We start from the raw sequence: 126725 nt of genomic DNA on the forward strand, positions 1-126725 counted from the left end.
ATGATTGACACATCTTTTTCGGCCAATTCCAGGGTTTGTTTCGGCCCTCTAGCCTATCCGAGGCTCCGAATAACTTTAGCCAATAGTGATCGATTCAAATGATGATTGACACATTGGTTAGCCAATGAAACGCCGGTATATAAATCCCAGCATACACCGCGGACTACTCCACGTTCGGGGGAAAATCGAGTCGGCGGCTGTTGCGTAAGTTGCGAGACCTTGTGATTTAATGTTGAGCCATATATAAGTATAAGTGTATTATAAGGCGCATGGTCAGCTTTTGAAAAAAATTAAGACTTTTAGGTGCGCCTTATAGTGCGGAAAATACGGTAACCTTGAATAAATATCTTATTGTATGTGTAATGCTCTTCTGTTACTTATAGGGTTTCTGTAAGTAGAGCCATAAAGCCTTTTTCTGAGCCTGGTCGCCCACCTGACTGGTTCTCGCAGAAGGTAAGATCCTTGATGATGTCTACCAAGCACCTAGCATTGGATTTAAGTTATGTCCTCTATATCGAGGATAATTTCATAATTTTTTTTACATTTCAGCACTGTGCCTCTCAATACTCTGAGCTGCTGGAAGCCACCGAAGCCCCAAAGTCAGTACAAAAGACAAGAAATAGATAAATTAGGGATGCACGATAGCTACAAAAAAAATTATTTGACCTTATTCCATATTTGCGAATCTTTTCTTTATCTTTAGAATTACAACGAGAGCTTGACTTTTCATTTTATCAATTTATAAAGATGTCTAGGACAGAAAATGACACTTTGTGTTGTGATTATATTTGATTGCAGACTGTCAAATTGTAATCAACAAGCCCTTAAAGAGCTTCTTTTTTTAATTAAAATGATGTTTAAACAAACACAGAGGTGTGTGAAAAGAATTATATAAACATAATAAAACTCCCTTTCTCCCTAATGTTCAATAACCTACAATACTAGCAGTGCAATACACATCCTACGCAATGCTCACCGGCTGTGCTGATGGGACATGGTAAGCTCTGTGATGCTACGTGCAAATTGCAGAGCGTTAAGACACAAACAAGGTGGGCTACTACGTTCTACTTTAAAAAATCAAAGTATAACAAGCAAGCTTGAAATATTTCTAACTAGTAGGGTCAGCTCCAATTGACCATTTTTTTTCCCCCGTTTTTTATTTTTTGCTGTCAGGTCTATAACTGACGTTATATTTTGTTGTTTTTAGTCTGATAAATATCATCCTAATGATTATTGTGCATCCCTAGACAAAAAGGCAAAACGGTGATCAACAGATTTTGACATAATTTTTAATTCGAGTGATTTTCCATTTGTGTTCTAGACGTAAGCGCGGTGAGAAAGGTGAGGTGGTTGAAACCATTGAAGATGTAATTGTTCGACGGCTGACCACAGAGAGAATAGAGGAGCTGAAAAAACTACTACGAGACACACAAGAACACTACAGGTAGCTGTGACTTTTTAGGTGAGGTTCTAGGATTCATATTACGATCCTATCTGGCAATTGTGTCTGTGCAGGAAGTTGAAAAAGGAAATGGAACTAATACAGACAGGTCAAATGGATACGCAGCTGAAAGAATTGTGGACAGAGATAACGTTGTAAGATTTATCTTTATTTTTCCTTTTGTTATACATTCAAATCCAACTAGACTTTTTCCATTCTTGATGTTCAATGTTTTACAAAAGAAAAAAGAAGCAGGACGAGGAGGAAGCAGAGCAGAAGAGGAAAGCAACAGAAATGGCGTATCAAGGTGAAAAAATATACAAAATACCCAATGTACAGAAGTTTGGTTTCCCATACACTTGGTTGATCATGTGTTTCCACTGTTAATTACCATAATTATAAACGTTTTCTTTTAAACTTCAACATTTCTCCTTTGGTAGTGGATTTTTATAAAAAGTATGAGCGAATGCAAATGCAGACAAAGGTAAATTAATGAGGTGTTCGACATTTAGTACGGTAGGTGGATTATAGATTATATTAACTGGTTTGAAGTTGTAGGAGGTAGATGGGTACGTATTTGGTTTTATATGTGGCAGCAGGGGATGGTCTGGAGGAGGATGTGAACAAAAGAGTGGATGAAGGGTACAAGGCAATGGGTGTGCTGAACGGATTGTTCAAACATATAGATCTGCAAATGACTGCAAAACAATGATTTTATGAAGGTGTGGTGATACCAACTGTGATGTATGGCTCAGAAGCATGGGGTTTGAGAGTTAGGTAAAAAATCTTTGAAATAAGAGGCTTGCGTAGTATGTGTGGAGTGACATGACTGGGTAGGTTCAGGAATGAGGAAGTAAGGAGTATAACTGGTGTGAAAGAGCTTGCTGGAAAGGTTGATGAAAAGGATCTGAAATGGTTTGGACATATGGAAAAAATGGATTTAGGCCGTTTAACTAAAAGAGTTTGTAGTGCAGAAGTGGTTGAAAATACAATGAGAGGTAACCCCAAATATGGTTAAATGGATGGGGTGAAACATGCTCTGGATGTGAGGTCAGTTAATTTAATGGGTGCAATAACGTGTGCAAGGGATTGTTGTAAATGGCGAAGGATAATTAAGAATGACTGATATGGACGCATTTGATGCGGAGGGGGTAAACGAGTGTATGCTGTCGGGCCTCTCCTTTGATGGAGGGTTGCATGGCACAGCAACTCACCCCTTGTTGTGCTGTTGGCTTAATGTTTGGTGTCAAGTTGGGAAGAGCGAAGGGGAATGAATGTTTGGTGAATGTGAGTGCGTTCTTGACTGTAGCCACCCCCCACTAGGGAGATATGGCTTTGGTATATAAATATCTAAAAGTGTCTGATGTAGTGCACTTGAGTAATCCAAAACAATGCATATTTGTCCCAATATCTATCCACTCAAATACATTATCAAGTTACTTCAATGTATGTTCATGTTTTTGTCTGATTATTTTTTTTTTAAGCTCGTCAGGCAATTAAAAACACGCCCAAACGTCTGCCCAGCGTCACTGTGCGTTCTCCTTTGGGTGCAAGTCCTACTAACTTGGAAACCCAGTTGGAGGTTTTAGCACCTACACCACCTTCAGAACCTACAGGCATTCTCTTAGATGACACCAGCACCCACTCTGTGAGTACTTGGATATCTCCCAAATGTTTGCAAAGGCAGTCTTCTATGTAGTCAGTGAACACACAAACTACAGTTTGACAGATAAAGGCTATTTGGTCTTGTCAATTTTAAATATTTGCATATTTTGAATACAATCCAGAACAGCACAACACGTTTACAAGCTCTGCTAAACGTTTTTGAATACATATCGCAGGGATGTATTGTTGTTTAAAAAAAACATTGAAATGAACAACAATGGTAGACTAGAAGCTGTTGTAAATAATTGCACACTGCTCCTGCCTATGTCTCACAGGAAAGGCCATAATTGTTATCTACATCAAAATGATTTGAGAGGAAAGCCCCTCTACTGATATGCTTGTGGGTCTGAGCGTTCAAAAGTTACGCTGTTTCTGTCTTCGGAGATCTGGTTATTAACTTTTTTTTGCAAAAAGCCCTTTTCACAAAGCAAGTCTGTCTTTACTATTTTAACTCGTTATTGTCTAAAAAGCAAACATCCAGATATTCAAACATTGGCAACAATTAAATAGGTTGGCTTTCTTTTACTGAATTGGAAAATAAAACGAGATTAAGTGGAGTGGCTTTCTTATGAGCGTTTAGAGATGTGTTAATTTGATCATTTTCCAATTATGATTTTTACATTAAGAAATACATACTATAATTAAGTCGCCCAATTGAAAGAGCACTTGAAAAAAAATGCCATTAGTATGTTTTTATTTTTATTATAAAAGTGTACAATTACATTGATAATGATGATGATGATAATAATACATTGTATTTTGAAGAACCTTTCTGGACACCCAAGGTCGCTGTACATATGAGTAGGACACAACAATAAATAAAGAGTAAAACAAAAGTAAAACAAGCAAGTAATGAATAGCCAATTAAACACATTATAGTTAAAAGGGGAGGTGTGTGAGGCATATGGTCAAGAATAGGCAAGTCTGAAGAGAGAGTTTTGAGTCCGGAATTGAAGGTGGACAGGGTCGCAGAATTTTGGAGATCAGGCGGCACTGAGTTCCAGAGCTGGGGGGCAGAGCGGCTGAAAGCTCTGCTCCCCATGGAGCTGAGGCGGGGATATTGTAAATGTTGAAATTTAAAATGCATACAGCCCAGTCTTACCCATAAACCTCATATCTCAGAAGGAGCAAACACTTCAATTAGGTTTATTTGGTTAACGTTATGTTGTAAAAAAATTTGTTGACTGTTCATTTTATTTTCTGTTGCTGCTCCAGGTCCAAGGTATTGGTTTTTTTCTCCCAGTGACGGACGTTACAGGACAAGGACTTAAAGAAGGAGGCCTTCCCACTCTTGTGGAGGATGCTTCACAGAAGAGGCTACTGCCTCAGAAAGCCACGCCGCCTCCCTCTCCCCTCCTGTCGGAACTGCTTAAAAAAGGCAACCACATCTCGGCCAGCCCCCGCCTTGTGAGAGCCAACATAGCCTAGATTTAACCGTTCAATAAATTATTTATATATTTTTTTATGTAAAACATTGTAACACTACATTATGAAAGCACTTGATTGATAATGAAAGGTTAGAGGTACAGCAATTATAATATACTGTAATTCACCATGTAAATACGTATTGATGTTATATTTGATGTTTTAAGCATTTGATACCTATTCTAAAAATATTTATTTTGTTAAATAGTGATTTAGATAATAACAATTCCAGAGACAAATGCAGCATGCCTTTTCACGTATTGCTTTATTTGATTTTTCAAAACAAATTTGAAGTTTATATCCCAAAACAAAGTTTCCAATGAGTAATTATGTCAAAACAGTTGTCAAGTTTAGTGCCAGTAATAGTTCTAGTAGTGTCAATGTTTCTTTTTGATAACTATAACAGTTAGGAGATAATTTTGCTTTAATGAATGTTTAGTGCAATTTTCAAAAGAGATTGCATACTAAACTGAATGAGCCCAAGGTCGACCACCCGGTTTAGTGGACACAAATTTCCAATAATTTTGGTCAATATTCAGGGTTTCCTGGTTCATAAGAAGTAAGAACAACAAATGATTATGCACCAACAGGTCGCTGACATAGACTCCTCTGGAAGCCTAAGTAATGGAATACAGACTGCTGCTGTTGTCGCCACCCCGTTGCCAACTGGTCATGATCTCATGTCAGGTAATATTAATAAAAAGCAAAGGTTCACTGGCTGTTATTTTGAGCCCTTCATTTGCCCCAAAATATTTTCTTGTATTTCCCATATTGACACATTGAAGATGTACTTGTTAGTTTAAATTTGTTAGAAATGCATGTTTTGATTCCTTTAAATATTTGTTTCTAATTTCCGACTTCATTATCATAAATGTTATTCTTTCCCGACTTTTAGTAGGGGAAGTTGAAGCTGCAGTGAAGGCAGAACTTGGTGTGGAGGGGACGTTAGTAGAAGAGGACCTAGTTGCAGTCTCTTACATGGGAGATGAACTAGATTTGGAAACCGTTGGTGACATCATTGCCATCATTGAGGAAAAGGTACTCAATACATTTAGTCTTACTAAACGCTTTCCTTTTGAGTAATTGTTTTGTTATTTTATGCTATGCATTCAAAAACAATTAGTATAGAGAAGATTATTCTTTTTTTTTTGGATACTTTGTGGGGGGTGTCACGGCAGCTGAGAGGTTTGCGCGTTTTGAGGTTATGGGTTCAAATCCAGCTATCAGCCTTCCTGTGCGGAGTTTGCATGTTCTCCCACTGCTTCCGTGGGTTTCCTCCTGGCACTCCGGCTTCCTCCCACATTCCAAAAACACGTATGGCAGGTTAATTGGTGACTTCAAAATGTCCCTAAGTGTAAATGAGCGGGTAGGTTGTCTGTCTCTGTGTACCCTGCGACTGGCTGGCAACCAGTTCAGGGCGACCCCACTGAGGACAAGCGGTGCAAATGATTGATGGATCGATGGATGGATACTATGTATTAATAGTTGTCTCTCCACTTTCTATATATTTTTGTGCATACCTTAATCATTTTATGTATAAATCATATTATTTATTTTTTATGTTCTGGATTAAAAAAACAACAGCAACAATAATAATAATAATAATAGTTGATAATAGCTGGTGGTACAGTATTTTTAAAATGAAATCTTTTTTTTCTGTATTATGCTCAATTGAACAGCCGGTGGCAGTAGTGTGCAATACGAGAAAAAATATTTTTCCGGTCATAGATACAAAATTAGAAGTTGATCTTCTATTCATGTCCAATATGATGTATTTTCAACCCATGCAGGAGCAGGTGCTGGAAAACTTTCGGAGATCCCAAAACTACTTAAATTTCTATGCACGCAAAACTGAAAACCTTTATCCTGGGACTTATTTGGGAACTGTTGTTGCTGCTAATGTTATTGCACTACTTTTTATTTAACTATTAAAACAATGCATTTTTTTCATTTCACTATTCATAAAATATGACCAGTCTCCAAGCGTTACGTTGTAAATATTTCTACCTGTTTATTCTGACAGTCTATTTTTTCTTTATCACATCTTTACCCTGGAGTGCAATGTCTAATCTTGTTGCCTATAATGTTTTACCACTTTAATATCAATGACAATAAAACAATTCTTATTGCTATCACTACAAGGAACTAAGTGACAACATGAAAATAACCACTACAGAATATATGAATAAAATATGATATCCCACTTAAATTTTAGTTCACATTGACTGACTTTTCTCCCAATTGGCAGAAAACCTTTGACCTTAATTTTTGGACCGAACTGGTCTCATTTAGACCAGCTCAGTAGCCTAGATGGTAAGGCGCCCGCTTTGAGACTGGGAGGTCGGTGGTTCGCGCCCCGGCCGAGTCATTCCTAAGACTTAAAAAGTGGTCGGCGGCGCCCTCTGTTGGCTGCGGCTGCATCGGCTCGCTACAACGGGTCAGGTGCAATCGACATTTCGTTCTGTGTACATTGTTACACAGAATGACAATACAAGGAAATTATTATTATTATTATTATTATATTATTATTAGGGATCACCATGACAGGTTACTACAATATTTTCTGGTAGAGACTTCATAGAGTAACCACAAATCTTTAGAAATCATGGCCAATGTTAAGTGTGAGAGGGATATTGGGGCACCTTCTTGGAATCAAAACTGATCAAGAGGCTGCACTGTACCACCGCTCCATCAGGATATAAAGTGTAAGGAAGCAAATAAGATTAAGTTTGATGCGATGCTTGCTGTTCTTCAAAGGTGGATGACTCAGTGGAGGCTTTGGATGCTGCTGCAGTGGAAGCAGCACTCTCTTTGTGTGAAGAGGCTGCCTCGGAAGGACATACCCTACCAGGACCCTGGGAAACTCAGGAAATAAAGGAATCCGACCAAACTGCCAGTGTCGGAGACTCTGAGCACATACAGGAACCTTGTGATGCAGCTCAACTGTCGGGCCCAACCCCCATCAGCTCGGATGCTCAGAATCCAACAGAAACTACGAGTACAGACGAGCAGGTCAAAAGAAATTGTGAGCCAGCTGTGACTGAAAGTGACATTGCTTCATGTGTCACCACCAACAACGTCACTGATGGAGGTGACACTTTAGAGGAAGAGTCCCCAGGGACGACAGACACGAATCTAGTACTGAAGACTGAATCGGAGGAATGGAATCCGCCAGAGCCAAACCCACCATGTCTAGGTAAATTACCAAACACAGAAAATGAAATGTGACTTTATAAAACATAATAACAGTACTTTTTTTGGTTCACAGATTCCGAGGACAGTTCTGTATCTGGCAGAGAATCCAAGGTAATGGGTATAAACAGTGTTAGAAAATATGAACGCTTTTTTTTCACAGTATGTGCACAAATAAGTGACAAATAGTATCATTATTCTTGTTGAATATTTCCCAAGTCCATGTTGTATAAATTTGAATGCTTATTTCACATAAGGCGATCATGAGATTTGTATTTGTGTAATTACTAATCTCAGGGCAAGTGTAGTCAAAAGAGATCATGGTGTGCATAATTACTTTAATTATTAGCATATTCTCCTATTTGGTCAAATCTGAATGGCTCGTTCAACATCCTAAGAGGCAGAAATCACATTGAATATGATTAATGTGGGACTCATTGAGACACATTGAAAAATTACTTTCATATAGTTTGAGCGCCTAGCAGTCCCAAGTGCTCTAAATACCGTCTGTGAAGCGAGGCAAATCATCAACAAATCACACCCCAATTGACACCATGCTTTAAGTTTCCCATCAGTTCTCTGCCAGAGTGTTTCACTGCATGATACTGCAGTAAAACACCAGAACAGTTTTGTCGTCTCAGCACCAAATACAGTGGATTGCCTTGTCATGGCCGTAGACACGTGGCCACAGATTGGATTTTTTTCCCCACTGCTTTACTTAATTTTTTTTCCCTTGATGTGTATTGAACCATATTGCTAGCTATTCTGACAAAATTTGAATAAAATAATGTAAACTGAGATAGAAAACTTAAAACAGGAAAGAAAATTAAATGAGAACCAAAACTATACAAACAAACATAATACACAAGTGAAATTATTCAGAAAAAAACAATTGAGGGCTAAACGTTTTTACGATATTGCAGCACACTAGACGGTATTAATATAGTTGTGCAAGATCAAAAGATATATAACATTTTGTATAGCCTTCAGGCCATTCTCGTAATATAAATACACATTCTCTGATTGTCTAATATGCAAAAAGCTCTGTGTCTTTCCCACCTTAGGGCTCCTAATCTATGTGTTAAAATATACAATAAAAATTACTATAGGGATTATTGCCATCATCATAGTCTCTTTATGTACTTGAGATCAGGAGGTGAAAGAGGAGGAAGGAGGAAGTGACTGTGATCCTGAAGAATGTATGAAGCTGAAAGAAGAGTGCGGAGAGGGTGAGGGACCTTATTTGTCCGAAGTGGAGCGGGCAGCCAGCGAGAGTGAAGATGGTTATGGGCCGCCTTCGCAACGTTACACTGTGGATTCATTAGCCAGCAGTCCTGCCTCTTCTTCGCAGCTGTGAGTATACGCTTGCTTGCATCTGCTCATACTTTACTTTATTTTTGGGTCCCATTCATTTTATCCTCTCATCACACCAGATCTACTTGTGGTGAGGACCAAGAGGCCGTCCAAGCGCAGAAAATTTGGAAGAAAGCCATCATGCTGGTGTGGAGAGCTGCGGCGAACCACAGGTCTTGGCCAAATCAGAGAACAAATCATTATATTCCACCGTAATCATCCTAGATTTGAATTGCGTTACCTCTGGCTGTCAACTTTATTTGTTAAACTCTTTGCTCCCAGGTATGCCAGCGTCTTTTTGCAACCAGTCTCAGATGACATCGCCCCTGGTTACCACAGCATTGTACATAGGTGAGATCAGTGTTTGAGCCATTTAGTCTACAAAAGTACGGTACAACTTTAGACTTTTTCACGTCCGGACTTTTTCTTCTCATGACCACTTCCAGAACAAAACTGTTTTATTCTTCTATTTTCACTGTAATTTATTAATATTCTATTCTATGTTTTGTCCATTTTTGTGCAAACTGAAACACGAATGTCTATTTAATAGGTTGGAATTTTACAAAATGATCTTCTTATGGGTTAAAATACTTTCGGAAGTATAAGAGTGCAATTACTTTTGTATTTTGTATTTTTACTGTCGATGTCCATGATGATACAGATTTAAGGGTTTAAAGGAATTAGATTTTACCTCCTTGTCACACTTTTTTTTCAATCGGTGACAGAAAAGAATGTTAAAGAATGGATTAAAAAAAAGTTACCCTTCAAAGATATTAATAAATGCAAAACAAAAAACGGCTAGTGAAACAACCTTTTAGTGTATGTATCTGATGATGAATCAGACGTGGCGATGTTTTTAAAATTGATAAATCATTGCACAATTATGATGCTATACCGCAAAACCTCAAGAAGTAACGCACAAAACTGATTCATAAATTTCCCATTTATTTTACCAGTACTTTGGTGTATTTAAGGTACATCGTGTCATAAGGCGCACTTACAAGTTTCTGGCCAGTTTTTATTTGCACCCTATAGTCCGGAAAATACAGTAGTTTGGACTTTCCGTTAAAGAAAAACACTTGTTGAAGTATTTTGTTTTCCTATTTGAGTCAATGTTTTCCTTTGGCAATACCTACCCTGCTCCAGACCAATGGACCTATCAGCAATCAAGAAGAACATTGAATCTGGGGTGATCCGCACAACGGCAGAGTTCCAGCGGGACATCATGTTGATGTTTCAGAACGCTGTCATGTACAACTCGTCAGACCACGACGTCTATCATATGGCCTTAGAGATGCAACGTGACGTCCTAGAGCACGTCCAGCAGTTCCTGGCCACGCAGCTCATCATGCAGACGTCCGAGAGCGCCATCTCTGCCAAGAGCCTCCGCGGCAGGGAAGGAAATCGCAAGCCAGGCGAGCCGGCTGAGAAGGTGCGTTGGGTTGCCTAAATGGGGAGAAAAAGACATATTGGCCTCTCAAAGTTGTGTGGTTAGTTTGTTGTAGCTGGGGCAATATATTTAAAAATGAAAAATAGCTGATTGTACAAACAACTCAATGGAAGCTATATAAGGGAGCATGCTTTAATGGTAGTTTGAAGCCAACCTATTGAAGTTGATTTGCAATATATATGCTCATTACAACATTTAAATCTTAACTGCCTTAAAATCCAAATGTAAGAAGTTTTTCTGCCCCTTACTGAAGAGTGTTTTGTATCCTACATAGAAAATCTGCAACAGAGCAACAAATGTGTAGAACATTTTTTTACAGCCCTATTATATTCTTTAACAATTAATCCATTTTTTTTCTCTACTTTCAATGATGATTGAATTTAGGTTGATGATTATCAAATTCACATCCTGAAGAACACACTCATAACACACACGGGAAACTAACAACGTTGCTTTTATGTTACCTGAATGTATCCTCCCTTTTTGCTGTTTTGCAATATTTCCTGTCAAGTCCTGCATGATGCTTTACTTCTTGCTAACTTCTGTCAGAGTATTTGTCTGCCTGCCCCTTGACTCAGATTGTTTGTCACTTTCTCCTGGTTTATGACCACCCAATGACTTGTGTGAACTGTATGTGTTTGAACATAGTTTTTATTAGTACTGATAGATGTTGCACTTTGATTAGCTTCATTATTTCCCTTGAAATGGTTTTCCCCCTTTTGTAATTGTGACACACTTGTCTGATGAGCAGACACAGTGTGTGAATTGTGTGGGTTGTGCCCACGGGAAAAAAAAAAGTATTTTTTTCCTAACAAATTTTCAAATGTTGCAGTTATATTTGACTTAGTTTATCTGACTGCATTAGCAAGGCAAATACGTCCAAGCTGGTGTTCAAAAGGGTTGAGCTTAGTTCAAATACTGGAGGCGGTCTTGTGAGATCCGTCGCTGACTGAAGAGGGCATATTGCACGTGTTGTGAATCTTACCCTATCGCTCCGATGACCTTGCTTTTACTGATGACCAGCCTTTTTTTTACAATTTAATATGCTCCAATACAAAACCATCTCACTGCCTTCACCAAAGGATGTCTTTATCAGTTTTTCTATTGACACAGTGCCCGTTGCGTCTTCCCCACATTTTGACCTCCGGATCCATATCTGGACTTGTCGCACCACATGATTATGAAGGTCATTTGTGGCAGGCCTGTAAAAATCTGTATAAGTCTTTTCTGTATTTTCAAAAACCTTACCTATAGAACTTGACGGGTGTGCTGTCATTTTGTTGTGGTGTGGTCTCTCTGAATCCCTTGTTGTTTAATCTGTGTTTGGAGATTTTACTGAGGCTTATGCGAAGTAGGTATATCTGGAAACACCAGCTTAAAATTGCACAAAAGTCAAATGTGATGAGAGCACCTTTTGAGCACTCTTTAACAGTCATTAAATAGGTAGGCCTCTTTTTTAAAATACAAAGTGAAGGTTGAGAAGTTCGAAAACAAATCAATGGTAACAAAAAATAAAAGGAGCTCTACAAATGTGGCACAACATTGACAGATAGTTTGAAATAATAAATTGACACTGTTCTGTTTATTTAAAGATTTTGCAGGAAATAGTCCAATCTCATCCAATTAGTGAAAACAAAATAATTATTCCCAAAAGGCTGACCATTGCTAGGTTTCTCTGCTCTCTTCTAGAGAACAACAGAGTAACTGTAGTATTTTTTTTTCACATCATTAGATGGCAGCATATTGCTAAAAGCTTTTTATTGAATGCATTTTTTTTAAGGGAAATCAATTTTGCCAAATATAGTATTATCTTTATACATTTTTTTTCTTTTTTCCCTATTCTGATAGGATTAACCCTCCAATTTTGTTATACTATTGTGAAATGACATTAAAGGCCATTCAGTCACAAATAACCGGTATCAGTCCTGCAACAATTATGTGGGTATATCTCTACTGTCTACTGTAGGGGTGCTTATGACGTCGATAGCAATCTAATGGTGAATCCCTGAAGTAGTACTGGTAGATCACGGAAAACTGTATTGAGTGCTTTTGTATTTGTAGGTACATGCTTCCATCTAGCAGCCAAATGCCAAATGTTGGTTATTATTTCTTTTCAACATCATTGGCTTTGATAATAAGACTGAATCGAGACTTTTTACGATTGGATAGTTGTTTTATTTTAAGTGCTTACTTAAAAGTTGATTTGGTTAGGCTTGCATTGAGAAATATTGTCAGTATTCAGTTTATTTTTCAATCTATATTGCCTTTGAATCTTAATTAATTTGAGTTAGTTTTTAGTTTAAGTCATGTTTATTTGTATAGCCCTTAATCACAAAGACTCTCAAAGGGCTGCACAGACCACAGATTATTGCAAACCACAGACTATTATTGCATGAGGAAATGAAGAAACCTTGAGAAGGGGCTGCACATGAGGTAATCCCCCTTCCATTAAATAATGTAAATAGAATCCTCAAACCATTCAGAAATAATGTAGATGTTTTCGTTATCGGTAGATGATTTTAACTTGATCATTTTTAAAGAAGTTCCCATGCTGAAAAAGTGTGAATATCCCTGGTCTTCTCATTAAATATCTGTCATATAATATTGGCCTGATTTTGACAAATATTCAATACAAGGAATCACAAAGTGTTTTTTAGGAAAATGCTTAGTTTTAAATTCCATTTTTTTAATTCACATTTTCAAAAAAAATTAGTTGCGGCAGTAAAATGTTATACAGGACAGTCAATAACTGTCAAACTGGCGCATCACGTTTGTACCACTTTTCAAAGTATAACCACAAAAAAGGCACAATCCTCATAACTCCCAAAACATCACTTATGACGAGACAAAAAAAAGTGTCCATCTTGTTCTGTTATCAACATTGCATCATCAAAAAAACTACGGTAGATAAATCAATCATTTCCAAACATGTGTGAGTTGACCAACAGTATAGATTTGTGGAAAAATAAATACATTTAGACGTCTTTAGTCCTCAGCATTTAACGGACACTCGCTTTCTCACACGTGGGTACACGTGCACATGCTGAATTTATGTTTGCGTTCTCTGTCGTTCTCACTCCAATGTGTGTCCTTCTGCAGGACATGGTCCCAATGGCCTCACCCGCTTTCCTTCTTTCTCTCTTTGTAAGTATGCAGGTTACTGATTCAAACTCATCAGATACAGGCCCCGGTCCGCACTTGCCTTTTTGTCATCGCAACCACCTCATCAGTTCTTCTCTTTTTTAGTTCCACATTTGTGGCATCACAAACGTGTGTTAGGGAGACGTTTGTTCTTTTTCCAGTCCTTGCTGGTTTTGATGCAGAATAATGGAAATATGCTGCACAGATAAATGTCAAATTCTCCTAATCCTCACAATGTCAACCCTGATGAAGTAAAGATATTCTAGGAGTTCTGTATTTTTCCAACAACCATGATCAAATAAGACGCAATACATATTTTTGTTGACTTTCCTCATTTCATGCACCAAAAATCAGTAATTAAATCCCAAATGTTTTTGTATACTATATTCTGTAACAAAAATAATGTTTTGACAGAAAATTGATAACAACAAATCATACATTTAGAGGGACTGCAAGAACTTATTTCAATCTATAGTTTTGAACATGTCTTACATCTCTTTATTAATACTTGTATAATTGCTTGTGATATTTTCTTTAGGGACAGCACAAAAAAACATCCACCACTGTTTAACAAAAGGAAACAACAAATTATGTGCACACAAGCAGCTGTTTAATACAATCATATAACATACAAACATATTCCCAAGTTGCGTAGGGTAAAGCTTTGAAGTGCGATTGGAATTATAGGTAATTATTGTTTTTATTAGTAGTAATTTTGTTGTACAGTATATTTATATTTAGACTGATACCAATACTCAACTCTTGAATAGAGCCACAGATAAAGACTCCAAAAAATATTATTTACTTTTTAAATACTAAGTATTTAGTATAAACCTTTGCTCCAGAAGAAAATGTAACAAGTACATACTATTCCTACTCTTCAACATAAAAAAGCAATTTTAAAGGGACAGTGTGTACTACTTGACCACTAAATATCACTGTATTGTGTAGTCCAACCAAAGAACAAGTGCTAGATAGAACATACTGCGGAAATTTAAAGAGACCAAATTGCACAGTTTGTCTTCCCATTTTTTATATAATCATTTGGCAAAATTTTTGGTTTTTCAGGTACCCGTAGCAGCAAGATGGCTGACAAATTATGTAAGCACTCTGAGTGAGGCTCATGTAAAGTAAATGCAACATTTTCAAGCTGTATGTGTTTAGAAAATGCACATTTGTATTGATTTATAAAAATAATCATTAGATTTTTCTTTTCTTTTTTTTTTTTGCACGTAGATTTTCCAAGTGACAGCGAAGTCAGCCACCTTTTGACTTGCTACTCCACTGTCCGCACAGCTTATCACTGTTTGCTTTGTAGGGTCCACACATAGTTCAGTCACGTTAAATCAGATGGACTTTTATTACTCCGCTGCAAACGTGACTAATAGATATGCTTGCAAAACCTTTGTGGCTCTTTATGACCCAGACAATATTTCTCAGTTATCGGCAACATCATAGCAGAGGTAAGGTTTTAAGCCCGAGCCCGACCCGAAATTCGGCCTGGATTAATCATTACATTCAAGCTGGGCTTCTCTCTCGCTGACTTTTCAAAAAATTTAATATGACAAATAATGTTCACTGAAAGATGTGTGGATACTAAGCCAAAAAAACAACACTAAAATATTTTTTAAAATGTAGATTTCACAATAACTTATACCTCTCTTAAAGTGCTGCACTAAATTCTAGGACATACTGCTGCTGTGGTTATTGGTTTAATTTTCAACTTGTCAAAATGATGGACAACCTTAAAATGTATCCGTCAAGTCTTAATAAAATCTATCAATGTTTGAAATATAATATATGTAAATGCGTATACAATGTGTTTTTGTTACAAAAGGCAGGCTTTATTTTGTTATCATTAATCTCCTCCCCTGTCCTCACAAATGTATGAATTTCGAGTATGCTGCGGGCTCGTCCTGCAGATCAAATTAATTGGTTGGGCTTTAATCTCTGCAGGCTTGGGTCTCGCTGGATTCTTTAGGCCCAGTCTTATTGTTACATCACAGTTCCATGTTTTGAAGCCTCACTTAAACTGTGTCTAATTGCTCCCTTAAGTTGTCTTCAGTCAGTCCATGCTGCTTCCATGTGCATGATTTCATGATTTGCCTCCATTGAGTTGGATTTTTCTTTTTATTGTCATCGATTTGATCATTGTGGTTTTCTGTGCACCATTTGACGAAACCCCAGACCCACTCCAGTTGGCATCCAGCTGACCCCTCAATATGCGCCACCTAAAATGTGACTCCTTTTCTTGTTTTTGTTTTTTCTTCCTTTTCCTCCGGTTGCAACCCCCCCCCAACCCCACCCCCTTGACAGGATGGCGGTACAAGGGGCCGTCGCAGTGCCATGGAGGCTGACCTGAAAATGAAGAAATAGACTCTAGGAAGTCGCACAGTGAGCAGAAAAGTTGGACCTGAGTGGCTTTGGTGATCTAGTTGAGTAGAAAGACATGTTAAGTGTATGGGGCAAGTGCTTTTTAGCAACCACGCTAAAGCATTTGCTCTTCTAGGGGTATGTGCCAATGTGTTTACATAGAGCAGCAGCTATTTACTTCTGTCAGCACTTCAGACGACCAGATTCATTTCTTTTGGTGGTGCATTCAATGACAGTTGACACTGTAAGATGTAAGGGATTTTCCTGTTAAATCGGTTTACTTTGTTTTTGTATCACATGTTTGCTTGCCAGTGTGCTGTCTGTTTCACTTTTGTCTATTTTTTTATGTTAATTGTGATATTTATTTTTTAAATATTACTTGGAGAACTTTGATTTGGACTTGCTTATTCAAGTTGTCCATTGCATAAGCAACGTTTGTAGTGTTGTCAATTACATTTTGTACTTTTAGTTATTCACTCGCATGCATACTCAGTGTTATTGAATGCACCACCTAAAAGTTTCCACTTCATGTCGGAGAGATGTTCGCGTTTACGGCTTTTGATGATTTGTCACCTCAAACGTCACTTCAGGCAAAGCAATAGAGTAAAATATGTCATTGCCGATTATGTCGTTTTTTATACCCCATTTATTTTCTTAAGCAATAATTTGGATTGGAAAATAAGTACGTGTTTTAGTCTCAAAAAATAAAATTGTGCTAGAAGTCAAACAAACCTGTAAGTTGTTTACAAAAAAATACTTTGACTCATGATCATTTAACTTCTCAAAAGGGTACCAAATTACAGAGGACTGTTTTTGCCATGTATACTAAAAATGTATACTTAATGTATGCCTTATAAATAAACACAAATAATGTTATACCTAAATATGACATTGATGCAATTTAAAAACAATTATGCAGGTTGTTTTCATTTCAGTATTTTGTATTTTTTAATTCATAAGAGGTCAAACTCAGAGATTTACACCTACCGTATTTTCCGCACTATAAGGCGCACCGGGTTATAGGGCGCACCCCGAAAAAATAGTTTTTGGTCCTATTTTTGACATACATGAGACGCACCGGATTATAAGGCGCTACAATGGGAACGTCGACAAAACAGTCAGATAGTTCAGTCAAACTTATCACCCCCTTAACATTCCCAAAGCTTGCAAAGACGCAAATACGTGTCGAGAACACGTGCGGATGCGGTGTCCGTACGATGTCACTCAAATGCATCGTTCCATCATTCGGAAGGTTAAAGTCTTGGGACTCAAGAAATGCCGACCATTCCTTAGTTTCTATTTTCTTTTTCGCTCGCAACTTTACTGTGCATATGACAATAAACACTTGGAATTGAGTTTAATTTAAAAATAGACACTCCATTCCATCCATTATCTGCACCGCTTATCACAGAAACATCGAGTTCAGTCTGAAACAAAATACAGGGATAAAACCCGGAGTAGCTCACCGAAGTCGTTGTGTTCATAATAATGTGCAGCCAATGTCCTCTTATATCCGTGAGTGTAGTAAATCCAGGAGAGTAAAATATTTACAAATACAGTACAGGATAGTAAAATACTGTTTTCTCTATGCTGTCAACCCAACGTGCTATTCACATTCATCTTTTTCGGCCAATTGCAGGCTTTGTTTTGCCGTTTAAGCCAATGCCAGCTTGTAAATGATAAAAAGGATCCGCCCCTTGACCTCCGAATAACTTTAGCCAATAGTGATCGATTCAAATGATGATTGACACATTGGTTAGCCAATGAAACGCCGGTAAATAAATCCCAGCATACACCGCGTACTACTTGGCGTTCGGGGGGAAATCTAGTCGGCGGCTGCAAGTTAGTTGGAAGACTTTGCGACTTAATGTTGATCCATAAATAAGGCGCACTGTATTATAAGGCGCATGGTCAGCTTTTGAAAAAAATAAAGGCTTTTAGGTGCGCCTTATAGTGCGGAAAATACGGTATTTGTTGATCAGTGATGAACAATTCTGCTTCTACAACGATCAGCCAAAGGGTGAAATAGGGTCAGCCAGTTTGACCCGCCACCTCGTTGGTATATTGTGACAAAATAAATGACACAATTCACAAATTTGAAAAATGCATTCATGTCATTAAGGTGTTTTATCTGTGTTTAGTCATAAGGCATATATGTTTAGGTATTTACATTTTTCATATTGTAAGATTGGTCCTCCATCAACCATGTGTAATATGCTTGAGGGGAAAAATGTGGCTTTATCAACAACTTGTCATAGTTGAATACAGTGGGAACTCGCTACTTCGTGGTTCCACGTTCGCGGGTCTAAATTATAAAAAAATAAAATTTAAATCATTTTATTAAGCATTTTTCGAAGGAGTGTCGCTACTTTGCGGATTTTCACTTTTCGCGGGTGGTTTTGGTCCCCATTAACCGCGATAACAGAGGGATTACTGTATTTTATAGTAGATTGCACTTTTTAACATTTAACTACCACTAGCTTAAAGCATATTAGGAGTAAATAAAATTGCTTTGTTTTAAATAAGACCTCTTCTTAAGCCAAGTCAACCCTTAGTTTTTAAAAATGTGCTGAGTCATGCTTAACTAGTGTTGTAACCAGTTATCGCTGAGGATGTTACAAAGACAGCTTGTGTAATGTGATTTACTATAGATGAAGAAACATAAAAGGTTTATTTTGTGCCTATGTGATGGACCATTGAGTTTGTTTGGGTAGTACATTATTGTATCATGTTTTGTTGTAAATTTGTTAAATAAAGATTTGTTTTTCAACATTGATCCCGTTCATGCAATAATGGCTCCTTCAGTCTAAAATAACAAACCAACAGATGTGAAAGAGATGGTTTATTTACCAAAAACACAAAACGGCCCCTTCCAGAGGGGTTGCATCCAGTGACAAATCAGTGCAAATTAGTGGTCTGGCTTGCAGATTTTCTAAATCTGACAGTTTGACCCCTTGCTTGTACAAATACGACTTGTAAACATCAAATACAAAAAAATGTCAGTGTCTGTAAACCTGATCCATAAAACCTGAGCTTTAAACAATGTTACATTTAGTACACAGTTACGCAATTTTTGTGGCGTGGCCTTATTCTAACTAAACTCGTGGATGACGGGGCTAGCAGAAGAGTAGAGCTTCCTTTTCACCAGCTTGTACTCTGGCCTCAACTTCAACGCTTTGCTACTGTCAAATATACGCTTGAACGGCGGCCAGCCGTCGTTAATGTCCAACTTGAACACAACGGAAAGTTCAAAAGTCGGGGTGACGCTCGAGTCGGGGAAAAGGCACCCCAACGACTTGATCGTATTCTTCATCTCCACATAGACTCTGATGGAGGCGCCCTTGAGCCCGCAGGGTTCCTCGGCGGAGAAACGCAGCACGTCTTGGCCCACCCTTGTGGTCATGTGGCGGGGAAGAAGAAGCGTGTTGCATTCGAGAACGGAGGTTTTAGCCTCAGTCAGGCAGTGCTCGATCCGTCGTGCCAACTCCTGTTTAAGGGCACGCTCCAAATTAACATCCATGCTGGAACCTGTGAAGGATAGCATTTGTTTTAGTTTCTCAATTCCAAAATAGAATTTGGTGCAGTTATTGTATTCTCCCCCCCCCCCCCCCCCCCCCCCCCTTTAAAAAGAAATAATGACAAAACTAAAAAAAAAAATTCAGGAAAAAAAAAGGAAATGGAAAATGGGTTGTTTTGTATGGGGTGGTTCCCGTTTCTGCAAGATGTTGGGCCCCGTGATATGTGAAATAAATAAAAAAATCCACCCACAAGAATTACAAAACCAGGTTCATATTTAAGTTTGTGCATATTTGCTTGTTTCCCAAAAGCATTTTCTTCTGAATGTTTTCTTTTCGGGAAGCGCTAAATAATACACACTGTCCCTTTAAAGTAGACACACTCTTATGATAGCCAACAATAAGGAACCTGAATTTAAAGTAATGGTAAATCTAACGCAATATGCCAAGTCATTTTTATATGTATAGCCCTTAATATCAAATGTATTATAATATTGGGCTTTATATAGGCATTTCTTATTTTTTTATTAATTTATATGCCGAGGGATGTGAATTGTACGTACTAATGGAATTGGTACGTTGACAACTCCATTTAAGAATCGGTCTGCATACTTTCGAAAACATCCATTCTACATTTGTCAAAACTTTATTCATTTTGTCCTTTAAATCAAAATTGCACTCATTCATTAATGCTTAATTTTAAAATGAGAGAAACTGAAAATGTCAGCATATTAGCAGATATTAACACCGCATCGCATACGTCAGAAAGAGTTAGCAGGCTCCTTGCGCTGCGTAAACTAGTTCTATAACAAACCAAATGATAAGAATGGAACACAGTCATTTTATGATAAGACCAGTTAATTTACTCACAGTGTAAAGTGCTTTCAGTGTCTTCGCAGCTGTCTACGCTTCCCCGTCGGGGAGAAGTGCCTTCTTGTTCTCTTCTGACTGAAGCCATTCGGAAAAAGTATTTTCCTATCAAGTCCGAGAAGATTTCCTCCTCTCCCGAGGTGGAGGACTTTTTTCCGAAGAGAAATGCTGCGGTATACACCATCTTGATTCCTGTTTTGACGACTCAGGTAGCCTTTTTAAACGATTAGTTCGTTTTTTCTCCATGAACTGAATTAGTCACGTCAAGTAAGGAGAACAAGTGCCGGACAGAATGCACTAGTCTTTATAGTGCGTGGGGTTCGTTGCATCAGCTGAGACCGCACGTGTGGGCGGGGCTTAACTACTAGAAAGATCCCGAAACGTCTCACGCAACCTGCTCGAACGTTGCATGACCAGGTAAAAAAATGGGAAAAAAACTCAAACATTAACAATATTTTCGAAAGTACCATTTGTCTTTACTTAAACTTTACTAGAAAAAAAAAACACATTTTGGAAACACTTTGTTGACATCCTGTATATTTAATGTTTTTATGGGGGTTTTTTAAGGGTTATTGATCTATCTTCGTTATTCATTATCCATTATCCGTTATCGGTCAGTTCATAATACGCTACAAAGCCTAGGAGCCGGGACACTTACTCTCAGCCAAAAGGCCAAGCTAAGGTCCTAGCCCTAAAGCCTTGCTGCGATCATTGCGAATGCACCGTTCCCGGAGGTACTGCAATACCGGGCCGATGCGTGGAGTGGACAGAGCAAGCTCATATTCCATCTCCAAAATGCAAAAATCAAAGAGGCCAAGCTAAGGACCTAGCATCAAAAGGCCAAGAAGGCCAAGCTAAGGACCTAGCATCAAGGCCAAGCTAAGGACTTGGCATCAAAGCCTTGCTACCGTACTTCAGTGACGTAGAATGAGGTTCGTGTCGGTACAAATACCGAAAATTAATTTACATCATGGTTGTCAAACTCATTTTAGCCAAGGTGCTAATCACATAGTAAAATAACATTATTTCGGGGGCTGGACTAGTATACAAGAGAGAAAAGTTGTCGGGAAAGAGAGAGAAAGACAGTGAGAGGAGGAAGGAAGAGAAAAAGAAAGATCATATCAGTTTCGTATACTTTTACGTCACTGCCATACTCCGGAAATGGCCACAAAACAATGCACTGGCTGATATTAATGATTTTTAATTGCCACAGTAGAAATCTCTTGTCAGACTGATAAAAACCCTGACACATTTTGAATGTTTTACAGGTGTTTCCACTAAACACATAAACAAGCTTCTGGTTACAAACGACTGTAAGTAAAGTCAAACTGAGGCAGTCTTTACATGCCTAAAATTCTCACCTCTGTTAATTGTTAAGACCATAGACATATAGGAATAGACACGGCTACATGTTCTCAGCTGTAGCAGAACGATAGAAAGACCGCGGGTTACATGATTGTGATTCCATTCAGCGTAATAGGCGCATTGGGACACTGGCACACTTCTTCTGGGTGTTTTTGTCGCTAAAACAATGATTACGTGTAATTTTCAGGAATTTGCAGATATTGTTTCATCAACGTTGCTGAATCGCTGGTCTTTGCCTCATATTAAACTGCACTAATCATTTTAAATGGCTTCAACGGACATTTATTGATGTTAGATGGCTTTTTTAATGTTGTCAATCTTTGAGAATTGTTAACAGATATTCAACGCTCAAACTTGTTTTGTGCTTCATCCTTCTCTATCCATATGAACTTTACTGCAAATTTTTGGCTGACAACGTTCATGATAGGGGTTGGCTATACTGGGAATTTTGGTAACGATCCAATCTAAGTAAATACATGGTTGTATTAATTAATATGGATCCAATACCAACAATTTTTGCTCTGAAACGTCATGAATATTGAATAATTGATCCTTTATGTGGTGGTACAGCAACTGAGTGGGTAGCGCGTCATGGGTTCAAATCAAGCTACCAGCCTTCCTCTGTGGAGTTTGCATGTTCTCCCCATGCTTGTGTGGGTTTTCACCGGGAACTCTAGTTTTTTCCCACATTTCAAAAACATAATCGTCAGGTTAATTGGCCAGTCCAAATAATCCCTTGGTGTGAATGTGAAAGTTAGTTGTCTGTTTATGTGTGCCCTGCAACTGGCTGGCAACCAGTTCAGGGTGTCCCTGCCCACAGTCCGAAGATGCCTAAATGGGCACTTCAAATATGCAATTTTTTTTATCAAATAAATGCAATTTAAACTTTAACAGTATAAAAAAATGATAGTAATATTCATATCACAACTGTTTCAGAACAAGAACCAAGAAAGTAAAAAAAACAGTAAAGTAATGAAAATCATATATAATAATTTCAAAATGTCAACAATAACTTCCATTGCACCATATTTTGAAAATAAAGTCGGAATAGTGTAAACCATACAATCTAAAAACATTTAACAGTTTCAAGAATAAATACTTCTACTACAACAACTGTTGCGGAGCAAAAATCTACAGAGTCAAACCAAAAATCAGCAATGTAACAAATTAGCCCCAAATACCTTTTCCAGACAATGGTATTGAACCAGTCCAAGTACCTGCATAGTATCCATAATAATGATATTTGGATTGATCAGAACACCCCTTCTTTATGAACAGTTTCGAAACGTATTGCAGGAACGAATGTATGCAGTTGAAATCATATGATGACACGGGGTTAGGGGTGTTGGGGTTGAGCCTTGCAACAAACAACAGATAAATGATCTAGTAGTAGTAGTAGGGTTTTTTTACAACCACAAAATTCTTAAAATAAATTAACAAAATCCCAGCTAGCCAGCAATCACATATTACTCAAAGATCTAGACAGACAATGTAATCTTCTTATCACAAAAAGCTTTCATACAAAATTCTCACAGCTAGCAAACATAAATTACCCAGGAACAGACATCGAATTGTGATCATCTAATTTTAAGTGATTGATATTGTTTAAACAATATAGTTGTTCTTTACAATAAACAAGGAGGCATATTTCCCCAAACAAGGGAGCATTTTTTCGTAATTACCCTAGTACATCTATGCAATGTTCCCTCTAAGCTGCGAGCGCGCACTGTCCGCACATTCTCAGCGCACAAGAAAATCTATCCAGCACAATGTTCCCTCTAAGCTGCGTGTGTGCGCAATTGTGCACTACCCAGAGCTTTTCCGCACTCAGGGTTCGAAATTGCTAATTAAGAAGCGAATTAAGTCAAAGTTACAGTGCATGAAGGTAAAAATACAAGAGTTCCCCTGACGTTGTGTTCTAAATGCGGTATTTGGAAGTCAAGGTCGAAGTAGAACGAAGTTGAGTAAAGTCAGTAGAGTTTTTCGAGAACTGGCTTCTTCGGCTCGGCTCACTAAAAGGAACCGGCTCTTTCGGGTCCTAAACTGCTCTTCAGGTAGTTTTTGCTTCTTTCATGCCTATATGACCAAATATTATGTAAAATTATGAACAAAATGACTTAAAGGAAGGGGGAATAGAACAAAAAAGAAAAAAATACCAAAATGAAAAAGTAGTGAAAAGCTGAGAAAAAAAGAAACAAAAGGAAGAGAAAAAAGAAGGAAAATTTCAGAAAAAAAGCCAGAAAAAAGAAATGAAAGAAACAAAGGAAAAAAGGAAATAGAGAACAAAAAGAAAAAAGTAACAGCTAGGAAAATATAAACACAGTGAGATTTTTTTAAAGGAATTAAAAATAAATAGAAAAAAAACAGGGAAAAAAGTAAACGTTTGTGTTGCATTCTAATAATTTCCAATTATACCAAGTCAATCTTGTTGCCAACATTGTACTTCCACTAAAAATGTGATTAATACAGTTGTGTATCGTGCATCCATCCAATCTCAGTTTTCCTTCCACATAAAAATGATCAGACATACCACTCATTTCACCTCTGTAAACATGCACATCCAACAATCTACTTAACATCCCTTTCTTAACCACACATAATCCATCAGTGCTCTGTCTACCATCTTGCCACTATCCACTCTGACAAAGGTATACTTATTCACGTCCCTCTTTTTAAACAATGTATTTCCAATCACCAACTCATTTTCCACACATAACTCAATCAATTTCTTCCCACTCTCATTTCTTCCTGGTACTCCATATCTACCAATCACATTTTCAACTGTTTCATCACCGACTCTAGTATTCAGGTCACCTAGTATTACCACTTTCCACCCTTCTTTCGCACTTGCCACACATTTGGGCAAGTCCTTCCAGAACTCCTCTTTCCTCAGCGGTTCTTTCTGAACCAGGTCCATATGCACTTATAAACATCCATACTTCTACACCCCACTTCAACCTCACCCACATCAACCTGGAAGATATCTCTTTCCACTCCACCAGTTTTTCCTTTGTTTTCTCACTCACAAGCACAGCCACTCATTCTCTAGCATGTCCACCCGGAACTCCAGACCTTCTACCATACATACCTCCAAGCTGTAATTCACCCTTTCCTTTCATCTTTGTTTCACTCAAGGCTAACACATCAACCTTCCTTTTAGTCATCATCCTTCCGATCTCCTCTTTCTTCCACTCAGTCGCTTTACTTCCATATCCTCTCACATTTAGTGACCCTATAACTAGGGTTTGCGAGACCTTTCGGTCTCCCGCCCCCTTTCTTTGCCTTGCTGTCTCTTAGGGAGTAGAGATAGAGAGGAGAGGATCCCCAGTCCCCTCGCTCCCTCCACTTTAGTCGCCTCTTACGACACACAGTGGACCATGGTGGGAGAATTCTCTTACCTCTCACAAGGAGAGGGCCCCTCACCACAGGACTAAATGTTAGAAAAAATGTTAGTATTATGCGACAAAAGATACCAGGGGAAAAAAGAAATGGAAATCATGTGAAATAATTGTTGTGAAAACAAATTACGTTTGTAGGCCGTACAACCTTTGCAATAATACATTAGTCAATTCATTAAAAAATGAAAACAAATCTTGCATTGCCGGAAACTCAGCAAATTGTAACGTGATGTCAAGTTTTGGACATGTTTGATAATGATTTAGTTGCCACATTTGAGGTTGTTGTTGCTCACTGTTGTTTCAAGCGTTCCTCACCGACTTTGTGTGAACGCTCAGACCTGTGGAAAATTAGAGGGAACATCGCTTCTATGCAAACCGTGTACATCCAGGAAAGCACTTAAATATAAAGTGGTCCAGAGTGTAATTATATTTTGTATCTAAATAAACAATATAATGATTCTTTACAATAAACAACAGCATAGGAACTGGGGGGGAGGGGCACAGGGGGAGTTTTTGCCCTTTATCGAATCCTCGGGCATACACCTGCTAGAGTTGAGACAGCAATTTTGGAAAAGTCCAAAAATCTGTAAACCTGAATAAGCAAAACACCAACGGCCTTTCCTTATTGGCTGTCTATCAGCAATATTAATATAATTCCTTATTATTATTATTATTATTAATAATTGACTTGGATATGAGACTTGTCTTAGCTTAACTTGAACCTGAACATGTACTTAACATTAAATTGACTTGGCTTCACCTGGCTTGGCTCAAACCTGACTTGGCTTACTGAAGTTTTGGGGCTTGGTGGCCTGAGGTGTGGGCAAGACGTCAGTCTGGCATTGGTGGGAGCTTGATGTCCCTTCTGGTCAGGTCTTTGATGCTGTGTTGTCTCTCTCTGTCTCACTCACTCCCAATTCTTCCCATGTTTTTATATTTTTTGTCAATTTAATTAAATCAGTGTTTGAGTACTCCCTTCCTCCCTATTCCTTTGTCCATGCATTTTGGTCTCACAAGCTTTACTGGATATGGCAATCTGGGAGAAACACTAAAGAATAAATCTTTAAACCATTGCCTTGGGGAATTGGGTGCTCTTGTTCGAGTAACTTAGAAGACCTCCAGTCCTTTTTCCTCCAGACACAACTTTCCATGGGAGAAAAAAAAATCTTTGCTGACTTTGAGGTGAGGGTTTCTCTTTGTTTGAGTCAGCAAGACAAGTAAGCAGTTCATTATGGCAAGGATGAGAATCGTCCAAAGATATCACAGACTGGATGATGTGGGGCCGTTCTCATACCTGTCGACCTCCACAGCTCCATGCCCTTACAAAATGTTCTATTTTCCCTTACAAAATACAAAATAATCTTACACCATACTTTTTTTCAAACATGTTATTTATGTAGTTTAACATGTTATATTGTACATGTGTTTTGTTATATCATACATATTGTTAATAAACATTTTGTTGTGAGATACTGAGTTGCTCGACATTAATTAGGTTTATTATAAAAAAAAAGTTAAAAAATTAAGTAGCTTGGACTTTCACTGTAGAAGGAAAAAATATATGCAAATATAATTAAGTAGAATTTTCTAATTCAAATTATGAATTCATTTTCTGCATTGAATTATTGTTGGTAATATACTGATTAAAGAGATAACCACAAACCTGTCTTTTTTCATTTTCTCCTTTTATACTTCCTTTTTTTCTTAACTTCTTTATACAACTTAATCATTCGTCATATAATGCAAAGCAAGTGAGCCGTTTGAGAGCCGTCTCTCTTTAACGAGTTGAGCCGAAAAAGCCGCTTCTCTAAAATGAGACGGACTTCCTTTCACTACACAGCTACCACAGAATGATGCATGATGGGAAATCCCCAGGCGGCAGACGCATGCGCACAGTAGCATCAAACCGCTTGCTTTGTTTGCAACGGAAAAAAACGATACCGAGATAGAAGCTACTGCGGCAAACTCGTTTGACTTGATTGATTTGCCGTTTCGCGGTAGTCGGTGTATACCGGATGGTACCCATAATTGACAAATGTGCTTTTTTCCGTACAGATTTTCTTGTACGTCGTACACGTCTTAAAATGCATAATAAACGTGCTTTGTACGGCAAAAACGTAGAGGTTGACAGGTATGCGTTCTGATTGAAGGAACTGCGGCATCATCACATGGAAATTTTGGACATGTACATTTCTGAATCGTCCAAAATTAAAGGTTGCGGTTTATTTGTTGAACATGTTTTTCTGAAGAGGTTTGATTAGGGAGTCTAATCTCAGATTTAGAGGACATTGTTCGTATCGTAGAACAGTAGAAGAGCTTTACATTCAAAGCCAAATTCCTTATAGCTGTGTAAAAAACATGTCCAAGCAGTCCACATGGTATTTTGTGGACTACAAGAAGGCATTTAAATGTGTGCCTGAAGGTATATTTCGAGGGGGGTATTGTCTTTCAACATACTGAACCCCTGAAAAGGGGTTGTTTTGGTCCCTTTATACTTGGTCTTTGAATTTGGGCTGAGTTACTAGTAAGACTATTTTATATCCATTGAGAGTTAGACTCCACTAACACTAATGTCATGCTCCCCGCAGGTCCAGACTTGTGACGTGAGCCCTGCCTTCCTCGCTGTTGAGTAACACCTGTATAATTCACAAATCGTTGTTGTGAGTTTTTAATTCAGCCTTTATCCTTTTACTGCGATTGTGAAAATGTTCTCGTAATACCTACTGGACTTAAAGGTCCCAAGATGGCACCTTTGAGGGAGGGATGTTACTTCAATTACATGTGAGAGAATTTAAACTTTATTCACATTTCTAGTCGACCAATCACGACACCCATGGAAATTTTGTGGAGGAATGTGGAAAGCGACAGAATGCTGAGTCAGAGTCTATGGAAACGTTTCCTCTAATGACATAACCATTACTGGTACAACTGATCTCAGCATTATTAAACTTTTATCAAACTGAATTTGTATTGTTAGCTTCATTTTTATACGATTTTTATACAAACGGGCCACAAAGTGCTTTCCATTGTAAACAGCTGTGTTAAATAGCCACGCGCCCACTCGCACGAACAACAATTTATGCTGAAATGTCTGGAATGAAAACAAAAACAACAACCAAGAACCAGCTGGAGCTGAAAGAAAACAAACCATGCCATGAAGACAATCAAGGCATGAATAAAAGTTCACAAGTTTCTTTTAAAATGCTATAAGCGTCCCTTATGTCACCTTCCAACAGGCATAGGTAATAATCAATGTTGAGCGTGTTACTGAAGAAGGTCCTTAGTGACAGATACTAGTCACTTCATTTAAAAGTTATTTCTCTTACCCCTCCAGGTTACTGACACCAAAGAGTAACGCGTTACTTTGAATGTAACTAGTTACAAATAACATATGTATTCTCATAGAAACATGTGGAAGCAGGAAACCCTTCATATTTCTTGGGTTCTACAATATTGAGAGCTTGCAAACGAACACTTAGCCGAGACACTCCATATCAATTTTGTCATTGAGCTTCAGATCACTCGAAGATCTCTTTCTCCATTTCTGGGTACTGTCCAAGATGTTTTCTTTTTTTTCTCCAGGTATGGTGTATTGCAAATATAATTTTACAAATAACCAGACCAAACATGAGCATACTTTTATTGTAAATGCTCTGCTCACTTTTGCCCCGTTGATCTTTAGTTTGTTGTTCCTGTTTAAGCCACGCCCCCTCCCTATGCGCTGCCTACCAGTTGCTACTAGTGAAACACAACCAAATATGCGCATATAAGCTTACTACCTGATTTTTGTGTTTTTTTTATAATTATAAATTCAACTTAGATGTGAGTATGTACAGTAGGGTGAATGTTTACATAAGAAGAAATTCAGCCTCCTTGTACTTTGTGCTTGAGACGGTGTCACCATAACTGTATTCATTTGTATTTTGTCAGTAAATGTAAACACTCTTCAGGGTTATCTTCACTGGATCGAGGGATGTATGTGACAAAGTAAGCGAACCAGGAGTACTCATCAATCAGATGACACTATAATTAACAATCTGCAAATATAAAGTAGTGGAGTAACATCGTACCACACCAAGTAGTAACAGGATTAGGGTTATAAAATGTTGTCTATGACGTTTTTCAGTATTTATTACCCGAGAAAAGTAAATACATTCTAGGGATGTGTTGTTTTGTAATGTGTTAGTCTCAACACAGGTCATAATAAACTCTTTATTTTTCCCCATCTAATAAATGAATTACTACATCATAATGTATTCTAAAAATATTTTGTTCAAACGACTGAGGGAATATTTGTATTCATCCAGATAATTTTAATCACAGACAATTAAATATACATTCTTTCCACCATTAACAATGGGCCCTCCGATAACTCCACTTGCCAACTCTGATTGCTATTATTTTTGATTGATCGTAGATTTGCGTGAAATTGATTTTCTTGACCTTTTCAAAAAATACTTTAAGTGAACAAGGCTCTGTACATTCTGTATAATTATTTACAACTCCCAGCCCCTAACCAGTACGAAGCCCTTAAAGCTCCAATAGCACCATATCACAAAGAGAATTACTTTAACGGACTTGTTTATTTGAGGCCAGAATACTGCCACTCATTGTTGGAATAGCGTCAGCATGTCAGCTGATGTCAGCTGCTTACAATGTCGTGATTGGTAGAGAACAAGTCTGACCTGTCTCAATAGTCATCTCTTGTTGCAGGAAAAAAACAACTTTACACAACAAAGCTCATACACTCTTACACAACAATACATTTGCAGAAAAAAAAATGCAGATCCTAAATTGAAGTCTTTATGCTTCAAAAAGTCAAAACTTATGTGCTGATAAGTAACCTACACAAATATGTAATTTTGTCCTCTCTGCCACAAAATAACCTTAAGATGGTTTTTGAAGCTTTAAGATTCCGACTAGATAACTTTGTTTTATTGGGATGTCTATGTACTGTATATGTAGAGACTACATTTAAGAATATCATTTTTATCAATTGTTTGTCTGGTTAAACGCTGTGCTACTGACAAGTAACAAGAGCTGAATTGATTAGTCAACATTGTCAACAAAAATCAATACAAAGAAATAATTCTATTGCCAACTATTTTCGCTTTTCGTTTTTCAAACAATGAGGTATCTCCACATTAATATAGCCTCTGCTGAGTCGCTCACGTTCAATAGTGTTTCTGTCTTGAGCTGCAACATATAGAAATGATGGCATCAACATCATGTACGCGTACCAAAACTTCTAAAGTTTGGGAACATATTAGCCTGGATACGGCGAATAAAAAGACTCCAAGCTAAGTTTTCAAAGCAGACCTTGCGTATTATGGCAGTACATCAGTGATGCAGAATTATCCAAAGAGAGACAGTTGAACGAAACAGAGTCTGACTCGCCTTAGTAAGATTCAAGTAACATTTAAGCCAATACAGCTTTGATGACATGCATTGTAAATTTTATATGCATATATTTCACTATAGAAAAGAGCTTGAGCATTATGCCAGAATGTTTCTCAAAATTGATTAGAAATTAAATACATGCAGTCTAAACAACAAACGTCAGTTGTTAAATTATTGAAAATGACAAACGTCAGTTGTTAAAACTGTCTTATTTTAAACTGGCGAGAATCGTTTAGTACTTTACTTACAGACTTTGCGGTTGACCACTGAATGTACTTCAAAAATGCACATATTTGTTTTATTTACTGTTCTACTGCTACTAAGGAGCATGTTCTTCATTTAAAGCAATGGTTCCCAAACATTTGCAGGTAGGTGCCCCCATGGCTCCCCCAGTGTATGCAACTTCTTCATCTTTGACATGCTGTGCATTGTAATATGTGATCATTTTTAAGGTGCTGGTACAATTGACTTGTTTTTCCTCTGGACCTAGCGACTACGCTAAAGCAAATTCTGCAACAGGCGTTTTCTTCTGTTTCACGTCTGCTTTGTCAAAACCAAAATAGGTCCCAGCAAGTGATGTACCGCCCTTTTTCGCTGCAAGCTTCGTTTCCTTTTTGTTTGTGGACTCTGTTGAATCCGCCATGACACTCAATGAGCTCACACGGTGGGTGTGGCATAGTGTGGCGCTTGCAAACTTTGAATCACGTTTATTGGCTTGTGCTATTATTAAAACTTGCCTCTGATTGGTCGGCGCTTTAAAACTCGAACAATAACAATTGTGGTTGGCCAAAACTCCAATCACTCACAACAAAACCTTGAAAAAAACGCAGTGCTTTGCGGTTTTACAACCGCACTACACTTAAACTTCTGACTTTGACTTTGGACTGCCGCCCCCTTACCGCCCCCCTACCACCCCATTCTTCTTAACAGCCCCCCCTCTGTGGATCCACTCAACACATTAACATAATGCTAAATTTAAGAAAAACTTAATTTTTTTTCCAATTATTTAAATAACCATTTCAGTAGCAAATGACTAGTCGACTATCAGAATAGTCGTTATTGTAGCCCTACATACAACCACATCAGTGTTTGCTACATTTCCTAACCAAAGTTCGCTTTCCATCAGCTCACAATTTAAATTGGCCTAGCAAAGCCCTTTGATGAGCTAAGTGATTTGACAGCTTTCACTTGTTATTGAGGTCAAGTTTGCAATGGTTTAAAGTAGAAGTCACCAGAATATTTTCATAGCATAACATGTGTTATGGACTTCGGCTTGTCTAAACACTGCATTTTGATTAAAATTGTGCTAACAGAATATGCCTTGAGTAGCAAAATTCACACATTTTATCCCTTCCCTTCGAGTGGCCATTTTGAGAGCTTGTTGTTTAGGGTTGAAATAACAACGGATAACAATTATCTTGCCTTCTGAAATATAGCTTTGATTGGTTATTATCTGACACCTGAGCAACTGTGATGTCATCCTTACTTGACATTAATTTGAAAAAAAGGCCGCCCCCAAAGATGGACCTAAACAGGTGGATATTGTTTTTGAACTCATATTAACAGATCATGGATCCCTTAACCACCTAAGTCGTCAGGCCGCCACTTCCTGTGGTGTGTCTTGGGCTAGTACAGCCTGGCGGCACCCACCCCTCTGAAAAAAGTTTTTTGGTTAGGGGTTTACTCCCCTACTTGAAGCAAATAGTACTGGTTTCCATGCTTACCAGTAGCAGGAGAAGCCTCCTGATTTGACTAAGATACATGACCTTAATAAGTACGGTAATATATAGTATTGTACCGTTCCATACCATTCTATATTATATTACACATTCAATAATCCTATACTATACTAGACTAGACTAGACTATAGTATACTATACCAGCTCTGCTATGCTATACCAGCGTTTTTAACATTCTTTTAGCCAAGGACTACTTTTTTTTTTAATGGAAAAAATCTCAAGTCACAACCACTGTGTAAAATGTTAAAAATATATTTTCCCAGCTACAATTTATTTATTTTCAAGACTGCCTGAATTTACACAAATTAAAAAGGGCTTTTGTAATCTAGTAGTGATTCATACAATGCAACAATTTTAGGGGAAATTATTTGGGTTGACTTCCAATAAAAAGGAGATTGTGTAATATTTAGTGTTTATCATTGGTTAAAAAAAAACCTTCATTTCATTAAACAATATTAATTTGAATAAAAGGCTAAAATACATGAACAATCGGAAAATTTATTTTGGGTTTATCGGAGGAAGTTCGCCTTACTGAAACATTTCTAAAACTTGATGAATAAATCTCAAACAATCTTCTCTGAGTCTTAAAGCTTCTTCACAATCTGCAACCCGATCCAGAAGGATGGCGGGGCTCCACGCACCAACCCACGATACACAACAGTGTCCTTGTGTTTGAGTGTGTGTGTGTGTGTGTGTGTGTGTGTGTGTGTGTGTGTGTGTGTGTGTGTGTGTGTGTGTGTGTGTGTGTGTATGGGTAAAAGTGTGAGGTTAATTGTAAAGTGCTTTGGATCTCCTCAGTGACTGGTAAAGTACTATATGAATGTAGTCAATTTACTAAGTTTTATTCTGGGTTTAGAGACTTCAGATGGAAGCCTTCTACAAAGCTTTGTGAAATGGCTTTTTTCTGGTAATTATCCCTAAAAAGTAACTACCTTTCATATAATGTATCCTAACTGCTGTCATAAGCTGGCAGACATATGTGAATCAAAAGCAACCCTTTCTGTATTTTAAGTGATAAACTAAGCAAATGAACATATTTCCAAACGATGTCTTATCTCCATAGCGCATAGATTTGTGCCTCAATTATATCAGCATTTTCTGATGCAACTTCACCATGCTGTTGCACTTGAATAAACAGGTGTGGCCTCAACTGCCCTTATCTGAAGACTTTTTGTCTTCTGTACTTTTTAAATTACATTGTTGTGCTTGACGTTCCTGGAACAGGATCCAAGTAGCCTTGAGGTGTTTTTTTGGCTCATCCTGCAACCTTGATATACCAAAATTCGTCTGCATTTATTCCATCCATCCATCCATTATCTGCACTGCTTATCCTCAGTAGGGTCGCTGGGGTGCTGGAGCCCATCCCAGCTGTCTTCAGGCAGTGGGCAGGAGACACACTTGACTGGTTGCCAGCCAGTTGCAGGGCACACAGACAATTCACTCGCTCATTCACATCTAGGGACAATTTGGACCGGCCAATTAACCTGACAAGCATGTTTTTGGAATGTGGGAGGAAACCAGAGTGCCCAAAAGAAACCCATGCAAACATGGGGAGAACATGCAAACTCCACATAGGAAGGTTCGATCTCATCACCTCAGAACTGTGCCGCACACACAAACTAATTCAAATGTCAAAGACAGCTATTGTGTCACTGTTACCCATTCCCCTCACTTGGTCCCGCCCCTTTGGCGCCAGCTGCGGCTTGTTGCCTGATTGGCTTCCCTCCTTTTCAGGCTCAATGCTCTAACTCACCCCTTGTCAGTCCGTCAACGAACTTCTGCATCCGCAAGACGTGTGTTTTGACTCTGTCCGGTATCCTGCTTGTGAATTCTGTCTGGTGTTGATCCCGTCTGTCTCGTCCTGTCTGATATCTGACTCCAGTCTCCAGTATCAGGTATCGATCCCGTCTATCTCGTCCTGTTTGATATCTGACTCCGGTATCCGGTATCAAATTCCACCTGTCTCATCCTCTCCGATATCCTGCACCATTCTCCAGTATCTGGTATCGATCCCGTCTGTCCCGTCCTGTCCGGTATCTGCATGTGTATCCGGTATTGATCCTGGCTGTCCCGTCCTGTCCGGTATCGACCCCGTCCGTCCGGTATATTCTTGTGTATCTGGTATCGATTCTGTCCGTCCCATCCTGTCCGGTATCGACCCGTCTGTCCGGTATCTGCTCGTATATCTGGTATCGATCTCGTCGGTCTCTGGCTTCCTGTTTTTCCACGCCGGACTTCTGTCTTACATTTTCCACCCAGCGATCGCCGAATCACTGGCAGTCATGCGTAAGACTGCCCCATTCCTGTAAAATAAAGCTTGTGTGAAAACGTTACGCATCTGGGTCCTCCTCCTGTTCTGGTTCTGACATATTGATGTCAGTGATTCACTATTTGGAGGTATTCAGCTAGTATTTCAGCAGCCCATGGATCGTTATAGTGTCTGGGAAGTGACTGAGGTAGCAGCGGAAGATAAGGTCCGGTCTACCCCACTGCTGGGCTAACAATTCTCTTAAGCCACCCCAGCTGAGCCTGAATCTCACCAGTGCCAGATCGATCATCTATAAAATGGATAAACTGGAGCTACAACTTGTGTGAAACTGTTACATTCGGAACAGTTGTATTTTAATCATTACCAGATGTTAGCATGCAGCTATCCAGCTACTCTCTGAATCACTTTATTACAGTGAAAGAAGCCCTCCAATTTCGTTGTACTTTGGCATAATGACAATAAAGACCATTCATTCAACTGCAATTCTGTGTTCTGTGTTTTTGATTTTAGTTCTATAGTTGTTAATTTGTTACAGCTGTATACTCTTATTTGGTAAGAACGTCATCTTGTGGTAAGTTTATGAAGGTGTGACGGTACTTGGCGAAATTTGCTCTTTTCGCGGGGGGTTCTTATCCCCATTAGCTGCGATAGGAATTACTATTTTATTTGTGATGCCCGTTTGAAGTACTCATTGACACTGTACAGTGCATCAATGGCACAATAAAACACACCAAGTAAAACAAATAAGTAAAGATCTTATACAGGAATTTTTAAATTTGCCCTTCAAAAGTGGGAAAATAATCTAAATAGCAAAGTACTAAATAGGAAAGAAGAGCGGGAAGATTTGTTGTTGTCTCCTGCCGTGCTTCTATGTGTTGTGGTGGATGGAGGAGGAGGACCTGACTGTGTGGTTTGCAGTGTGGAAAAGGTCAGACAGATAACGAGGGGAAGTTGGTGGTCAGCCTTCAAAGTATATGGGGATAATTAAAAATACATACTTTGAGTTTGTGTGATATGTCAAATGAATTGCTGTGGGTAGTAACAGTCGGTGATATGGCATAGCAGAGGCCCAAAGTACAACTCTACATTTTAGTGAAAATCGTACAGGCGTTTCGAAACCTCTAAGTGACATACAAACACTCAAATCTTGATTTATAAATTTGTTTCAACCCCTGAATCATAATTCAATTGTGATCCTCCAAAAAGTCCCCCGGCCCTCCAGCTAAGGCACACTTTTTTTTACTTTACTAAGAATGATTTTTACCATGTGACCAGCCAAGCTAAAGTGAGTTTGTCACTTCTGTTCTTAGTGGTGTTCTGATTCACTGTTTGGAAGGGGGCCTTGATTCTTATGAAACAACCTGTAGCATTTAGTTTAGGACGAAGGACTGGTTTGAAGCTGGTGCTTTGGGAATTTTCCACTTACTTATGTGTTCAACCCATTTGGCCTAAAAATCATTGTTAGCCATTTTAAAAGTGAACTTGGACACACCACAGGAGCGGATGCTCCTACGACCTTAGAGGTTATGGGATTCAACCAAATTTTGAAACTTTTCCAACTATGTTCTGTACTTACTCTCCAAGTACATTCATGTATGCAAAATTTGGTATCCTCGTAACATTAACATTTTCTGGTCTGTATTGTGACATTTAATGCAAAAATTCACGTTAAGCCACGGGCCAAGTACTCCATAATACAAACCCATTTAATCAGGGGTCTCAAACTCCATTGAGTTGTGGGCCACTGAAGTTAGGATCCAGGTGAGGTTGGGCCAAATGTGGTTTACCACACAAAAACAGTGCTGTTAAAAACTCTTCACTGTTCTTAAAGGGGCATTGGTCCACTAGATGTCCCTTTAATGTGTAGTGCAACCCAAAATGGGTGAAAGGAATACAACACAATACAGAGATTGAAAGTGAGCAAAAAAAACCTTTTTTCTTCCCATTTTTTACCCTTCCTTTCTCTTCGAAAGACAAAAAAGGAAAATTATTTTTTTAAAGGAATAAAAATTAGGGTTGAAGAAATAATAAGAAATAGGGCAACAAAGAAAAAATGGGAATAGAATGAAAAGTTGAGCAAAGGTAAGGAACAAAGGAAAATGGAGAAAAAGGAAGAAAAAGTAAAAAAGAAAAAAGTATTTAAGAAAAAAAAGTGAAAAGGACAACAAACCCAAAAATGCAATTTTCTCTTTTCTTTTATTTTTTTTACTTTTGTCTTTTTATTTTTCCTCATTTTTTCTTTTCCTTTTTTGTTTTCCTTTTTGTCTTATTTTTCTTTCATTTTTCTGTTCTTTTTATTGTACTTTTTTCTTTTTTTTAATTTCTTTTCTTCTTATCTTTTTTACTTTTCTTATTTCTCTTTTCAAACGTAATAAGGTGCATTTTGCTCACTTTTATTTTGTCTCCTTCCGGTGTGCTTTTAGCATCTGTTTATGGCAGCACGACAAAATACGGTGATATCTCTTGGGAAAATAATACACACTGTCTCTTTAACTTTCACATTAAGTCGAGGGCCACAAACTATAACATTGGGGGCCGCAATTGGCCCCCGGGCTTTGAGTTTGACATCTTTGCCCTTTGTAGACTGACCCTCTGAAATGTGTGCTGCTGTTGTGTGGCGCTGCTTGTCGTGTCCTTGACGTGGAGAGAACATCCTTGAACTGTAATCTTTCCTCCATGGCCACTGCTTTGTTTACTTTATTTAGTATATATTCAGTTGGACTGACCAAAAGGCAACTGCACCTGATCGTGCGAACCACACTGACTCTGACACTGATTTAAACACCCGTTTAGCGTTCAGTGTGATGCTAGCAATGTCAATAAAACCCATCAATTTCTGCTTATTATTAACATATACGGTATTTCTTTCTGTGCCGGTCGGTACCAAATGACTCATGGACCGGTGGTCTAGGATCACTGTTCTTTAGAATGTTTTCAGAAATACATCCTGAAACTTTAAAAATTCAAGTACTGTAAAAATTTAATGTAACTAACTACTGAAATAGGACCTCCTTTTATAGGTAGCTGGCGCTGTTGCTGTGCTAAATTTAAATTTTGCCCGATAGTCAAATGATCATGTTTGAACAGGTTGTGGTACCTTTACTTAAGGTAATTACATGAAATTAAAAAAACATGTAGTTACCCTCACCATTAACATACGTGTACTGTTCAAAATTCGAGTTTCCTATACCAGTTAGTTTAAACCAGGGGCAATTTTAGGTTCAGAGCTTTGGAGGTGCTGAGCACCCAGAGTGTCTGGCTATTTTTATTTATTTCTTTATTACACATAAAGGTACAGTGTGTAATATTTAGTCCCTCCTATTGGTAAAAACCCTTCCTTTAGTGGCATCTTGCACTGTGCTCATTTGACACTGGTTTTAGTTCGCATTAGACAATACACCATCTAGTGGTCAAGTGTTACTCATTTAAAGTGATTTAGGATCAACACTGTTCAAGAGCGTCCCTTCTCATTTGTGAACATCAAATTACACTTTTTGGTTAGCAGAAACACTATTAGTACGCCATGCTCAGTTTTTACTTCTTTATTTTTAATAGAATACACACACACACACACAGACAATGACGCATTCTGGTGCTAGGAATCCATTGTACTGAACCATTTCAAGGTAGTATAGTATTTCCGATGCTGCGTTGTTCACATTTTTGTTTTTACGTCTTTCTTTTTTTAAATCTAGTGTTTTTCATCATATTTAAGACTATCCTCTACTTTATTAAGGGAAATAGAGTTTTAAGATGCTTTAATTCTTGGGGGTGTTCGGGTTGATTTTGAGGTGTTTGAGCATGCCCCAAAACAGGCTGGTTCTGTCCATGGTTTAAACATATATAAATTATTTTTTTTCTAAAATACCTAGTTCAGAATTCCCTAACTAGAGTGGTATCATTCTAAACATGTGAATATAATTATGATTGCTTTTTGTAGTAGTGTAGAACTAAACCTTAATATATGGGGCTGTTTGTCATTTTGTTTGTCTGATTTGGCTCGACTGATTCTTTTTAGGTTCATAAATCAGATCACTTTCAATTAATTTTCCATTGGTCATTATTATGACTCTTATGGTTTGCGTAAGCGGTCATCGTCTCATTGGCCATGGGAAAATAGACAATTTAGAGTGTTTCATGGTGCAGAAATAGCCTGGAAACATGCAAAAACCTGGAAATGGAGAATTCAAAATCCAGCATATAACCCATGACATGTTGAACATTCATGTGAAATCTTATCATGTGAAATATATACTGTCCTTTTGAAACATCTCACAAGGCTTGTCTCGTCTTCACTCTAACCACAAGAATGTAGATAACTAAAGTTTGATGTATTGGTAAGTGTTTGCTGATAGTGTTTAAGTTCGTCTTTTCTTTGGTTATTAGAAGAACCAATTAGTAGTGCAGTTGGCATAGATTCACAAGGAACTGAATTACAGAACAAAAAAGGATCAGGGTTGGTTCCAATCCCAGTTGGTCTTTTACAGTGGGGGACTGTTCAATTGACATCTAGGCCTTCAGCTTCAGTCTGAATTAGTCGCTTGCGAACTAACTGGCTTTATGAGCCAACTCTTGGACGTGAAATTTCCCATATTAATTGTGAAGAGAGTTGATTAGGGCCGACCCTGCCCCCCACCATGCTCACAGTTCTCTGAGTCCAACAGTGCGGGACGCCGCCACTGGGCACGTAAAGCCTTTCTTTTGTAATGAAATCTAAGTAAAACAAGATTGTATAAATACAGACAAAAAACAACAATGACGGGTGGATAATAAGAAAAAAACTCAAGTTGGGTTGGGTTTAGGGTCAGGCTTAAAATCTTACCTCTAGGATGAAAGTGGCATACAAAACCTTTTCCTTTTTGCATATGCCTTGCTCACTTAGAGTTGTCTGATCTTTCGCTGTTTAATGTACACAACAATATATTTCCTTGTGCAGCTCTGTCTCTTGAAGTTTAAGGGACGTTGGTGCAATCGCTTTGGTGAATTATATTTATATCATAATTATATTTGGTGAAACTGGTGACATTTCCCAATGCCAACAAACAGGCCCTCTGACTCCAACTCAGAATCTGATTTGCTAAACCGACAGCTATCTGTAAGACTGATATTAAGGTAAACGGCCTTCGGAATTATTTGAAGGCCGCCGGGTAGATTCCTGAACCTAGCAACTACTGATGGCTGAAATGGGATTGGTCAAATGCTTAAATAAGAAAACACACATCTGGAAGCACCGCAGCCAGGGAGAAGCAATAAAAGGAAACTGCCAGACCATTAGGAATTAGTTAATTAAAAAAAAACTTGATGGACAACATATAATTAACATCACATGATTCAGATATTTTTCAGGCCAGCAGAGAAGGCCCTGCAGGTCCTGACAGCCCATCACTGGTGTTATACCTTAGTTCTTCCACATCTTGGTAAGATGATGGTCTCCTCACCGAGGACTCCACAGCGTATGTCAAAAATGACATTGCCCTCAAAATCTAGCTCGTGAGATTTCATTCAATGGCCCTTGACAGCACTTAAATGTGATCGAACAAGGCACCAAGAGGGTGGTAACAAGATTATAAACGATGTGGAAGCAGAGGCAGCCTCAGTGAAAAGACGAAAGCATGCTTGGGGCCGTCTTCCTCCCATCACAGATGTCTAAACTCCCCAAACCTCGTGGCCCCTGCACACCATCCTTGTCACAACACATCACCTCAGTGTGGACACCACCCGACACCCTTTGGATGGTGTTGGGCAAAAGAAAATGGCATGCCTGCAAGTCATTCGTTATTTTGTGGGACCAAAAACAAGCAATAGATTCGGATGCACAACTTAGGTGACGGAATAATTGTTGTCAGTGCTTGCAAAGCTTCTGCTGGCCTAAAAATACAAGAATCATGTGACTGTATTATATTATTAATTGGATTAATTAATTCACCAATTATGGTTAATCACTGTATTTTCCCTCGGCCGGGTCCGTGTTTGTTGCCGTAACCGTTTTTTGTCATTGGCTTGCAGTTATCCTGGCTGCTTACTGCATGTTTTCGGTCAGCCAGCCTCTTGTTTACAGGACTGTCTCAGAAAATTAGAATATTGTGATAAAGTTCTTTATTTTCTGTAATGCAATTAAAAAAACAAAAATGTCATACATTCTGGATTCATTACACATCAACTGAACTATTTCAAGCCTTTTATTATTTGAATATTGCTGAATTTGGCTTACAGCTTAAGAAAACTCAAAAATCCTATCCCAAAATATTAGAATATCATGAAAAAGTATACAAGTAGGCTATTCAACTAATCACCTGAATCATCTAACTCGAAACACCTTGCGAGGGTTTCCTGAGCCTTAAAAACACTCAGCTTGGTTCAGTAAACTAAATCACAAGTATGGGGAAGACTGCTGATCTGACTGCTGTCCAGAGGACCATCATTGATACCCTCCATCAGGAGGGTAAGACACAAAAAGAAATTTCTCAAAGAGCAGGCTGTTCACAGAGTGCAGTTTCAAAGCATATCCACAAAAAGTCTGTTGGAAGGGGAAAATGTGTCCGGAAACGCTGCACAACCAAGAGAGATGACCGCAGCCTTAACAAAATTGTGAAGAAGAGCCGCTTCCAGAATTTGGGGGAGCTTCAAAGACAGTGGGCTGAAGCTGGAGTCCAGGTATCAAAAGCCACAGTTCACAGACGTGTCCGGGAAATGGGCTACAATAGCCGTATTCCCATGGTCAAGCCACTTCTGAACTCAAGACAACGGAAGAAGCGTCTGACTTGGGCTATGGAGAAGAAGCACTGGACAGTTGCAGAGTGGTCCAGAGTCCTCTTTTCAGACGAAAGCAAGTTTTGCATTTCATTTGGAAGTCAAGGCGCCAGAGTCTGGAGAAAGGCTGGAGAGGAGCAAAATCCAAGTTGCTTGAAATCCAGTGTGAAGTTCCCACAGTCAGCAATGGTTTGGGGAGCCATGTCAGCTGCTGGTGTTGGTCCACTGTGTTTCATCAAGTCCAGAGTAAATGCAACTGTGTACCAAGAGATTTTAGAGCACTACATGCTTCCATCTGCTGAAAAGCTCTATGGAGATGAGGATTTCATTTTCCAGCATGATCTGGCACCTGCCCACAGTGCCAAAACCACCAGTAACTGGTGCACTGACCATGGCATCACTGTCCTTGATTGGCCTGCTAATTCCCCTGACCTGAACCCCATCGAGAATTTGTGGGGTATAGTTAAGAAGATGAAAGACACCAGACCTACAAATGCAAATGAGCTGAAGGCCGCTATCGAAGCATCCTGGGCATCAATAACACCTCAGCAATGCCACAGGCTGATTGCCTCCATGCCACGCCGGATTGATGCAGTAATCCGTGGAAAAGGATTCCCAACCAAGTACTGAGTGCATCAATGGACATTTTCAAATGTTTGATTTAGTTTTGCTGTTATAAAATTATTTTTTTACTTGGTCTGAGGAAGTATTCTAATATTTTGAGATAGGATTTTTGAGTTTTTTTCAGCTGTAAGCCAAAATCAGCAATATTCAAATAATAAAAGGCTTGAAATAGTTCAGTTGATGTGTAATGAATCCAGAATGTATGACATTTTTGTTTTTTTAATTGCATTACAGAAAATAAAGAACTTTATCACAATATTCTAATTTTCTGAGACAGTCCTGTATGTGCCAATCGGTCCTGGATAGCCTACCATGTCCCGGCTGGTTTATTCCCTTTTAACTTTCTGTGTAATATTTTTGCCAGGTCGCTCCATTTGTTGTACCATTGCTACACCTATTTGCGACGCGCCTAGGCGCTTTTCACAAAAACTACCAAAACTTGGCTTGAAACACTCAAAATGTTAATGACTATTTAACATGTAAACCAATACGGTGACTGACTTGCTAAGGTATGTTTCACATGACGTCAGAACTCAGGAAGTCAAAGACGAGACAAACTGTCCTCAAAATAAATTATCTCAGAAAATAATTTGAATATTATAATGACAAATATATATATATATATATATATATATATAATATATATATATATATTGCAAAAAGCATGTAATATTTTTTTTCAATTTTTTCAAATTTTGTATGTTTTAGAATTTGGGTATCCCTTTCAGCCCAATCCGGACACAATCTGAATGTAGGGCCAATTGGGCCTAAAATATCAATCACTACGTTCGGGTTGGGATGAGCTACTCTCTTTTGCTGACTTTTTTCCCCATCTTTTATTATCCACCCATCATTGTTTTTCTTTGTCTGTTTATACAGACTTGTTTAACTTAAAGACATGACTTAAAGACTGCGCTCAGCGCCACCAGACTCTGAGAAGCAGGCACGCGGCTGTGGCCTGGGTCGGCCCAAATCACCTCAACTCCACCCGGGTCCCAACAAACAAAATAGGAAATTTCACCTCCAAAAGCCAGCCAGATTAAGATTTCATCTTACTGCCTCCCTCCTCTTGTTTTTGTTCTCGTTTTTTTTTTCAATTTGTTTCAATTCCCTTTGGCAAGGGACTATTTATGGTTCTAGAAGTGGTTCAAATAGCATCCGTTGTGTTCACTCCAGTCTCTTCTCAGGTTTATAAACGTCGAGTTGAATGTTGTCAGTGAGGCTCAATTCGAAGACGACATCTGTTGTACAAACAAAGCCTCATCTCAGCATCAAACCTTAATTGATTCAATTTTGTTTGTTCTCTATTCCCAGAGACGTGGATGAGCGATATTTTTGGGTCAGTGCCAGGCAGGGAAGAAGGTTTTTCTCAGTTCAGCGGATAAACATGGAAACTAAAGTATAAAAAAACCCAGTGAACGTATTTTCCTGACTATGAGGCTCACCTTAAAGAAATTGCTCAAAATTTGAGAGTGCTTTTTATAATCTGATGTGCTTTATTGCCTGGAAATAGGGTAAATTAAATCAGGAATGCACAATTACTCCTCTACATTTGGTAAACATGAATTTGTTTAAGTTGTGAGACCAGATTTTGTAACATATGTTTTCTTTATCCATCCATTCATCCATCCATCCATTATCCACACCGCTTATCTTCAGTAGGGTCGCAGGGGTGCTGGAGTCCTTCCCAGCCATCTTCAGGCAGTTGGCAGGGGACACAGTGATCTGGTTGCCAGCCATTTGCTGGGCACACAGAGACAGACAACTCAGTCGCTCATTCACACCTTGGGACAATTTATACCATCAATTTACACCCCCAAAAAAAATCACCATTTTACCAGATGATGGCAGTAACCCTTTGGGCACTTCGGCTTTTTGTGGGAATTTAAGCCCACCCCATTTCAAACATGGCAACTGTAGAGTAAAAATAAAATAAAAAGGTGACTGTAAGGGTTCCAGGACAAGTGGGAATTCATGTACTTTTTCATTGAAATCCTGCGTCTGCCTCATTTGCCATGAGACTGTGTCTTTTTTCAAGAGGCACTGCCAGACGAAACATGCTGACTGGAAACTATCACTGTGAAAAGGTGAAGCAACTGGAGGCTGTTTTGATGGCACAGCAGCACTTAATCAAGATACCCTGAAAATGCTACAAGGGCCCACTTTCTGATAAGTTTAGATGCTCCTGCATTACAGACTTTATTTTTACAATATTGTGCAATGGAAATTATTTTAGCTGGCTTATTCAGGTTGTACAGTATTTGTATGTTCGTTACATTGCTGCTATTTTTTATTTGACTCTGTTGAATTTTAAGCTTAAACATTTTTAATGTAAATATTGATGTTTGTTTTTATACTGTTCAATGGAGCAGTACAGACTTTAGAACTTTGTGACTGCTGTCATCCCTTAGCTTGTGTCATCATGTCAGCTTTGTAAGCTCGTTCAGGTGCATTTCCTAAACTCGAATAAACCCTCCTTTTTCATCTTTCTTGGGGTTTGGGTTGATGTTTTGAGTATACCTAAACCGGACGGATCTATTGACACTAACAAAGATGTTACATAACGAAATTGTGAATATGCTTGATTGCTGTTAAGATTGTCAAGAAGGGTTGTTAAAACCTCACATTGTTTGTTTGCTGTTATTAGTGTCAATAAATTTGTTCAAACCATACTTAAAGAAGCCCTTTTCTAACTTAAAAAATAAACCGCACTCCTCAACCTCTTTTCTACCACCCAAGTGTTCTGCTCAAAAAGCTCCGCTAAAATAAGATAGAAGCAGATAGCGCAGAGGGAAATAAAGCATAAGGACTCTGAACTCAGCAGGGCATTGTCAATACATACCAAAGGGAGAAAATATTTAACTTTCAAATTTTTAGGGACACCTCAAATGACACACCACACCTTTAAGCCTGCACTATAGTCAATTAATAATATATATTTTTAAAATCTTTATGCTGTTATATGGTAATTATAAGCTAACTCATTTGATGAGGGGTTTAATTATTTAATGATCATGAAAATTCCTAAAAGTATCTGTATTGGATTGATACCTCTCAACACTACCTTGTATTTACTTGGATCAGACCAATACCAAAATTACCAGTATTCTCCACCCCAATTGACATAAATGACTATGGCAGTATATCAAGGGCAGTAGTTTCTTGTATAGATACATTTAAGGAATGTTGACCTCTCTGAGGAAATAAAGGCTCAGCATAAATACCAAAGGTTCATGCATATTTTATTCAAGAGTAAAAAAGTGGATCGTCCCATGGGGCATGCTTACAGTATTAGTGACTGGGGAGTTAAAACCTAAAGAATCAGAGAGAGAGAGAAATATGGACAGAGTGAAAGAGAAAGAAAATAGAAAAGAATGAGAAAAAGAAAAAGGAACAGTGGCGCAGTTGCTATGGCTCAGGGTTGCCAGGGGGTGAATGTGTGTGTATGTGTGCAAGGGTTGATTAACCTCTCCCAAACAACCACAGCAAGATCAACCAAGGAGCAACATAAAGCAACCAGCAGAGAGACAAAGCAAGAGCTTGAATGTGAAGAATAATGTTCATCTTAAATATAATAATCATTGAACAATAAATATCAAATAACAAGAGGAATCAAAATGTATGAGATTACACTTTTTGCCTTTGAATCGTCACAGCAACAAAACCGGATTATTCTGTTAAAATGTCAATTGTCGCTTTGGACTGCACACATTTTCTTTTTGTATTTTTTTTTCCTTTTTTTTCTTGACCATGCAATCATGCTGCCCGAATGCCTGTGCCTCTGTAAAAAGTGTGTTTTTCGATTCCCATTTGTATTCCGTTAAAAACGATTCCAGCACATTACCGAAGAACAGAGTACTTGATAAGGACTCCACATCTTTGATTCATTCTGTTACAGCGCTCAAAGAAACGAGAAGAAAAGCCAGGGTTATATAGCACAATGTGAATACAAAATGGACTCAAATTACCGTTATGTGCAAAATAAACAATTTGTTATTCCTTATTATCAGACAGAAAACAAGAAAAATATCCTACCGTAGTGAAACAGAGCACAAATATAATTCACATTATTATCAAATAACTTAACTGTGCATGCACCAATTCGGTAATATAAATGCTTTACAAAGTTTTTTTCCCCCCTCCGACTTCTCGTCTTCACAACGGAAGAGTGCATTCCTTCTGTAAAATATCCTTTTCTACTTTTTTTAGGCCAATACATTGTTGGCCATTACTGCAATCAGATAGTAAGAGGGTTGTGGAAAGGTAATTACTTTAGAAATAATTCACATTTCAATCAGCGCCCTCGCACATACTACACAAACTACGTTTTCCACTAAACTGCATCTTGCATCAAGTGTGCAAAGTAAACTGGCCTGTTTGCTAATAACAGTGATGGACTTGTGGAACTTCATGAAGAACCTTTGAGATTCTCACACCTTGAAGGTGTGCTTCTGGTTTACAGATGTAAAGAAAATTTGAATGATTTATATTTCTCTAGCATACTGGTACATTTATAAACTAAGACCATCATCTGGAGAAGAAAAGGGAGTTGCAAGTTCTTCATGAAACTCCAAAAAGCACTTTTGAGATATTTCATGCCTTTAGATGACACTTTGGGCTTACACAAGTAATGAAACTGTAATCAACACTTTTGTTAGTGTCAATATTCAAATCAAGTGTCCTAGAGCTTCATGAAGCTTCACTATTGGTTTCTGTCACGACAACACTTCCCGAAGCATTTGTGAGATTCTTTAGAACTTTTAATGGCATTTTTTGGCTTACAGATGTAATGGAAATTAATAATATTTTTGTTGATCTGGTAAATGTATTTTAATGAAAACCACTATCTAGAGTAGAAAAACATATTGCAAATGCTTCACGAAGCTTTTTTTAGTTCCAGGAAAAAGAACCTTCATGAAGTACTTTTGAGAAAATGTACACATCCAGCTTAGATATATATAATATTCAAACCAGGTTTCCAAGTAAATGCTAAAAGAAAAATATATCAAGAACTATCCAAAGCCTCATGAATTTCTATATTCCTCTCACTACAACAAAGCTTAATGGAGCATTTTCAAGCTATTTTCATCTTCAGATGGCATTTTTGGCCCAATGTAGTGGAAATGGAATTGGCTTCTATTGTGCTAGCATAAATATTTAGTGTTTAGTGGAATCCAAATAATATAACTCAAGCGCTTCATGAAGCTGCATTGTCCTATCACTATTATATACATCCTTTTGCTCAAAGAAACACTTCCATTCAATCACAGACGTAGTTCCAGACCTTATTTTTTTCCCAGAGAGCTAGTAAGCCTGAGACCAAAAGGGGCGAGTGGGCCTCCACTCAAAATTGGGCTGAGGCGTTGTGCTACAAAAGCAAACGAGAATCTCCTCTGCACAAAAACAGACGAGGGCTCAGATCAGTTTACGGCCGCTGTGAGCTGAGTCGTTTTGCTCCCGTCTCGGTATAGAACATCACATTTGTTGAATATAACTGCATGGGCACTGTTAAAGCATATCAGCAATCCCGTAAAAACACACTATCATAAGTTTTGTTCCACTTTTGGATGCAAATAGGAACAAAAAGGTTCAATGTTCCTGATGGCCGTACCTCCCATCGACGCTGTGCACACAATGGCGATCGTCGACATGCACAGTGAATAGTAGCTACTCTCGTTCTGCTCTTTAAAAAGTTTTCTTTCCTCTCCGTTGTGCAGATTGTTCTCCGAATCGCCAAGACGAAGTAAAGTCTGGCCACACTTAAGCCTTTACATACAGCAAAGAGAAGGGGTACATAATCACGGGAATATGTGTGTGTGTGTGCGTGTGTATACTGTTTATGTTTGCGTATGTATACAGCAAGTGTTTGAAATACTGCATTTGTGTTTTAGGTATGTCTATGTACAGATTTCAGTCAGGATGGTGTTTTAAGGGTGTTATATAACTGCACTGGCTGTGTGACAGGACGCATCCATCACTGTATATTGCTGTTGCTATCCGTCCCATTGGGCTCTCCCATATTCATGCGACCCATTGACAGGCCCACGCTGTTGATAGCGTCACGTCGCGGCGGCATTCTCTCGTTGATCCGGTCCAGACCTTTGGCCTCCTCGAAACTGCTGATCCGATGTTGTGGCGAGAAACCTCGGATGGCTGCGGAGGCAAGAAGCAGCACACAAAACACAGTTATTATCCAGACGTCGCACACTGACTTTTGAAAGAAATCCTCTTGACTGGCTGTCTGGCAAGCTCAAATCTCAGTCTAATCTCATTCAACTTTTGAATGCTTTCAGTGAATACCAGTCAGGAAAAGCAGAACATTCGGTTGTGTCTTTCTCACTGCTGCTTTTGCGGCTAGATAAAAAGGATTTGATCACACTGTGCATGTTCTTCTAACAGTATCTACAAACATCAGGCAGAGTTTATCTGTTTTCTCACAGCTGAGCCTGGATTAGCTGGAGGACCTAACTACTGATCCTGGATCAGCAATGCTCTTAGGGCGCCGTGTGGATTAAATAAACTACTGCCGTACATAAATCTTTTCCATTATTTAATGACTTTTAATCAATTGAATAACGTAACGTACACTCTTCAACATCAATTGAGGAGATCCACTACCGTTTAATCACCCCTCACACTTCTGCAGATGTTTAATAATATATTTTATGGGACAAAGCTGGAGGGAGAAGAAATTCAGTACTGTATGTTTACATGCAATTTATAGTCAGATCGACGTCAAAATATTGCAGTTAATGTTTTTTTTTAAGTCATGTAAACCTGTATATCTGAATATTAGAATTAGAGTTGTCTTTACTGTCATTGTGAACAACGGAGTGAAGATTGCTAACAAAGAGATTAAAATTTGCACTCCAGAATAAACATGTTATTAAGACTCAATCGAAAAAAATATAACAGATGGATGTCATATTAGATATACATGTTTATCCTGGAGTGCCATGACTAATCTTGTCGTCAACAATGTTCACTAAATTGGTGTCAATTACAATAAAGACGATTCTAATTCTATTATTAAAAGGGTTGGGTTATTCTGTTCTTTAACAGATTACTCGAATATGAAAACCCATTCGGTTATTCGATACCTTATGTTTTAATTATTTTGCTTGACTGCAAGCAAGACACCTACCTTCGCTTTAAACTTCTGAGCTTAGATGCAGTCAAAGTCAGCGTTTATATTGACATCATTAGACCCCAGGACCAGTTAATTAGTTTCACTATTGAATGTCCTTAGTCTGTTTATTTTCCCCAAAATAATCTGATGAACGACTCATTCAGTTTCTGGGTTTTGGCATTCTCAGAAGTATTTACCATGAGTGTTTATGTTGAACTTGTAGTGTCAATGTTTAGGGCATTTCACCCACCTGTTCCTCACTGAGACCTTGTAACACTAACAATTTGCAGGGCACTTGAGGTTTAATATGACTACTCAGATTAGGGGTGTACTCACCTTCGTTGCAACGACCTTAGCTATTAATAGCTACATTTTGAGGTATTTGGAGGAATCAATACATTCTAACTTTTAAGTTTTCTTCTGAGTTCTCTGACATAAGCTCCGAGTCAAATAATAAAGTAACTGCAGAAATATGAGGGGTGTACTGATTTGGTGACATAGTACCTTCTACAGTAACAATTTAAGAAACAATTTAGACCAGGCAGCAATTTCCCTTGACAGTATTTCTAAAGAAAAATCAACATTGACACTGAAACAAATACTTCCATTAAAATTCATTACATGAATGAACACGTCTTACATGCACATATAAATACTACTTATACACATAGTGTAAATCCAACATTTGGCTCAAAGGTTGATTTACATCACATGAAAAACGCACAATGCACGAAATACCCATAATTTAATTTCTTGAAAAATTATGGATGGCAATTCAGATAAGCCACGGACATAACTAAAGATACAAACACAAGTTTCAAAGAGGCTGTGTGAGCAATGCTTGCAAAAAAACATTATGGACCCAGATTAGGTTAAGATATTTCAATCTTTTAGTCTGTTGGATGATTTGTTTTAAAATCCTGGTTTGCTAATGACCAGCAAACTTCAAAGCTTGCAAACATGTGTCCAAAGTCCAGAACTCAAGATATGACATACAGGCCTACAGGCCTTCATGTAAAAATTGATATGGGAACCATGCTCTTCACACACGCGGGATTTTGAAACAGGGATTTGTAAAAAAAACAAAACAATGCAATTAACCCAATTGTGTAATTATTCACCAACACTTTTAACACAAAGTACTCACACAGTAAATACATGTACCATGGCATCAATCTGATTGGTAGTCACCAGTATTATTCTGAAAGGTCCCTTTAAAAGCCAAATGTGGCCAAAGGATCTAGATGATGTTCAGACTGCTATTCTTTTTTACAAATCAATGTGTAATTCTACTACGTGATAGCGACCATTTTTACATAAATATTCTTACAACAAAAAAACTACTTATAGTTTGTGGCTATCTTGTTTGTAAATTGTCACAATTAACAAGTTTGATAATTTGATAATCAGCACCAGCATCGGATAATTCAAATTCTATTTATAAATTCCTCCCATGAATTCCATGATTCAGCAAATTTGAAAGATCTACATCGCTTCTCAATTCATGTTCTACAAACAAAATTATAATCAAAGTACAATGTTTAGACTAGTGGTGGCCCATAAAACATGTTTCTTTGACCTGACTTCATTATTTCTGTTTTGTTTACTCTCCCAAAGAAACTAAGCGCTACTGAGCTTAAAAAAAGGGTAAAGTCAATGGTAGAAGTCTAATAGTAGTAGTAGTCTGTCCTCTGGTGTGTATCAAAAACTGTGATTTTCGTTTTACATGGAAGTTAAGCAGATATCAATAAAAATGTGTCTGCAATAAAACTGTCCTTTTGCTTGTTTTCATGCTGTAAGGACATAATGTACTAAGATAAAACAACACATTTTATGTCAAGTTACTTCTTTGCCTAAGTATGAGTGCTATTGGTGGAGTAAAGAGACATTTGAGGGAAAAAAAATCTGCATAAGTACACTCAAAAGTTTGTGATTGGACAGTGACCATGTGAAGTAATGTTTCCAAATAGTGTCTTACTGGACCAAAATTTATTATAAACAGTGGCATGCACAAGTGACCCTCTGCCTCGGTCCCAAAATGTTTTTTGTGTTTTTGAACTGAAGTCAATCACAGTCTTTTAGGGCAGGGTTTCTCAAACTTTTTTGGTTGAAAGTTATACAAGGTTGCTACAATTTACCATTTTTTTTCAATTTTCCCTACATTTCTCTTCTGTTTTTCTAGAAAAAAAATGATGCTAAAGTTTTTTTCGTCCATATCTAATGTAAGTCTATAAAAAAATAATTACAAACATTTTGGGTTGGATCCCTTAGGCACTTGGATTGTAGGGGCACCATTCTCCATGGTGTATGTTGGGAAAGTACAGCCTGGTCGCGCCCATTCTTTTCCAGGCCAATGTGACCTTTTGCATGCTAAGCCAATGTGCTAACCCCTGCACTACAGACACATTAATAAATATTTCTTTAATGTTTCTTTTGCAGTGCAATCCTAAGCAGCTTCACCAAGCAAAAAAAAATGATTAAATATATTTCCATTTAGTATTTCACGAGCAGATAATTAGTGTATAAAGGAAAAAAAGTAATCTGCTGCCACCTACTGGTACGGAGCAAAAGATTTTAGTTACTCGGCTGATTACTGGAAGAAAGCCAATATTGCATTGCATTTTTGCAAAGATAAAGTTCTCACGACACACTAGTGTGTGCACATTGTTTGAAAAACACTGTTTTAGAGAACATTAAACATGTATGCAAACTTAAAACTGTTTATCCACTTTTGATATGTGTATTATCTTTTTAATGACAGAAATTAGACACCCAGGTGCAAAGGAGATGTTATTTAATTCAACTATAATTGCTTACTTTTGTTCGTTTTTGTAAGCTATGGGATTTATTGAAAGGGGCTCGGGGGAGGACCGTCAGTAAAGGTTGGATTTTTCGCATCTAGAGGCTCTACGGTGCTCTGCTGTTCTCCTTTCGAGTTCAACATTCATTGATGTCTTCTCCCCTTAGTCTGAGTGCCTTGGTTGGTTGGTTAACCATTAAGTCGTTGGGGCACCATTTCCTGTGGTGTGTCTTGGGCAAGTACAGCCTGGTGGCACGCACCCCTCTCCATGCCAATATATATTTCCACCCGGTCTTGAGCCGAACGTGCTTACCACTGCACTACATTTGAGTGTCTACTAATCTATTAACTTATCACCTCTTTTAATGTACAGTAGACTTCTATAAGCCCATTTTTCTTGTGAGATCTTGCCTGCCAAAATGCCTGTGCATGTCGCTGATGATAAGCCTTTTATTCATCTCAGCTGGCAGGAAACATTAAATTCTGTTTCACCTATTGCAGCATTTATACATGTATCAATAAAGGAAGAAAACTGAGACAAGATGTTAAATAAGATTTATCTCATCCCTATACACTTACTGCCTCGTTTCAAAAACGTGTATGTGTTGTTCAGGATATTCACGTAAGAATATGAACGATCGCCGGCTAGTGCAGTGAGTGGGTGATCTAGTAGCGTGGATTAAGCGTATGTAAGTTTGAACATGGGCGTGTTTTAATGTGGTGACTTGAGCGAGCTGCGATTTTTGGCTTTATCGCCCAGGCGGATGCAGTTAGAGAAGCTCGGTTAGGAAAATCTACCATCTCTTGAGCATGGGCGTCCCAGAGCATAGCTTACAAAGGTTCGAAGCTGCCATACGTAGAAATAAATGTTTGAATAAACAAATACCTACAAAATATGCCATATCAATAAATGAACACATAAATAAATTACGTAATACCTTCAAATATGATCTACATGTAATTTATTCATTTATTAAAGGATGTCGTCATCCATTTGTGTCATTTGTTTATTTTGGTTATTTATTGCGTCATGTCGTTTATTTTGTCATCTATTTTGTCACAACAAAATGTTATTCAAATGAGGAGTTGCCTGCGCTTTTCATCTATTGGTTGATCAGTGATGAACAAATCGGCTACAGGTGAAAAGCTCAGGCAGTGTCACCCACCCTGCTATTCACCTGTTTAGTTCCATGTGACAACCAATCAGAGAGCAGTGTCACCCACCCTCTCGTTTGAATAACATTTTGTTGTGAGAAAATAGACGACAAAATGAATGAGAAAACAAAATACAAGAGAAAACACACTACAGAATGTCATATTTGTTCACGCTGCCACAATTTTCGATTAAATATTGTTATGAAATTTTATGTTTCTTTTTCTCTGCTCAAAGTGGATGGATGCAACAGCTATAGAACCCGGGTTGCGGCAGTGAGAGCGCCAAATTCTAACCACTGGAACTGCTGTGGTATAAATATCATATGAAAAGGCATTTTATTTTATCTGATCATCACACTATTTTTATTTTGCGTACCAGAGATGAATCTTATTTTTGTTGTGCATTTCAATTTTACAATAATAATAACTTCTACTCTATACTTCTATTCTAAACATTGTAAGTGACAAATGTATATGTGCTGCCATAATTAAAAACATTTATTGACAACATAAACTTCGAACACAATATCAACATAACTTTTACAATGTATCTATGATATTCCCTTTAAAGTCCCATTTATACACCAATATATATCAGATCCAGTTGTACCACAGAGTTGTTTCCCTCGTCGTGTTTTTGTTTCGTTCATCGATATCTTTAAAAACAACTTTCAGTTGTTTTTTTCATTCTCTAACATTCTTCTCTGGTACTGTGACTGAAAAAATGTGATCATGAGATAAAACCTAATCCTTTACAGCGTTATTGTTACAGTGTTAATGTTACTGTGTACCTGACTTGTTAACCTGACTGCCCATTTTGCACATCTGGTTAGCTACTCTTCTTGCACTATCGGCACTATGGTAAAATACTACACGTAGCCAAAATACAATACAACATTATTTATATCTGTACATTCAAGGAAACTGTGGGGGTCAGATGCATCGACATTTCGTTCTGTATACACGTGTACTAGAATGACAATAAAGTAGATCTGATCTGATCTGATCTGATCTGATCATTGTTACAGTGTTAATGTTACTGTGTACCTGACTTGTTAACCTGACTGCCCATTTTGCACATCTGCTTAGCTACTCTTCTTGCACTATCGGCACTATGGTAAAATACTATACGTAGCCAAAATACAATACAACATTATTTATATCTGTACATTCAAGGAAACTGTGGGGGTCAGATGCATCGACATTTCGTTCTGTATACACGTGTACTAGAATGACAATAAAGTAGATCTGAATCTGAATCTGAATCTGAATTTTTCATATGTCATCTGTGTCACTTTTGGTCCAGTAGTTAGGATTAGGAAAATGCGCCGCATAGACAAATAAATATGCGACAAAACATAACAAAATACAAGACAAATGGCATGTATATTTGAATTGCATTTATGTCATATATTTAGGTATTACGTGATTTATTTAGGTGTTCATTATTTTTTATTGGCATCCGTTTGTAGGTATTTATTTATACATTTATTTCTACATATGGCAGGATCGGTCCTCCATAGTAGCCATGCCATTCACCCGTACAAACACTCAGCCACGCACACGCACGATGTCATGAGTGGTTTTACCTTCGGCATCCTTAACCGTCTCGATGGCTTCAATGGCCTCAATGGTAGCTGAATGATGGTCGGACAGATAAGAAGAGCAAGAGGGGACAGGAAGAAAGATGACAGATAGCACCAGAAGGAGTCGGAGAAGAAGAAAAAAAAAAACGAGTGAAGGCTGAAACATGCTTTTACGCCGATACAAGTCTCTTGATATGACATGGAGGCATATCGAATATACAGGCCCCGGCTGCTGCAAGTGAAACTCGAATGTTGTTAACTCCAAAGCAAGCGTCATTGAGGCCGAAGGCGGGTTAGAGAGCACCTGGGGTTAGCGGTAGCTTCGGCTCGCACACTTTGCCTTTACTCTCCTTGCCGCTGCCACCCTTGCCCGTCTGTCTCACACCCACAACCCACGCATGTACAACCAGCAGGCTGTTAGTATTCCCAGCACCGGTGGAATGGGCGGAGCGTGGTGGAGAGATGACAGGAGATAAACAGCAGTTGAAGGAGGAAAAGGGGCAACCTCAAATTTGTGTATGTGTGTGTGTGTTTGTGCAGTAGTATTTTATATAATGGATTCTCCGCACACACCCCAAAAATCAGTTTTTGGGGATATTTTCTTATATATAAGGGAATCGGATTATAAGGCACATAGAATGAAAGCTACAGAAAGGGCCAGGGTTGCACCAAAAACAAGTAAGGACCATATGTATGTATTGATCAGTCGAAATACATTGCTGATCACAAAAGCAAAATTTGAATGCAATGGGAACCAGAACTAGGTGGCAGCGGGGAGACTCACTAGGCCACTAGGAAGATGAAAAGTCAATAGGATTTTATGTCGTCATCCCAGTATTTTGATTTACGGTACCACATTGTTGATGTTACTATCGGGCCAGGTTGCGAGAATCCTTTCAACCATCCATTATCTGCACTGCTTATCCTCACCAGGGTGGCAGGGGCGCTGGAGCCCATCCCAGCTATCTTCAGGCAGTGGACAGGGGACACACTGAACTGGTTGCCAGCCAGTCGAGGTTGAGGGAATATTTTCAAAAATTTAACCGGTCCGCGGTAAAGAAAAAGTTGTGGGGGTCACTGAACTACATTATTGTATAACAGACTTGCAAAGTCTTTACGAAGTGCACAAGATTCTCACCGGAATGAAGAGAAAGTCATTGTGGGAAGTAATTCGGTCAGCCTTAAAGATATACGTATTGCCGCATGATTTCAGTGTTTGTCACGTGCAATGCTTAGTTATAGCTGAGAAAAAGTGAAATAAAAAATGTATACCGATTTTTAATCACTTATTGTCTTTTCATTTCTCTAACATTTGTGTCTGGTCTGGTATTGTCACTAAAAATAGTGTCATAATGACATTAGACTTATTGCCTTTTCATACATCATCTGTGCTTCTAGTGGACTGGTGGTAAGGCATTGACACTCTTACCGTTGCTCTCTGGATTCTGCTGCCACCATTGTGATGCATTTGTGATCAGTGATAAATACCCTTTGATCAATAATTGCTTCAATGTGATAATACTCCCGTATGCATTTCCGATTATGTCTAAACATAGGGCGCACCAGTTTATAGGGCGCACGTTTGAATTTCTCGCCAATTTGTTGATGTAGCGTACGCCTTATAGTGCAGAAAATACAGTTTCTTGTATTAGCTGATGTTTGTCTGTAGGAGGGTTGAGAGGCTGGGTTTGACAGTCAATAGTGTATGTGTATTGTGTCAAAAACTCACCGCTCTGCAGAGTTTGTTTGCCCCCTGACAGCACGCCGCTTGGCAGCATACCAGTTGGAGTCAGCCCCTTCAGGGTCAACACGTTCTCACTCTCCTCCCTAAGCGAAAGAGGGGGGAAAGGCTAAGTTCTTTTTGGCCATCACCACTCTATTTGTGGGTTAAATGGGCTGTTCTAGAATCACCTTTATTATCCTTGTATTGCTACAATAAAATTGAGGTTTGCAGTGAAATTGGCAAAGTATACAGTTGTAAAGATGTTCTCTTCATATTACAGAAACCCACTGTGACTGAAACTTTGCCCCAACACACACACACACACACACACACACACAAAGACATTCCATCTATTGACTCAAGTGCCACAAACGACTCATTTGGCTCCTATCAGTTGATTGAATTACAGGAGCAGACTAACACGTTTTTCCATAGTAATAAAAATCTTTGGCTGTACTTGCATGTCATGATAGGCAGATGGAGATGGATCGGGATCATGAAATGTTTAGTTTGAGAAATTTACTGACAGGCTTGCCTAGCAGAAAGCTAACTATTGCCAACCAAATTGTGAGTTTTTTTCTTTCTTAATAAAATCAAATTTCTACTCAAAAGGCCTGCAAAGGGAGGGGGACATGGGCAAGGTCCGCCTCCCTCTTCCCTCTCCACCCACTTGGGTGGGTTTAAGCCATGGTATAAAAGGTGGATGCACCTATCCCTTCCCCTCCAGTTATAGTTAAGAAAAACAGATGAACTCTTATTGGTCATGGCATCAGACATGTTGAACTTACTATTGCTTATTACATTGGTTTTCTCATATTCCCATATGATTTATAAACGGCAGTCATTGTATAAAATACAATTTTCCATGAAGGCAATGGTAAATGATGACCATTTTTTATACAAAAATGACACATAATCATATATGAGTCCATCAAACTCAAATACAATTTTAAAGGGTTCACATAATTATATCTTAGAACAATGTATTATAGTTTGTATCATATATTACATTTATATATGGGACGGCAGTAGCTCAGGAGGTAGAGCGCTTGTCTTGGGATCAAGAAATCGCAGTTCGAATCCCGCCTTCTCCGTGATACATGTCGAAGTGTCCTTGGGTAAGACGCTGAAACCCTATTGGTGTGTGTGTGTGAATGGGTAAATGTTAAGCACATTCATATTATTAATGAAATGACTAAATAGAATGGAGGAAGGAGTTGGGAATAAACCAGCTACCTTATGCTAAATAACTTAACTTAATAAAGATGCATGAAGGGGAAATGAATAACCAAATGACATTTTTTTAAGAAATACATTGGACAAATAGAACGTAAAAATGTGGTCATCTTTTTAGTGGAACTTTTTACATGTCGTTAGAATAAATAAAATTAATTAATAACTTGTATCCAACTTTTTGATTTGGTACTGAGAAATATATAATCATCAAAATGGCAATGCCTGTATAACAAACTATTATCAGGAAACGACTTCGGTTGACTTGTCCTATAACAAAACACAGGAGTAAGGTTTTCTCATATCCCTCCCAGCGATACCTGGTTGTAAAAAAAACCTCAATAAATGTGAATACAGTGGTACCTCGCTACTTCGCGGTTCCACGTTCGCAGGTTCAGAGCTTCGCGGGTCTAAAAAATAATAAAAATAAAATAAAATAATTGTTTTTTTTTATTTTTATTTATTTTTTTAAGCATTTTTGAAGGGGCGTCGCTACATCGCGGATTTTCACTTTTCGCGAGTGGTTTTGGTCCCCATTAACCGCGATAACTGAGGGATTACTGTAATCCATCTACAACATCTCATGATTTAATTGAAAAGAGAGAGTTTCAAACACATATGTTTAGGGAAAAAAAGACCTTTTTACACTACTTTTTGGGACTAAAATTGGTCCAAGTTGAATGGTTTAAACACAAACCAAATTTTTTTTCGGAGTGTAAGACATGTATTTTTGGACTTAATAAATGTAGTTAAAAATCCAACGTCCAAAAGGTTTCTGGAATAGATGTGATGATTGAGTAATGGAGCCCCATGTTGCGATTCACAATCTTATTCAGTCAAGTAAATTATGTTTATTTGTGCAGCCCTTTTTGGTCACCAAGACAATTAAGTGCATTCATGACGAGGTATCTTGGAAATGAAAAATAGGAGAAGAACCGGCTGCACATAAAAGAAATGACTTGTTGTTGCATTCTCTGTTTTTTTACCTAATGTTATTGCCGTATTTATCAAACAAATATGGCCAACAGTCTGCACCTACCTTGGATTGTGTAGTCTCAATGAGTAAAGTAGGTGTTTAGTGATTCTCCTAGTCCGATTATTGGAACCAAACGTATTTTCTACGATTAGGGAATGGGATTTTTTAGGGCAACTAGGGCCATACAAAATGGGACCTCACAATAGGAGCCAAAAAAAGAATGCCCAACACGTCACACTTACTGTACGCAGTACATTACTACAGCATCATCTCGGCTCGACTCACCGCAGAACTGAAAACATTTTCGCCATTTTTCCAATAGCGCGGATTTTGTTCTTGATCACCTCCTTCCTGGCTGCAGCTGCACTTGCTATAAAGGAGACAAAAGAGCATGTAATTATTTGTTACAAGAGTGTGAGCCGCACGTGAGGTATCCAGCAATGTTGAGCTGAATAGTCTTAGCGGCAGTGTGGAGTGTTCTCACCATCGTAGATCTCGTCGCCGTCGTTCATGAGTTCATCGTCAGAGCATATACTCAAGACATTGACCAGCATCTCTGTCACTATAAATACAAATGTTAAGATTTTGGATGACATGATATTCTGGCACATGAACCATCAAAAGCAATGGGCCAAGATTGTTTTATATGGCACACTAGTATTTCAGTAATTAATAGTTTTGTTTAAAAGTTGATGACATAAAAGTACTAAATGTTTTCGCTGGATACAAAAAGAAAACATCTGCGTTATAGTTTGTAGCTTGAGCCTTTCAGTGGCCCTGCAGTCAGGAGAGCCAGGTGAAAATATGATCATAAAAACATATTAAATGCTTACAGTGGCTTGTGAAAGTGTTTGGGCCCCTTGAACTTTGTGACCTTTTTCCACATTTCAGACTTCAAACATCAAGATATAAAACTGTAATTTCTTGTGAAGCATCAACAATAGGTGGGACACAATCATAAAGAGGAACACACTTTATATTATAAACGAAAAAGTGGGTGTGCAAAATTATTCAGCCCCTTTACTTTCAGTGCAGCAAAATCTGTCCAGATGTTCAGTGAGGATCTCTGAATGATTCAATGTTGATCTAAATGACTAACGATGATAAACGGAATCCGCCTGTGTGTAATCAAGTCTCTGTATATATGCACCTGCAATGTGATGGTCTCAGAGGTATGTTTAAAGTGCAGATAGCATCATAAAGAACGAGGTACACACCAGGCAGGTCCAAGATACTGTTGTGGAGAAGTTTAAAGCTGGATTTGGATACAAAAAGACTTCCCAAGCTTTAACATCCCAAGGAGCACTGTGCAAGCAATAATATTGAAATGGAAGGAGTATAAGACCACTGCAAATCTACCAAGATCAGGCCGTCCCCCTAAACCATCAGCTTTTACAAAGAGAAAACTGATCAGAAATGCAGCCAAGAGGCCCATGATCACTCTGGATGAACTGCAGAGTTCTGCAACTGAGGTGGGAGAATCTGTCCATAGCACAACAATCAGTCATATAAATCTGTGGCGGCAGTAGCTCAGGAGGTAGAGCGCAAGTCTTGGGATCAAGGGATCCCAGTTCGAATCCCGGCTCGTCCGTGTTACATGTCAAAGTGTCCTTGAGTAAGACACTGAACCCCTAATATCCCCAATAAGCAGGTTAGCGCCTTACGTGGCTGCAAGGCCGCTGTTGGGAAATGTGGAGCACATTGTAAAGCGCTTTGGGAAGTAATTGACTTGAAAAGCGCTATATAAATGCAGATCATTTCATTTCATATTGAAGAGTGGCAAAGAAGAAAGCCATTTCTCAAAGATATCCAGAAAAAATGTTGTTTAAAGTTTGCCACAAGCCACCTGGGAGACACAACAAACATGTGGGAGACGGTGCTCCGGTCAGATCAGACAAAAATCGAACTTTTTGGCAACAATGCAAGACGTAATGTTTGGCGTAAAAGCAGCACAGTTCATCACCCTCAACACACCATCCCCACAGTCAAACATGGTGGTGGCAGCATCATGGTTTGGGCCTGCTTTTCCTCAGCAGGGACAGGAAAGATGGTGAAAATTGATGGGAAGATGAATGGAGCCAAATACCAATACCAAATACCAAAAAATACCAAATACCAAATACAAAAACCGTTCTGGAAGAAAACCTGATTGAGTCCGCAAAAGACCTGAGACTGGGACGGAGATTTTTCTTCCAACAAGACAATGACATACCTGTCAACCTGTACGGTTTTGCCGTACAAAGTACGGTTTTTATGCATTTTAAGACGAGTACGACATACAAGGAAATCTGTACGGAAAAACGCAAATTTGTCAATCGCATGCGTCTGCCGCCTGGGGATTTCCCATCATGCATCACTCCGAAAAAAATATATATGTGGTGTAAGATTATTTTGTATTTTGTACGGGAAAATACGAGTTTGTACGGGCATGGAGCCGTGAAGGTTGACATGTATGCAATGATCCAAAACGTAAAGCAAAAGCTACAATGGAATGGTTCACCAAAAAACATAACAAGGTGTCCGAATGTGCAAGTCAAAGTCCAGACCTCAATCCAATTGAGAATCTGTGGAAAGAACTAAAAACTGCGGTTCAAAAACACTTTCCAACTTCACTGAGCTCCAGCTGTTTTTCAAGGAGGAATTGGCAAAAATATCAGTTTCTCGATGAGCAAAACTAAAAAGACATACCCCAAGCGACTTGCAGCTGTAATCGCAGCAAGAGGTGGCGTTACAAAGTAGGGGGCTGAATAATTTTGCACACCCACTTTTTCGTTTTTTTATCTGTTAAAAAAGCTCAAAATATCCAATAAAGTGTGTTCCACTTCATGATTGTGTCCGGCTTATTGTTGATGCTTCACAAGTAATTACAAGTAATTAGTTTTATATCTTGATGTTTGAAATCTGAAATGTGGCAAAAGGTCACCAAGTTCAAGGGGACTAAATAGTTTCGCAAGCCACTGTATGTATTCATGTATTGCACAATATGTCGGTTATATTCATCGTACCTCCACCAAGGACACAAACTTGAGGCTGATTGCTGAACTTGTGTTTGCCTATTATCTGGTGGCCTACTTACTTTTTGACAATGTTCTTTGCCTTTATGATTCTTGCTGAGGGACAATTCTTAGATGCGACAGCCAATCAGAACACCAGGCGGACGACATCCCGTGGCTGCCGATTTAGGTCAGCCATTTTTGTATCACAGACAAAGCACATGTGATTTACACGCTCGTACAGTGTTTCGTATCAAAATGGTTGGACGATGTGTCTAGGGCACTTGTAGTTTAGATGTATCCAGAATGATTGGTGAGGTTTGTCCCTTTTTTCAGCCAAAAACTAGTTTGGAGAAATGTTTGAGATGGATGCGGGCAGCTTCACGATCAACTCAATGTTCATAGGATCGATGGGAACTGAAACAAAGTTATTTGTTCAACAGTGTTTTATTTTTATTACGCTACTGTTGGGTCGGTTAGTTGTCAGTGAGAGAACATGGTAGCGCGAGCTTCTGACCATCGACTTTGTCTATTGTGACGTCGGTCACTTCGTAGTCGGAGATCGGCGTATGCAGTACATCCCAGTATTTAACATATAAAAGAAATAATGTTGAATTTATTTAAAGTTAACAGATATCTTTATTCTATGTGTTTTATAGTAATGTGATCAATATCCACTGTAACCAATGCGGTCTACATATACAGTATCAGCGCGAGATTATGGCGGGGGCTTTACTCGTAATTTCTTTGACTATATAATGCAATGATTCATTGCGGCCTCGTTTAAGAAAAACAAGTACAAGTGAAGGTATTTAAAGTAAATCCTGTAAATTATGGGCTAAAAAGGATATGCAATTTGTGATCCAGTATATCAAATTTATTAAACGAGTGGTGCAATTTCTATTTGTTCAGGGTCTCCGGCGAAGAACATATGGAAATTACATCACGAGAGACTCGGAACAAATGGAAATTACACCACTCTTTTCACAAATTTGATAGACTGGTTCACTTAATGTATATCCTCTATATACCATTATCCCTCACAAATCAGAATCTATTTCTATTAGTAGTTGGTACAAGGAGTCTGACTTCCTCATAGATCTCCAACATTTTGCATCCACCCTTACATGGTTAGCGTCTTTGGACACCTTGATGCCATGAATATAACTCTGCATCTAATAATTGAGGCCCTTTTTTACTGACTTTTGAGCTTAATTTGTGTTATCCGGGAGAAACTATAAGGCTATGGTATCAGGAATACCGACTAAAGAGTGGCTCACTGTTATTGTTTCGGACACTGTGTTTGCTTCTCTTCTGAATCGTGGATACCGTAACATTGGTGGGCGTAGCTTAGCGCTCACTGTCAGATCTAGGAATTGCTTTAGCGCCAATGTGAAATAAACACTGCAAAGCTGCACCTCCATTTACTGGCATGTCTCCTGTCATTGAACTTTTATACTCTTCCTTGTCCCATGTGCCAACTCTGCTCCGTTCCAGTTGCATAATACTGCTCACTGTATCTGTTTAACTATTTAGTGCTCCAGTATATCAAAATGACAGCGGTGTCTTTTGATGTGTGCTGCCGCGGTTGATTTTGTACAATTGACGTCATCGCAAAAGGCTCAGCATTAATATGCAACAATGTACTGGATGAGTGCATGCACGTTGTACCTTTTTCCCCCACAAAAGGCAGAGACCAAGTGAAGACGTCCATAAAGTTGGGCAGCCAGTACGGGTGAGGAGAGCAGTTGAACTGTCGGATGTTCATTACGTTGTTCTCATATTTCAGCACCGCCGCTGAAAACAGAGACACTCCTTATTTCCTGCCATTGATTGAATATATTTGATTCAATCCATGATATGTGATCGCTGAGCTTCACCTTTATTATTATAGACGTCCAGGTAGTTTGGAGCAGAAAAGATAGTGATGAGGGAAGGAAAACCAGTTGTCTGACTTTTTCTGTACATGCGATACCTGGAGGGACATTTTCTGAGTTCAGGATCATGGTGTGATATGATAGGAACATAATCAACACAGCCTGTAAAATCATTGTCTGCTCTCTTTCCAGTCCGGAGAACATTGCCGGCTTGCAATACCGCAACATTATAAACAACACACCCAATTTTCTCACCCTGGCCACCCCCTCTTTGGCCTATTGCCCTCTGGTAAATGCAACAGGTTAAAACAAGGACTATCAGGCTCAGAGACAGTTTTTCCTCCAGGGCCGTCACCGCCCTAAACATGTGCAAAAGACCTCGAAAAACTTACATCTTACCTATAAATAGAAAAATGGATATTCATATTTTATTCGTCGACTTATTTGGCATTTTTGTTGCTGCTACATGTTATTGCATTTCTTTTCATTGCATAATTGTTAGAACGCACTACTTTTTTTACACAATACAAATTTGGCCATCCACTAAGTATTACCTTGAAAATACTTTTGCCTATTTATCCTGACATTATTTTTTATCTTATTTTTCTCTTTTAAGTCTCTATTACATGTGTATCCTGGAGTGCCATGCCTAATCTCAGTGTCTGAAATAATGTCTGCCCGGACGCCCGGGGTGTGCATCTTTTACGTCGGGCATACAACTTACAAAACGTCTTCGTTCCAGGGGCCGACAACTTTTTCAAGAAAAAGAAGAAACGAAATATATTTTTTTTCATATCAAACGTTTGCTTTATTCCGATTTCGAAATGTTCGTTCGGTTTGGAAATTCGTTTGGCAATTTGCATACTATGCAGCCAATCAGAAGCCTGCATCAAATAACTTCGTGCTTCCGTACTCTCTCGAGCGTTATAAGGTCGTGCATTTGCACATCGTTTTCCAAAGTAGACGAGCAGAGAACACAATGAAAATGGATAAGTGGTTAGGAATCAGACCAAAACCTCAGCCCCAGAAGAAAGATTCAAAAGAAGCTAACAAAATTGATGATGCTACAAAACGTAAACGTACATTAAAAGCATCGTGGAAAGAGGAGTTCACGTGGCTTGTAGCAGACGGTGCAATGCAAACATTGCATGAATGAAGATGAGTAAATGCAGGCACATACGATGGCAGATGGAAAACAGCGTTGTCATATACATTATAATAAACTTAATTTTAAAGTGTTGTTTGTTATATGTTCTGATTATCAATCATTAATACTTTGCAACAATGTTTTTTTTGCGGTTAGTCGTCTTACTGTGTTTCAAGTTGTGAAAAATGGGGCAGGCAACTTTATGGCTGAGCAGGCGACTTTTCAGAGTTGTCTGCCCTGGTGTCCGGTAACTTTTTGTCATGAGTTTCAGACACTTGTTAATCTCATTGCAAACAATGTTTACTATGTTGTTACCAATGACAATACAGACAATTCTCAAATAGGTATTGTTTTTTTAGTTAACCTCGGAGAAAATTTTCAAAAAACTTAAGACTTGCTGATAGGTGCAGTTGAAAGCAGATGTTACTAATGGGTGAACCAAACTAAAGAGATGCGTGCACTAACAAAAGTAAACAGAAAAGTAGACGACATTTATGACATTGCGGTAACATTTGGATCCTCATTAAGTAAGCCAATTTATGATTCGAAAAAAAAAAAAGATTTAAGAAGAAGTTTGTTATTTATTTGAGATTTTGCATGCTGATTTATTAAGTATAAAGAGTGTTTAGATGAGTGGGAGCTGTGCCGACAGGTTCTAAACCGCCCAAAATAAATATAAATCAATAAGAGAGGGAACACTGTGTTTCAGAATTGTAATAGGCTACTAATTATGAAAGTTTAACTGTTTGGGTACACAAACACACCTGTGTGAGTTCAATATATTTACTTTTTTCCCGCTTTTCTTTTGTTACTCTTCGTATTACTTGATGTATTTTCTTCCTCGATCATCATCTACTCCAAGCCAGTTTATGGCATTTAAAATTGACTGTCTTGGCCTCGGACTGAATTATGTTTGTTTGGAAATGGGTGTGTTTGTATCAAAGATGGGATTTTCAGGTCAATAAAGTCAACACTCTGCCACAGAACAAGTTCTTTTTAAATGGGGGGTGTACATTTAAGTAACCGAAGGGAGTTTTACATGACTTGAGGTTCTCCAGTACATACTTACCGGTAACTTGTTTATTTTAATTTTATTTTTTTCCCCATGATTATGTATTGTGTCTTGTGTATTTACAAACAAATCAGACAATGCTAGATTCAATTTCAGCAATTACAAGCTTAATTTCTCAACTAATGGTGGGCATAAATCTTACATATTTGTTATTCTAATAATTAAAGTGGCCATATGTTAAGTCAGCTATTGCAACATATGGTAATTCAAACCATGCATAATGGACGAATAATACATGGACACATTGTACATTAATACCATTAGCTCAAATATATATATATAATGAATAAAAATAAAATAACTATTCAAATAATGTTTCTATTGACATATATTTTTAAATTGCTGTATTTTTCTCACTATGACAAATTTCTTTTTTTTGCTGTAATATTAGACTCTTATTTTGACCGTTTTAAATATTTCTTAAAGTTCAAGGATGTTCAAACACTGTAATGAATCTCTGTTGCGGATCCAACCCCAAACATTCAAAATCTACTTCGATGAATGAATCACGGTACTACAATATTTTAGCTAAGTATCAGCACGTAAAATGCATGTAATTAATTTTAAATTTTTTGATCCGTCACATTGTGTCTCAACCGTGTTTCAGTGTGAAAGTATTAATACATATATATATATATATATATATATATATATGCTGTTGAGTTATTTTCTTACATATTTGTTGGTTCCTCCTGCTTTATCTAAGCTGTTGTTTCAATTTACTTTTGAATTTTTTGCCTTTTACAAGGCTATTTTTTTGGGGGTGGACATTACGATGCGACAATGTGTTTTTATTATGTAAAATAAAAGCTGATTAATCAACCGAGTATTAAAATAAAGCATGTTTATAAATTAGCTCATGTCCATACATCCATCCATTATCTGCACCGCTTATCCTCAGTAGGGTCGCGGGGGTGCTGGAGCCCATCCCAGCTGTCTTCAGGCAGTGGGCAGGGGACACCCTGTACTGGTTGCCAGCCAGTCGCATGGCACACAGGGACAGACAATTCACTCGCTCATTCACACCTAGGGACAATTTAGATCGGACAATTCACCTGACAAGCATGTTTTTGGAATGTGGGAGGAAACCGGAGTGCTCGGAAGAAACCCACGCAAGCACAGGGAGGACATGCAATCAATTTTTTTTAAAGAATATCTTCTTTTTCACCACCAGGAAGCATTATATAATACACAATGTGCCTTGAAGCATTTTCACTCATTCACAACTTTACGGCTTCTATGTAGCCATTGGAATAGCACTCCCATCTTCCATTAACAACCACACCCAATTTCAGCATTAGAATATTACACTGGGATGCATTTTCCCAAAGTAACCATTGGTTCTTTTTTCAACAACAAAAAAACCCCAATGTACAGTCTGTTGCTTACCCAGCATCCTGTGCTTCGTGCGCTCTGATGATGGAAAGCAAGTTGTTGGTCTGCAAAAACTCACACACTGCCGGGTAACTGCAAAAAGAAAAGTCGACGAATCGGGGGTTACTGTCTCCTCAACTAATTGAAATCCAATTTTTGACGATCACTTATATCAGGGATGTCAAAATCAAACTGATGAAAGCAAATTGAAGCGTCAAGCCAAGGTGCAAACATATCGAATGTTGAAAAATTGTAAAATGGCGCATATAGTCTAGTTAACCCAATTGAACCTACTAAAAATACAAATAAAGAATATTTTTTTATGGCTCTTCCTGTAATCTTTCATTTCCAACTGCCAAGAAAGACCAGTTTTCTTGGTATAAAAAACCCCATTACATGAACATTAAATGATAAAAACGTTATTATTCAGGCCTATATTTTTGTCACGGTTGCCCATGGCGCCCAACTGGCACCGCCCGTGTGGTGCCAGCTGCGGCTCGTTGACGGATTGGCTTCCCTTCTACTTAAGCTCAGCGCTCTCACTCACCCTTTGTCAGTCCGTCAACGAACCTCTGCACCCGCAAGAGTGGGTTTTGACTCTGCCTGGTTTCCTGCCTCTGTTTCCTGTCCGGTATGGCTCCCGTCTATTTCTGTCCTGTTTAATATCGATCTCCAGTTTCGTTCCCGGCTATTTTGTTCTGTTTTTTATCAATCTCCAGTGTCTGTTAGCGTTCCCGTCTAGTTTGTCCTGTTTAATTTCGATCTTCAGTGTCTGGTATCGTTTCCGTCTATTTCGTCCTGCTTGTTATCGGACCCCAGTCTCCAGTGCCTGATATCAATCCTGTCTGTGCCGTCCAATCCGGTATCGACCTCATCTGTCCGATATCTGCTCATGCAATTGGTATCGATCTCGTCGGCCTCTGGCTTTCTGTCATTCCACGCCAGACGGCTGCCTTACGTCTTCCGCCCAACGATCGCCGAATCACTGGCGTTTTGGGTTAAAGTGCATGACTGCCCCATTTCCCGTAAAAAAAAGCTTGTGTGAGAAACGTCACGCATCTCCTCCTGCTCTGGTTCTTGACAATTTTGTGTTTTAGCAAAAGTGGGCAAGATAATTTAGAAGAAAAGAACAAAGCAATTTTCTCTCATTCACCAAGCTACAATACAATAAAGTGCAAGAAGTAACATACAGTAAAGACTCTCTCTGTCACGGTTGCCATGGCGAGCAATTGGCCCCGCCCGTGTGGCGCTAGCTGCGGCTCGTTGATAGATTGGATTTCCGTCTATTTAAGCTCAGTGCTCTCACTCTTCCTTTGTCAGTCCGTCAACGAACCTCTGTCCCGCAAGACGTGGGTTTTGACTCGGTCCTTTTTCATGTTGGTAGTTCCTGGCCGGTATTGTTCCAGTTTATTTTGTCCAGTTTAATATCGGTTTCCAGTTTTGATCCCGTCTAGTTTGTCCTGTTTAATAGCAATATCCAGTTTTGATATCAATCCTGTCTGTCCCGTTGTTTAAAATCGGTTTCCAGTTTCGTTCCCGTCTAGTTTGGCCTGTTTATTTTTGATATCCCGTTTTGATATCAATACTGTCTGTCCTGTCCGGTATCGATCGCATCTGTCCGATATCTGCTCGGGCAATTGATATCAATCTTGTCTTATCATTCCACGCCAAACTGCTGCCGTGACGTGCATGACTCCCCATTTCCCGTAAAATAAAAGGCTTGTGTGAGAAACGTCACGCATTTGGGTCCTGATCCCGTTCCGGTTCTTGGCTCTCTCCCTCTCTCTCTTTTGCTCTCTTTCTCTCGCTCTCTCTTTCTCTTTATATATTGGCAGCTCGGACACCAACTTTCCAACGCTCATTCCCATTCCTCTTTTGTTTCGGTTTTGGATAATACTTGTCCGTAAGTATGAAATGTACTGTGATTAATTGAATGAACATTTTTGTTTATGGTTATGTTTTGAACAAAATTACATATTCTTGTTTCAATTGTTGTTAAATGATACTGCATACAGTAACTGTTCTGCCTTTGAGTAGCATATGGAGTGGTCTCCAAGTGCCTTCTTCTCGTTAACATGTCGATTGTTTGCTGCTAGAATGGGTTGTGGTGGTGAAAAAAAGATGCCATAATGTTAATTTATGTTTTGTGGAATAAATTATTCAAATTTTGAGGTTTTATGGAACCATAGCTAGTAATGTAGTATTAATTCCATGCACCTTAATATCCAGTGTGCCTTTAAGTGTGGAAAATTCGGTATGTTAATTTTAGGTTAGAATGGCCTTATAAACTCAGTAAACCACAAAAGTATGTCCCTTGGAAAATGGCACATATAAGTATAGACTGCTCTTTGTCTTGGACAATTTCTTGCTTTGTTAAGAATAGAATTACATTCCGTGCAATGAACTCGCGCAGCAGGAACACGAGGCAACCGGATTGACGTTTCATCCCTCTTTGAATTCCAGCGTCTCTCGTCCCTCATCTCCCATTTTGACAGCTTTGGGCTCATTTGTTATCCTCAGCGGCATTGCGGCCGTGCACTTCTCCTATGCTGCTTTCACTGTATCTTAATATCACTACGGATCTGGCATGGGTAGCCGGTCGTCATAGCAACAGAACCGTGCAGCCTCCCTAGGGATTGTGGGATATCGTTTCATGCCGAAACAGGACCGCGTGCATGTGTTTGCAAGCACACCGTATTCATGTGTTTAATCTCATCACCGTGTGAGTGTGATGTGGCCAAGATTTCTGTCTCTGGCGCTAATCTTAATACTGCTTATTGGATCTTTGATTTTTATGGGGATATGCTCTTCTTGTCGCAGCAAAAGCTTTGAGTTCACCTAATTAAGATTTTCTAAATTACTTCAATCCCTGCCAACCCTGTTAAATTGCATATTTGACGTGAAATGGAGTCAATGGAAGTCAATGCCAGCTTGTTGCGGTGTAATCATTTTGCATGAGCACAAAACTTTTTGTGTTTGTGCTAGGGTCTCCCTCCAGTTCCCACACGGTGGTCCATCACCCCCAGAACTGTACGCTTTGGACATTATAGGATGAGAGGGTCATTACCTATAGAAATAGGAGCAGCCTCTGACTGTGTTGTGTCCAAAGTACTCCTGGGTCTTCTCATTGCCAAAATCTTCAAGTGGGTCTGCCCACAACAAGTCGCACATGGGCCCGAACGCCGGAGGCTCCTTGAATCGGTCCAACTAGGGCACACAAACGACACACAAAAACACTTCACAAACATGAAAACTACTGCTAAGAATTCGTTGATTATACACCTTCAGAAAAACAGACGTACCACATGTCATGTAAATCACTGGGGAGAAAAGCAAACACATCACTCACGCACACGTACACTATAGATCATCTCCATGGCAACCACCACCACAGGAGGTAGAGGATGTCACACCGGCAGATTCACCATGGAAACACTGCCTTTAGACGAGGAAGTGTGTGTCCTCTCAATATCCTCATTCTCCTGTGTGGAGTTTTGCATGATGCGTTTAGTTCACAGTGTTATCTTGTCGGCTCTCAGCTTGCTTTTCGTTAACAAAGGAATATACTACTTTTCCTGGACACATGTTTTTTTTTTAGCCGAAAATTCCTCGAAGTTTGGGTGCTTGCTACACACAAGGTTAAACCAAAGATTTATTAGTCAAAAAAATATCGCTGACAGCCATCATGAGACATTGGATGCAATGGGAATCGACCCTGAGTCACAGCAGTGAGAGCACCTAATACCCACTAGGCCAGGGGTTTCCAACCTTTTTCAAACTGGGAGCTACTTTTGTTACTAATTATCACAAAGGGCACCCAGTTTTATATGCCTTTCTTAAATAACAACTTTTCAAGTTATAACTATGTTGTTACTATATCATCTACGGTTTACGGATCCCTTAACCACAATGATCGCAGGGGCACCACTTTCTGTGATGTGTCTTGGGCAATATTACTAGGTTGATTATTGGACGTAGGGTTAAATAGACTCAGTCAACCATGAAAAAGTATAATTTTCTTAGAAAATCACAATGACCCAGTACTATTTTCAGAACTGGTCCCCGGGCACCTCAGCTGTCTTTAGGGGGCACCCTAGTGCCACGCAGCCACTGCGTTGGAGACCCTTCTATTAGACCATCAGTGATATAGATGACCTGTGAAAAGGCATTAGGTTTTATCTCATGATTATACTGTTTTTAGTCACAGTATGAATGTTAGAGAACAGAACGTTGCCCTGAAAGATATGAATAAACGCAAAAAAGGTGTATCTGATGATGAATCGGTCTCTGAAGTACATTAAATAAATAATGTTGGTATTGTGTTTATAATTTATGTTGTCAATAAATGATTCTAATCATGGCCATACATATTCAATGTTTGTCACACACAATGCATAGAATAGAAGAATAGAATTGAATTTCTTCTCATTGTAACATGTGAAATGTGCAACAAAATTAGCATTCCTCTCCGGTACTGCGAATAAAAATAGTGTGATAATGCGATAAAAGCGAATGCATTTTTTTGTAAGTCATCTATACCACCGGTGGTCCAGTGGTTAGGATTTGCCGCTCCCACTGCCACAATCCGGGTTTGATTCCCATTGCTCCCAATAGCAAAGCCGGGATTACCTAAAACAAAGTTTTATACTCATTTTTGATTAAAAGTTAGAGATGCGCGTTATACAGGAATGTGCGTTATGAATGAATAAACATAGTGCATATTTCTCCTCATAGAGAAATGTCCTTGTTAATTTCCAAAACATTTTTGGGCTATTTTGGAGATACAAACCCAACAGCATACCGACTGCAATTGCATAATTTACACTGGCATCGTCGATCAACATAGAATACTCCCTAAAAATATCCTCTGGTAGAACCAGGTCAGTTGTCTTGTGGTAGAGAATCTACCCCAAGATGATGACAATAAGGGGTTCAATTACCCTACTTTCCGCACTATAAGGCGCACCTAAAAGCCTTTATTTTTTTCAAAAGCTGACCATGCGCCTTATAATACAGTGCGCCTTATTTATGGAACAAAATTAATTCGCAAAGTCTTGCAACTAACTTGCCGCCACCGACTAGATTTTCCCCCGAACGCCAAGTAGTCCGCGGTGTATGCTGGGATTTATTTACTGGCGTTTCATTGGCTAACCAATGTGTCAATCATCATTTGAATGGATCACTATTGGCTAAAGTTATTCGGAGGTCAAGGGGAGGATCCTTTTTATCATTTACAGGCTGGCATTGGCTTGAACGGCAAAACAAAGCCTGCAATTGGCCAAAAAAGACGTGTCAATCATCAGTTGAATCGATCACTATTGGCTAAAGTTATTCGGAGGTCAAGGGGCGGATCCTTTTTATCATTTACAGGCTGGCATTGGCTTAAACGGCAAAATAAAGCCTGCAGTTGGCCGAAAAAGATGAATGTGTATAGCACGTGGCTGACGGCATACAGAAAGCATTTTTTTCTATTCTGTATTTGTAAATATTTTATTCTCCCGGATTTACTACCCTCACGGATATAAGAGGACATTGGCTGCACATTATTATGAACACAACGACTTCGGTGAGTTATTCCGGGTTTTATATTGTCCCTGTATCTTGTTTCAGACTGAACTCGATGTTTCTGTGATAAGCGGTGCAGATAATGGATGGAATGGAGTGTCTATTTTTAAATTAAACTCAATTCCAAGTGTTTATTGTCATATGCACAGTAAAGTTGCGAGCGAAAAGGAAAATAGAAACTAAGGAATGTTTGGTATTTCTTGAATCCCAAGACTTTAACCTTCCAAATGATGGAATGATGCATTTGAGTGACATCGTACGGACACCGCATCCGCACGTGTTCTCGACACGTATTTGCGTCTTTGCAAGCTTTCGCAATGTTAAGGGGGTAATAAGTTTGACTGAACTATCTGACTGTTTTGTCCACATTCCCATTGTAGCGCCTTATAATCCAGTGCGTCTTATGTATGTCAAAAATAGGACCAAAAACTATTTTTTCGGGGTGCTCCCTATAACCCAGTGCGCCTTATAGTGCGGAAAATACGGTACTGGTCAAGTCATACCAAAGACTTTCCAAAACCGTTTCCGTTATCTCCCTGTTTCAACCCAATGCTGTAATCGGGGGTTTGTTTACTTTATGACTCGTACAAACAAATAAAAGTACAATATTATGTTATGTGGGCTACTACTACTCTAATAATGGAATTTTGTGCCTGCAGAATATTAAAAAGCAAAAACTACCCTTTTTTATCCATCTGTAATCGCAGCCATTTTGAAGATAGCATTACAGTTGCTTAGACTTCTGTCAATGACCAATCATGATTCTTATAGAAAAATTAGGTGAACTATGATTGGTCGTTGCCTGAGTATTTGTGATGTCATTTACAGCCGACAGCATGTCAACATGGCCGCCCCTTGTGATAGAAAAAATACAGCCAGCTGGATTTTGCCTTACTATGGAATAACAAAGATAATATATAAAGTATATACTGCAAATATGATATGACTGAAAATGCCATGTTTGATCTAGTGAAAGTAAAAATGTTTTCAGGAAATCTCTTAGGTTGTCATCCATATCTGACGTAGTTTTGGTCATCGATATCACGTCATGATAATACTGCAGTGCAAAATTCATGTTCCCTCCGAAAGAAATATACTGATATTCTTAAAGAAATACATTTAAACCCCAACATAATATTTTTTCCTAACTATTGCATTTATTTAATGGAAATATACCCTTCCTTTGATTTTAGGTTCCTGATTGGTAAGTGGTCACTAGAAAGTGGACACTTCTGGTATGGTCTATCATTGCAAGTTCTGATACATGAAAGAGACAGGTATCGACACAGCTACAATGGTATCGGTACTTGCTCATCCTTACGGGTACGTTACACTTTTAATACGACATAAACCCCTGTAGCAGTCCAGAAATATCTAGATTACAAATTAAAGAATAGAAAATACTGTAATGAAACCTGCTTTTTGGAGCTGGTGCCAAGCAAGTGAAGATCAGAAAGAGAAAAATTGTTTTACTGTTCAAACACAGACAGTGACATCATAGAAATTCACTCTAATAACTACATTAGTTTGTAATTATATGAACGCCTCCCCAAGTATAGACATAAAAACAAAACCAGTTGGCCTTGTTATGGTCCTTTTTTTGCCAAACGATTCGGTGCGTCAATATTTGGCCATTAGCATTATGTAGTACAAATGAATTAAGGACATGCCGCGTAATTTTGTCACAATTTTGTACTAAGGTTACCGTTCTTATGAAAGTTTCTCTGCTGTCTAACAATCTCGCTCTCCTTTCTCTCTATCCTTATCTTTTCTCTCTTGACCTTACTTCATTTAGTCACTAGCTTCCAGTTCCAATTTTCCTCCTCACATTTGTGGTCACTTGTCTTTATTTTCCTTTTATCACGATTCTCCCTTGTCACTTGTTAAACATTCTGTTTCTTTGGTTCTGTGCTAGTTTGATGTCTTACTCGTCACATTAGTCTCAGTCTTTTGTTATTCCAGTGTACCAAAGCCTTGCCTGCCCTTCCGGTTCACAGGTACCGACTGTCGAACTTGTGGATTGTCCTCTCTGTTCTTGTGTTTACTGGAACACTGACCCCCAGCCCAGGTCTTGAATTTCGAATGTTGCCTCAATAGCTGACCTCCCATGTGCCTGACCCTGTCTGAATTTAAGACCACTGTTTACTATTCTAATATGTGTATCTGCACCTTGCTTCATCACCACCCAGAGCAGGTTCAGAACTTTCTTTTGGCCAAATTAAAAAAAAAGGACAATATTGGATGCAAACAATGCTGAGTGAGTGTGGACTACAGCTTCATTGACATGGTGGGTGCTTTTACCTTTTTGATGTCATCCAATGTATGGATCTCTGGCGACAGGCCCCCGTGTACGCAAAGAAACTGCTGGTTCATCAGGGCTGCGAGGGGCAGGCAATCAAACGCCTCCATGCAGGAGTCGTACACCTGCTCCGAATACTTAATCTTACCTGCAGGACATTTATGGACACAAGTGGAGAAATCCATCAATATAATGCACGATTATTATTATCTTTCTTACATGTAAATTGAATGTAATAGCCATGATTTTTATCCAACTTTAAGTGAAACGGCTCAAAAAACCTGGATTTTATTGTCATTGTCACTGTTAGTGTCATGATATGACTCAGCTGTGCCCGCTCATTTGGCGCCAACTGCCGTAGGTTCTGATTGGCTCCCAGTCAGTATTTGAACCCAGTCCTGTCTGTCCCCTTTTGTCAGTCCATCTGCGAACATTAGTGTATACTAGGCAAGCCTTTTTCGAGCCTGACTCCCACCTGTCCCGTTTTCGCTCCCGTCTGCCTCCGGCTACGACCCGTTTCGATCCTGACCACGTCTGCTCTCCCGTCCTGGCTTACGACCCGTTTCTGACCTCGACCACGTTTTTGCTCTCCTGTCGCGGCTATTGACCTGTTTTTCCGTCCTTGACATCGCCATTGCTTGCTACGGAAGATCCATTTCTGTGTTTGGATCACAGTCCGAGTCCGAGAGCGACTTGCGTCCCGCGTCCAGCGAACACTAGATTGTGGGCGAAGCCCTTCCTCTTTCTTTCAATAAAACTTGTGGTAAACGCTACGCAATTGGGTTCTGTTTCCGTTCTGGTCCTGACACATTGATCTGTTAGTCCATTAGAACATCTAGTGGCATGTTAGTTAAATTTGATTTTAGTTAGCAATGTGTTGGCTAAGCGCTATATAAATGCAGACCATTTACCATTTACGTATTTTTGACTCCAATGAATCCCTTAAGGCTAGCAAATACTTGTCAACATCGTTCTTTATTTTGACTATTTTTGCCAACTCTTGCTCATTTTTTGGCCCACTGTTTCAATTGTCAATATTAGCACATCATGTTGTTGTTCTTTGAGATCCACACCCTTTAGGGGTGATCTGCATTTTGTAACCTAGGAGATCTGATAAAAAGAAAGAGTACAGGTTTAAAAACCTCCTCTATCATGGCTATTCTATTGACTTTTTTTTTTTAAAGTTATTTTCCAATTCTAAGAGAAATTAGAGCTTTATTAATGGTAGAATAAAGGATCAAATGGATGTGAAAGTGGTCCTTCGAAACTAATCAATTATCAACAAAAGACAGCACATTTTGTTGAGAGTGGGCAATAATTCTCTATACTTTGATTCGTTTGCTACAGTAATAAATAGGCAATTTGAATTACTACAAAATGGTAACCTGTAGGGAAGAAATGTATCCCAAAAAAATCATAGATGATTCTCATTATTAAAAGCTGAGGTAACTAAATTATGTTGAATCCGAATGTCATTTCCAGATATAAATAGTACATTTTGAGCACAAGCAATATATTTTAAGAGTACTGCATATTTCAATTCAAAATGAAACAATAAATTACAGTCTTAAATGGAAGCACTTAATGTCTCTATTAAACAAATTGAACTTTGTTTATATTGTAATGGACTTATTCTTATATTTCAAAATTCTTTCATCCAGAATACAAAAATCAAGTTTTTATTTTGGAGACATAACATGCCAAAAATATGCGTTTGTATCTTTAAGACAAATAAAATCATTATCTTATCATAATTAAACCGAAATATTTGACCGTTTTTCTATAATATTCCACAAAATGAAAATGCTTTCTGAAAAGGTTTTAATTCAAATGATAATGTGGCTTAAGCTAGCTCAGGTAACACCTCAGATTTGAGGGACTCAAGCTGCTCACGTGGTTTTAAAAAATGACGCCAATTCCAGGTTGGAAACTTCTGGAAACGTAATAATCTTCTGTTTTTCTGAAATCACCATCATGTTACTGGTGGGGTGCGTTGTTTGAGATGTCCTTAAAAAGCAGAAAGTTGAACATTTTCTCTATTTAGTATGCGTTAAAAATCTCCAATCGGATTCTTGATCTCACGGTTTTAAGCTTGAAAATGATAAAAGTAATAATAGGACTGTTTAAATTCAGTCCAAAGGCCAACCCAAACCCTAAAAAAGATGATAAAAGGATAGCTTATTTGAGCACATTCAAGAAATGCACGTACTTGCACGTGCCATGGTAACAGTTTGGTAACAGAAGAATGCAACTTTAAAGGAACAGCGTGTAAGATTTGCTGCCTCCCAGTGGAATAAACAACTTTCATTCAGTAAAATCTTTGATTTAAATATTAGGCAAAAATACATGAACTATCATACCAGTTAATTCATATAAAAAAAGTCATAGATTGAGAAATTTGTATTTCTTTACATAGTCAAGTCTATACCCAAGGTCCCTCCATGCTTGTCTGCTGTCTTGCTGCTTGCTATAGCACTGGTTTTAATTCACATTAGACAACGGTGCCATTTAGTAGTCGAATATTACACACAGGGGCTTTAAAGTCCTTCACAATATAGTATCATCATATAGCTCGAACACACTTTTCACTATATTGTCACAGGCCCATGGATGTGGAATTACAACATGGAGGACTGATCCTGCCATATGTAGAAATAAATATATACATAAATATATACCGGCAGCACGGCGGCGCAGTGGTTAGCGCGTGTGCGGCACAGTTCTGAGGTCATGAGATCGAACCTTCCTGTGTGGAGTTTGCATGTTCCCCCCGTGATTTCCTCCGGACACTCCAGTTTCCTCCCTCATTCCAAAGACTTTATGTCAGATTAATTGCTCTAAATTGTCCCTAGGTATGAATGAGCGAGTGAGTTATCTGTCTCTGTGTGCCCTGCGACTGACTGGCAACCAGCTCAGGGTATCCCCTGCCCACTGCTCGAAGACAGCTGGGATGGGCTCCAGCACCCCCGCGATCCTACTGAGGATAAGCGGTGCAGATAATGGATGGATGGATAAATATACCCTAACAAATACAGTATATGACATTGTCATTATTACATGTAATTTGAATAGAATATAATAGAATATACCTTTATTGTCATTGTTACAAAATGGGTTGACATATTGTAACAACTAAATTAAGATAAGGTTATAAAACAAGGAGGATAAGGTTATAGATATAATTTACACAATATTTACACAAAGAAATTACGGCATGTAGGATGTTACATACAGTTGGTATCGTAAGGGTTTTTGCAATATGCATTTGGTGCAAAAATAGTCAACATAGTGCAAAAAAAATAGTCAACATTGTGCAAGGTGAGCAGTAAACATAGTGCAGTCAACATTGTGCAAGAAACATAGACATGAGTACCATTTTACGTTCAGATTCAGATTCAGATTCAGATCTACTTTATTGTCATTCTAGTACACGTGTATACAGAACGAAATGTCGATGCATCTGACCCCCAACAGTTTCCTTGAATGTACAGATATAAATAATGTGGTATTGTATTTTGGCTACGTGTAGTATTTTACCATAGTGCCGATAGTGCAAGAAGAGTAGCTAACCAGATGTGCAATATGGGCAGTCAGGTTAACAAGTCAGGTACACAGTAACATTAACACTGTAACAATAACGCTGTAATTACAATAGTGCAGAGAGCAATGTGCAAGGAGTGGCAAGCTATAAAAAAAACTGCCAGTAGTGCAAAAGTCAGATTAGCAGCCGTTTAGATTTAAGTTAACTATATGTTAGATTGACCATTTAACAGTCTAATGGCCAGGGGGACTAGACTATTGCGGAGCCTGGTGGTCCTGCACCGCACACTGCAGTACCTCTTCCCAGAGGCTAGCAGAGTGAACAGTCCATGATGGGGGTGAGAGGGGTCCCCGGTAATGTTTTTTGCATGGGATAGGCAGTGCTTCTGGCCAATGTCCTGAATGGAGGGAAGTGTAGTCCCGATTATTTTCTCTGCTGTCCTCGTTACCCTCCTCACACTACCCCAGTCGGTAGCGCTGCAGCCTCCACACCACACAGAGATACAGCTGGTCAGGATACTCTCTATGGTGCCCCTGTAGAATGTAATGAGGGAGGGTGGGGGCAGGTGGGCTCTCCTCATCCTCCGCAGGAAGTACAGGCGCTGCTGTGCCCTCTTAACCAGTGATGCAGTGTTTACGGACCAGGTGAGTTTGTTTGTAATGTGCACCCCTAGGAACTTGATACTGCTGACAACCTCCACAGCCTTGTTGTTGATGCAAAGTGGGGCATGGTTGGGCTGGTTTTTCCTAAAGTCGACAATGATCTCTTTAGTTTTGTCGACATTCAGGACCAGGCTGTTGTCCCTGCACCAGCCCACCAACTGCTCCACCTCCTCTCTGTAGGCCAGGTCGTTGTCATCCCTGATGAGGCCCACCACTGTTGTGTCGTCAGCATACTTCACGATGTGGTTTGTGGCGGACCTAGGGACGCAGTCGTGGGTCATCAAGGTGAACAGCAAGGGGCTTAGGACGCAGCCTTGGGGGGAGCCCGTGCTGAGGTAGATGACATCTGAACTGTTCTGACCTATCCGCACTGATTGGGGTCTGTCACAGAGGAAGTCCAGCAGCCAGTTCCGCAGGGGGGTGTTGAAACCCAGGAGTCTCATCTTGTCTACCAGATGTTGTGGGATGATGGTGTTGAATGCTGAACTGAAGTCCAGGAACAGCATCCGCACATGGGTGTTCTTCTCCTCTAGATGTGTCAGGCTCAGGTGAAGCGCAGAGGAGATGGCATCCCTGGTGGAGCGGTTTGTCCTGTAGGCAAACTGAAAGGGGTCGAATGAGGAGGGGAGACTGGAGGTGATGTGCTCTTTAACCAGTCTCTCAAAGCACTTCATTATGATAGGAGTCAGTGCAACGGGCCGGTAATCGTTGAGTGATAAGATCTGGGGTTTCTTTGGCACTGGGATGATGTTGGCAAATTTGAAGCATGATGGTACTTTGGCTTGGTCTAGCGAGGTGTTGAAAATGTCGTATGAGGTAGTGTGTTTGCAAGAGTTTTCAGTTTTTTGTGCGGTTTGTGTTTAGGGTGGTAATGGCTCTGGGGCGGAAACTGTCTCTGAGTCTGTTTGTTTTCGTTTTGTGTGACCTGTAGCGCTTGCCGGAAGGCAGCAGGTCAAAGAGGTGATGTTTCAAAACAATGAAATTGTTGTTTTCTGCTCTGCTGAGGTAGCGAGAGCAGGCAATGTCCTCCAGACTGGGCAGAGAGCAACCGACGATTTTCTGGGCTGTTTTGATGACCCTCTGGTGTCATGGTTCAGTGCTTGCAGCCTCCCCTTCTCCAAGAGACAACAGCCACATTACCCAACTTCCTGGTCTCCCTCTCACTCTCCTGTCCGGGTGCTCCTAATCAGCCAATTAGTCAACTTTTACTATAAATACTCCAGCGACCAATGCTAATTTTCTGATTATTGTTGATCCGGCTCAATACTATCACTCACCAAGACGACAAGCCTCTCGTCCCATAATTATTTTCTTCAGTTCCCTACTCGTCCCAAGACCTTCCTCACAAGCCATCTTCTAAAAGATACACATCTTTTTAAGACCTTCTCCACCCCAAGGAGACCTTGCCAGGTTTCTCTCCCAAATCTGCGCACCTCGGCAGTCCCTTCCTCGTCCCAAGACCTTCCTCACCAGCCATCTACTTACAGGTACTGCCAAATCTCATTTTCAAGACATCCCTCGATTCCCTCTCAAGTTTTTCCTTTTCAGCAGTCCCGGTTCCACTCTCCCTTATCATCTGTGCACATCTAGGACTCTTTGGTGGCACGTTACAGCAGTTTACTGTATTTTTTTCGTGTACAATGCACATTATTACAATGCACAATAGTTAACAATATCTGTAAATGAATAAATTGTGTTTGTCATTTATTTATTTATTTAGGTATTACATGATATATTTACTGGGCATGTATTTTTATGTTTTTATTTGTACATGGATTCATACATATGGCAGGATTGGTCATCCATACAAAATATGCTTTGAAGACTTGAAAATTATAAGGAGTTAAACCCTGACCCAAATATGAGCGTAAAGTAGCGGCGAGATACTTCCAGGCAGATTGTTTTGTTCTAAAAACAAATCTTTTGATTTGGCAGTACTATCACTTATGACAACCAACAGGACGTATCTTGAAAGTTTCACACACCGTTCTCACGATGTATTCTAACACAAAGGCAATATAAGTGGATTAAAATAGCAGACAGCGAGATACAAAAAAAAAAAAAAAGATAAAAGGAACTGAGGGGCTGATTTTGGCTTCTCGAAATAACAGGATAATAATTTAATGAAGCGAGAAGGAGGACATTTGGAAATGATACAAGAGAGAATAAAGGACAGGAGGAACATCAATGGACCAGAGGAGGAGGTAAAGGGGGCAGTTGAGGACAGGACATGTCTGGCAAGTACCAGGAGTGTCATTGTCACTATTTCTTTGTGTTTCGAGTATAACAAGGGATGATTATTGCTAGGTGTCTTTTCCTCTTTTTCTTACACTCTCCCTCATACACACAGTATTTCTGAAGGTACTGGAAAAATGAGCGCACCCGAACGCAGCAGATGGTAATTGAGGGCGACCACCGTTCGCCAAAAGCACCAGGGGAAATCAGCGTTCTCGTCCCTTGGCCAATCAGGCACAGAGGAGGACGTCCCCGAGCCAATCAGTGAGGGCCAAATTAATTTGCTGCTAATCACCCGCTCTCGTACAGGCAGGACAGAGACAAAGAATAAGCTTGGTGACAATTTGGGAAAGCGATAAATGAGGAAAGATATGTGTTGACGTCATTTTTGATACTTGATAAGTTTATTCTGTTTTTAATATCGGGCACCTTGAAAGGAGATTGCACAGGATGCCAGTTCGTTACTTTAACTATTGTACCTCACTGTTGTTTATTATTTTGTCTCTCATGCACTGTTTACATTATTGTTACTATCTGGCAAATGATGTTGTAGTTCTTTGATTTCCCAACCTCTGGGATCGGCTTTGAGATTTGTCAAAAAAAAAAGAGAGGGCTTTCAGAACTCGCAAAAATTCCTCATCTGAGGCTCAGGTCCTCACCAGAGGTGAGATTTGGGCCAAAACCAACTCCACCTGAATTTTGACCTTTTATTTTGGGACAGGCTTTTATACCCGCAGGCCTGGGTCGGGTTGGGCTGGATTTTTATTTTAGACCCAATCTTGTATCTAGACCTCTCCTGTTCTCCTTGCAGATTCAAAAGCCATTGATGTATTCTGTACTTATTTTGAGTGTCTAACTGTAAACGTATCAATACTCATTTTAAAAGTGAGGTAAATCCTTTAGTTTCTTTTTTTTTTTTTTAATGTGTCTCATTCAGTATTTACTACACACTCCAACAAATTTTGACAATATAACATTACAAATCCTAGTATACGTTGCACAAGTTCAAAAACCTCATTTATCTTAGCGATTTTATTGAGCTTTTTAAGAAAATAGCTATTTTCATACCCAATAGGACATCAGTGCTGTATTAGTAGGGAATAAAGGATCAATGGATGGAAGTGACTAAGTGAGAATACAAAAAACATAATGCTAATGGAACAATAGGGGGCAAATAGAAGGACTGCTGGCCATCAAATCAAACGACAAGTACAAAAAGGTGTAGACATTAGAGAATCAGTGGGAGAAAGCTGTTCTGCGCATGAAGAAAAATACACAAGCAATGGGTGTCCAAGCAAATTCAACGCAGGAGGCATGGAACTGAAACAACAGCATTTTTTTGAAATGTCACCCGTTCAATTCCAGCTCTTCGAAAAGCACATACAGTATAGCTCTTTCCCCCTTTCAGTCAATTAAAAGACCCGTTTCATATCAGTTGGACCCCCAACATAGCTTTGTTCTTTAAAGGATGGTTTGTTTACACATTCAGATTGTCCAAACAAAACCTTTCCCCAACTTGGTTTTACAAAGCTAAAGAAGGCCATGGCAAATTAATGGCATAAAAGTGTGCCTTACCCGTAGGGATGGGGAACGTTAGGAGGCTCAAAAATTATAATTATGATTCAGAGGCGTAAAATTTGATAAAATGATTTTTGAGGTTTTTTATTTCCAATACTTTTTTCACTTAACTATTTAATCCCTTGAAGAGTTTATCAACGGGAAACTTGTAAAAAAAAAAAAAAAAAGATCAATGACTTCATTTCCACTACAGTTTATTCAACTCGGAGAAACTCATGCAAACTAGAACGTGACAATAACGGCACACACACGATTTTAAATTAAAATAATCTAATGATTGAGTTACTGATTCAAAATGTGCAATGGAAAGGATGTAAAGCTTCTATAAATTTTGTGCAAACCTAGATGCTAATTTTTAATTTTGTGTATTTAGATAGGTAGGTAGGTAGGTAGGTAGTTAGGTAGGTAGGTAGGTAGGTAGGTAGGTAGGTGAATAGATAGAGAAAATAAGAAACTAAACCAAAACTTGTATTTACAACCGAACTGGAAAATAAAATAAATGAAATAATAGAAAAAATGAGGCACAAGTATGCTAATAGTCACATGAATGGGAAAATAAATTCAAATAATAATAAAAAGCAATGTCCAAAAATTGAAATAACATAAATGAGAGACACGTGAAGACAGCGAGAGTCAGAGATGGAGATGGAGAGAGGTAGTGATACAGAGAACAAGAGAGAATTACATTTCAATCCATTAATAAAACACTCTGTACTCACATTTTATTTATTTCATGGCGTAAAGGCTGTCCGCATGAATGCTTCATGAAATGTTTTTCGAATTACAACTTTTCATTTATTCATTTCTTTCTTTCTGTGTGTTTGCATGTATTTCTATTATGCTGTTTTATTATCTTTTCAAAATTGTATTTTGATATCAATTTTTACCATTTTTTTTTTCATCCTTTGGTTTGTGTATTTATCCAAACACAAGACTAAAATTCACGTATTTTTTTTATTTTATGTTTTTAACTCGCACATTACAAGCTTCCCTTACAGAATCGAACTGTTCAATTAGAAATCAGTTGATAATTGCCGTGAATAATTTTAGAGAAAACAGTTGAATAAAATGCTACTCAATTCATATGATTGTATAATCAGCGCTAAAATAGGTTAGCCCACCGCCAAATAATCAGTGAAGCCCTTGAAACGTGTTAACCCAAGGGTAAGCAAGGTATGGACCAGGAGCTACATATGGGCTGCCAGAAGTTTTAATCCTGTCCGCTATTCAATAATAATAACAAGTACAATACAACTAAATGAAATGTGTTGTTTTGATGCTTTTCTTATCTTTAGTGTCCCTTTTTGTAGCCACGAGAAACCTATATTTTTCATAGCGCACAAGGCTAACATTCAAATAGCTGGCTTTATATTTAAAAAAAGAAAGAAATGTACTTTTATTTTTTATTTTACCAATATATGAGTTTTCTAATGTAAATGATCAAAATCACTGCTAAAAAAAAAGACAGATACTAAATCTCTTTTTTTCAATTACTTTCAGTTAAGTTTTATTTTTATGTAAATATATCGTTTATAAATGTCAAGTGTTTCAAAACAATGAAATTGTTGCTTTATCAACTAATATACAAAGAAATATAATATATATATATATAATATAATTGATTCCGTTTTTCATATGGGACACCTCCAAAGGAGATTTCATAGGATGCGAGTTCATTATTTTGACTATTATGGCTCACTGTTTTTCATTGTTTTGACTATCATTGTCACTTTTGGCCAATCATGTTGCAGTTCTTTGATACGCACACCCTTTAGGGCAGATCTACTTTTGTAACCTATGTAATGAAAAGGAAGCGCTCAAGGGGGAGGGTCTTTTGAATAGGTTGAACTTTCTTATTGAAGGCTTCTCTCCCTTTTCTAAATTCATTGATGTCTTCTCTCCCTATGCTGACTGTCTGCTAAAGTTTAAACTTATCACTTACGTTATTATTTCCCCTTGTTTTGCAGTATCATATTTTACTCTCTATTGTCCCATACACTAATTAAACACATCAATCAGGATTTTTTTTGCTCCTGGCCCAGCAGCAGTGACACATATTTTAACCCAATTTGGCCCGCAACTCAAAAAGCTTGTGTTAACCACTAAACCAAAATTCAGTTACACAAAACTATCAAAAAACCGCAACAATGTCGAGATGTTTGTGTGGTTTTGTGAATTTCCTAAGAAATCACACTGCATAAGTGGCAATGACACAAAGGAAAGAACAAGGCAGTGACATTTCGAGAGAACAAACGAGTTACTCACATTCTTGTTTGAAGGTGAAATATTCCGTCAGATGTCTACATTCATGATTTCCCCGTAGAAGAAAGAGAGTCTTTGGGTAGAGGATTTTCAGCGACCACAAGTACAGGACACACTAAATGTTGGTTGGAAAAGACAACAACAAACACACAATCTAGTAAATGTATCGCTAAAATTAGGAGGCTATAGCGATTTAAAATTACCATGTTACTATAGTGATGACCATTTTGGAGTATCAATGTCAATTTATTGTATTTATTAGTTTTTATAGTTTAACATTAACCATACTTTAGGCAATGATTCAATTAGACCAATACTATTACTTGACTTGCAAAACATTGGGTGGGGTTTGGGGTTTTGGGGTTTTTAAGGGTTATTGTTCTATCTTCGTTATTCATTATCCATTATCCGTTATCGGTCAGTTCATAATACGCTACAAAGCCTAGGAGCCGGGACACTTACTCTCAGCCAAAAGGCCAAGCTAAGGTCCTAGCCCTAAAGCCTTGCTGCAATCATTGCGAATGCACCGTTCCCGGAGGTACTGCAATACCGGGCCGAAAGGATTTAAACTCAGATCAAATTATAACCACTAGCCTATTAAGAAATGGATTTAGAATATATCTCATCATCACAATATTTTTACTCACGATGCCATGTTGTCCACATTGTAATGGAGCATTGTGGGAAAGAGTTTAGCCAAAACGACGCTGTACAACGTGTTATCGTAAAAGTAGTGTGAAGATGTGATAAAATCTAATGTATTTTCCTGTACCTATAACCCTAGAAGTCCAATAGGATCTGGCGCTTGCACTGCAACAATCTTGGTTCAAACCCCGTTGTGCAAATTTGGTCAGCAATATTGTTCGACTGGTCAATCTTTGCTCAAATCAGTTAATTTACTAATTGGGTTTAGCCTTGCAATCATTTTTAATGCAACATTTGTGACCTACAATGCTGAATTTGAGCTGAGAAAAAGTGAAACAAAATTTGATAGCGGTTTTTCATTGAAAATCAGGGGTGCACATTATACCAGGGTGCGTGTTGTACGCAAATAAATACGGTAATTGGCAACTAAAATAAACTAGAGGTGAAGTTTTTGGAGATAATGGACCCAGGCTGGGGAAGCATGAACTACAAACAGGGGTGCTCAAAAGAGGGATTGCATTTTTCCAGTTCCAGTTCCAGTCTTGGTTTCTGGTTCAGACTTTACAGGTTTTTTTTTGTGTTGACATTTCTGTTGTTTCTTGAACCCATGATTGTTTGTCACTTTTTCCATCTTTTTATGATTGAAGGCAATCACTCTTTTGAGCACCCCTGCCTCCAGTTCCAGCTTCCCCCACATGGCTCCATCATCCCCCCAAAACTTAAGATAATCTCACATCCCTATCCTGGCGGCAGCTTCTGGTTCCTGTCTCGACGGTTAGGAGAAAACCCCTCTGTAACATGGTTTCCGGTCCCGGCAGTGAGAGGAAGGCCCCTTAGCTGCTACTGGTTTTCTATCTGGGTTGCATGGAGAAAGCCATCGACCGCGCCTGGTTTCCTTTCCTGGTGGGGAGGAGAAAGACCCTCGGCCGCGTTTGGTTTCCTGTTTCAGCGGCGAGGGGCAAGGACCTTCAACCATCCCATTCCCACTGCTGTGGCCTCTATGAATTTTTTTCTTTTTTTGTTGTTGTGGCCATCCGGTATCCGACCCTTCCGGGGGAGTTTATGTTAGAGTCTTGTGTGCCTCATTCCACTAGAGGGCACCAACCATGTTTAATGTAATGGGCACTGGTGTGTGGTGATTGGATACACACATCCTCACCCTTTAAAATGACATTTTGATCAGCACACCATGCTGGGTCATTATCATTTTATATTCAGCACCACGCAAGGTTTGTTCGTCTTTGGTTCTTTTTTACTTTACCCCCTGCATTTTCCAGTTTCACGTTTGTTTTTTGTTACTGTTTTTGTTGGTGCATTTTGTTTGTTGTTTTGTGCCCCCATATTTTGGTAGTTTGGTCCTGATTTTGTTAATAAATAGCGACTTTGTTTTGAGCACCTCTGTTTCCAGTTTTCCCCCACATGGGTCCATCACCGGCAAAACACCAAATCCAGAATAAAACTTTCCTGATGTCCTCGAAGTGCCTGTTCTACATTCAGTCTAAACTGTCGGTGACATAATACTCATCTCATCATGATTCACTTCAGCCAGATAATGTGATCGCCAAAACACCGTTTGCATCACGAGGGGAAAAAAAAGCCCAATCCAATCAATGTCCTTTTTGTTGGAAAAGCTCACTGAACTACAATAGGGTGGTTGAGTCAACTCAATTGTTGCATTTTGCAAGGCAGACAAACCTGGAAATTAAGAATGAATCTAAAATGTTCTTATTCATGTTTTTTCTAACACATTAAAGTAATCTAGATTTAGTGTTTTCGAAAATAATTGGAAGGTTTTCTTTAGTTTGTGTCACCCCCGATATCTCAAAACAAGAATTGACCTATTTAAACTCAGTAATTCAGATTAATGAGCACATAATTTTCCAAGTGAAACCAAAAGAAGCATGCTCGCCAATTTGGGTTGTACTGTAATAATTTTATGGATTTATGTGTTTCATTAGCATGTTATCATAGATATTGATTTTGAAAAGCTCTCAATGACAGTCGTAAATAAAGGTAATATGCAATCATACATTGAAATGGAGTTTATGAATCTTCAAATACGCAAAAAGTATACATTAAAATAAAGCTAAAGGTAATTCACTATAATGGAGAATATTTTTCTCCAAATTATCACTATTGCTTGATTTTTAGCAGTATGTACTCAGGATAAAAAAACGTAATTAATTTATTCTTGAGTATTGTTTTACATTTGACACTGATCTCAGTTGAACTGCAGTGCAAAAAGTGGAATAGAAAATTGTAGTGAAACAAGTGCAGAATACCCATCTTCCCAAATAAAACTGTTTTGTAAGGTGATTTTGCTCATTGTGAATTTTATTTAAAATTTGATTTTACAATTTTTAATTTTAAGAAGTGTTTTTAGTAAAAAGAGAGTTATATATGATGAAAATGACCTGGCATGGTCAATGTTTCAATTCTGATAACTTGTTTAAGGGTTTTGTTTTCTCCCCAAATTGCAAGACTTTATTTTTTGTGATATAAAAAAGGTTAATCGAAATGATCTGTTAATATTTTTTTATAAGTCATTTATTTTGTAAAAATACTATTTGAACTTATTTTTCTCCATTCTTAAAAAATATGTTTAAAGAGACACAGTGTGTATTATGAGTGCTTCCTAGTGGTTGAAAAAAAAACTTACTCATTAAAACAAAACAATTTTGATTTAAATCATATATATATATATATATATATATATATATATATATATATATATATATATATATATATATATATATATATATATATATAACTGCATTGTTTAGAATACTCTCAGGTCAAGAAATTTTCATTTTCTTTTAACATAACATGAGCCTCACCAAGAGAAAGCTGACATTTCATCTATGGGTACCCAAAAATCCAAAAAGCCTGTGAAAGGCTGGGCAAAAAATTAATAACAATGGTGCAGTTTTCTTTCTTGTGCTTTTTAGCACTTGTTTTTGGTTGCATGACACATTACAGCAGGGTTCACCCACCCTTTAGAAGCTGAGAGCTTCTTTCTGCTTATTGGCGGGAAAAGCTTCAGTTTTGATATTCGTTTCTAAAATACCAAATTATGTTACTACTATGTTGTTACTATGTTATTACCATTTTGCGTTTATTAGAAGTAAAGACAACCACTAAAGTATCACATCCGCTAGAAATCAAATTGATCAATCACGGGAGTGCTATCTTCAGATCCTGTCCGTGGTATACTCAGGCATTCTCAGGGGACACCACATTGGATACCTCTGCATTTTAACAAAGAATAGCGTTCAAATAAAATTCCAATGCAATAAAAGTATCTCAGAGCTTGTTGTTTCCTATTACGAATGAACATTTAGGAGCAAGCACTGTTCTCCATGGGCGGCATGAGCAGCACAGCAGCTGAGTGGTTAGCGGCACAGGTCTGAGGTTATGGGTTCAAATCAAGCTACCAGCCTTCCTGTGCGGAGTTTGCATGTTCTCCCTGTGCTTGCGGTTTCCTCCAGGCACTCTAGTTTCCTCCAGGCACTCTAGTTTCCTCCCACATTCCAAAAACATGCATGTCAGGTTAATTGGCTCATCCAAATTGTCCCTAGGTGTGTAAGAACGAGTGAGTTGTCAGTCTCTGTGTGCCCTGGGACTGGTGGGAAACTGGTTCAGGGTGTGCCCTGCCCACTTCCCGAAAATTGCTGGGATGGGGCTCCAACACCCCTGCGACCCAACTGAGGATACGCGATACTGCGAATGGATGGACGGATGGACTGTTCTCCATATGCAATGTTTTCTTACCTCAATACTGAAATAGCCTCTGTCTACGTAGTCCCCCAGGAAGAGGTAACGCGTGTTGGCAGGTGAACCTCCCACTTCAAACAACTTCATCAGGTCGAAAAACTGGCCGTGGATATCTCCACACACTGTTAGAACGACATGACAGAGTGCATCCAATCATGAACATCGGAGTACGTATATTTATACGTGTCACGTCCTACAAGAATTGAAGAAAAGAGCCTATGTTTCTTGTTATAAGTGAACGGCGGGACATGCATGTTGCGGTTTGAATCCATCACCGCACCTCCCCGTTGTTTGAAGCTGTCAAATTGTGAAGAGGCTCGAGGACCGTAAAAAATGCCGGCGTTCAACTTGCCATCCGCCCCTTTTGCCATCTGTCTGCTCCCACTTAGTCGAGTTCCCGTCTGCAGCTGCTTCACTTTACAGCTTCTGCATCTGTTTGACTGCTGACATCTGTCTTTCCCTTCATAAAGTTACATTCTTTCTGTCAATGTTGTTTTTCTATCCCGTTTATAAATAATCAGGTGATTGAGAGTGACGCTAGTGAAATTTAGCTTTGCGCCTATCATCACAAGCTTCTGAAAAAAATTTGGGGGGATTGGAAAATGAGGCTTCATGAAGCTTTGTGAATATTTATGATATTTTTGAGGCTTTTAGGCAGTGCCTTTGGTTTACAAGCTTCATTTTAGAGTGGATCCCAAATAAATAAATCAATATCTGAAAATCTGGAAAAAAAATACGGCAACATGGCCTGGTATCATTTTAAGCACAACAGCGGACAAGAAAAACATACAGAGAGTCTTCAACACAGCCCAGAAAGCTAACAACATTATAAAGGAGTCCTCTCGGCTAAGTGATCGTCCATCTTGTTGCTAAGGGTACCCCAAATTACCCAAAACCTTGTGAAAGGCTGGGGGTCAAATGAGAAGGAAGAAAATGCGGTTTGGTCCCTTTGAGTCTCCGTAGGTTGTGTTCTTGTGCTTTTTAGCACTCGTCTTTGGCTGCACTACTCAATACAGTGACATCTAGTGGTCAAATATTACAGTGACCCTTTAAGGCAGCATATTAGTCATTAAGGTGAGTTTAAATTCAATTCGGGAAGTTCTAGCATCCTCTGGCAGATAGTTAATTAGTGTAATTTAATTTAATATTTAATCGTTGTTTAACGATTTTAATCATATCTGCACTATTATAAAAATCTTTTTTTCTGATGACCATGTTGTGACATCACAAGACCTGGCCCATTTTTATCTCATGCACTACCAAGGTCATTTTTTTTTCAACTAGTATTTTGAGCTATGCTTGAATATATGCACGATATTTGGATAATTTTTGTATCTTGAGGTCATATTATGATATTTACCTAACCATGCATTTTGAAAATGTTTACATTCCTAATTGATAAACAAAACCTTCCTTTTTTTCTCAATAATATTAATGGTTGGATAATATTATGTCATGATTACTCATTAAGATCACCTGTGCCCGCTCATTTGGCGCCCAGTCCTTTTACTCTGTCAGTCCGGCAGCGAACCTCTATTGTTACAAGGTAAGCATTTTGACCCTGACTCACTGCACCCGATCTCCCCAATTGTCTCCGGCTCCGACCTATTCTTTAATTCCGACTACGTCTGCTCTCCTGTCCCGGCTTACGTTCCGTTTTTTGATCCAGACCACATTTTTGCTCTCCTGTCCCGGCTATTGACCTGTTTTTTCCGTCCTTGACACCGCCTTCTCCCGCTGCGGGGGATCCACTTCCATGTTCGGATCACGATCGGATTGCATGAGCGTCTCGCTTCCTGCGTCCAGCGAGCACCAGTTCACGGGCGCTGCCCTTCCTCTTTCTATCAATAAACTTGTGGTTAACACTACGCATTTGGGTCCTAATTCCGTTCTGGTCTTGACATATTAAAGACATTGTGTGAACATCTGAAGTGCCTGGAAAAATAGTGTGAAAAAATGGGTCCACGTTTCCAGATATACAAATATCTGGTACATTCTCACAAAATAAGCCGTATCTCTATAAAGCGAATGTGTTTTGGTGCAAGCGCACACTTTTAAAGACTACCAGCGCTGCACTTGGCTGTACATCTTATTTTCCTTCCATACAGATTGCAAATCTCCAGATCAACCCAGACACATTTACTTTAACATTGTACAGTGGCCCCTCTACATACGAGCTACTCTAGTTACGAAAAATTTGAGATACAAGATGTCTTTCGGGCAAATATGTTGCCCAACATATTAAAAAATACAAGTTACGAAAATGTATAAGCGCTAGCGAGTGGGCCGAGTGCTCAAGATCGCTCTGCGCAAACATCAGTTTGTCGCAGTTAGCACAAGTGTTTCTCGCTATACAGACCAGATCCTGCGGTTTGTGTTGTGTTTTTTTAATCACATTTCTTACGTATCAGCAACAGTCTTGCGAGCTCCCTCATTTATCTACCTCTACACATCCACCTCTGTTAGGGCCCAGTCACACAGCCGTTTGTGTCTGTATCGCGGGTAAAATTTTGCGATTTTTTTTTGCCCGTGGTTGCCCGCGATGGAAAATGCGCAAAATTGGCCAACCCGCTGTTCATCGGTGGTATTCCCGCAAAACAGACGCCGGCGACTGTTCCGCTTCCTCATCGCGTCATTTCCGCGTCATTTCCGCGTGTGGACCACGGGTATAAAAGCTGCCGAGCCGGTGTTGTGCCGAGAAATGCATCCCTGCCGAGATTTGCATCCCCTGGCTACTATAACCACTTTGACCTGGTTTTATCTCACTTTTATATCACTTTTCAGGAATGTAATAGCGGACATATAACCAAAACCACTTTGTCTTGCATTTGTTGGGAATGTAATACAACTTAAACCGTTCCGTCTTTGTATTTGTTGTGAATGTAATCGAACGGTAATGCACACCGTATATAAATCACTTTTGAGCAGGTAACATGTTTATTTTGCCCTTTTCTATTCAAATCGCTTGTATTGTAACTGTTATGCACTCTACCATAAAGCTTATTTCAGCATAATAAGCTTTATGGTAGAGTGCATAACAGTTCTCAAAAGTGATCCAATTATCTCGGCAGGGATGCATTTCTCGGCACAACACCGGGCTGTAGAAATCATAACCGCTCAAGACACAGATCAAGATTTCAAGCTATGGCACCGAAGAAGCCAATATGTTATTATTGTAATAGTTTTTCATTTTTATTTTATTATCTTGTTATGAAATGAAAAGAAATGTCAAGAAATAAAAATGGATTAAGACGAGGTCACTACGGTGACGGGGATCCATGTTCACCCCTTGACGTCTCGAGCACAACTGACGTGTGCTCGGCAAATCGCGCTGTATATACGCGGAGAAAGGCGTTTGACCGTCACACGCGTTACACACGCTAATTCACGTGATAACACCGCAGGCGCAGAACAAACGTGCTATGACCGTGCTCCACCCACGATTACCCGCTAAAATTTCGCGTCTTACCCGCGTGTAACCACGCCCAGGCCGCGGCCGTAGCACGTCGTTCCGCGTCATTGCCTCGTGTGTACCACGTGTGCCGCCCGCGGTTACACATGGTCTAAAGTTTTGAGCAGCGCAAAACTTTTTCGTGCGGCCAACCGCGTGTGAATTTCTGACCGCGTGTAAAGCACGGCTGTATCTCGTCTGTATGGCGATCTCAAAGCGTCCAACAGCGTCTGCTTCACGGGCAGAAATTTCTGGCCGTGATTCAGCCTCGATACGCCCGTGAAAGGCTGTGTGACCGGGCCCTTAGCACCCACCGACTTCTTCCATGGTATGTGCTCATAATAAACTCACATTTTATATCGTTATTTTTTTTTTTTTATCTTATTACGGTTTTTATTATGTTCAATTACTATTTGATTGTCTTTTTAATGATCAGGAATACGTGTTTTCTAGCTATTTAGGGTTTACTTGGATGATTTTAGGATGCCAGGGAATGGATTAAGTGTTTTTCAGTTATTTCTTATGGGGGAATTTTATTCAAGATACATAGGAAATTCGATACAGGAGCTCACTCCGGGAAGAAATTATTTTCTTAGGTAAAGGAGCCACTTTACTGGCTTCCATGTTTGCTTTCTTTATGCAGTTCCATTATTTTGTTGGTGGTATGTATCTGTCGGTTACAGCTGCAAATAAGAATTCAGAGTCAAAGATCACAACGGAGATTTTTTTTTTCCCATTGTACGACATTGTAATGGGGCATCATGGGTAAAAGCCCAAGTATGGATGAAGAAATTGCAGAGTACTATTTCCACATTCCTTAAAATTACTTTATCTGTTTCAACAAAAGACCCTTGAGTTTGTCATTTGTCATAGTTCTATCTCCAAGTTGTGATACATCGCATAAGTTGGCTACGAGTAGGTTGGTTCTTCTGAGTCATATGGTAAAAAACTTAGCATAGCTTTGCCGGAAGCGGCGGTCGAAAAAGCCATGCTCTAAACACCTTCTATCTGACTGTCTCCACATCTGCCCAGCTTCCCTAACCACCAGGGAGCGGCACTTGCAAAAGCTGAGCAATGTTCCTACACGGTAGCGGCCCACACAGATTTCTCTCAACACTTGCATTTACATAAATGCTCACAATAGTTCGACCGGCGATGTCAGTTGTCTTGATGGAGCTGAGTATGATCGTCTTCCTGTCTCAAACACTGTTTTCCATTTTGCCTTTCATCGATCTCAATCAAGTCTCTATTCCTGCTTTCCGTATTATCTTAGATTGGCGCCATTTACCCATTTCGGAAAGATGGGCGGAGATATCGGAAGGCGTAAAATACAACGATTGTGTCGGAAGAACGATTCACGTTGAAATGGTGGCATAAGCATGGCAGGTCAAAGAATCAATAAAAGCCATCCAGTTAACACTTGCATGTGGGGTTTCTTCCTTACTCTGTGGAATAGTGTGTCAAACCTTTTCTTTGCTGTCTGAGTCTTTGCTGTCTGAACTGCAAGAGTCATGTGATTTTTACCAATAGCTATTGCATAAGACATAATTATAGCAATTGAAAGAATGTTCTATTAAATTGATATGGTTACTTTAAAACATCAATTTAAACGATTCATTACGATTCATTTCTTTGTGTTCTTCACTCTTTAAAAGCAAAGTAACGAAAGGGGGGCAGCATAAAGGCAAACTTGTAACATCTGTCCCTAATAGTTATTACAGTTTCACTGAATAAATACAGTATGAAGTGTTAGAAAAGGGTTAAAATTGTGTGAACATATTCTCTTAAAACTTTTGAGGAGCCCAGTCTTTCATAGTATCATTGTGAGTGGTATTTTTGGGGGAAAGTCAGGGTTTTTTTTCCTGGATAGATTTTTTTTACCTAAATATATATCTTGGTGTTTATTTTTTTTATTTTTAGAAAAATTAAAATAGATAGGACAAAATATTTATTCAGATAATCAGGTTAACCAATGACATTTAATAACAAAAACAACCCAAAAAATCCACAAAAAAAGAGAAATGTGTAATTATATTGGAAAAAATAAAATTATAACGCAAAACAGAACAAAATGTACAAACTGTGACGAAATACTGTTTTTTAAAGCACCCAACAGTGCTTGTGTGTACATGAAAATTCAAATACCTGTGACTGGTGCCTCAATGTCCAACATGGTACGCTCCTGGCGCAAGATGGCGGCCCCCTCGTCGATGATGCGCAGGGCCACCGCCTCCTCCAACCGACCCTCCTTGGTCAGGTGAGCTTTGAGCAGGTCCACCCTTGGACGGCCCTCGGCGTCGAAAACCTCTTTCATGGTCAACCGATGGGCCAGAGGGAAGGGGACCGCTGCAGACAGGGGTCAAAAAGAGGAGTTTGTGGATGAAGTTAAAGGCATTCCCAAAGATTTTTTTTCCCAAATAGGCACAGAACTTGTAGTGTTCTTCCCCCCAATATGCAAAGTAGTTGCAAAATGTGTTTTTTTAGCCTGTAAACCCTGTTTACCGGTACCACATCCTCCTGTGACACCACGCCTATGCATTCTCCACAAAAACTACCAAAACTTTGCTTAAAACACTGGTAACCTCTTTGAACCAATGAACACGTAAAACAATATGGTGACTGGTTTGCTAGGGCGGTAGTGTTTCTTCAATAACGGCAAAGCTCAGCATGACAAAGACAAGACATTGTATCTTCATCCTTATCTCGGAAAATAATTGGAACATGTTGATTAAATATACAGTGGTTTTCGGCAAAAAATGTGTACTATTTTGGCATGTTTAGGAATGTTGGATTACCTTTAAAACAGGGGTGTCAAAGAAAGATACATAAAAAGAGATTGATAGATAGATAGAGAGAAACAGAGAGAGAGAGAGAGAGAGAGAGAGAGAGAGAGAGAGAGAGAGAGAGAGAGAGAGAGAGAGAGAGAGAAAAAAAGAAAAAATAAAGCAATAATTAAAAAGAGATGGAAAAGGAGGAGAAGAAAGAGAGAAAAAGAAAATTTGAGAGATAATTAGAAAAAGAGGGAAAGAAAAAGGACAAGATAGAAAGAAAGAAAGAAAGCAAACAAAGAAACTTCCAGTTGTTTTGGGAGTGGTGCCTGACTTTCATAACATAAAGTGGATACATTAAGATCTGCAGGTGGTTGTTTGGCTCTTTTTTTCTCTTGTGCTTCTCTCGGCATCGTTTCGCAGGCTGTATTCAATAAGTCAGCGGGCCTAATCCCTAAAAGATTCAAGGTGTGGGCAGCTAGCAAGGGGAAGCAGAATATGATTGATGTTCCGAAAACTCGCCTTCAAACATGATAAGCCCTTTGCGCTCTCTATTAGGGCGCTACAGGCTTTGACTGGGCTTGAGTTATGGAAGCTTCAACTACTGTAATGAAGCAAAGGGGTGCGAGGGAGGGGAGGCTCGGTTATCAGGGTTGCCTGCTTCTGTTCCGCAGTAATGTCTCCCGCCTCTGTTCTGCAGTAATGTCTTTCTTACATAATGAAGGCCCTAAGGGAGCTGCTGGAGCACAAGGGGGGGTTGACTGACGAGGGAGAAGGGAGGGGTGCACAGCTGCACGTGAGGAGTCACATACACAGAAACAAGGCACACAGAGAACATAGCTATCGTATACCAGGGTACACCTTTTTTCATGGCCAAATTCAAGCACTTTTTCAAGACTTTCGGAGCCATTTTTACAATTTCTCTAGTACAATTAAACTAAGAAATACGATATGAATTATGTATTTTGCTGATCCACAAATATACCCTCAAATTTGTCCTTAATCAACATACTCAATTTCTAAACTTGTGCGTACATTCATCCAAAAATGTAATTTTTAGATCTTGAGTGAATAGCGAATATATTTGTGGATCTTAACAGTACATTATGTTTTTCCAAGGCTAATCTCTCCCCATATACTGCAGGTGTTGGGTAAACATGGCGGTAATATGTAGCTTTCATTTTCCTCCTATTGGGAAACGCTACCTAAATATCTTACGTGGTCCAAAATAAACGCCCATAGTTGATACGTAAACCCTACACAAATACATTTCTTAGTGCCCTGTTTAGGTGTAGCATGTAGCATCAAGTTATCAAGAAAAAAAAATCATATTTAAGTTTGGCATCTCTGTAAATGACCTTAAATATGAAAGGTGAGGGCAAACTCTCGCATTGGGAAAAATAAGATTTCTTACTTTGCAGCATGCTGTGCGTGAATTGGTTCCTCAAATTAGCCAGGGATTGTAATTCTGGTTCCAGGCCATCCTTCATTGAAACTGCAGCCTCATGGCATCTTAGTATTATGTACCAGTTCTCTTGGGTGCAACATGAAGGAGGCAATGATGTTCACGTGACAACACTATACAAACAATACCAAAAGTGAAAAAAGCCCATCAACGCCTGTACTTTTCCCGCAGACTCAGGAGAGCAAGTGCCTATCCCCCATCATCCTCTCATTCCACAGAAGCCCCATTGAGAGCATCCTGACCAGCTGCATCACCGTGTGGTATGGCACCTCCAGCGTGTCCTGCTTAAATACCCTCCAGGGCATCGTGAGAACAGTAGAAAAAGGTCATTGGTGTCCCTCTGTCGACATCCTGGACATCTACAACCCCCGCCTCACCCGCAAAGCCACCATGATTGCAGGTGACCCCACCCACCCTTTTCACAACCTCTTCAACATGCTGGTGTCAGGGAAAACACTGCAGAATCTCAGAACCAGAACCAGCAGGCTCAAGGATAGCTTTTTCCAACAGGCTGTCAAGACTGAAATTCTGCCACATAAATGCAAAAATGTTTCTAGATTACATTCTGACTATACTGGTACATTGCACATTTTTTGTTTGTTCAAAACCTACATATTTTCATATGCACACTTTTATATTTTTTCTCAATACTTTTCTTTTTTTTTGACAGGAAAAGACAATTTTCCTGCTATTTGTTATTTGTATTCTGCCTTATTAATGCCTGTTTGTACGCACGGAAGAGGAACTCATTTCAGCAGTGCTTTACGTTGTGCATCAAGTATATTTGAAATAAATGTTGAAGTTGAAGTAATCATGAGAAAGGGATAAATGCAATGGGAGAACAAAACCACCAGAGCTAGCGTGTCGCCGTCATTTTTAATCAGACTTGTTTTACTTTTCTCCAATTATTCCGTGGTTTATCGAGTCAGACTGTGGAGAAACTTGGGGAAAAATTACAAGCATTTACAAACACTTCACCTTAAATTCAAGCACTTTTCAAACCTTAAAAGCACAACATTGAGAGTCAAGCATTTTCAAGAATTTCAATCATCCGTACAAACCCCGGTATACGCAAGCTCACTGGTGAGTAAACAAAAGGCGGATTGGTACAGGGCGCATGGGCGCATCGTGCATGCATGATGTGCGTAGCAGCGTTCGCTGATTGTGCGAGGCGACTTGTAATAAAAGGCATTGTCACACACAATCCACCCATCCTATTCCAGCCCCACCAGTGCTAACACAGATAATGGCCTAGATCACACACTAAAAGTAGGCCTGGCTCTTTTTTCCCTTCTACACACATACACACAGACACACACAGGAGCTTTCGCTCTGCCACTTTGTCTCTGTTTTGCACTCCTCTTGCCCCGTATGTTTATTCCCCCCTTCCCTTTTGGACACTGCGAGCAAGCGACAATCTCCTCTTCGAGCGTTCGCACTAATGTCGGTGATAATATTTTAATGTGAAATCCGCACTTCATTTTGCTGGGGTACAATCGCTCAATCAAATTGATATGAACTGTTTTGAAAATAAAGTGAGTTGCTCGTGGCAGTTGTGGATTAAGTACTCATCTGTTTTAGGAATAGAGGTGCGCAGGTGAGTGACAGAGGTCGGAGAATTTGAAAATGTCACGATCCCAAAAAAAAGCATACTCCCCCGCCAGATCCATTAAACATGAAATGAATGGCCTGGAGATACAACTTGTGGGAAACTGCTACATTTGGGACTCCTTTATTTTAATCATCGCGAGACTTGGCTCTAATCGAGGACAGCCGCTCTCTAAATTGCTTTGTTACTCTGAAAGGAGAAGCCCTCAAATTTTGTTTTATTTTTGTACAATGATAATTCAACTGCAATTATGTGTTGTGTGTAAGTATTTGGAGAATTTGATTGTTATTTTGTTAAAGTCGTATACTCTCAGTCGGTAATTACGTCATCTTGAATTAAGTTTAAGCCTTTGGGGGCTTTTATGAAGGGCGTCGCACCTTCATTACTACTTTGCGGATTTTCACTTTTTGCGGGTGGTTCTGGTCCCCATTAACCACAAAAACTGCATACACATTTTTCTGTATACACATTTTTCTTCACCAAATTTGGGTGCGCATTACATCAAGATTTTATAATATTATATTATCAGTATTAAGTAACAATTGATCACTTGGCAAATATAGCTGACCTCATTTGTTCAACATTAAATGCAATGGGAATCGAACTCACATCACGACGGTGAAATGAATCCTAACAATTAGGCCACTAGAATTGTGAATGACAAACAACAATGTAATGTAGCTCTATTTGACATAATACAGCCAAAACAACATTGTACAATGTGGTACGGTGAGTAAACATAGTTTAATGAACAGACAAATTCTAATGCCATTTCCTATGTCATCTAGATCCTAGTGGTCTAGTGTTTACACAGTGAATCTTATTGTTATTGTTATAATAAATATCATTGTTATTATTACTAATATTAATATTGGGCCAGGCTATGAGAATATACTCAGACATTAAACTGGTTGGTGGTTTGAAAAGGTTGCCGGTCACCGCGTTAGATTACCGCTTTTCTCCTCTTAAAAACGCCTACCAATTATTTTTAAATTACTGTTTTTAGAAAATCAAACTAGTATTTTAGTCCACGGCTGCTCTATGTTGAAGTGAGGCTTAGTCTTTGTGTGTGATTAAACTGCTCGAATGATCACATTAGATTTAATTTTCCTTCTGTAAAGTTTTGCCACTTCTGGTTTCAAACAATCACATTGCATTTGTTTTTTCCTTATCTTCCGGAGACGACTCGTGCATAAAACTAGAGTGCATGATAACATTCAACTGTATACAAAGCTAAAAGGTATGTTTGAGAAGGTACAACATCGTAGAATTTGCAAGCCTACTTCCAAATCTTCTGTTGCACAAGTAAATAAACAGTTTTTCGAACAGCAAGTAATAAAAGCTGGTCTGAATCTCAGTGAAAAACACAAATGACCATGCTAGCTAAATATACAAAGAGCTGCTAAAAAAAAGTAGTTAGCTGTATTCGTTCAGAGATGGGGAAGGCCACAAACAAGTGGGTAACTCTAACGGCTAATGAGAGAAACTACTATAATAGGCCAGGGAAATTTAATGTGAGCAAACCAAAAACTAATGCTCAATCATAGAACTCAGGAAATCATCACTTGTCTGACCAACTGCAGAAGGTGAGTGACACTAAAATAATCTTCAAGCTTTGTAAGACCTCTAGCTGCTAACAATAACTGACTGTTTGTGAATCATAGACCATTCAAATGGTTAACGTGAAAGGCTAGCAAAAAACACCAGTGGAAAAAGGCTTATAACAGCAAAGCAAAGTGGGATAAGTTTTGTAAGTCTTAATCACAGGACTCAGCAACAGCTACATCGATAAGCCAGCTGTAGAAGGTAAGTAGTGGTTAAACCCGTACTAAAAGCATCACCGGGACGAGCTTATGTCGCAAAATTGTCGTTTCAGCATTTGGAAGATGGTGGCTAAACATGATCATCTTAAAGAGCCGTCTTAGGTGAAATACTGTAATTACACATTTCTAGACCTATGAGTATTTCATAAAATGTACATGTATATCCGATTGAATGTGTTTTTTTCATTTTATTTAGATCAATAGGGTTTTTTTAATAATAAATGCTACATAATTATATACTTGTTTAACAGTCATTAACACACCGGTTCATATTTTCAAACAACTTCGGCCAAGAAGCGTGGCATTTGTTAAGTTTGCATTTAGGGAAACACAGTCCTGCTCCATCAAGGGTACTCCCACCTTTTCACCATGCAAGGTATTTACAAAATACCAAGTCCAAATAACCTACCAGCCTAAAAAAAATGAGATTCAAAACCAGTCTAGCATAAAAAGAAACGCGTCCTAATTACAGGAATTGAATGCTCAAAATATTTCTCAACGCACGCCCAAATCATCAAGCAAAATAAAAAATATGGATTATAAATGTCAAATTGTAATGAGGGCCAGCATGGCGGATGGAAGGTTAGCACAGTTCAAAGCTCCCAGGATCAAATCCAGCTAACGGCCTCCCTGTGCGGAGTTTGCATGTTCTCCCTGTGGATTTCCCCTCGGAACACCAGTTTCCGCACACATTCCAAAGACATGCAAGGCAGGTTTATTGGTAACTCCAATTTGTCCCTAAGTATGGCTGAGCATGTGAATCGTTGTCTCTCCCTGTGTGACCTGCAACTGTCTGGCAACCGGTTCAGGGTGCCCCTTGCCCACTGCCTGAAGATGGCTGTTGTAGGCTTCAGCATCCCCTGCAAAAACGGAAGGATGGATGGAAATTGTGATACGTTTCAACTCCATGACTCAATTTAAGTAGTTTTGTTTATTGGTTGCCAATGTTCTTTTGAAATAATACTCTCGCGAGAAATAAGTGACACTGTACTGCTGTAGTGCAGATAGATTAATCGAAAAGAATGAATACACTGTACTCAATCTAGGTAAATACACTACTTATGTTTGTGGTTAATAATCATAATTCTAACATATACTTGAGTAGAAAATCATTTTTTTCTTTATGATTTCTAAACCGTATTGTCATACACTTTACGATACATAAATATCTATCCATTATCTGCACCGCTTATCCTCAGTAGGGTTGCGGAGGTGCTCTAGCCCATCCCAGCTATCTTCGGGCAGTGGGCAGGGGACACCCTGAACTGGTTGCCTGCCAATCGCAGGGCACACAGGGACAGGCAATTCACTCGCTCATTCACACCTAGAGACAATTTGCTCGCTCATTCACACCTAGAGACAATTCTGGCCGGCCAATTAACCTGACATGCATGTTTTTGGAATGTGGGAGGAAACTGGAGTGCCCGGAGGAAACCCACGCAAGCAAGGGAAGAACATGCAAACTCTACACAGGGGGTTCGATCCCACGAAGTCAGAACTGTGCCGCACACGCGCTAACCACTGCGCCACCGTGCTGCCTTGATACATAAACACAATTATTATATTCCATTTAAACCCTCAATCTTCAAATACTTAAAAATCAAGTATAACATCAATACCATATCAAAAATATTTTGAATTGTAATAAATGAAACCTTTTATTGAAAAAAAAATTGGAAGTCTCTAACTTGTTACTATACCAAGAGCAACGTAGCAATACATGCTCACATGTTGCATTTGACCACTAAACGAAGCGTATCCCAACAAATACAATGCACTGAAACTACTAGTCCTACCTGTGTAATCCACCAGTAGATTGCGATCTACTTAATGAGCACCCCGTATGACTGCATTTCCAATCATTCTTGGACGAAGAGCATTCATTTAAATTCTGTTTGCAACTGTTGAATTCCCAATTGAATAAATCACGACGGCAACTATGTGATTAAAATCCGCATTTCCAAACTGCCTTGCAGAGAGGACTACAATTAGCCCTAAATAACAGAAGATTACATCACAGTCACAATACGTTGAAATGATTGATTTCTTCCATTGAAGCGTAGGAAAAAAACAGCTGAGCTATGATCGTCATTGCATAGCCGTTGTACAGTAGGTACTGAAGAAGCTTAAGCAAGCGCACGAGGACGCAAAACTGCTTGAGCGCACCTTGTTCCTCAATAAGTAGGCCATCACGTCACCTTAAGAGTGAATATAACACACCGGCGCACCCTGACACATCCCAGGACACCCGAACTCGAGAGTCTGTTTAGCGCCGCTTCACGCCAAGCGCTAAAACCCTCTTTGCCTCTCAGGTAGGGCCTAATGAATATTTAAAAAAGTTTGGGACAAGAGCTTGAGTTACTCATGCGTGCGATTTTAGAGTAAGTCTAGAAAAACAAGAGAACATTGGTCATTGTGCGACGCACACAGTCCGGATATGTGCTGTACTGTGCTTGACTGAACCAAGATGTACTGTTCTTGTGCTACCCAGGAGAACAAAATAATACATACAGTACATAAAGTTTGTGTTACTGGTTTGAGGCAAAAAGTGAGTGTGCGTGCATGCGTGCCAGCAAGTCAAAAATGTAAAGCCTCGTGTGAAAAATAGGGCAGGATGAGAATGTCAAGAGGAGCACAGACACAGCTCTGGGAGAGAAATGATAGTTGGGGAAACCGTTGGCAGAGAAGGAACACGTCTAGCAAGTGCACACCTATTATTTCGCACAAAAAGGCAAGATCTGTTTCATTCCAGCTCAGAAACAACTTTGATTGTGAATTGCAACACATAAAAATCACATTTGCGTGAGTTTTACTATTTGAAACGAGAAAAAAAATGCTGTTTGTTGATGAATGCACTCTTTGTGGTATTTGTTTTGCAAACAACATCAAAGAATAACCCAGACATCACTGTTTTGAGTGCAACGCACTTGCAAATGCCAAAATGGAACAATCATTTAATAGATCAGCATTTTCTACATAGAAAATATATTAATCAGTATGCTCACATTCAAGGAAGAATGAAATTAAAACCAGAATATTGCCAATATTTGAGTTATGAAAGCCTATGTAAACGCGCACAGACCCAATAATGCTTTTCCTTGGACATCAAATAGAATATTGGATTAAGGGTGTCGGTTAGTCCTTTTATATTCGGATAACTCATTAATTTATACTGTGGAAGGACATTAGTTCTCTTGTCCTTTGCATGTCACTTGGATTTCAGGTGATTCGAATGTTGATAGAATCAGAACTGCTTTCTGAGGAGTTTTTAATTGGTAAAATATTATGGACACCATTGTGATGTGTACAAAACCTACATTTCTAGCCTGGGTTGTTTTGATTTGATTAATCAACATCCTGCTATCAACCATTTGTACAGCTCGCCCCTGTGCCACGTTGTCTTGTGGACAATGGGATTGTTGACAAGAGATGCTCTTGTGGACAGCACAACAATATGAAAATATGTTTAAAGTTGATACACTTCTTGGCACAGTACTGTCTTTAATGCCCATTCGACTTCACCGAGTCGTTGTTGTATTGCTGCGCATTGTCGCATTTCTTCGTCAAGTGTTTTCTTTTTCGTTGGTACCGAATGCCAATACTAACACCAATACCAGACATTTAGGCCAGTCTTCAAGCACTACCTAGTAAACATTTTTGCCTAGTTATACTTACATTTTTTACCCTCATATTTTTTCTTTTCTGTCTTTATTTATGTCTTTATCTGGTTTATCCCGGAGCGCCATGTCTAATCTTGTTGCAAACAATGTTTACTACGTTGTCATCAATGACAATAAAGACTATTCTATCTATTCTATTCGATTCGATTCGATTCTAACAGTTATTTCAAACTGATACTCATCTACAGTATCTCATTGGATATGAATACCAAGTGCCAATACCACTGCAAAAGAAAAAGGATGAAAATTCAAATCTCCTAGTTATATTTTCCTTACTATTGCATTTCCATCCATCCATCCATCCATTATCTGCACCGCTTATCCTCAGTAGGGTCGCGGGGGTGCTGGAGCCCATCCCAGCTATCTTCGGGCAGTGGGCAGGGGACACCTTGAACTGGTTTCCAGCCAGTCGCAGGGCACACAGGGACAGACAATTCGCTCGCTCATCCACACCTAGGGACAATTTGGACCAGGTAATGCATGTTTTTGGAATATGGGAGGAAACCGGAGCGCCCGGTGGAAACCCACACAAGCACGGGGAGAACATGCAAACTCCACACAGGAAGGCTGGTGGCTGGATTTGAACCCATGACCTCAGAACTCTTGCGCACACGTGCTAACCACTACGCCGCCGTGCTGCCTCTATTGCATTTGAATAATGGCAATTTATTTTTCCGAAATTTCTCTGTTTCTTATTGTTAAATGGCCACTAGAAGGCAGGCGACAGTTATGAGCCACCATCACACGAACCGATACCTTAAAAAGACTGGTATTGTCACAGATACCAGGTATCTGTTCTTACAAAAGAAACAGATACCAGAATGGACTACCCTCTCCATCACATGTGGCAAACTCATGGACTGAGGGCCAAATGTGGCCTGTGACATAACTTTATGTGGCCTGTGGGACAATGTTAAGATGCTCATTTGAAAAATGAGGGTCAAACAATGACTTGCAGTTTTAAATATGTTCGCTATATTTTGCCACAGCTTAGCACAACTCCTAAAACTGCATTTGCTGACTGACATCGATCAACCAGAGAACATTGAAGAAAAGTCATGGACGCACTTTTAGGGCATTCCAAAAAAATACAAAATTAAAAAAATAGCATTTCCGTGATAGAAATAAAATCTAACCATGAAATTCACATATTTAAGTAAATATTTTCATATAAGAAAATAAAAAGACAAAAAGACTTTTTAAATCAATCATTCTATTTAGTGTTTTATGCTATTTTTGTCACTTGCCCGAGTTTCTCTGAGTTATATAAACCGTAGTGAAAAATAATTCAACAGATTTTTGGCTTTTTTTAAATCACGCTTTTTACAAATGTTCAATTGACAAAATTAAATGTTAGTAAAATAATAAAATATTTAGGAAAAAAAACTCATTAATTGTTTCATGATCAAACTTTACATCCCTGATTGAGAATTAAATTGCGAGCCTCCGAAAAGACCCCCGGCCTTCCACCTTATGGCACACTTTTTATGACATTAATTAATTTTCTGCCATGTGGCCCTGGACCTAAATGAGTTTAACATCCCTGCTCTAGAGGCCGTTTTACAATCAGAAACTTGTAATTTAAATGATATAATACATATATAAATTGAATGGCTTTCTGAGCAAAAATATTTAGTTTGGAGTTAAGAGTAAATACTTTAAAGTTGCATTCATTCTTTTGGGGTGGTGATAGGAGTTTTGTTTATTAACAGTAACTGGTGTGTCTATCAGTATCAGTACGAGAAAAGCGGCATTGTGCATCCTTAGATGTGAATGTAAACATTAATGACAAGTAAACTGTAAATTTGCATAATACAGCTGTTTTTTCCTCTAGTCCCCCTCATATAGACTCTTTAATTATACATTTTTATTAATTGGTTTTAATGAAAAATATGTCATTTTTCTGAACGAATGGTAGCAATTACTCCAACTGTTGCAGAATGTCAGACGAGCTCGCCATTAGCCATTTCTTCCTGCCTGTCACTCATACAGGCTCCTGTTTATGTCCTTGGCTGACTCTCCACGGCAGAACTCCCGAGTGAAGAATCTATTGAATGCAAAAAGTGCAAGCTCAGCCAAAATGTTTAACAGCACAGTGCCAGCTCAGAGGGTGAGCTCACGACGTGGCTTTCAACCAAAGCCCTTAAATTTGTTTGGGCTGCTCAAATACCCTAACTGGAGCAGAATTTGATCAGGAGCCACCCTCCTTCTTTTATAATGGCTAAAATCAATTATAGGGAGATTTCATTAGTTTCAGCGTCACAGGACGAGGGCGGCGGGGCTGCCGCAGCAGGGAGTGCAAGCCGTGAAGAACAGGGAAATGGCAGACGTGACTTAGATTTTTTTTCTTTTCGTGTTGTTTTTATTGTGTTAAATATACATGAAATCAGGGGTCAACCATTGAAAAAACTGCGTGCTACTTCCTGACTACCTATTAGCGTGAAGGGCTACAAGTTTGATAAACATTGATGGGTCATTGCAACAAATTTGATTTCTAACTGACATGCTGTTTAAGAGGCTGACTTAAAGGTGGAGTGCATGGTTTGAAGTGTCCTTTAAAAGTTGCAAGGAGAATATTTCCTCTATTGATTATGTGTAAACAATGACCAATTGAGTTCAAAGAGCCTTTATATTTTTTCCCACTGTGCCTATCTGCTTTTACCTTACTTTTGCCCTCGGTGTTCTAGTCATTGAGCGCATTATACTGGAGGGAAGAAGGTGGAAGGGCGGGGGTAAGATGGATTTTTGATGCTTGCGGTTTTCCTTATTCTGCGATGAAAATGGTGAAAGTAAGAAAAGGGCTGTTTTAAATATAGTCCAAATGCCAATCCAAGCCCCAAAAAGATGAAAAAGGAAGAGTTAATTCGAGCGTATCTAAGAACTTCACATACTTACCCATACAACAAAAAGAGCTGCAATTATGATTTCAGCCAGAAGTTGGCATCAGCCACTACAATATATTAGATACGGACACCACCTTTAGTTATGTGTTAACAATACTCAACTGAATTCAAAGAGCCTTTATATATATATATATATATATATATATATATATATATATATATATATATATATATATATATATATATATATATATATATATATATATATATATATATATATATATATATATATATATATATATATATATATATATATATATATATATATATATATATATATATATATATATTTATATATATATGTGTGTGTGTTTGTGTTATGCAAAGATCATGTATAATTTCCTTACATTTTGGTGGTAAGGGACCAAACTAAGATATGTTTGAAGTCATTCAATTAATGCACTCTATACAGTACACAACCATCCGTGTACATGTACACACACTCAACCACACAAAACAGCTCATCCCCTAACAGCCTGCCCTCATTAGAAATCACCCCCCCTGTTCGGTCCCCTTCTCATTTGCTCCCCCCCCCTCTCTCTCATTCTCTCGAGTGTCCTCCCTATAAATAGAAAGTGCCCTGCCACCCTCCCCTCAGGGCAAACACAGACCTGTCAAGGTGTGACCTGCCGACCCACAAAACAATATTGATTTTGAACTCATTCACGCTCCTGAAATGTAGTTCATGTGAGGCCTCGGGCGAACCAGAGGGAACGGGAGAGCGTGTTGCACTAAAAGGAAAAATGCCCAGAGTGCCCCGAGTCATGCCAGAAGTGATGCTTTGCCCGTGCATGAATCTATGAAAACATGCGTGCATGTGTGAAAAATGTGCATATCAGATTTGATGAACTGATGCCATGTTCAAGTGAACATTTATTACATAAGCCAGTTTTGATTGTGTATTATTTCACAATGAGTGTTGGGTTTTAGGTTTTACAAAGGAACTTCTCCCTGTAAAAAGAATGGGATTGTATAATTAAAACAATTTTGTCACTCTACTGTCGTTACGACCTGGTTTGTCACTACATTACTCCCAACTCAATCCATACAGATCAATAACTCATCTCATCTCATCTCATTAGCCGTACCGCTTATCCTCATTAGGGTCGCGGGGGGGGCTGGAGCCCATCCCAGCCATCTCCAGGCAGTGGGCAGGGGACACCCTGAACTGGTTGCCAACCAATAGATCAATAACTATAATGTCCAATCAATGTAGAGTACTTTTGCCTTACCTACTTCATCAAATACATCCCTCAATCCACCGAAAGCAATCTCAGAAGCGGAATACAGTTATGGCGGTGCCGTCTCAAGCACAGTACAAGATCGCTGAATTTCTCCTCATTTAGATATTCTCTGTACCATATACACTCGCATCTAAGCCCATAGTACAACTATAATTAAAAATACTAAAATCATGGAGTCAGCTTACTTGCACACATTTGCTTGTGTTTCACCAGTAGCAAATGGTAGGCAATGTGTGGGGTTTTTACAGGAACAACAAACTGGAAATCAATGGGGCAAACATGAGCACAAAATTTAGGGTAAAATTATGATGAATTTTTGTCTTTTTTGGGGGATCATTATTGTTGCAATACACCATACCTGAAGAAAAAGGAAAATGTCCTGGCCAGTATCCAGAAATGGAGAAAGAGATCTTCAAGTGGTTTGATGTCACGGTCGCCGTGGCGACCAGTCTGCCGCGCCCCCGAACTCAAGCTGTAGCAGATCAGCTGATTGCTGGTCTGCTACTTAAGGCTGGGTTGTGGGTTTGGCGGGCGCTGGCTCATTACACATTCCCCGGTCTGTTATGCCTTGTCCTGTTTTAGTTTTAAACATTGTCCGTTCTGTTATGCCTTGTCCTGTTTAGTTGAGTTGGAAGAAACAACTGTTTGTTTTGTCATGTCCCAGAGTTTTGGACAACTTTTATTTTGGTGAATAAAAGTTTTGGATCGTTACGCAATTGAGTTCTCCCTTCCTGCCTCCTGCCTCCGTTCCGGTACGGTCACCCCTTCCACTCCACCCCGCCTCCGTGACAGAATGAGCCAGCCACGACTAGAACTCAGCGAACGATCCCAGCGCGACTTGGGGAGAGCTGGAGAACGCAGTTTGGCAAGCGCCCACTGAGGTAACCTTCCCTGCCCGTTCGAACCACGGCCCCGCCCGTCGTGGCCATTGCTGTGCCTCGAATGGGGTACCGGGAAGTATTGACGCCTGCCTGTTCGACTCTCATGCCTGCCTGCCCGACTCCCGTGCCGATTGCCTGCTATTCCGTCTCCCCTGCGTACCAGTCCGACTCCGACTCCGCTGCCCGTCGGGCCGACTCCGACTCCGCTGCCTGCCGGGCCGACTCCGACTCCGCTGCCTGCCGGGCCGACTCCGACTCCGCTGCCTGCCGGGCCGACTCCGCTGCCTGCCGGGTCGACTCCGACTTGGCTGCCTGCCAGTCCGACTCTGCTGCCTGCCAATCCGACTCTGCTGCCTGCCAGTCCGACTCAGCTGCCTGCCAGTCCGACTCTGCTGCCTGCCAGTCCGACTCTGCTGCCTGCCAGTCCGACTCTGCTGCCTGCCAGTCCGACTCTGCTGCCTGCCAGTCCGACTCTGCTGCTCCTGTTTTGCCGGTTCTGATTTTGACTCGCCTGTTTTGCCGGTTCTGATTTTGACTCGCCTGTTTTGCCGGTTCTGATTTTGACTCGCCTGTTTTGCCGGTTCTGATTTTGTCTCTCGCCTGTTTTGCCGGTTCTGATTTTGTCTCTTGCCTGTTTTGCCGGTTCTGATTTTGTCTCTTGCCTGTTTGCCGTTTCCGATTTTGTCTCTCGCCTGTTTGCCGTTTCCGATTTTGTCTCTCGCCTGTTTGCCGGTTCCGATTTTGTCTCTCGCCTGTTTGCCGGTTCTGATTCTGCCTCTCGCCTGTTTGCCGGTTCTGATTCCGTCTGTCCTCGGTGTTTGCCGGTTCTGATTCCGTCTGTCCTCCGTGTTTGCCGGTTCTGATTCCGTCTGTCCTCCGTGTTTGCCGGTTCTGATTCCGTCTGTCCTCTGTGTTTGCCGGTTCTGATTCCGTCTGTCCTCTGTGTTTGCCGGTTCTGATTCCGTCCGTCCTCTGTGTTTGCCGGTTCTGATTCCGTCTGTCTTCCGTGTTTGCCGGTTCTGATTCCGTCTGTCCTCCGTGTTTGCCGGTTCTGATTCCGTCTGTCCTCGTGTTTGCCGGTCCAGTTTGTCTGCCGGACCCCCCCAACCCTGCCGAGCGTCGAACCATTCCGGGGCGTGAGGTAGTATATTTTTTATTTCTTTTTTTTTTCCTTTTTTGGGGACCTCAGGAGCTGTCCCTTAAAGGGGGGGCTCTGTCACGGTCGCCGTGGCGACCAGTCTGCCGCGCCCCCGAACTCAAGCTGTAGCAGATCAGCTGATTGCTGGTCTGCTACTTAAGGCTGGGTTGTGGGTTTGGCGGGCGCTGGCTCATTACACATTCCCCGGTCTGTTATGCCTTGTCCTGTTTTAGTTTTAAACATTGTCCGTTCTGTTATGCCTTGTCCTGTTTAGTTGAGTTGGAAGAAACAACTGTTTGTTTTGTCATGTCCCAGAGTTTTGGACAACTTTTATTTTGGTGAATAAAAGTTTTGGATCGTTACGCAATTGAGTTCTCCCTTCCTGCCTCCTGCCTCCGTTCCTGTCCGGTCACCCCTTCCACTCCACCCCGCCTCCGTGACAGTTTGAAGCCCAATAAAATAGAATTTAATTTAATTTAATTTAATTTAATTTAATTTAATTTAATTTAATCTAATCTAATCTAATCTAATCTAATCTAATCTAATCTAATTTAATTTAATTTAATTTATTGTTTTTGTAACAAGTGAAATGCACAAAAACATTCCATTCTATTCCATTGTAGTCTGTTCTTTGATTAATTCCTAGAGAAATTGTCTTTATCCGATAGGAGTAGGCAGATCGGTCCAAGTATCGTGATTATCAATACTAAAAAAGTACTTGGATCGGATCGATCCGATTGTCCTGGGATAAATACTTCACTCAGCCACCAATTTTCTCAAAGAACCTCTTCTCTACACAGAATTGTATTCTTTATAATACCTGTGTCAAACTCATGGCCCATTGGCCACATGTGGCCCACTTATCATTATTTGTGGCCCGCAGGAAAATGCTGCGAGGAGCACAAGAGAAAAATTAGCTACATTGCTTCAAATAATGACTTGAATATGTTCACATGATGTTGCCAAAAGCCAGGCGCCACTCACAGAGCGCCCACCGTAGCTGTATTTCATGACTACTATTGATCAACCAGAGACCATTGAGGAAACCCACCCCGATGTTACTTTAATAAAAAAGGCACGGGTGCGCTGTTTAGTGGCAGTAGGAAATATACACACTTTAAAAAGAACACTTGGGTGTCTTTGCAGACATTTAAAGAAGGTTTAGTTCCATTCTATAATAGATATGACATTTAACAGCGAATTTCCCATATTCAGGTAAACATTTTCAGAATAAAAAGCAGAAAGACTTTTAAATAATTTAATTGATCAGTGAAATTAGTGTTATGCTATTTTTGTCACTTTCCCATCAGCATTAATTTATCTAAATTAAAGACACTGAAGTGAAAATTGATTAGATTGTTATTGTTGTTGTTGTTGTTTTAAACAAATACACCGTTGATGCACAGCAACAGTACAGAGATTAAATCTTACAGAATGAAAAACATATTAAGTAAAAAAAAACGTTTCAATAATCATTTTCAATCAAATCTTACATCCCTGAATCGTAACTTAGTTGTGAGCTTATTAAAAGACCCCGAGCACTCCAGTTAAGAAATAAATACAACTGCAGAAACACTACACAAGTACTACTTTGGAAATAATACAAAAATACTACTAGAGTAAGACTACAACATACTACAGAAATATTACTGCAGTAATACAAGAAATACTCTACGATGGAAATACTACAAAAATACTACCACGGAACTGCTACAAAAATACTTCTACAGTAATAATATAGAACACCTATAAATATACTACAAAATTACTAAAAAACTAGATATCAAATTTAGTGATTAAAAACTACAACCTAATATATTATATTGCTACAATTCTGTGTGTTTCAATTCAAAAACCAATTTGATGAAACGAATCTATTTAAAGACAAATATAAAGTGTAGATATTTGCAAGTATATTAATTCATAAATGCAAATTAGAAAAATTGAAAAGGTCTACAGGCCCATCCCCAGAGGTGGGTAGTGTAGCCAAAGAAATCACTCAAGTAAACGTATTTTCCAGAATAATATGACTCAAGGAAAAGTAAAAAGTAGTCATCCAAATAATTACTTGAGTAAAAGTAAAAAGTACTTTGTTTAAAAACTACTCATGTACTGACTAACTGTGGTGATGTCTCATTTATTGATTTAAAAACAGAAAAATCATTCAATCAGATCATCGAATCATCAAAGTCCACCCGATCAACAATAAATTACAAGCCTGTGTAGTTGTAAATCTGTGTACTCAGATTGTTTGTTTGGGTGAATCCTCTGGATTAAAAATATATACATGTGAGGCCACAGCTGTATACATTTTGCATACAGTACAGTAAAAAAAAACTTTCCTAACCCTGCTCCCAAGTGCACTGTGATGGTGGTTTGGGTCATTGGTCAAATCTAAATTAAAAAAACGAGGTGTCTGACAAAATAACTGCGCCTTAGCAGAGACAGATACACTCGTAATTACGTGGAGGGAATTAAAGGTACGAGTTCAATGTAGAACAATGTAGCAGAGTATGAGTACAGTTTTCCTTCACAAATCTACTCAAGTAAAAGTAAAAGGTATAATGAGTTAAAAATACTCCTAGAAGCACAACATGTCAACTTTCTCATGTAAATGTAACAGAGTAAATGTAAATCATGACTACCCGACTCTGCCTAGACCCCTGTCTAAACTCTTCAACTCCAAAAAGTTTGCCCGGCCTTGATTTAGAATGTTTTAAACAACTACCTGAAAAAGTACTTAATTTCAAAATTGCATTGGTTACTTAATCTTTGGAAAAACAACGATGTACACAGTATAAAACATGTTTCGGATAATTTTTAGAGCCCCAAATGGCCTTTGTATCGTAGTTTGTGAGGCCTTTGTTTACATTTTTCCTAGCTTGAAGTGAAAATCGCTGATGTGGAGCTTCGGTTCTGCTGAGCCAGTTCTTCAGGTCAGACCGGCAGCAGTCTCGTACAGCAAAAATGAAATGCGCCCGTGACTCACATGAACAACTACGGTTGCGCTTACAAGCCGAAACGTGCACTTTGACAAAGTATTTTAGAGGGCATCACAAAGAAATATCACTTTCCCCACAGACTATAAATGCACCATCCTCACCAAGGCAAAAAACATTTTAATTTGCTTTCCTCGCCCATCCTTGCGAATTCTTAATTTGTTTCGAAAGTGAGCGCGGTGTGATCTCACTTATTTTTACGCCATGCCGTAAAGCAGCTTATTTGTATCGGGGGATCTGTTTGCACTGATAAGAAATGGATACAATTCAAATTGGACTCTACATCTATCTGGCCGCAGCTGTACAATGACGGAACCGAATGATGCTATTATTTGATAAAACTTGAACAGGTTTTGTTTAAACAAGCTGAGTACACATTTTATGAGTGTATCATTGATCACTACGACTTTGAGACGGATTATTTTACAATTCCACTCATGATGGAGAAGGCAGACTTATTTTATTCACTCATTCTCAGGAAAACAGTTCAAATTCATCTTTGACATTTATGGCACTGAATAAATACCGCTCAACTGATAGCGATGAGAGTACTGAACCAATACCAAGTACCAGCATGACTTTAAAGCATTGTTTGGCAAAGCAGGCCCACAGGCCACAGGCGGCCTATTGCCCCATTGCATATTGAGTTTTTAATGCAAATATAGTGCTAAAAAAACTATATTCACTATACTTTAATTCTGAACGTTTAAAAAAAAATTTGAAATGGTCTATTTACAAACAAATATAAGATGAAATACAACATTTATATAGGGGTGGCACAGCAGCTGAGTGGTTAGCACATCCACGGTACAGTTCTGAGGTCATGGGATCGAATCCAGCTACCAGCCTTCCTGTGCAGAGTTTGCATGTTCTCTCCGTTCTTGCGTGAGTTTCCTCCGGGCACTCCGGTTTCCTCCCACATTCCAATAAAACATACATGTCAGGTCAATTGGCCAGTCCGAATTGTGAATACGGGAGTAAGTTGTCTGTATCTCTGTGCCCTACGACTGGCTGGCAACCAGTTCCCTGACCACTGCCCGAAAACAGCTGTGATGGGCTCCAGTACCCCCGGGACCCTACTGAGGTTAAGCGGTGCAGATAATGAATGGACAATTTATATGTAGATGTCTGCATGAGTATTCATTCGTAAATTCATATGAGAAAAATTAGACAAGTCTACATTATCTGATTAAAAACTCTGTATTGGCAGATACAAAATATCTAATCAAATGCATCAGTTTGTTCCTCCTAACCTAACTCAGTTGGCTTTTCTCAAAAATATTTTCCCACCCCTTCTTTCAAGGTACTGTGAGTATTACTTAGCACCTCCTAATGGTAAATAACTTTATTTATTTAAAAATAAATAATACTGATTAAAAAACAATCAAAACACATGAACGATAATACAATATAAACATGTTTTTCTAATTCTTGTAACTTAATAAATTTGCACTTATTTTAAATGTATTGAGCCTCGTTTGAAAGGAGATTAAATTGTCTGCCATCTTGCTGCTACAGGTACTCAAAATCCAAAAACCTTTGCAAAAGGCTGGGCCAAAAAACACATTTAAGAAAAATTGTGCTCTTCGGTCACGTTGAGTCTCTGTATTTTGTACTTTTCTTTGTGCTTTTTAGCACTTTTATTTTGGTTGCAAAACACAATAGAGTAGCATAAGCCATAAAGGAAACATTAACCGATTGGGAAGTAATTGTTATTTAGCTGTCGTAGTGTGTCGGGAGTGGGGTGGTTACCTTAGCACCGACAAAAAATTGTGAATTCTTATTGACAGAAATATTTGACAATCCTCTCCCGTGTTTCCTTTGCACCTTTTAGGTTAAATTGGAAATGTTTAAGTCAGCTCTGCTTGTTCCTTTAAATGAAATAGCTTGTTTACAGCAATTGTAACTCGTTTGCTATTTACTGTATCCATACATTTTTTGTTGTGAAAAATAATCCCATACAAGAGAGGAGTTGGGGGAATGATTTATGACAGCCATAACACATGTCAAGGCAGCAGAGACAGTGAAGCCAGATATGATCCTCTCTCATAAAAAAATAATATTCGGGCGCAGATACAGATATTGAATATAAGATTAGGGTATCTTCACTGTCAACATAGCATAAACACATACAAACGGATTGTTTGATTCTGAGGACAAATCGGAATTTCTCTGATTCTCAAAAAATAGCTTTAATGGAATCAAATACTGGTACTAACTATAAGATTGGGACATCCCGACTGCCAACACAGCAAAAATGGATGGTTCGATTCTGAGGCCAAATACGAATGTCTCAAAAGAGACGTGAGGGAAAACGGATCCTAATACTAAATATCAGATCAGGAAATCAGCACACCAAAAACACATTAAAATGGGACCAAATGGGATTGCCAGCGGGCAGCACGACGGTACAGTTGTTAGCGCGTGTGTGGCACACTTCTGAGGTCATGAGATCGAACCTCCTGTGTGGAGTGTGCATGTTTTCCTCATGCTTGCGTAGGTACCCTCCAGGCACTCCGGTTTCCTCCCACATTCCAAAACATGCATGTTAGGTTAATTGGCTGGTCCAAATTGTCCCTAGGTGTGAATGAGCGAGTGAGGTGTCTGTCTCTGTGACTGGCTGGAAACCAGTTCAGGGTGTCCCTTGCCCACTGCCCGATGGGATGGGCTCCAGCACCCCCGCGACCCTACTGAGGATAAGCGGTGCAGATAATGGATTGATAAATGGATGGATGGATGGGATTCCCAGCCATACTCACAAAAGGGTTGTATCACAAGACAATTGCTTCTAGCTACATTTTCAACCAGCTTACCTTTTTTGTCTGCCATTATTTTTTCTCAGACCTCAAAAGAGATGTGAGGGAAACTGATACCGATACTAAGTATCGGATCGGGAAATCCCGACTGTCATCACACCAAAAACACATAAAAAGGATCATCACATTATGTGACTAATCGGGATTCCCAGCCATACTCACAAAAGGGTTGCATCACAAGCCAATTGCTTCTATCTACATTTTCAACCAGTTTCACCTTTTTTAGTCTGGCATTATTTTTTTTCTCAGACCTCACATGCAACATCAGGAGTTGTAATTTGATTCAGTGTGATTGAGTGTGATTCCGAAAGGTGCGAAAAGATCAATCTGGCTGATCTAGCAAGACTCCTTTGCGGCCTTTTCACAAAGTCTTCTCTCCCTCGCTCTCTCGCATCGCCCCCACACTGTCCATTCCTGTGAGGATGCTTCACCCTTGGGCTCCATCCCCTGTGCACTTCGGTCCAAAAAACAGCACTTAAATCTGCAACATGGGAACGGCTGAGCTTGTTCTCAGCAACAGGTGCTGTCTGTGTGACGGATGTCAGTGTCCCCCTTCACAGCAAACACGGTAAATCATTCTCACCGCGTGCGATGAATTACTTTGTGGTGTTGCTCTGCTTGAGGGGAGTAAATGTGCATTCTTGGCGTGAGCGTTATTAAGGCTAATGCATAAGAGTGTCGGCTGCATGATTTGTCAATGTGAAGGCAGCTGAGCTCTAGTGGCCCTGATGTTTACAACACCAAGAGAGGATAATCATATCATAAAAGAAGGGGAATAATTCAACCATCCATTTTCTGCACCACTTATCCTCACTAGGGTCGCGGGGGTGCTGGAGCCAATCCCAGCCATCTCGGGCAGAGGGCAGGTTACACCCTGAACTGTTTGCCAGTCAGTCGCAGGGCACAGAGACAGACAACTCACTCGCTCATTCACATCTAGGGAAAATTTGGACCAGCCAATTAACCTCACGTGCATGTTTTTGGAATCCAGGGGGGAAACCCTAGTGCAGGGAGGAAACCCATGCAGGCACGGGGATAACATGCAAACTCCACATGGGGAGGCAGAGGTACCTGGAATTGAACTCTGGACCTCCGCAACGTGTGGCTGCGCGCTAACCACCCAGCCGCTGTGGAAGGGAAATCAGTTAAGGAGAAAAGGTAACAAGTAAGCTTCAGGTTCGTCCGTTTTAAAATACAACTTAAAGAAAGATAGCCTTTTACAGATGACTCCTGAAAAGGTAAGGTTAGCCGCCATTACTGATCAGCAGTCAATTATAGAAAAGACCGACACATTTTTACCGGTTAGAAAACAGACACAACAATGATCTATCAAAAGAATAATGGATAACTTCATGTTGTGCTTAATGTTGATCTCTTTTAAAACCGGAATTATATGCTAAAAATGTAATGAACTATTTGTTTCTTTGTTTGTTTGTTTGTTTGTTTGTTTTTTGAATTATCACCAGTAGGCTTGTACCAGTAAACTTCTAAGGACGTTTTTTATAACTTGCAGAAAATTGATGGCTTTATGCTAACACTAACTACCACTGGTATCAAAACAATTCAATTCATCCACTCTGACAAAGGTTCTAACCACTCAAACCACTCAATTCTTCTTCTCAAATTTCTCTCCTTACAAAGTTTGTTTGTTTTTGCTACCCGTAGCAGCAAGATGACAGAAAACTAGCTCATGCTATGTAAAATAAATGCAAGAAAATCAACACACAGGTAAGACTATTTTTTAAAGCAAGTTTTTGAACTAGTTTCGCTTTTTGTTTAAATTGTATTTTTAATGAATTATTGTTTCCACCACCAGGGGATGCTGAAAATACACAATGTACCTTTAGAGGTGGAGTACGACATTTGAAGTGTCCTTAAAAAGTAAAAAGTTCAATATTTTCTCTATTAAGTACAGTGACAATGCCCAAGTAAGTTTAAAGAGCACCCATGTTTTACTTTTCACCACGCACGTCTACTTTTACCCTACTTTTCGCAGAGCTTTTCAGGGCGGGACACATTAAGTTTGAGGAATGGGGTATGAGGGTACTGGAGAGTGATGTCATGCTTGTCCACACAAGTTTAAAAATATATATATATATATATGTATATATATATATATATATATATATATTTGTCAGTATAGCATGAAAAATTGTGAAAGGAAGAAAAGGGCCTGCCTCAAGTCCAAACCCCAACCCAAACCGCAAGAAAGACACAAAAAGAGGAATGCACATACTTGCACGTGCATCAAGAACGAGCTGACTGAGTATGCAATTGATGACACAAGCCATATAGCTTGGGGCCTCAAACTATCATCCTGGGGGCTGCAGTTGTCCCCCTTCTGACTGTTCATGATGCATTCACCCAAACTTCTAAAATAGAGAAGCATCTTATAAAAGACAATGGTGTTATGTCAAGCACACACAGCCCCTCCCTCAACTTCGCCCCTGCCTGTCAAAGGCTCTCCCTTCCTCTATGAGGCAACCACTTATCCACAGTAAGGGAGGGGGGAATGTGGGCGAACCATTCAATAATATCAGCGAGTTCAGGAAATCCAGATCTGCCAGCTACACCCAGGCACTTGCACAAAAAGGCATTGTTTTGCACGCAACTCTCTATACAGGTGCATTTACTGTAAACAACTGCACGTATATAGTCAAACGGTCTACGTGCAAAACGCAAGTAACCCCCACCCCACACCAAAATAATACCACCCCGCCCACCCTCTCTTGAACCACACGTACGCACGGAATACCGGGGCATGCCCGAGCGACTCGTCCAGCTGTCAACTCCGCTTCTTCCGGCAGAGAGACCTTGTGACTTTATTACGAGTGGGTCGACCAAGCATCGTCGCATGTGACAGGGAAGCTGCGCGTGCGTGCCTGAAACATGTCAACCTCATAGTGGTTGCTATACAGTACAGTACGCGCGAAAAACCGTGCAAAGCATCCCTAGCATCCTCATCCCTCTTTTTCCTATAGGCAGCCACGCGTAAAGCACTCTTCCTCTCATCGCCACATTATATATTCCATAACCAAATGATGCAATAGCACCATTAGCTCGGCACGAATCGGCGTCGTCATCTCGAAGGGGGCTCTCTCATCCGCATCCGAGCGCATCCTCTCACTCCATTTTGTCTCTCATTTGACCGTCAGGGAAACATGAGGGGAAGCCAAGGAGGAGTCTCGAGGGGCAGCAAAAATGCAACCCACTCTATGACACGCGTGTTTTGAGGAAAAACGGGGTTCAAAAGGCCGTGGGGATGTCGCAAAAGAACGAAGGGATGCTGCACGCTCGGGCCGGAAAAGTTTTCCCCTGTTCTCTGGCGTCTATTGCCATCGATCACCTGACTGTCTAAAAATAACACTGAACCGCCGATGTAGGCCAGCCGTCGGAACATAAGCAGATGCGCGCATAACAACAACGCAGACAATAAAAAGAGCATATGATGGATAGAAATATAAAATAACACGAAAATCCCTCCCGTAACATAGCAGCATCCCTTTCCTTCTTCCCTCTTCTCGCCGTTGCAACATCATCCCTGCATCCACTTTGACGCTGCAGGGCAAAACACCGTTTATTTACCTTTATGTCTGCCTTTTGCTGTCATCCTCACGCCGTTTGTCGTTTCATTGGAACGAGATGCTCATATCTTCCCGTTCGCTGGCTCGTACTTCCCTCTATCACTCCGTGGGTGACTCTGGAGGGTATTATTCAGTGGCAGAAAACCACCACTAGGAGTAGCATTGCAAAACACCCGCCCCCTCCTCCTCCTTCGGAAATAGGGTATTGCCTCGCTTTGGAGTGAATTGTAATAAAATAACGTGGGGAAGACCCTGATTGTGTCCTGATGCGCCTGATACCCCCAACGACTCCCCCGCCTAATTCCACCACCTTGCTGTCAAACTCACTTGAGCTCAGGGGCCACATTGTAAAAAAATCTTTCTCGTATGATTCGGACTCTATTAAAGGAAAAGAGAGAGCAAGAGTAAAAGAAAAAGGTAGAGGGAGAGAGAGTGAGAGAGAGAGAGAGAGAGAGAGAGTGAGAGAGAGAGAGAGAGAGAGAGAGAGAGAGAGAGAAGAGCAAAGACATACAGAGAGTGAGAGGGAGGAAGAAAGATATAGGGAAATAGACGATAGAGAGAGAGTGAAAGATTGAATTAAAAGATACGGAAAGAGTGAGTGGTAGAAAGAGACAGAGAACGAAAGAGGGATATAGGAAAAAAGAGAAAAAGGAGGAGAGGGAAAAAGAACATTTAAGAGAGAGAGAGAGACGATAGAGTGGGTGAGAGAAAGAGAAATGAATACAGAGAAAAATAATAAAAGATAGATGAATTTAGTCGATATTTTGAAAAAGGAAGAAAGAGAGTAAGAGAGAGAGAGAGAGAGAGAGAGAGAGAGAGAGAGAGAGAGAGAGAGAGAGAGAGAGAGAGAGAGAGAGAGAGAGAGAGAGAGAGAGAGAGAGAGAGAGAGAGAGAAGAGCGACAGAAAGAAATACACCTACGGCTGATGATTTGGGAGTGGCACTTGGCTTTAGTGACATCAAGTGGTCACATTTAAAACTGCAGGTGGTTGTCTGCTGTTTTTTTTTCTCTTGAGCTTCAATCAGCATCTCCTCACAGGCTGGATTTAATCCGTCAGCGGACCTGACCCGGCCTGTGGGCTGCATGTTTAACACCCCTGACCTACCATTTCGCATCATATCCCGCCCTCTCCGAAAAGGTTGAACGGCAGGCACATGCACAATCACTTTATTGACTGAAAAGGTGCAACAATGCCAAGCAAAGAGGAACACAAGACAGCGTGCTTAGAGGGAGAACCAGACAGTAGGGAGGAGAGTGGGGGAGACTTGTGTACACAATGTACAGCTGATCGTGCATCATTCTCCATGCCTACATTTAATCAGCCGGTCCGCGGGACTTGCGTGGCAGCCAGACATCCCGGGGGACTGTGTGTATACTGTGTTTTTGGGGTTTCGTATCTTCTGTCACAACGTCTCCGGGTCCTCCTGCTGTTGATGCAAACGGCTGCAGTGGCATCACTCGGCGGAGTCTCGGTTTTCCCTCGGTCGGGGAGAACCAGATGTTGGTGCGGAGTCTTGGGGGTCGGGAAGGCAGAAAGCACACATATACTGCGGCGGCATTATAGTATTTTTGGTTTTGTTTTTGTTTGTAGGATGCAGATTCCAGAAACCCGGGCTCTACCTCTTGATCACGGCCCTGGAGTAGCAACGATGTTGCAGCTGGTCGGCAACACCCCAGAATGGCAAGAGAAGGAACTCCCACGCTTATTTACGCTCACGCTCGATTCTAAATGCGTTGGCACCCACGCACAGGGACAATACTGCCGTCCTGTGGAGGCTTACTTGAAGAACAGTGTTTTCTTAAACACGCACACACCGTACGGATAACTGAGCGCCTTTTACATTTTTTTTTATCGCTTGACGTTATTCTAGAGTGGGATAGAGAAATTAGGAATACTGTATACCGCTTCAAGAGTAGTATCAGCTAAATGAAGCCGAAAAAAATATATGGCAAATTCTTAGTACATACTATACGTGTCAACCTCAGCTGTGGGCGTAATAAGCCAATTTTGGGGATGCTCAAGCACCCTCAAATGAAACTAAGGCGACCCCAAATATTGTAACATTTTTCAATTGTTTTTTTCCTTAATAAAGGACAGGGTACGCTTAAATATGAGGAAAAACGCCAGATAAAAAAATAAAAAAGTAAGACAAAACAAACACATACCTGTCAAACTCCACGGCTCCATGCCCTTACAAACTGTCGTATTTTCCCTTACAAAATTCAAAATACTGTAATCTTATACCATATTTTTTTCCAAACGTGTTTATTTATGTAGTTTAACATTTTATATTGTACATGTGTTTCGTTATATCATAAATATTGTTAATTAACATTTTTTGTTACATACTGAGTTGCTCGACATGAATGAGATTTATTATAAAAAAAGTTCAAAAATGAAGTAGCTTGGACGTTCACTGTAGAAGGAAAAAATACATGCAAATATAATTAAATTATTGTTGGTAACAAACTGATTAAAGGGATAACCACAAACCTGTCTTTTTTTCATTTTCTCCTTTTAGACATACTTTTTTTTCTTAACTTCTTTATACAACATAATCATTTGTAATATAATGCATCAAAGCAAGTGAGCCATTTGAGAGCCGACTCTCTTTAATGTATTGAGCCGAAAAAGCCGGTTCTCTAAAAAGAGATGGACTTCCTTTCCCTACATCAAACTGCTCGCTTCGTTTGCAACGAAAAAAACGATATCGAGATGGAGGCTACCGCGGCGGACTGGTTTGACTTGATTGATTTGCCGTTTCGTGATAGTCGGTGTATACCGAATGGTACCCATCATTGACAAATTTACGTTTTTCCGTACATATTTTCTCGTACGTCGTACACGTCTTAAAATGCATATTAACGTACTTTGTACGGCAAAACCGTACAGGTTGATAGGTATGCAAACATGTGAACAACGCAGTGCCGGAAATATTCCACTGCGTTGAAATGGTTCAGTCTATTCAATTCCTAACTTCGCGTCAAGATGTATTCTGATAATTGTGTACTTTCTCCTCATCAATTCACCACATTATCATCACACTTTGATGGATTATCTATAAATCATTTACTATTTTAAAAAGTTATGAATTTATACTGATTTTGACTATACTGCATCATTTTCTTGGTAATAAAACAGCTTTTGTTTGAGAACATGGAGGTCGATTGTGTATTTATTATTCTATTATTTATTACTTATTCAAATGACTAAATTAATATTTTGAATGACTGAAATACAGTGCATCCGGAAAGTATTCACAGCCCTTCACTGTTTCCACATTTTGTTATGTTACAGCCAAATTCCAAATTGTATTAATTTAATCTCTTATTCCAAAATTCGACAGAAAATACTCCATTATGACAATGTGAAAAAGTTTTTTTTTTTTTTTTTACTTTTTTTGAATTTATTAAAAATAGAAAACTAAGAAATCACATTTACATAAGTATTCACAGCCTTGCCTTGAAGCTCAAAATTGAGCTCAGGTGCATCTTTTTTCCACTGATCATCCTTGAGATCTACAGCTTAATTGGAGTCCACCTGCAGTAAATTCAGTTGATTGGACATGATTTGTCAAGGCACACACCTGTCTATATAAGGTCCCACAGTTGAGTGTGCATGTCAGAGCACAAACACCAAGCATGAAGTCAAAAGAATTGTCTGTAGACCTGCGAGACAGGATTGTCTTGAGGCACGAATCTGGGGAAAGATACAGAAAAATTTCTGCTGCTTTGAAGGTCCCAAAGAGCACAGTGGCCTCCATAATTCGTAAATGGAAGACACTTGGAACCACCAGGACTCTTCCTAGCGCTGGCCGGCCTTCTAAACTGAGTGATCGGGGAAGAAGGGCCTTAGTCAGGGAGGTGACCAAGAACCCGATGGTCACTCTGTCAGAGCTCCAGTGTTCCTCTGTGGAGAGAGGAGAGCCTTCCAGAAGGACAACCATCTCTGCAGCAATCCACCAATCAGGCCTGTATGGTAGAGTGGACAGACGAAAGCAACCCCTTAGTAAAAGGAACATGGAAGCCCGTCTGGAATTTGCCAAAAAGCCCCTGAATGACTCTCAGACCATGAGAAACAAAATTCTCAGGTCTGATGAGACAAAGATTGAACTCTTTGGTGTGAATGCCAGGTGCCATGTTTGCAGGAAACCAGGCACCGCTCATCACCAGGCCAATACCATCCCTACAGTGAAGCATGGTGGTGGCAGCATCATGCTTTGGGGATGTTTTTCAGCAGCAGGAACTGGCAGACTAGTCAGGATAGAAAGAAAAATGAATGCAGCAATATATAGAGATATCCTGGATGAAAACCTGCTCCAGAGCGCTCTTGACCTCAGGCTGGGGCGAAGGTTCATTTTTCAGCAGGACAACGACCAAAAGCACACAACCAAGATCTCAAAAGATTGGCTTCAGAACCACTCAGTGAATGTCCTGGAGTGGCCCAGCCAGAGTCCAGACTTGAATCCGATCGAACATCTCTGGAGAGATCTGAAAATGGCTGTGCACAAATGTCTCCCATCCAACCTGATTGAGCTTGAGACTTATTGCAAAGAAGAATGGGCAAAACTGCCTAAAGATAGGTGTGCTAAACTTGTGGGATCATATTCAAAAAGACTTGAGGCTGTATTTGCTGCCAAAGGTGGATCAACAAAGTATTAAGCAAAGGCTGTGAATACTTATGTAAATGTTATTTCTTAGTTTTCTATTTTTAATAAATTCAAAAAAAGGAAAAAAAAAAACTTTTTCACATTGTCATAATGGAATATTTTGTATCGAATTTTGAGATAAGAGATTAAATTAATACAATTTGGAATGAGGCTGTAACATAACAAAATGTGGAAAGAGTGAAGCGCTGTGAATACTTTCCGGATGCACTGTATGTTTGTATGAGGCTGTTGGCGGAAAACTGTTCATTTTTTGTCTTTGTCAGTACTGGTATTACTGGTATTACTGGTGTTACGTTTTACCACAGTCGGTGAAATGTATATGTATATATGTATATATATATATATATATATATATATATATATATATATATATATATATATATATATATATATATATATATATATATATAGGTCTTGGGAACCTCCTGTGTCGGTTCAAATCCAGCTACAGGACTTCCTGTGCGGAGTTTGTATGTTCTCCCCGTGCTTGCGTGGGTTTCCTCTGGGCACTCCAGTTTCCTCCCACATTCCAAGGACATGCATTTCAGGTGGATTGGCCGGTCCAAATTGTCTCAAGGTGTGAATGAGCGAGCGAGTTGTCTGTCCCTGTGTGCCCTGCGATTAGCTGGCAACCAGTTCAGGGTGTCCCCTGCCCACTACCCGATGATTGCTGGGATGGGCTCCAGCACCTCCAGGACCCTACTGAGAACAAGCGGTGCAGCTAATGATATATATATATATATATATATATATATATATATATATATATATATATATATATATATATATATATATATATATATATATATATATATATATATATATATATATATTGTGTTTACTATTTGTGTTCTAACTCTGGTGCTTAATATCCCATTGCAAACAAATGTGTATGTTGACACCTCTCACGGCATAGAAAGGAAAGTGACAACTGCTATTCCATAAAAACAGTGTTGAACTGTAACTGGGGTACACAGTGAGTTACAATAAGAACATCAACCAGCAAATTTCAGATAATACTCAAGGTTACCAACTTATGAATATGCTGCACCTCTGCATCAGAAAAGCTTTTGCTTCTGCCAATATTATTTTCAGCAGTACTTCAGGAAAAAAATAAATTCATTTTCCAAGTTAGTTCATTCACACTTTTAAAGGCCAAGTCCGGCCTAAGAGAAGGTTTTCTACGACCTGAAGTTATATTGATTCACTATTGTATTATACACTAAGTCAAGTCATGTTTATTTGTATAGCTCTTAATCACGAAGAGTCTCATAGGGCTGCACAGACCACATATTATTGAAATCCCTAGACTATTATGACACCATTCCCTGATCTAAAACCTACATGAGGGCAAATAATACATATATTATCAACATAAAATATAGGTTATTCGTATGCTGTAGAATAGAAGTGTGTTTTAAGCTTAAATTTAAACATTTACACTTAGGTTGCAGATGGAATTCCAGGGGCAAGAGCATTCCACAGCCTAAAGATTGTGTATTTTTGTTTTGAACAAAGTGTTGTTTTTGGTTAATACATTTTTTTCACCTTGCTTTATTTAAATCCAATGAAAAAATATTAAAGTTGAATCAATGATAGAAAATTGCTTTTATTTTTTTTTCTTTGAAGAAAACGTTGCTTCCTTCACTAAAATAAAAATTAAAGGCCACATATGGTGCCTAATAATAAATATCATCTTCTCCCATTTCATTTTCATGTTTTGGGTCTTTTCATACTAAATAAAGGTATTTCAATCGTATCATCTTTGAAATTAATAATTTACCAACAGAGACATAAGAGAGCATTGCATTTTTATTTGATCATATTTGAATAGATTTGCTAGGTTTGCAGTAGGTTCAATTAGATTCACAAGACTGTATATGTAATTTCAAAAATGTTCAACGATTCGATCAGTCTCGCCCTTGTTCTGAGCCTGTTCTGTTTATTTTGCACTCTGTCCATTTGACTCTGATATCACAGTGTTCGATTATTTTGGATATAAGAAGATTCACTTAAGTTCAATAGACCAGTGGCTCGCAACCTTTTCTGTACCACAAATTGGTTTAATGCCTGACAGTGTGCTTGCGGCCAAGCTCTT

The 126725-nt window shown here is 39.3% G+C and overlaps 3 protein-coding genes and 1 pseudogene across 5 annotated transcripts in view; 1 reads left to right on the forward strand and 3 right to left on the reverse strand.

Annotated features, from left to right (window-relative positions):
- brd8b (bromodomain containing 8b) overlaps positions 1 to 18816 on the forward strand; it is a 20498-nt gene extending 1682 nt beyond the window's left edge. Inside the window, exons 3-19 of one of the 2 annotated variants that reach the window (XM_088344468.1) lie at positions 384 to 453; positions 550 to 599; positions 1322 to 1444; positions 1516 to 1596; positions 1684 to 1748; positions 2926 to 3089; positions 4322 to 4513; positions 5122 to 5218; positions 5427 to 5569; positions 7289 to 7727; positions 7800 to 7837; positions 8877 to 9076; positions 9157 to 9249; positions 9359 to 9427; positions 10223 to 10508; positions 13626 to 13670; positions 15984 to 18816. In XM_088344468.1, coding sequence (XP_088200594.1) covers positions 384 to 453; positions 550 to 599; positions 1322 to 1444; positions 1516 to 1596; positions 1684 to 1748; positions 2926 to 3089; positions 4322 to 4513; positions 5122 to 5218; positions 5427 to 5569; positions 7289 to 7727; positions 7800 to 7837; positions 8877 to 9076; positions 9157 to 9249; positions 9359 to 9427; positions 10223 to 10508; positions 13626 to 13670; positions 15984 to 16043 — 2215 coding nt within the window. In that variant the 3' untranslated portion in view covers positions 16044 to 18816. The remainder of the gene's footprint in view (positions 1 to 383; positions 454 to 549; positions 600 to 1321; positions 1445 to 1515; positions 1597 to 1683; positions 1749 to 2925; positions 3090 to 4321; positions 4514 to 5121; positions 5219 to 5426; positions 5570 to 7288; positions 7728 to 7799; positions 7838 to 8876; positions 9077 to 9156; positions 9250 to 9358; positions 9428 to 10222; positions 10509 to 13625; positions 13671 to 15983) is intronic. The other variant, XM_088344469.1, reaches the window with a different exon arrangement.
- Positions 18817 to 18867: 51 nt separating this feature from the next.
- On the reverse strand, positions 18868 to 20753 carry LOC148359261 (DNA damage-inducible transcript 4-like protein). Its single transcript, XM_088344472.1, has 2 exons — positions 20426 to 20753; positions 18868 to 19568 (listed from the first exon to the last, which is right to left on the reverse strand). The coding sequence occupies exons 1-2, from the start codon at positions 20607 to 20609 to the stop codon at positions 19132 to 19134; spliced, it is 621 nt and encodes a 206-aa protein (XP_088200598.1). The 5' UTR covers positions 20610 to 20753; the 3' UTR covers positions 18868 to 19131.
- Positions 20754 to 21137: 384 nt separating this feature from the next.
- On the reverse strand, positions 21138 to 21277 carry LOC148359262 (U2 spliceosomal RNA; annotated as a pseudogene).
- A 23918-nt stretch (positions 21278 to 45195) lies between these two features.
- ppp3cb (protein phosphatase 3, catalytic subunit, beta isozyme) lies at positions 45196 to 121623 on the reverse strand. 2 transcript variants are annotated; one of them, XM_088344470.1, is made up of 14 exons: positions 121270 to 121622; positions 95193 to 95393; positions 89594 to 89718; positions 85181 to 85292; positions 74902 to 75047; positions 70103 to 70242; positions 67051 to 67128; positions 63446 to 63540; positions 63237 to 63362; positions 59057 to 59134; positions 58858 to 58942; positions 56370 to 56467; positions 54644 to 54691; positions 45196 to 48123 (listed from the first exon to the last, which is right to left on the reverse strand). In XM_088344470.1, exons 1-14 carry the CDS (start codon positions 121310 to 121312, stop codon positions 47945 to 47947), a joined length of 1554 nt encoding a protein of 517 aa, XP_088200596.1. In that variant the 5' UTR covers positions 121313 to 121622; the 3' UTR covers positions 45196 to 47944. The 2 variants fall into 2 exon arrangements, with proteins under 2 accessions (XP_088200596.1, XP_088200597.1); XM_088344471.1 differs by lacking the exon at positions 54644 to 54691 and having other exon boundaries at positions 121270 to 121623.
- Between the last annotated feature and the right edge of the window lie 5102 nt (positions 121624 to 126725).

Source organism: Urocampus carinirostris, chromosome 9 (genome assembly GCF_059441175.1).
Source record: "Urocampus carinirostris isolate Australia breed hairy pipefish chromosome 9, RoL_Ucar_1.0, whole genome shotgun sequence".
Taxonomy (NCBI): Eukaryota; Metazoa; Chordata; class Actinopteri; order Syngnathiformes; family Syngnathidae; genus Urocampus; species Urocampus carinirostris.

Excerpts from the sequence above, each read along its gene's own strand:
- LOC148359261 (XM_088344472.1), bottom strand. The coding sequence starts at position 20,609 with ATGGTGTATACCGCAGCATTTCTCTTCGGAAAAAAGTCCTCCACCTCG. Across the intron at positions 19,569-20,425 it reads CACTGAAAGCACTTTACACT|GTTCCAGCATGGATGTTAAT; the intron begins GTGAGTAAATTA and ends TATCCTTCACAG.
- ppp3cb (XM_088344470.1), bottom strand. The coding sequence starts at position 121,312 with ATGTCTGGCTGCCACGCAAGTCCCGCGGACCGGCTGATTAAAT. Across the intron at positions 75,048-85,180 it reads TTTCACCTTCAAACAAGAAT|GTAAGATTAAGTATTCGGAG; the intron begins GTGAGTAACTCG and ends AATGTCCTGCAG. Across the intron at positions 63,541-67,050 it reads CACGAAGCACAGGATGCTGG|GTATCGCATGTACAGAAAAA; the intron begins GTAAGCAACAGA and ends ATGTCCCTCCAG.